The sequence below is a fragment of the Lissotriton vulgaris genome, chromosome 1_1 (assembly GCF_964263255.1).
Source record: "Lissotriton vulgaris chromosome 1_1, aLisVul1.2, whole genome shotgun sequence".
NCBI classification, from domain to species: domain Eukaryota; kingdom Metazoa; phylum Chordata; class Amphibia; order Caudata; family Salamandridae; genus Lissotriton; species Lissotriton vulgaris.
Window position 1 is genome coordinate 881,014,977 of NC_141685.1, and position 144,179 is coordinate 881,159,155.

At 46.8% G+C, this 144,179-nt stretch overlaps 1 pseudogene across 1 annotated transcript; it reads right to left on the reverse strand.

The window, feature by feature from the left end:
* Positions 1-11,496: 11,496 nt before the first annotated feature.
* LOC147748084 (heme oxygenase 1-like) lies at positions 11,497-91,756 on the reverse strand (annotated as a pseudogene). The gene is made up of 7 exons (XR_015296643.1): positions 91,569-91,756; positions 85,740-85,860; positions 54,017-54,274; positions 53,435-53,680; positions 52,543-52,651; positions 12,518-12,603; positions 11,497-11,553 (listed from the first exon to the last, which is right to left on the reverse strand). The product of XR_015296643.1 is annotated as a heme oxygenase 1-like (transcript).
* Positions 91,757-144,179: the final 52,423 nt, after the last annotated feature.

Genomic DNA, 144,179 nt, shown 5'->3' on the forward strand with positions numbered 1-144,179 from the left:
GTTGTAACATGTCCGTGCTGATAACTCAGCTTTCTAACTAAGGAGTCACTTCTCCCCTTAGATACGATGATCGCGCACATGAATAATCCATATACACAACTTGTATAAACACCTTATTCTAATATATTTAGAACAGTGGTATTTATTAGATAGCAATACCTTGTTTTGATTATCTTTATTTCATGGCTTTACGATACATGACTAGATTCTGTAAAGCTCGAATCTTTCGTGGCATTTCGACATACTGCCTTGCGATGCCACTTTATCGTTATACAGCTATGCTTGGTTCCTGGGTTGTGTCTAACACTGAAACATTAACCTCTTCGCCGCTAATGACAAGGGTAACTCGTCATGGACTTTCCATTGATTTCAATGGAAAACAAATAAGGAGTAAAATAATGCCTTAGCAGCCAAGTGGTTAATCATTGGTACAGATCTATCTTTGGATTTATCAAGATTCATGGATTAAAACCCACACTTTGGGTTTGGATGCTATCTAAATTGGGTTTTCGATTATTCATTTGGAAAGGAAATCAACACATTCCCTCTAATTGGACATATTTTCACTACAATATAGGTAAGACGTCTGTCTGTTACATTTTAGCACTTTTCTTATTATCTTCGGTTTTTAACAACATTGGTACTAAGTGAATACCAACGTATATTTTAGTCAGCATAATTGGTGAGGTAATACATTTATTTATTTTTTATAATGAGTGTGTAGACTCTCTTTGGCTGTAATTTAGTTTGAGGTTTACTCGACCCCTTTCTTTCTAAATACTATAGACAATAACTGATGGCCTTGTTATATTTTCAGAGTGAATGACAAAAGCAGACCTATTCCGTAATTTGTGACTGACTGGATTCAATAATATTTATATATTGGGAATATCCTTTGTGGATTATAATCACTAGAAGAAAAATTACTACAAGGTGAGATACATCGCGGCTGCATATTTTGCACAGGGTGGAGGTCTTTTCTCCTACCTGTTTTTAACACTTTTAGATACCTGTCACAATACTGTCCAAATTAGATTGTAATCTATTACCACTTTTTAAGCACAATACCTATTTCATACGAATTCTCCTTTGGCTTTTTAATCAATTCCCTCATTTTCTTATCACTTATTCAGATAATTTTGTTTCCACCATCACAGATAGGTGTGATCTGGGAGTTCAGGTGCACCAGGGTGAATTGCACATATATAATGGTGTGTATCCTAGCATACATCACGAGATGGCCTAGTTAATCAACAGGAACCACTTGTGATGTTGCATGAGCATGAGAAGTACACTATTAATATAAATCAATGGAAATGAACGTTTTCCTGATGGACATATATCAATATTTTGTTCGCAGCCTTGAAAAAGCCCTGTGGGCGAAACGCGCGTCGGCTGTTTTCTTCCTGTGGTATATGAGAATAAACAAACTTCGATTCAAGGAGACCTGTTTGGACTATTATATCATTACCTCCTGAGACTATAATCTTCTCTTGGACTGAATTACATAGGGCACTGAGATTACCAAGATTGTGTCAAGTAACACTGATACTACCGCTTGCAGAAATAATGAGAAGGGTGTGCTGAGGTATTCTATTTTTTAAGTATATTTCATGACAACCTTTAATAAGATAGATGTTAAAATCGCAGGAGATATTAGAAATTGTTCGTGTCATTTGGGCCGCCGTGAAACCTTGAATCATAGCATGCAGTCAGGTAGTGTATATGAGCACATAAGGCACTGTGTAGTCTATATATATAAAAACTAAAGTATGTCTGTCTGTTTGTCCTTTATGCACTACTACACCATTCATCCGATTGGCATGAAACTTTGGGAAGTTGTTGAGTACACTCCTGCGAAGGTTTCTAGCAAAAAAAAAAAAAAAGAAAAAAAATGTGTTACATATCGGCCCCCACGCCCCCAGGGCCCTCATAATCTTTCCAATACTGAACGTTTACAGTTTCCGGTGCGACTCGCTTTCACAATGGCAATCAACAAAGCACAAGTACAATCGCTGCAAGTGTGTGGACTAGATTTGGAGAATCCGTGCTTCTCACATGGACAACTGTATGTGGCCAGCTCACTCATCGGAAAACCTTCTGATTTATTCGTGTACGCACCACACGGAAAAACAAAAGATACTGTGTATCCACAAGCACTTGAATAAATAAGCAGAATTAAAACAACACTTTAAAATGTTTTCCATATTAAAATGAATAAGTTTTAATAAAAATTACACAATGTAAATTGAATGTTATCATAACAAGTTTCCTTATATTTCCTTTCTTCTGAGATCGCAGCAACATGCAACAGGTAAGATAGTATATAATAAAATGTTGCAGCTGGATTGTGTTGCACCTCACCAAATGAGTAATAACAGATTTTGTTAACGTATAATAATTGCTTTTATTAAACTGTTGTGAAAGTTGAACTGTCAGAAACAACCCATGCAAACATTTAAACATACAAAGTGTCAATTGCAGTATGTATGATTTTAGTATTAAATCTTTTTATTGAGCAGAAAATAAGCGCACCGCACCTCACAAAAATCATCAGCGCCGGCCTCGAGAGGAGGCAGTCTAAGCCAGTGTCACTGCTTACGTCCAACATGCTGATACAAGGCCTACCTGGTTAACACAGCAAGCCGCCTACAACCCATCCGGGCCGGCCGCGTCAAAAGAGGTGCCATAGAGGTGCAAGCGGAGCCAATAATGATGCGAGAATTAACAGGAGTCCTCAACACAAGACAAAACAACACCTGGAGCCCCCCCCCTCCTGCACCCTCCCCATTCCTTGTCCATTAGTCAAGCATGGGGTAACAAGTCATCACTGCCTCGTCTACGAGCCAGTCGGTGCCGCACGCGCTGGGCCATTGCGTTTATCTGTGCGTGACTTGGGTTCCGGGAGTGGGGTATCCGCGAGTCGCAGCAGCCGCAGGTATCGGGGGCAGCTCACTTCCCGGAATTCCCCGGTCAACAGGGTGAGGAAGGGTCGCCATAAAGCTGCAAAGTCCGTTCCCCTCCCGGCTGCGGTCAATGACAGCTTCTCCATTCCCAGGATCGCCCATAGCCGATGCAGCCAGCCTAGTTGCTGTGGAGCCTGGACCGCCCTCCAGTGAGCTACTATGTTTTGTACCGCTGCCCCCAGTGCCAGTGCGATCAGTTTCCCCCTCCAAGATTTCAGGGGGTACATAAGAGCGTTAGGGAGGCCCAGTATAATGTAGGCTGGGAAACGGGGTAATTGCGTATCTAGGTGAGAGTCAATTAGATCCAGAATAGGAGTCCAGTATGGACGGAGTTTGTCACAGCTCCACAATAAATGCTCCAATGTCCCCAGTTCCCCGCATCCCCTCCAGCAGCGGTCGCTCACCTGGGGATCCCACCGGTGCAGCCTCTCGGGTGTGTGATACCAGTATGTGGCAATTTTGGTCATCGTCTCAGTGAGACCCGCGTGGTGTGCCGAATGTCTGGCTCTGTAGTAAACCCCCTCCCATTCCTTCAATGCGAGTTGGCGCCCCAAGTCCCTTTCCCAGCTGGCCCTGCCTGCGTTGTATGTGTGGATGTTGGTGAGGAGTAACTGTTGGTAGAGATCTGAGATTAATTTCTTGTCTGATGTGCGGGTCAGCAGCCACTTCTCGTAGTGTGTGAGATGTCGTTGGGCGCCTGGCAGGATCGAGGGGTGAAGGACCCAGAGTCGTACCTGCAGATACTGCAATCGGTCCGTCTCGGCAATGCCGTAGTCCTTTTTGACTTTGTGGAACGGAAGGATACCCTTGAGGTCAAACATGTGTCCCACATCTCTGCAGGGGGTCGCTCTCCATGCCGCGAATGCCCTGGTGTCCAGGCCCGGTGTGAAATCTGGGTTATCGAAAATTGGTGTCATCGGTGATGGAAAGGAGGTCAGCCCTTTAGCCACGGCCACCCTGTCCCACACCCCGAGGACTGTGCTCGTGATTTCCGAGGCATACAAGTTGGGGGGTCTGCGGCACCGTGGGAGGAATGGGACACCTTGTAGTGGGCAGCCGGCAACTTCCTGGTCCTGAAAGAGCCAGTGTTTGCCCAACTCTAGTTGATGCCACTCCACCAGCGTGCGCAGTTGTGTCGCCTGAAAGTATAACGTGAGGTCGGGTATCCCCACTCCCCCGTGATCAGGGGGTAAGGTAGCAATAGTGTGTTTGAACCGCGGGCGTCGACCATTCCAAATAAACTGTGTTAATTCCGTTTGGGTTTTCTGTAGCCACCCGAGTGGCGGCCGCAAGGGAAGGGTCTGGAACAGGTATAAAATCTGTGGGAGCAACGTCATTTTAACAGCCGCGATCCGGCCGAGCCAGGACAGCGTGAGTGGTTTCCAACGCCGCAACTGATCTCGGATCTTCTTCGTCAGGGTCACGTAGTTGGTCTCCGCGGTGCCATGCACCGTCGGGGTCAGGAGGACGCCCAAATAAGAAATGGAGGCGTTCGACCACTGCACCTTGAACTCCGCATTGACCTCTTCCAGAGTGTCGGGGGGCAGCGAGACATTCAAAGCCTCCGATTTCGCTTCATTGATCTTAAAGCCCGACGCTAGCGCGAAGGTGTGGAGCTCCACAAAGAGCGCCCGCATAGATTGCATCGGGTTAGTGAGGGACAACAGTATATCGTCCGCGTACAAACTAATTTTGTGCGTGTCACCGCCAAAGGGAATGCCTGAGATGCGTTCATGTTGTCGCACTCTCTGTGCCATCGGCTCCATATAGAGGGCGAACAGGAGGGGGGAGAGTGGGCAGCCCTGCCGGGTGCCTCTGCCAATGTCAAATCTCGGAGAGGTATGGCCATTAACTCGCACCGCTGCATTGGGACGGCGGTAGCAGTTGAATATGTGGTGGCGGAGGGTTTCCCCAAATGCGAAGTGCCGCAATACCTGGTCAAGATAAGGCCAGTGCACCCTATCGAATGCCTTTTCTGCGTCGATAGTGAGGAGCATGCAGCCCGGTCTTGTACGTGAGCCGGCCTCGATGAGGTGGAGGACTCGCCGGGTATTGTCGCTAGTCTGCCTTTGGGGGATGAAGCCCGATTGGTCAGGATCTACCAATTGCTGCATGTACGGCGCTAGGCAACTCAGGCCGGTAGGAGCCACAGTCGGTCGGGTCAAGGCCGGCCTTGGGGATCACCGATATGGCCGCCTCAAGCAAGTCAGGGGGAATGGCACCAGGCTGATCAAACGTGTTAAACAGGTCGCGCAGGATAGGGGCAACCTGTGGGCAAAATGTCTTATAGAAGGCTGCGGTGTAGCCATCTGGCCCTGGGGATTTCCCCACTTTAAGGCGGGATATTGCCGAGATGACCTCCTCCAGGCCGATGGGCCGGTCTAGGAAGTCTGCTTGCGCTTGTGTAAGGGAGGGAAGCGTCGCGCCGTTCAAGTAATCCAGTCCCGCCTTCGGGTCACGGCTATCCGCATCGTAGAGGGCGGCGTAGAATTTACCGAAGGCCGCCGCTATAGCCGCGTCCTCCGTGACCTGCGTGCCGAGTGTGGATTTGAGGGAGCGTATGTGCCGCCTCTGATCCTGTGCCCTAAGTCTGCTCGCTAAGAGCTTCCCACAGCGGTCACCCCCGTGTAGTATGCGTGCTTGAGGCGCATGGCAGCGTATTCGGCCACATCCTGATCCAGGGCAGCCAGCATCTTTCGTTCGTTGCATAACTGGCGCCACGCCCGCGCGGCGCCGGTGCGTTGGTGCATCTGCTCCAGTTCAGCCCCCCGTTGAGTGAGTTCAGCTCTTTTCAGTGCTCTGTCCTTATTGTCAACGGCGGCGATAGATATAATCTCGCCACGCAGGACCGCTTTGAGCGCCGCCCATTGGGTGACTTTAGTCGTGTCTCCATTTGCATTGTGTGCCAGGAAGTGCGCGAGTGCGGTCTTGAGCTTTTCTTGTGTGGCAGGGTTCTGCAGGAGCCCATCTCGAAGCCGCCAGTGACGCCGAGGTGCCGGCGTGGGTGCCACTTGGAAGGTCGCTATCACCGGCGAGTGGTCAGACAGGGAGGCCGGAAGTATCTCTACGTCCTCCGCTTGCGCCGTCAGCTGGGAAGAGCACAGAAAATAGTCTAACCTCGCATAGGTCTTGTGGGCCGCTGAATAGTAGGTGTATGCCGCCGTGAGTGGGTGGAAGTGTCGCCATAGGTCAGTGAGGCCTAGTTCTGAAATATGTGCATGTCCTGTCGCTGAGAGCGCCCCAACTTGTCCGAACCTGTGGCCTGTGCGGTCTGCCGTGTTGTGGAACACCAGGTTTAGGTCCCCACCAAGTAGTAAGTGTGGATGTGTGGTGGCAGTGGCAGTCTCTAGCGCTGTGAGTAGGAACCTCTCCTGACCTTCGTTTGGTGCGTAAACTGAGCCCACTAGTAATGTTTGGCCCGCAACTTGAAAGCTGTGGACGAGGAGCCGCCCTTTGATCTCAGCCTCTTTTTGCATGATCCTACCCTCAAAGGTTTTGGCTACTAGTATAGCTACCCCAGCTACCTTTTTCTGAGAGGAGGAGAAAAACTGCCACGGGAAGGAGCGTGACTTAAGTCTGTGATGGTCCTTAGATACCAGGTGCGTCTCCTGTAGGAGGCAAATGTCGGCTTTCGAGTGGTCTAGGAAGGATAATATCGCCTTGCGTTTGACTGGGCTATTGAGGCCTCGCACATTAAGTGAGAGTATTCGCAGTTGGCGTGTCATGGTGGGCGTAATGTGTAGGAAGCTATGGCCAGCGCTTGAGCTGTGGGAGCACGTTGTGGGACGACCCCTCGCCGAACGCAGAGCCGTCTGCTAACCCCCACTGTAGTATCAAAATCCCCTGGACAAGGAGAGCCCCCAGCCCCCTCCCATCCCCCTCTCAACGCCCTTCCAACCCAAACATTCACAACACCCCCCTCCCATCCCGCCCCCCATCCCATCGCCCCAGCTGTGAGAAAAACTCGGTCCAAGATAGTCCCAGGTCCAGTGAACAGGTCACTGGAACTGTGGTACGGTGTGTCCTTAGTGTGAAGGCAGTGGTGACGGTGTGAGTGAATCGACCCGTCCCCCGTCCACCGCCGTAGACGAAGTGTTAAGGTCTCCGTCGGGGAAGAGTGTGAAGTCTTCAACCACCGCCGCCGGCCCGAGCGGTCCCGGCCTTACAGTTCTCGTCAGGGCCAGAGCGCTGTCATCTCGGCGGTCAGCCACTGTCCGATTTTACCAGGCCCTGGGCCACAGTTTCCACCGCAGCTCATTGCCCTTCTTCTATCTCCGTAGCTGCGGGGCGTCTTGGCCTGTGACAACGCCACTGTTGTTGCCATCTCCCGGGGGTCTCCTCGCCAGTAGCACCCTCTCCCGTGGGTCCCTCGTCTACCGCCGGCTCCTCAATGCCTAGCAGGTGGCAGGCGTCCCTGAGGGAGCGTGGTTGGTGGAGGATGTTGCCGAGCCGAAACACCAGACGGAAGGGGTGACCCCAGCTGTAAGAGATATTACGCTTTCACAATTCCGCCGTGACTGGCCGAAAGGTGCGTCGCTTCTCTAGGGTAATAGCGGCCAGGTCCTGATACAAAGTCGGGGAGTGTGTACCATAGGTGATTGGTGCCGTCTGGCGCGCTTTGGCAAGGATCTCTTCTTTCGTCCTGAAGTCCTGCACACAGACCAGAATGTCCGCCGGGTGGGCTGCGTTGGCTCTAGGCGGGCCCGTCCGGTGGGCCCTGTCCAGTCGCAATGGGGTGTCTGCAGGCTGGCCCAGAACGTGGTTGAACAGTCCCTGAGTAAACTGAAAGAGATCTTCCGTGTCGGGGGACTGCTTAACTCCCCTGATCCTGATGTTGTGCCGCCGGGAGCGGTTCTCCAAATCTTCGGCATGCGTTTGGAGGTCCACCTGCTGATCATGTATGCGGGCCAGCTCCTGTCGTAGCGCCTCTATCTCCGCATCCCGCATGTCGCTTTTGGTCTCTAAGTCCGCTACCCTCTCACCAATGGCGTCGGTGTCTCGGCGGACTTCCTTTATTTCCTCCTGAAGCTCTTTCTTTAAGGCATGGATGTCCTCCCTCAATCCGGTGAATAGGGACTCCAGGAAGGACCGCGTGACGGGGCCCTCGGGGTCCGTCCGTCCCGAGGATGGGGAGGTCGCGGCCTTCTTCTCTGTGTCACCCCGGTGGCTGGTTGTTGTGGGGTCTGTTCGTTTCCCCATCGTAATAGGGGTGAAGAGGTCCTTAATGGTGCGGTCTTTCGGGAGCCTCCCGCCGGACATGCCCTTTCCGGACCCCCTCCGGAGCGTCGGCCGGCCGCCACCAATGTCGGCTACTTGTGGGTCTCAGGACCTCGAGCGTGCAATGCCCCGCAGGACCAGGCAGTCGGACGGCCTAGGGCCCACCACGCCGTATGGGAGTGCCAGGCGTCGATTAGGCCCAGTCTCAGGGCGGTGATCCACTCCCCAGGAGCCCGCGTGGTTACGGGCCGCCAGCCACGGCGGCGGCCGAAGGATCTGCCGACACAAGAGGCCCCACGAGCCCAGCACCCACGTGGGAGCGTCCCTCCGTCTCCCCCAGTCCGCAGTCGTCTCCCAAACTGTTGGGCCCCTGTCACCTTCCGCTGGACCCACAGTCTCGGTGCGCGGTGTTGTGCCTGTGCTTGGTGGGCTCCGTGTAGTGGGGGCAGAGCCACAGAAGAGGGCCAGCAATGGGGGGGGTGCAGGACCAGGCCTGGGCAGGGCGCGCTATGTCACACAAAATGGCGGTCTCCCGCAGCTCCTCAGTGCCGCCGGGGCCGATGGTGAGGGTAGCCGCCACTCAGCTTGCGAGGGGGTCCGGTGCGATTGCTGTTCTCTCCCCGTAGTCTCCGCTCCGCTGATGCCGTCTCGCCGGTCGCTGGGAGGCCGCCTGTCCACCCCCGCTCCTCACCTCTGGCTGTAGGCCTGACCTCCAGGCACCTCCACACGCTCCACCGGCGGGCACCGGCAATGTCCGTGGAAGTCAGGGCTGTGCTGCTAAGGTGGTGAGGAAGTGTGGCAGGCCCGCAGAAGCCCCAGCTCGGGGATCACAGGGGGCCTCGCGCACCGCAGCGCGGGCCGGGCCTGCCGTCGCTGCAGCCGCCGGCTCTGGGTGCTTCCGAGGCGGCGTCCGGGCTCCGCCCACCACGGCCTCGTCTCCGCCGCTCCACTCGCCCCAGGCCTCAACGGCCGCAATAGCACCGGGCAGGCTCGGCGGGGATCGTGTGTCGGTGACCGGCAACTCTGCTCTCTAGCACCTCTGTCACAGCGGGCCGACATCAGGCACGCCAGAAAAGCACTCGGGCCGGGCTGGGTGCTGTAGTTATGCTATGAAACGGCGGCCGGCGGCGGGAGCTCAGCAAAGCACGTCCGCTCACACCGCCATCTTGGCCACGCCCCCCCGTATGTATGATTTTAATTCAAGGTAATCGTTGGTTCCTTTTACATATTGTAAAGATTTGGTAATACTAAAAACAATAAAATTACTTGCAAATCTTTATAATCAATTAAACACCATCAGCCCATGCGGAAGTGGCACTTCTGGCCTTCTCCTTGCGGGCTGCAGGGTGCAGCTTCCATCTCGGGTTTGCCCTGAACAGCATCCACAGAGAGAGAGACCTCCGATCTCTCTACGAATCTGACCCCATATGTATCCCCATATTTAGTCTTACTTTGCTTCCATTGAGCTAATTAGACGACTGTACATGAAAACAATGATTTGTAGGTGACAAATTCAAGAGACAGTCTCTTTAATGACCTGTAGTGAAGTGAACAACATAAACCCCACCCTGGGAGTCGCTATCTCTGTCTTAGTAGTTTATGGCAAGGTGGTTTAATGAAATGACTCACTCTAAGAGCTACTAAAGGCGTAGTATAATCAGCACGAAAACAAAGTTTCCCAAGTGTGAGTGGCTGGTAACACTGCCAGACACAAACAAAGTAAAAAGCAGAACTAGGACGCCCTCCAGTCACATTCTTTTTAAGTAAATGTGCAGGTTCAAGATTCTAGATTGAGGGGAGAAGGGTGCTATCTATCCCCAAAACCTCATACTTAGTCCACAGAGTAGGAGTTGTTCTGTTAGAAACACTGCTGTGACGTTCAAAAAGCAGCAACCATGTAGAACACAGGTCAATGCATGAAAATATGATGAATCTTCTAGCTGAAAATCCCAGTATTTAAGAAATAGATTTTAATCATGTTCCTGATCGCTCAGTTTAATCAACTACATTTTGGTCAAGGTCTTTGCACACACCTGTAAGGATATGTGGGAGGAGCCTATGGATCAACGCGTGGGCTTTTTATAATACTATTAGTCTCCCATGGCCAGACTGGTTATAACATGGGCTGAGAAACCTCACCTCCCCACTGAGGTACATTTTTAGCAAGTAATCTGGTAAACCCACTGGGACCTTCAAGTGCTTTGGACCACATAATACACTATCAATCATTTTAGTATGCCAAATTTCTATTGAGGGTGCAAACGATCTTGACTGAAGGTACACAGTTAATGGTACCTCACAGTGACCGACCACAAATGGGCATATGGGTATACTCTCAGCCACCCCTCCACCATCAGCCAGGAAGCTCTTGTGTGCTTTGTTAAGATGTGTGCTGGATAAAGAGTTTGCTAACAAGTACAAAGAAGCAACAGTTTGTACAACGAATATTTAGAAACCTCAAATGTTTGCACGCAGAAGTAAAAATGAAGTTTATTGTGCAACAAAGTGCGATATTTGTAAATGTGGAGAAACCTTTTCAATTCACAGAAGGACCAAAAGCAGTACATTGTTTAGGTTTATTTAAAAAAGTTTTTCATCTTTTTTTTTTTAAACCAGTAATAAAAAAAATCACTCTGATCAGACACAGTAGATTGGTTATGAAATGCGCAATTTGGTCAGAAAGACAGTAAAAAAATAATAATCAAACAATGAAAATGAAATAGCAATATACACACACACACACCCGTGGTGTAGCCTGCTGGAATGACAACATGTTCAGTCCAGGTGCATTGGGGGATCTGTTGTTCCATTCCCCGGGGCTGCAGATCCCTCCAGGGCCCTGGCTTTGTAACAGTCACATGGTTTTGAGGTTTATCAGAGCATGAGTTTCTCTCCCTTTCACACCCTCTAGCCCAGCAGTTCTTAACCTTTTGACTTCTGTGGACCCCCACTGAGTCATTATTGGAAGCCGGGGGCCCCTGGCCTAAGCAATTTCTACAATACACAAAAATACAGAAACAAGTGTACAATTATAAATGCTCAAATATTGAAATATTTTGTTTAATTCACAATCAAATATAGAAAAAGTTTTCACACTTTCGATTTTACTTCTTTATTTGTATATTCTTCATTAATTGTAATGTACTAATTGTATTATGAAATTTTGTAAAACCACCGCAGACTCCCTGAGTAGGCCTCGCGGACTCCCACGGGACCTCAGACCACAGGTTAAGAACCGCTGCTCTAGCCCAGGGAAGATCTGGCCAAACTGGCTGTGCACCTCCAGGACAGGCAGGCCGGTGGACCAGCACGCTCAGGTGGCGTACATGCAGACAGCTACTACCGCAAGGAATAAAGCAGCCACTCAGGGCTTTAAGTGGAAATAAAAAACTGGGGGTGCTCTAAAAGGGGCGGGGCAAGCCTCTTAAAGGGGTGTGGCCTATCCCTGCAGGGGCGTGGTCTAAATCAAGATAACTAGCATTGTGTGCCTAGAAAACCCCTCCAATTATCCTACCTTTGGAAAACTTTTTCTTCAAAGGATTTCACTTCCTCCTACAAGGCAGCTCACCTAGCATGACTTCTCCACACTGACCCATGATTTCGCTGCCCTCCATCTGGAGCACAGTGTAGGGCACTCTTTCCAGCCAGGCAGAAGGACACAGTGCGGGAAACTGAGCCCACAAACCCTGTGTGAGACACTCAAGGGGATAGAAACCTGGAAGGAAATTAAAGGCTGTGAATCTCCTTTTTTGTAGCACTAACGATTCCTGCCTGGAGGTTGCGCAAAAGCATTCTCATGTACATTAATGAAGCTTTACACAAATTCTATTTGAGCATAAAAGGTCCCGGAGCCGCACTCTGCGGGTAGCGTGCGGCGGTGCTTGTGTCATCAGCAGGGATAAAAGCCCCGTCGTCGAGGTGTGGTACAGCCGTGATTGAGTATATGGGGGGTGGGCGGCGCTGCTAAATGATGTGCGAAATACCGGGCCTTTGTAGAGCCAGAGCGTGAAAGATGGGACAGGGTTTGCTGTGCTGTTGGGAGTCGGAGACACTGTGCATAGCAGACACATTCTCCCGATTGCCCCTCGAGAGCACTGACTGCTGCACTAACATTCCCTGCACCTTTCTAGGCGCTATTCGATTTTCAGTAGTATAAAATTGATGTATCCCTGAACATGCCAGAACTATTATATTTACAGTCCCAAAATATATTTTAAAAAACGTATTCTGGCCCGAAAATAGAGCCCGATAGAGACCCGTTTCGAGGCTCTCTAAAAATAACTGCCGGTGCTCAGACCCGGACAGACCCGGCCCACTTAAAGCCCTGCAGCCACTGCACCCCAGTGCAGCGAAGTGTCAGAGATGGACACGTGAGACGACATTCCGACCTTCTCATTCCTGTAAGTGGCTGATCTAGACCCTAAAGCAACAAACGGCAAGAAGGTAAGTAATGTTAATACGTTTGTGTGATATCAGAATTACATTTGACAATTTTATTGGCTTGTTAAGCATTGGTTTTACATGATTCATTATGACGGTTTACACTTATGTAATGCGCTGGATCTAAGTTAATTAAAATGTGTATTGACTACGGATTAGGACATATGCAACTTTCACAGTTTTTGTGAATGTCAGGCTGATATTCTAGGCAGGGTGAGTGGTTGACACTGCCAATAACCACAGGCTTCTCACTTCGCTGCTCTTAAAATATATTTTCTTGTCATGGTAATTCACAGTACAGGATTTCATAATAAATTGTTTGGATCAAGGTCACAAGATGATTTTGTTCTGGGGTGGTGGTTGTGGTGGGATAATTGTTACAATCACAACGTTATGATTGGTAAAACTGCTTCAGTCACCCAAATGCCAAATCAGCTTTGAATTCAAGGCTGTCACAAAGAGGAGACAAACAGGCGATCAGTAGGTTGACCCACTGGCATGAGTGTAAATTCAGGACGGTGAGTGTAAAAATTCAGGACAAAGGGTCAAAATTCAGGACAGAAGGTCAAAATTCAAGACAAAACTTTAAAACAAAAGTTACGTTTTACAGACCTATCAGAGGCAGTCGCTTGATAGTATATAAGTAAGTAAATAGACAATCACTTAAGTACAAGTCAAAATAAGTTTGTATTAGGTTGAGACAATCATGCACTTCACGTTTTTTCAGTCTGCGCGCAGCTTTGAGCAACTGTGCATATCTTTTTGTGGTATATCATATGATCTATTTGTATGGTTACTAAATTGTTGAATGGGCACCGACATTCAACAATTCATGAGTATTTTGCTACGTAATTGTATTGGGGTTCGGCCACGGGGAATCTCCATGACTCAAAAAAACAAGCATTGAAAATGCAATAGGTCTCGCCTTTGATAAAGTTAAAGCCATTTGCTTTGCTAATGCTAATGTATAGCAAAGCAACTGGCTTTAACTTAATGAAAGGCGAGCCCTATTGTGTAACCTAACACTATTGCTATTGCCCCTGAAACCCTCCCCCTACAATACTGCTCCTGCCCCTGCAGTCCTGTCCCTGCCCCTGCAACCCTGGTATTACCCCTGCAATCCTGCCCCTACAATTCTGCTCCAGTCCCTACCCCTGCAACCCTGCTATTGCCCCTGCAATCCAGCCCCTACAATCCTGCCCATGAAGCCCTGCAACCCTGCTATTGCCCCTAAAACCCTGCCCCTCCACCCCCCTGCAGAGAGAGGGGGCTTTATGGGGGCTGAGGGCCATATTGTTGCTAAAGTAGAGAATGCAGCTCTCTTGTCTGGTGATCCAGGCCTGGGAGCATCTTCCACGCAGTAATAACACAACAAATAATAATAATAATAATAATAATAATAATAATAATAATATTAATAATAGTGGTTTTACTAGTATAATTATCACAAATAATAGTAACATTAATAACACCTGTAATGAAAATAATACTAAAAACAATATATGACACATTATTATTGTGGTTATTACCAGTGGTAATGACAGTTGTAATATTAATAATGCTTATCCAGAGTATGCATAATAGTAATACTTCATGAGAATGAAAATGACTACAATAATAATAGTAATAATGATTATTGTTATTAATGATGATAATAGTTTGCATTGTTGCCCCTACTCCCACTAATAATAATACTAGTAAGCTTTATTGTCTTCTAACAATTGGAATACTATTCTGCATTCCTGTAATGAGCATTTTTGTTATTGCTGCTTTTATTAATTTGAATACTGTTAGTCAGCGTCATGTCATACTAATCATAATTATAATGATGATGACTGTGAGTCATTCCACAGGCAGAATTTTGTTTAGGTCTTAAACTTTAGTTGTTGTTTATCAGACTCAGTGATATTCATTGTATCAACCTTGGAAGGATGAACCACTGAGCTGGCCTGGTCATGATCCAGATCTGAGATCTGCATGCGGGCACCCAGCTCACTGAGCTATCTTGTGGGAGGATCTGTGCGGGCGCCCAGCTCTCTGGGCTATCTTATGGGGTGATCTGGGCAGGCGCCCAGCTTGCTGGGCTATCTTATGGGGTGATCGGGACAAGATGTTCCTGAAGTCCCGAGTAAACACCTATATATATATATATTTTTTTTTATAACTTTATTTTGCAGGTTGCTTCAATGGCATTACACAGCAGATAACATCTCGACAATGGCATTTCAGTACTTTCTTCGTTAGTAAACACCTATATTTTACGCCGTAAGTTGGGAATTATACTGGTATTTCCCGGGGCGCCAAGGGAGTATACTTTGGTGTGTAGACCCTCCGGTTCACCCACTTGAGCGAGACACAGGACCAGTTGTCATGGCTAGTTAGTGATAGGAACAGTGCAAGATTTTTCAGCACTTTAGGCAAAATGCTATTTTGCCTCTGGGATGCTCCCCATACTCAGGGAAAAGATAGTTTTCAGCCCTTTTGTTTTTACTTGGCACCACCATTAGGTGGCTAAGCTCAGGATGCCTCCTGAGCTTAGCCAATGGGAGCATGGCCTAAGTTAGTGGGCACCGTTGTTGGTTGTGATAGCAGCTGGGCTCCTCCAAAATTGGTTGGGAGTGTAGGGGAAGGAATTATTTCACAGGATAAAATATTTTTCCCTTGGAGGAAAGAAAATATTTTGGGAAAGCGTTCCTGCAGGCGGAGTTGTACAATACATGCAAATATGCTTTCGTACTTACAGCTGGATCTGAACAAAATTACGTTTACAGAAGTTTCCCAGAGCGCTCCGCAAACTGATTGGTGCAAATTTCTAGGTGTGCCCATAAGAGTCCTTCGAAACCTTTGTAAAATCAAAAACACCAGAAATCTGCACCAGGTCGAGTTAGGAAACCTGAGCCAGGGGTGGATTAACGCCCTTTTCGAGACTCACACGCAGTGCAGAATGTTTACACTGACAAGTAATAGTGAAGCATGCGCCTGTCCCAAAACGGGGCGCTTTTGAGGAGCTGCGGCCGTTTCCTCGCGCCGTCTGTATTGATTAAGTCACCACTGATATCCCCTCTGGTCCGGCCCTAAACTGCGGGGTCAAAGGTGCAGTCACCGGGATCCCCCAAAAATCGTGGTGCACTTTAAACAGCGCAGGTAACATTATCTGCGGCCTGGGAGATGGTGCTTTTTGATTTATACCTCCTGATTGGTTTCTCCAAACATTTCCCCGCGCTCCTGTCTTTATGCAGCGTTTTTTGTTCTTCACCTTTGACCTTTGAAAGCCCGGGCATGGCAGACTGCCGTCTCTTCCTCGAAGATATTCCTAATAAGTTGCAGCATTTGTGTATTTCATCGAAAGTCAAGTGTCTTCTGGGACTGCGAGCAAGGACTTGGGCTTCCTAAGGGTGGGGCAGCAGAAGCAGCGGTGCCTTTTTCACCCACTGTCCAAGGGAATAAGTCACCTTTGTACTGTCTGAGCCAGTTAGATGGTATTCACCCATTCGCCTTACTATGTGCAGAGCTTAACAAATGCGGTCCCGCATGTGAAAGAGGACCACACTGCAGCCGATCTCTTGTCTGTATGGGGTTTAAACACATGGCCCCATAAAGATAAGAAACCTTTTGCGACGCATGTCTGTCCAAGTGGGCCAGCCAAAAAAACCTAACGTACACGTCACAAAGAGCTCTTTTCCAATGGCTGGCCACCGTTTAGCATAAACGGTGACGCCGGCCAATGGAAAAGAGGGGAGGGGCTTAAAGCCAGTTACTGAAAGTACTCAAAATCATTAAATCTTGCAGAGCGAGCTGCACATGTGTGCATCCACGCTAGCCGAGACCTAAAAACATGAACCTGATTTTATGTAATGTGGTGCACATGTTAAGTGCTCCAATGTTCTTAGGACGAATTCATGCTATATAAAACCACCACACATAAACAAATAGTATGTTATCTGCGTGGCTTTTTGTCCCACCTTTTCATCCTTTTCTCAGTTTTCTGTTGATGGTTTTATTGGTATTTTATTTTATGCATTTGCATGGTAGTACTCGGGATCACGAGTTTTACAATGGGTATACGTAAAACAAGTATTAAAATGCCCTTCCAGCGCTTTGAAGTATAATGAAGACAAAATTACGTTATCTAACAAATAAACAACAGATCTGTATGCTTCATTCCCTCTCATGGAAATGTGATATATTCATTTAAAATTGCGGGTGTTCAACTTGTGCCTCTCGCGCACCTGATTCCAAACTGTTATTGTCCCATGCTCTTGGAAAAGTTGGTGTGGATGACACAGGAACGATGCTGGTGGCACCAGCCAGCTGGAGTGGTTTGTATGTTCCTATGTGCATCCCCGCCTTGTGCTTTTATTGCCTAGTGCCTTACACATTTCTTTGTTTCTCTGGGGGCCCATGTCTCCCCAGCTGGCATACAGAATGACAATGGGTGGGGTGGGGCGACTCTTGTGCTTAGAGGAGGAGTGCAAGGCGGTCCTAGCAGGGAGCTAAGGCATCTCACAAGGGAACAGCGCTGCTCCCTTCAAACTCCAAAATAACAGACAAAAGGCATTCATAAAGGGTATCGTCATGGACAACGGATGTGAGATCAAAATTACGGATGGTCCATGAAATTTACGGATGGTTGGTCACCCTAGTGGTCAGTTCTCTGAAACATCTTTTCCTGTAGCAGGTGTGACTTTGAACGCCAACTAGACGCAGTCCGCTATCATTCCATCGAGTGAGTGTAGTCCGGCACCCACAGCGCCAGAGACTTTCAACATAGCCGCCGATGGGGCTGGGTCCTCAAATGCTCCTTCGCTTAAGTGGCTCTTGAGGAGGTCACTTGGTCCGGCGATCCTGCTGGCAACATAAAGGAAGGATCAGAGCTATGGCATGTGGTGCATGGCTTGTCAAATGCAGCTATTCTGGACGCCGGTGTAGGAGAGACGGAAGCAGGCAGAGTTGTCGGGAGGTACACTGAGAAGATGCTGATTGCGATTGCAGTGAACACTGTGGGCGTGAGTACTGATATCCCCTGTGATTTGCTTCGAGGAAGACTAGCTGCCTCATCTCTGCACCAGCAGATCTGAGAAGATGCAGATGGGAGAACAAGACCTGATTCCAACAAACTTCCCGTAAAGAGAAGAAGAGGATGTGAACAGAACCCCTGAGGTGCCTTCGGGCCATATCAAGGCAGTAATTGTGTAAACCGCCCTTACAATAAAGTAAGCCAAACGTATTACCGCCTTGACGTATCTTTCCACTGGGAGGGAGAAGAGTGACCACGGTGAGTTTTTAGCGTTTTGGGCAAGACCATTATCTCCTGATGGCTTTGCCACTAAACTTGGCACTCGACCACTTCCATTTTGAATTGAAACGCTACACGCCGAATGTGCTTGGAGGTTTTAGCTGCAGCTTTATTATCACCAAGGTTTAACAATAGGTACCCTGCTTCAACTTTATTAGGGGTCATGAATCATCCTGAAATGCCCATAAGTCATAGACCGATAACTGCCAACTACACTTGGCATCATAAATCAAATTCACACCCTTAGTCTACATTGTCATCATAAACCGTGCCATAAATCACAGATAGACAGGTCATAAATCATGCCATAAATCCAACATACAGGAATATTGTTGCCTTGTTATAAAGCCATAAATCACACCACAAATCATTCTGATATTTATTGTTGTCAACTCGAGTCTTTGAGCTGAGTTTTATTGTCTGTGTGGGGTAGGGGTAATTCCACAACTACTGCTTTATTGCCTCCCCCCCTCCCCTGTGATGGAGTTCTGTAATGCTTGCTGAGAGCTGCTGCTCCAAAGCGCCACGGGCTTTAAGTGGGATGAAAAAACTGGAGGGTCTTTCAAAGGGGCGAGGCCAATGTAATTATGGGCGTGGTTTTAAAAACACGTAAGCCAAAAATCTGTGCTTAGCATAGGGTGCCGCCCGACTTGTATTTCGCTGTTTCTGTCATTGCATCCAGATATATGATACGACAAGTAACATCATACCTACAACGTCAGGACTATTGTCTTTGTCAATGGTTGTTAGTTGCATAAGATAAATAAGCAATAACTATGGCTTGTTATATATAATACTAAAAAAGCTTCCACTTAAAGCCCTGGTGACACCACGACAATGTTGCTGCTCCTGAGTTTAAAAAGAAAAGGAAATCCAGAGAGAAAATGACTCTCTTTATAGGATTTCTCTTCCCCTACAACACTCACCTGGCATGACGTCATGCGGTAACTTCTTCACTAGTGAGAAGTGAGCAGTGTGAGCACGTGTACATGATGTGCCAGCTGTCACTGCAGTCCTTAAAAAAACGGACTGACCGTGCCAGGGCACAAAACAGCACCTGATAAAGACCCGTTTCGAGGCCCCCTTTAAAAAATTGCCGGTGCTCAGCACCGGTGAGACCCGACCAACTTAGTGCCCTGGTAGTGCCCATGTTCAGGCAGGGGTGGTCACTGCTTTAAGCTGTCCAGGGGTCTCTCCCCTAGTCCTTGCTGCCCCTTTTTGGAGCTGCACGGGGCTTATTGCACTTCAAACATGATCAAAAATGGGCCAGAGGTCACTCCCCGCTGTTATGGCTCCCTTCCTTCAAACAAGTCCTCCTTGGACATGTCCCAGGGGTCACTGCTCCCCGTAGCAGTTGCTTTGACTGCGTTATTAATTTTAAAAATGATGCAGTGTAGTCTCGAACTGTTAGTCTTTAACTAAAATGAACGGTGAGTTGCGAACAATTCTCATTTCCCCCTTTTCTGACTCAGTGCCTTTTAATAATGCCCAAGGAACTGCCATGGCGCGACTAGAAGACAACGTCAATGTCTGGATGGGTCTCCCGCTCTCACTGATAGGTAGAATATCGATCATGAAAATGGTCGTGTTGTCTAGATTGCTGTATTTTTTCACGAACATACCCATGGTCTTGCCGAAGTGTTTCTTCAGTCGCCTTAAGTCCCTGATGATAAAACTGGCATGGGCGGGGAGGCAAGTTAGGGTGCAGTGGAGCGTCCTGGTGTTGCCATACCACCTCGGAGGTCTGGGAGATCCGGACTTTGAACTTTACTTCCGGGTAGCGCAGGGCACGCATGCTCACAGTTGGATACATGACAAGGAAAAAGCACCGTTTGTTCGGCTAGAGAGGCTCTACGCCGCTCCTAAGCCATTGCCAGCTATAACATTTGAACTGGCAGATAGACGTACGGGACTGCTAGACTCAGTAAACTCGACCAGGCACGCATGGCAGGTCCTGCTGCAATACTACAGCGGGGCGATTCTATATTCTCCACTGATGCCTATTGACTGGATGGCGTGGTTCCCACCGTGCACGGAAAAAGGGGTCATTGCTGCCCTCAACGGCCTGGGCATAGCCAAGGCTGGCGATATGTTCAAGGGAGGGAAGCTTAAATCGATTGCTGACATACTTACACCAGAAAATGAGCCCACTGGACTACAGCACTTCCAATTTTTCCGAATTAGAGGGGCCTGGCGAGAACAACTGAGGGATGACTTATCAGAGCCGGCAGAATTGTTGGAACTCACGCATGTGATTAAAACTGCTTCCCCCTAAAAAATGGTTTCCACCCTGTATAAGATGACCATAACAGGCAGAGCGACAGGGTATATATAGTAAGGCGCGTCTTGAGTGGCAACGCGATTTGGGGGTGCCAGTTGACGATGACATGTGGAGCTATTGTTGCACCAACACGAGGCATATTTCCCTGAATGGGAGATATCGACTGATACATTTTAAATTTGTCAATAGAGTTTATCACCCCCCGGAGAGACTGTGCAGATTTGGCCTGTGCGACGTGCGAATGCGACTTGCGACAGGTGTGGGGTGGGTAATGCAGGGTTCTTACACTTATCCTGGGAGTGTCAGGGGGTGCAGCAGTATTGGGGCAAAGTGTTCCATACTATAAGTAAGATAATAGAAGATGAGATAGCCCCGCCCCCGCCCTAGCTCTGATGAGATACTCGAAGAGACTGCCCAAAGCCCAGAGGCGCTTAGTGGACATGGGATTGCTGTTAGCTAAAAGGAGGCTGGCTAGATGCTGGATGAGGGGACCTCTCCCTAAGATAGAGCACTGGGACAGGGACTTGACCTACTGTTGCACTCAGTCAGAGAATTACAGTGACCTTTTACCTCTGAAGAGTAGGCCTAAGAATTTCTGGGGGCTATATGTAGAATACAAAAGGCGCATAGCTGCGACTGCAGACGAAGAGGGGAGAGGCGAGGGGAACTGCACTTCTGGGCCACGAGCTGACGATGCCCGACCCCAGTAGAGCTGTAGGTTGGAGCGAGTTGCATTGGGTTGTGACGGATGGGGCTGACAGCGCGCTCGCGACCTCCCGCTAGTCCAAAGTTCCACAGACGCCAACAGGAAAGATAGGGATGCACCACAGGTTCACGGCGCATGTTGTAGACATTATGGCATAGTTTGTTGTGAGTTTGCAAAATTGTAGAAAATGTGACCGCAATCTATGTACCTGATATGTGTCATAGTCAAGGGAGAGCTGAAATGACTGGTGTTTTATCGCCGCCCAACCTTCCGGATGTAGGCTGAAAGGCTGTGAATGACTAGTGAACACGGGGCTGCGCTGTCCCGGGTGAGGCTCGACACCCTCCGACTGTATGGAATGTAACTGTCACGATTTCAAATAAACAAAAAAATAAAAAAAGAATGCCCAAGGAATCGCTGCTCCCTGCAGTAGTTGTTGCCCCTTCGCACGCTGTACCGGACCTTAAGTCAAATGCATGAATTAACACGTGGGCTCGTCGCCTCCTTGGCCAGCCTCAGTGCCTGCTGCTTTAAATCTCCAGCTCCTTCTCCTAGGTTCCCGCCTGGCCTCTGCGCCATCTCTTCCTGGGCAGGGCTCAGCAACACTTTTATCTGGCTGCGTGCACTCGCTTCAGCTGCTCCTCCCACCTGCGGTGACTCTCTTCAGCCCCCAGTGCTGTGGCAATGATCTCCTCTATGTGGCTCGGTTCGACAATGGTGTCCGCTCCACCGGGCCCTTATGGCAGTGGCGCCATGATCAGTCAGGACAGGTCAGTTAATCCGCCGCAGTCTGTCAGTTCTCCCAAAATTATCTTCTTGTCTCCTCCGTCTTCCTATCTTGCAGCACTCGTCCCAAAGTGATAGGAGGCACATACGTTTGCCACATTTTTAAAGGGGGGCTCAGCTGCCCCTAGGGAGGATTTTAAATCCTGCCCGGCCGTCCCATTGGCTGGTGGCATCCATGCCTGTTCTGGTGTTGTTTTTGCCTCACCCCCTCTTCCTTTGCTTGGGGGCGGGGGGGGCAGTGTCTGTCCCTCTGGGACTCACCTTCCCTGGCCTTTGTGCTGTTTAAGATGTCGACCCCTTCAGCACCTTTCGGGTTTGGGACTATCTTCATTCCCTCTGTTTTGTTCCCAGTAGTCTCACCTTTCTACCTCTCTGCAGCGTCAGACTTGCCTCCGCCTATAAAACAATTAGGCAGTGCTCCATAGGCTGGTCTGACAAGTGAGTTTGAGGGCCACTTGATTGGATGTGGACCTGTTTTATGGTCTGCTGGGACGATGTTTACTGTTGATTTCCCTGATATTAAAATAAACATTGCCTGTAGCAAGCTCAAATCCCTGCTATCTTGTTTACCTTGCAAAAGACTTATAAGGCATGTCTTTACAAGTTCAAAACTACCCTAGTTTACATACATGGACCACATATTTGGGTCTCGGCTCTAGACAATGCATGCGCTGTCCCGAAAAGACATGTTGTATATACTTTGTGGGCTTGAGCCAGCCCATAGGCTTCCCATTTGCTGGCTTTGGCATCGCTCTCCTATTCTTTCTCATCATTTGTTCATGACATGCATTTGTCATGCCTCTTCCTGTGTTTGACACTCCTCTAGAGCAGGGACCAAGTACTATATAAATCCACTGTTCACCATTTTAGCGTCTGAACTACTTTTTTCTTTGTTGAAAAGCAATGCACACGGTTAGTCCTGTTTTCACTGGCAATGGGCCCGCTCTGTTTCTCTAAACAGGCCTGTAAATGGTGTTCTTATTTCCACATTTGTGCAGCATTCAAAGACCGAGATCAAATGACAAATGCTGTTTCCAGAGGGAACCTGTTCCATGCCCCCACCCCCTCTGTCACTGCTGCTTTGTTGCTTTGCTGCTTGTTTTCCTTGTAGGGCTCTCGTGCACTGGCGTCTCCTGCTTGAGGCACGTGCACAATCCCAGGTTGCTGTAATGTGAACAATTTTATTGCAGTGTTCCAGTGAAAGCTATTGTTTTATGGCCTTCTCTGAGGACAGGCACTATTGTGTGACTCTTGCCTGGTGCATAGTACCCTACTCTGTGCAACCTGCCGGGCCATTTGTTACTTTCTCAGATTAACAGTAATAAAAGAAAATGGTTTGTGGTAACAGCGGGTGCCTGTTCAGTGCCCCCACGCCCTCCCTTATCGCTGCTTATTTTCCTTGTGAGGTGCCTGTGCACAGACGGCTCCCATTCCTGCCAAGTACCACGCATCAGGCGTTAGAATAACGCATTTCAGTGTGGTGGTCCGCATCACCACACGGAAATGCAAAGTCACACATTATAGCGCCTCAGCTGTCAAGCGGAGCACTGCTAATGCACCATTACTGAAAGCAGGAATGGCAGCGCGAGGTGCGTACTGCTCCGGGAAGGCTTGAACTGGCTCATCTGCTTGCAGGCAGCTCTAGCTGCTTTGTAACAATGTGACTTTACAGGATTCATCACCCGAGACGCTATGACTGATGTCAGGAGCAGTGGCATAGGAAGGGGGTGCGGTGGGTGCGGGCGGCCCCGGGTGTCATCACTGAGGGGGGAGACAAAATGGCAAAAAGATGTGTTTTAAACATATTATTGTCATTTTGTGAAGCCAGGGGTGACAAGTGTCATCACTGAGGGAAGTGACAAAATGGCAAAAATATGTGTTTTAAACACATATTTTTGCCATTTTGTCAAGGGGGTGACAAGAAATTTTCCGTACAGGGTAGCACCTGACCTTGCTACTCCACTGGTCAGGATTCAGTGCGCCCAGTTGCTAGTACCAAGACAGTCAGTGAGAGTAAGGTCAGGACAAGTTTGTCAGACACACTCTTTAATAGGCGGTATGTCCTGCTGCTGGCATTGCAAGCTGAGCGAGTGGCAAATCAGTTTGGCTGCTGGCAATGCACCGCAGGCAGCTCTTCGCTGCTTGGGTAAATCTTTCTAAATAATGATCATTCTGGATGACTGGACCCGACCCGTCGTCACTGCACCGGCGACCAGCTGAGACTGAACTACCGACCACGCTGCGGCCGCCGGTCGAAGAGTGGTTTCTCAACCCAGGCACCACCAGAGCACACCACAGCCCCATCTGTGCAGCGGAGTTGACCTGAATGCCAGGCATTGCTGCAGAAGAATCCTGCTCCTCGTACGGACACGAGCGGTCCGTGTGGAACTGTCGTGCTTGCCTGCTTTGCAAAGAGTAAGTGCCTGGTGGGGTGAGGTATTGTCTGATTTTGTAATAAAATATGCCTTTTAATAACGCGCACCAAGTAGCATATTTATTCTCCTGACACTAATTGTCACACAACAATTAAGAATGATGATGATAGAAAGGCTCATGTGATGGAGCAAGGATTCGCACGTAAAGCGCCTTGCTCGTATGCAAAACCCTTGTCTAAACTGCATAATAATATTAACTTCATTATTCGTCATTTATAAAGTGTTTTCCCAACACGCGGGTGTCCCCAGGATGCTTGCTTGTTTGTTTTTCCGTACTAAAACGAAGCTTGCACTTAAAATGGCTGCTTCGCTGAGATTCAGTCTGCGCATGCGTCGGTCATACCCATGTGATGTGACGCACTCGCATTCTGGAGGGATTCTGTGCTCATGCGCACTGATGCGAAATATGGCCGCTTGTCTCTCACCACGCTCTCTGCCTGCTACTGCTGCTTTTGCCTATCTGTCTTTTCGCACTAATCCATAATGCTATAGTCATTATAAAGTAAGGGTTGGTTAGATTTTATCATGGTATACAGTGCGATCATTTTTATGTATGATTTTAATTTGTTTTCGCTTACTTTTCATGTACCGCGTCTTTGTGGGCTGGGGCAAACATGAGCAACGCCATGATGAGGCTACTCTGAACCCTGTCAGCTGACCAGGGAAAGTCCTAACTGCGCAGAAGCTAAAACTAGCCAGCTGGCTCCTGGAGCCCGATGCGCCTGGGAACCCATCCCGAAGATGCAAGATTACACCTTGAATTGTCATACACTGTTGCTATATGCTGGACTCTCGCATTGTCTTCTGTATTCCTATGCCTGGGAACGTGAACCAGGGGGGCGGGTGTGCAAAATTGAATAATTATGATGGGAACGTTGAATTCTAGGAGGTGGTAATGACCGCACCACCTCTCCTGACCAATCACAATGTGGGAAACTGTCACTTGCAACATTGGTGGGTGGTCTAAGGGTCCCCAAAACAGTATAATTGCCCTAGTTTAGTTTAAGAAAATTGTCCGACTTGTCCGAGTAGCAGACCTGTCACTGACCCTACGATCTCAATAGGTGCTCATTCTGAAAGTGCTGCTGAGCACTTTGTCTATACTTTCCACAATCTCCTAAGGGGTGGAAAATCCTAAGTGCTGGCGAAGCACTTTGCTGGGGAATTCGAAAATCCAATCGGGGTTTCTGGCGGATTACTTGCAGGAGGGGGTAACGCAGGCGTTGCTGTCCGAAGCTGTGGGTGTTGGTCGTACCCTGGGAGGCCCAGTCCTTTGACCTGAACCTGAGGGGTATCCTGTCCTTACTATCCGTGAGCTGTACCTGCTCGCATTCTGGCATTCCTTTTCTGAGAGTCCCTGTCCCCGTCTTCCCAACTGACCCGTGGCCAGGGTTGGTCTTCAATCTGAACTAGGTAATTATTGATTGTGGGTTTGCGAACCTCTATCTCTCTCTTTCTCCCTCACTCTTGTCTGATCTATTAAAGCATTCTTACCTGTGATATTGCTCTACTGCCGTTGAAATAGCAATATATGTGTCTGATTTTAGTTGGTTCCTTCTCTCCCCCTCTCCTTTAGGAATTCATTGATTTTATAAAAGTAATAGCATGTTCCCGTTTTTCCCTTTCCTTTAGTGGATTACAGTGAACTTAGCAAGAATAGTTTAAACACTTAGGTTAAGTACATGTTCTAGGTCCAATCCCATTCCTATGTTCTAGTATAAAATTGCAGTGACTAGTTTGGTTCTAAAAAAAAAAAACTTCTACCTTTAGTCTTCCCATATATCCTAATGGTCATATTTTTGATGCAAAGTTACCTATTGGTGTTGATTTTAATGTTTGATATATTATTCTGTGTATCGCTTATTATCTTGGCATCTTCCTTTTGAAACCTTATATAAAGTTTTAAACTTCATCAGGTGTCTGTGGTCATTTTATAGAATTGTGGAAAGTATTATTCTGACTATAAAGAGTACTTGATGTTAGGCCTGTCTACTATTTTCCCTGATAGCTCTAGGTCCATCGTAAGAATTGTGCCTGTGGTAAGTCGGGTACATGGTAAGCAGAGGTAAATCCAAACTTGATTACTCTTAGCAGCGTGCAGGAGGAGAAATCCTCACCCGGTTCACCCAAACAAAATAAGTGTGATAATAAAAGGTTTTTTTTACGTCAAGGGCCCAGTACGTGTAGAGAATTGGTAACCCGGGTGACCTGGGGCCACTGCGCGCTCTAGCAGTAATTTTCTGGCAGCCAGAGGATGGTTTGGACTAGTTAGATTAGGTGGACAGGATAAGTCATAAACAAACCGTGAAGAAAAAGAGTGCTGCTGATTTTCTACTGTATTGATTCAAATTTTTGAAATGTTTTAAGGATTTATATGTTAATGTATATGATTTTTGCATTGCTGCTATAAATGTTGCATGTTGAATTAACCCAGAATTGTTTGTGAAAGTTCAGTGTAGTCCGAATCCCCGGGGAAGTATTTTAGCTAACGGTGAGTAGAATCCGGTTAGCTGTTGAAGTCACTAGGGTTTGAATCATTAGTGCAGGGTTAAAAGAGTAACTGGAAGCACTAATTAGGTCCTTTTGTTTTAGAGTGAATGATAGCTACGAGTCCTTTATAAAACTTTCATTGCGATATCACCTAGTAAGGGTCGCATACGGAAGGAGTAGTAGGGTCTCTGAGGCTTGTCTGGTAAGTAAATAGTTCGCTGGTGAAATCCTGGCTCAGTACATATCCCCGACTAAGGTGGATGAGTCAGAAGAATAACGGGTTCTATGTTACTAGTGTGAAGGGATAGGCAACGAAGTCTATCCAGAGTGAATGAAAAGTAGACAGAAGTGGTTTACTAGTAGCGAAAGAAAAGTCTTTTCTCTCTTTAGAACACTCAGACATAGTGGCAAACGTTGTGTGTTGTTGACTAAAACGTGCACTTGCACTTTAGAGAGAGTAAAAAGTTTCCGTTACCTTGTGAAGGGGGGAGTCAGTCGGAGAGCTGCTCTGACGTCACTCCGTGCCGCGCTGGTATTGGTCAAAACAGCGGGTGGGTAGTGGAGCTGAATTTGTAAAGGAGGGGTGAGTGCCGAAGCGTGAGACTCTGTCTCGCGAAAAGGCCGCGCACCCATTGGTTAACAGTATTTGTATTCTCTGACCTGATTGGGTGGTGCGAAATAAAAGTCGCGCTAGCATTGGAAGCACAAAGGTAAACAAAATTAATCCAGCCGAGCTAGAAGCGAGTCTGGAGAGTTGTATGTGGTATCCAGACTTCATACCAAATCCCAAGTACCTAGGATTTTATAAGGAGCAGACTTTACGAGGTAGACCGCACATGATGTATGGAATAAAGAGAAAATTGTCATTTTCCGATAAAGTCAAGAATTTTTTCAAAACTGACAAGCCCATTAGAACGAGGGAAGGCGTACTCATTCCCCCGCCAAATACCCCTGCTTCATTTATGTTGTTCGATAAAGGGTATCACACTTGTGTCTGGCTAGAAAATTGGGCAAAGTATACTGTAGATGACGGAGTCCTAGCATTCCCTGTTGAAGGTACATTTAATGGTCGGATCCTGTTTAACTTAAGGACCCGCATGAATGAATTACACCCTAGACCTAGGTTGACCCAGTACGAAGCTTTGGAGGAATGGGAGATTGAGGCTGCAGAGCGAGATAAACCCAGGATGGATAAGGGAGTGAGTAAATGGTATCCCAGGCTTCCAACGCCAACCAAAGAGCAGAAAATGAAACAGTGGAGGCAATCTATGTTGACTGAAGGGCTGTTCCCTATGATGGGGGTATCAGAAGAGAAGAGAGGAAAATGTAAAGAAAAGACCCATCACCTAGCACCTATGGGGGACATAGAAGATGAACACCTGGAAGATTTGTTGATGAAGAATCCACCTCCCTATGTTGCAGAATTAGAACCGGTGCATTCTAAAAATCCCTTTACAAGTTGTCCCCGAAGTAGGAGGGACAGTGATACAGACGGAATGGTCACAGGCAGTAAAACCAGTGAAAGGGATGAGTTTTGCAGACCTAAATCCACAGTCCCAAATTATCAGCCATTCGGAGAAAGTCCCCCTCGATTGGTTGCTCCGACTGCCCCGAGTATTTACCCGTCCTTAGTACCTCAAGTATTGCATGGCAGTTCTGCAGGAAGGGAGTTGCAGGAAAAAGAGAAAGAAGCCCTGACCAAACAGCGAGAAGAATTAGTTCGAACCATTGCCCAGATGCATCCCCATCCTGATTCCTTGACTATTCCAGTAACTATTGGTCCTGCTATTCCCCTGTATAGAAATGACCTGACTAGTCCCCATCCTCCTGTTATCACCCCAATACTGCCTACTCCCAGCATCCAGACCCCGAGGAAGGAAGTATTCATAGATGAGGATCAGGAAAGTGAGTGTGAATCAGTGGTTCTGATGGATCTGCCCATTAGGGAATCGAGGGCTAGTGTAGCAGGGACAAGAAGCCAGCCCAGACAAAAGGAGGTGGTGATTGAAAGTGCAACTGGGGTTAGGAGTGCCACTTTAGTTTCCCCTGAAGAATTGGACAGATGGACAAAGGAGCTAGAGAAGGAGACCCCTCCCCAACCTAAAGCATTGGAAATATATAAATTAAGAATAGAAATAGAAGAAATGATGGCTGGGAATGTAGGAGTAGAGCGCCTAAGCTCGTACAGTGAAGAAGAGTTACTGTTCATCAGCAAAAACCTTACCCGGAGTGCTAGGTTGCTCCATGAAAGGATAATGGATACAGCCACAGAAATGGGAATTGATGTTAGTCGCTCCAAAATTCTTCAGAAACCCTACAGAGTGGACTTTTCAGACAAGGATTTAGAAAGCCTGAATGTGATGGGAAAACAGATCCAAGTAAGGGAATTGTTGAAAATCCTGCAGAAATGGGGCGAAGTGGGAAAATGGAGAACCCGGTGGGCAAAGAAAAAGGAAGGCAGCAGGGCTGGGTCAGTAACTTCAGAATTTGTATTAAAGGAAGTAACCCCAACAGAAAAATTGTGCCCCATGAGAGAGGTCCCGGGAGGAAAATATGTCCATGTCCCTTGGTCCAGACAAGACATTGTGTCATTTACAAACGACTTCCCGAAATTACGTGAGAAACCAGTTGACTGGTACAGACAGGTAGAACGTTTCATAAAAGTTCAGAAATGTCTGCTGAAAGACCTGGATGGGTTTTTCGACATTGTGGTCCCGGTAGATCTGTGGACGGAATGTAAGATAGAAATTGATTGGCCTAATGATGAATATCCCAGAGATGAGAAAACGGGAGCCCCTTCACCGGATGTAATGAGGAAATATGACCAGGTCATACAGTACCTTAAGAAGAAGGTGCCAGCAAAAGAGACAGATTGGACCCGAATAGATAGAACCACCCAGGAACGTGATGAAACGGTGCATTCATTCTATGAAAGATTACTACAGGTATTCAAAACTTACAGTGGTATCGATAATGTAGACATGAAAGACATGACCCACTTCAGTTATAGGTTTGTGCTAGGATTAAGGCCTGAAATCTCACAATGGATTCGAGATAACAAAATCAGTTGGCAGGGAAAACCCATAGATGATGTCCTGAAATATGCAAAATACTGCGAAGATGAAATCGAAAATAAAAAGAAGGCCCTCAAGGAAAAGGTCATGTGGGCACAGGTGAAATTAGCTGAACAGCAAGAAAAACAGTTAAGTAAATTGACTTCCGATAATAATGTTCAGAATACCACTACTGGGGGGGGAGGAAAACCCAGACCCAAAATGAGTCGTGAAGAGGCCATGAAAAAGTTTCCGTGCCATGGGTGCGGCCAGATGGGGCATTGGAGAGACGAGTGTCCACACCTACAGGCCGGTAATGCCCCTGTAAATGGTTTAAATCCACAGGTGCCGAAAGAGGGGACAAGAAAAACCCAGCAACAGGTAAAATTACCTCCAGTACCCCGCGCTCCCAGACAAAATTTTAAAAGTCAGGGTCAGCAGAATGAGAGGGCGGAAGTATGGGAGGTTGAGAGTGAAAGAAACGCAGTCATTCCACAGTACTTGCTAAATGATACCTTCCTTTGTGAGGATCAAGATTGACGGGGCCTGAGAGGGGAGGATGAGGAGTGCGTACTTGGCGCCTCCTTACCGGTAGACCAGACTGGACCATACATTGAAGGAAAGGTTGAGGGAAAAGACGTCACCTTTCTGTTGGACACTGGTGCTACCAGATCTACTGTAAGAACAGTGGATGTTCCTAACCTACCCCTCTCGGGAGAGGCAATCCAAGTAGTGGGCGTCTCAAATCAGATAATAAGTACCCCTGTAACTGAACCAATGGAAATTTCTATAGGAAATTTTAAAGAAATGCACAGATTTGTGGTCTGTGATTCCAGTCCTGTGAACCTGCTAGGACGTGATTTGTTGTGCAAGATGCGTTGTACCATTTTCTGCACACCAAATGGCGTAGAAATCCAGACCCCCGACGAAGATGGCCTGTACAAACTGATGTTGGTCAGACAAGATGCTGATATCAAGCCTTTGACAATTGAGGATTTACCTGAAGAACTCCAGTTAAGAGTAGTACCAGAAGTGTGGGATTTCACAGGAAAAGATGTAGGCCTGATGGCAAATGTGGACCCGGTGAAAATAGCCATAAAAACAAATGCTGTATACCCCAAAACCAGACAGTACAAAATGAGTGCAGAAGTAAAGGCAGGAGTAGCGACTGAAATTACGAGGCTGCTAGAAGCAGAAATAATAGAAGAAGTGTTGAGCAGCCCCTGTAATTCGCCTATCATTGGGATCAAAAAGCCTAGTGGAAAGTATCGGGTGGTGCAAGATTTGCGCAAGGTAAACCAAATTGTTGTGCCTTGTTGTCCTATTGTGCCCAACCCCGCAGTAATTCTATATCAGATTCCCTGGAACGCAGAATGGTTCACTGTCATTGACCTATGCCACGCCTTCTTTTCCATCCCATTGCACCCAGAAAGCAAATTCCTTTTCAGTTTTGAATTTGACAGCCATATCTATGTCTGGAATCGGGTCCCCCAGGGGTACACCGAAAGTCCCTCTATCTTCAACCAGATACTGAAAAAGTGCCTTGAATCCCTAGTGCTGCCAAGAGAGTCTGTTTTGGTACAGTACATAGATGACCTGTTAGTGGCATCTAAAACCCAGACTGACTGTGTCACTGACACAATTGCCTTGCTGAATCACTTAGGAAAAGGAGGACATAAAGTGTCGCCTGACAAGTTACAATTCTGTAAAAACTCAGTAAAGTATCTGGGGCACCAGATAGAAAAAGGAATCAGGAAGGTCACTACCGAAAGGATCAAAATAATTAAAGCAATGGAACTGCCCAGAACACAGAAAGAGGTGAGAATGTTCCTGGGAGTTGTGGGTTACTGCAGACAATGGATTGTAGGATTTGCGGCTCTAGCCCGACCCCTGATAAATATGACAAGGAAAGGAGTAGAAGACCCCGTCCATTGGGATAGTGTAAGCATGAATGCTTGGGTGACTCTAAGAAACTGTCTATGTACCGCACCTGCATTGGGTATGCCGGAGTACACTAAACCCTTTGAGCTGTTCTGTGACACGAGAGAGAATTGTGCTCTTTCAGTCCTGACCCAGGAGCACGGATTAGTCAGAAGACCAGTAGCCTACTTTTCGGCCACCCTAGATCCGGTGGCTGCTGGATTGCCTGGATGCTTAAAAGCCGTTGCTGCTACTTGCGTCAGTTTGGAACAAAGTGAGAACATTGTCATGGGACATCCCGTCACTGTCTATGTCCCTCACTCTGTTGTCATCCTACTGACTAGAACTAAGACCCAGTACCTCACACCTAGTCGGCTGACTAAGTATGAGAGAATCTTGATTGGTGCTGAAAATGTAACTATTTCCCGGTGCAATGTCCTAAACCCTGCGACACTGTTACCTATCCCTCTGGATGTAGAATCTGATGAGGGCGGGGAACATAATTGCATTGATCTGACTGAATATAGCACAAAACCACGTCCAGACATCCGTGAAATAGCGCTACTTGACGGGGATAAAACAATGTTCGTGGATGGCTCGTGTTTGAGACATGAGAGTGGAAGTCTGAGTGCTGCCTATGCTGTGGTTACACTGACAGGAACCATCGAAGCATCTTACATGCGCGAGGTGAAATCTGCACAAGTGGCAGAGCTCATCGCGTTAACCAGAGCCTGTAAGAGGGGTAAAAACAAGAGAATAACTGTTTACACAGACAGCCAGTATTGTTTTGGGGTCGTTCATGACTTCGGCCAGTTGTGGCTGCAAAGAGAATTCATGACTTCCTCAGGCACACCTATCAGAAATGGGAAGGTGGTGCATGACTTACTGGAAGCTATCCAATTACCCAAAGAATTGGCTGTGGTCAAGTGTGCGGCTCACAGATCTGGAAATGATGATGTGACTGCCGGTAATAGGTACGCTGACCAAATTGCACAGTTTTGTGCCCGACACCATATGTCCCTACAAATTGCCCTGTGGGATGGAACCAGCTGCCAACTTATGTTGTTTGAGAATGTGTCAACGTGGGAAGAATTAAAGGAGTTGCAACAAGCCACAGACAGGCAAGAAAAGGGCAGGTGGGCCGCAAATGGATGCGAGTTGAGAGAAGATGGTGTGGTGGTAAATCCGGCTGGGGTGCCTGTACTGCCTGATAGTTTGATCGACCCCATGATCAGAATGATACATGAGCCAACACATATGGGAAGAGACGCGATGTGTCGGGTGTTTGAACAGGTGTTCTGTAATTCAAAGTTCAGGAACCAGGCGGAAAGGCTTTGCCAGAGGTGCCTAGTGTGTCAGCAATTCAATGCAGGAAAGAAGACTGTAGTGGAACAGAGCACTATTGGAAAGGCAGTAGGGCCCTTCGTTAGAATGCAGGCAGACTTCATAACCATGCCCAGATGCAAAGGATATAGATATATCTTAGTCATAGTTTGTCTATTCTCCAGGTGGGTGGAAGCATATCCAGCTAAGAAAAATGACGCTATCACCACAGCCAAGTTATTACTCAGGGAATTGATACCTAGGTATGGGATCCCAGAGACGATCGAAACGGACCAAGGTGGGCATTTTGCCAACGATGTATTGGAAGAACTCTGTAAAGCATTCAAAATGAAGCAAAGATTGCACTGTGCCTACCATCCAGAGGCTTCTGGGGTAGTGGAACAAATAAATGGCACCCTAAAGTCCAGGTTGGGAAAAATGTGTGATTCCACAAAAATGAACTGGATAGAGGCTTTACCCCTTGTGCTGATGAGTTTGAGAAGTATCCCGAACCGAAAGACTGGCCTGAGTCCCCATGAAGTGTTGATGGGAAGAGTGATGCGCCAGGCATGGGTACCCGGACACAAACTGCTAAGCATTTCTGATGATATGGTGCTAGAATACTGCAAGCAGCTGGGTGACCAAGTGCGTTCTCTCTCTCAGCAGATTGGAGAGACAGAAGACGAGTGGCCAAAGACTCCAGCACACAAACTGCAACCTGGAGACTGGGTGGTGTTAAAGAAACACACCCGGAGCAGTTGCCTGAAGCCAAGGTGGGGAAAGCCGCGACAAGTGATCCTCGTCACTACCACTGCTGTGAAGTGTGCTGGTGTACCGAAGTGGATCCACGCCAGCCACACAAAGCGGGTATCTGGAGAAAACGCGACTGGAGCTGAAGGCAGCGCAGCCGAAGAGGCTTCCGAGGAAGAGAGTCCGGAGCTAGCTGACATCGAACTGCCGAGCACAAGTCGAGACGTTGAATGGTATCCCGCCAACGAACCAGTTCATGATCCAATACGAACCAGGAAATATTCCTACTTAGACAGTGAGTGGGATAGTCCAGGTGAGTCAGAAATAGAGGGAGAAGGTCAGGTCAACGAAAGCCACAACACACCTGATCAGGACATAGGCCAAGTAGGGTCAGATCAAGACCTCGAGACTCCTCCTGAAACTCCGGAGCCGAGAAAGGGACAGTTAGAGATCAGAGCTGACGTTCATGCAGAAGAAAACGAAGAGATCGAAGAGCATGAACAGGAACAGATAGAACTAGATCAAAGTGCTCAGACAACGGAAACAACAGTAACCAGAAATAAAAAGAAAGTGCGATTTGAATCTGAGCAGGGACAGATTAGGGACCAGGCAGAAGAAATAGACGAAAGACCTGGAACTAGTCAGACAGGCAGAAAAACAGAGGTGCCACCACAAAAGGTGAAAAGAGTGCACGAAGAAGGCGAAGTCTCCTCAACAACTGGGAGGCACGGAGGAAGAAGTGCACCCCGATACGTCAAGAGACTAAGGCTCAGACTAAAGACAGTCGAAGAAAACGATAAAGACCGGAAAAGGGCTCAAAGTGAAAGAAATGCAGCCCAAGGCAAATCACTGAGAAAGAGTGACAGAATAAAGAAACAGAACCGACTGTATCGGAGCCCTGAGTGGACGTACTTTGTGTTGGAGGAAATTGACGAGCCACACCACAGTGGCAACAGTGACAACGAGTCCATTGCTGATCGGAGTTCGGACGAAGACCCTCCTTGAGAGAGCCCCGAAGTGAGCCTTTGGTGCAAAGAAACAAAGAGGGGTAGCAAAAGCCACCTGTAAGCTAAAAATGTCTGATCCGAGTGTCTCTGGGAGATCCAGGTGTGGGTGTCTCAAAACCTGTTGTAAAATATGTTTGTGTAGTGTAGCCATGTTAATAGTAATGTGGATAGGACTAACAGTTTTCCTACCTTTTATGATAAGTAAAGATCCAAACTTGTCCCCTACTGAACCCGAAGCAGTAGACGTAGGGGTTGTACAGACTGCAGAAACACCACGAAGCCTAGAAAGACGCGACAAACGAGTAGGACTGACACACACACGACCTAAATTAGAAGCACCAGATGAGGATGGACTCCATTTTCACAAAATGAGAAACAGGACGCATCTAAATGTTTTCGCTAACTTGTTAGTGCATTATGTAGAAGCAATGGAAATAGAAGACTGTTATGTCTGCATGAAGCTACCAACCTCAGTGGCTGAAGGCGTGACATACCACCATCTACCTTTGACCTATGGGATCTCCTGTAGTATATTAGCTAGCTTGTTCTATAGAAGCACCTTGCAGTACTATTATTCAAATGATGACGTAGTATTTTCTGAACTTCCTGTTAGAGGACACTTGAACCGTGTACATACTACAAGTGACGTGACCCGCTATATGGGAGAATATTTCCTGACTATAGGTAACATAGATTTAGATCAAGCCAGAGAAGATAATCTGACCTGTTCACTGCAAGAGCAGGAAAAGATGTTTATAAAGATGGCAGACAGAAGGAGAGAAAAATTTCAGAAGAAGGCAAATGACGAAAAGGATAGAATCCCTAGGTGGGCTGAGCACATGGATAACACCTCGGAAGGCGAAGCCAGTCCTGCCTTGTTGCTGGATTTTGAAAGAAAGGGGAAACTTTGTATCCATAGGGAAAAGACAGAGTACTATAACAATGTATTCATCGGTTCCAGCGAGTGTGAACATAATTACAAGGTAATTGGAGGTTGGGGTTTCAAAAATGGGTCAGAACCTGTGTTTCCCGGAATATATTATATATGTGGGAACAAGGCTTATTTCAAATTGCCGGATCACTGGTATGGAAGCTGCTACTTTGGCATTGTTTTCCCGAAAATATACCACGTGAATAATGCAGCTGGAAGCGATGAAGAAACTAATGGCTTAGTGCGTAGTAGACGTGAAAGTGTAGGTGAAATTATAGGTGATATTTTTAGTGCACTGATACCTGGAATGGGGGTAGTTCTGAACACCCATAGAATCTGCAAACTGTCTACGGTAGTGGACCGACTATCAACGGACACTGCTGCTGGTTTCCTGCTGGTCAATACTGAAATGGTTGCGATCAGATCAATGGTTTTACAAAACCGTCTTGCCCTTGACACCTTATTAGCAAAAGAGGGCGGAGTCTGTAGAATGCTGAAAGCGCAACATTGTTGCACTTACATTCCTGATAAAAGTATCGAAATAAAACAATATGTAAAGAACATAACTAATTTGGAAAAAGAACTCAAACCATTGGAGGTTGACAGTGCCTGGACGAGACTGACTGGAGGTCTCTCCTCTATAGGTAGTTGGTTTACTAACTTAGGTAAAAATATTTTGTGGAAAATACTGATGCCAATAGTTATAATAGGTGTAATTGTGTTGATCATTTTTATCTGCTGCAAATGCCAAAAGTGCAAAAAGAAATATACAGTGAATCAGAGGGGGGTGAAAAGAAACATTGATGAACTAGAACTAGAAGAGCTAAAGAGTGCAATTTATAAAAAGGCGAAAAATCACCACTCTCACAGAGAAGCTGAAAGAAAACTAAACAATAAGTTTATTGAAATTGAAATGGACGAGGTGAATGAATGAGAAAAGTTGGCATCTGTTTCCTTCATGTAGTGATGATAGTAAATATCATCAAAGAGGGGATTGATGGAGCAAGGATTCGCACGTAAAGCGCCTTGCTCGTATGCAAAACCCTTGTCTAAACTGCATAATAATATTAACTTCATTATTCGTCATTTATAAAGTGTTTTCCCAACACGCGGGTGTCCCCAGGATGCTTGCTTGTTTGTTTTTCCGTACTAAAACGAAGCTTGCACTTAAAATGGCTGCTTCGCTGAGATTCAGTCTGCGCATGCGTCGGTCATACCCATGTGATGTGACGCACTCGCATTCTGGAGGGATTCTGTGCTCATGCGCACTGATGCGAAATATGGCCGCTTGTCTCTCACCACGCTCTCTGCCTGCTACTGCTGCTTTTGCCTATCTGTCTTTTCGCACTAATCCATAATGCTATAGTCATTATAAAGTAAGGGTTGGTTAGATTTTATCATGGTATACAGTGCGATCATTTTTATGTATTATTTTAATTTGTTTTCGCTTACTTTTCATGTACCGCGTCTTTGTGGGCTGGGGCAAACATGAGCAACGCCATGATGAGGCTACTCTGAACCCTGTCAGCTGACCAGGGAAAGTCCTAACTGCGCAGAAGCTAAAACTAGCCAGCTGGCTCCTGGAGCCCGATGCGCCTGGGAACCCATCCCGAAGATGCAAGATTACACCTTGAATTGTCATACACTGTTGCTATATGCTGGACTCTCGCATTGTCTTCTGTATTCCTATGCCTGGGAACGTGAACCAGGGGGGCAGGTGTGCAAAATTGAATAATTATGATGGGAACGTTGAATTCTAGGAGGTGGTAATGACCGCACCACCTCTCCTGACCAATCACAATGTGGGAAACTGTCACTTGCAACATTGGTGGGTGGTCTAAGGGTCCCCAAAACAGTATAATTGCCCTAGTTTAGTTTAAGAAAATTGTCCGACTTGTCCGAGTAGCAGACCTGTCACTGACCCTACGATCTCAATAGGTGCTCATTCTGAAAGTGCTGCTGAGCACTTTGTCTATACTTTCCACAATCTCCTAAGGGGTGGAAAATCCTAAGTGCTGGCGAAGCACTTTGCTGGGGAATTCGAAAATCCAATCGGGGTTTCTGGCGGATTACTTGCAGGAGGGGGTAACGCAGGCGTTGCTGTCCGAAGCTGTGGGTGTTGGTCGTACCCTGGGAGGCCCAGTCCTTTGACCTGAACCTGAGGGGTATCCTGTCCTTACTATCCGTGAGCTGTACCTGCTCGCATTCTGGCATTCCTTTTCTGAGAGTCCCTGTCCCCGTCTTCCCAACTGACCCGTGGCCAGGGTTGGTCTTCAATCTGAACTAGGTAATTATTGATTGTGGGTTTGCGAACCTCTATCTCTCTCTTTCTCCCTCACTCTTGTCTGATCTATTAAAGCATTCTTACCTGTGATATTGCTCTACTGCCGTTGAAATAGCAATATATGTGTCTGATTTTAGTTGGTTCCTTCTCTCCCCCTCTCCTTTAGGAATTCATTGATTTTATAAAAGTAATAGCATGTTCCCGTTTTTCCCTTTCCTTTAGTGGATTACAGTGAACTTAGCAAGAATAGTTTAAACACTTAGGTTAAGTACATGTTCTAGGTCCAATCCCATTCCTATGTTCTAGTATAAAATTGCAGTGACTAGTTTGGTTCTAAAAAAAAAAAACTTCTACCTTTAGTCTTCCCATATATCCTAATGGTCATATTTTTGATGCAAAGTTACCTATTGGTGTTGATTTTAATGTTTGATATATTATTCTGTGTATCGCTTATTATCTTGGCATCTTCCTTTTGAAACCTTATATAAAGTTTTAAACTTCATCAGGTGTCTGTGGTCATTTTATAGAATTGTGGAAAGTATTATTCTGACTATAAAGAGTACTTGATGTTAGGCCTGTCTACTATTTTCCCTGATAGCTCTAGGTCCATCGTAAGAATTGTGCCTGTGGTAAGTCGGGTACATGGTAAGCAGAGGTAAATCCAAACTTGATTACTCTTAGCAGCGTGCAGGAGGAGAAATCCTCACCCGGTTCACCCAAACAAAATAAGTGTGATAATAAAAGGTTTTTTTTACGTCAAGGGCCCAGTACGTGTAGAGAATTGGTAACCCGGGTGACCTGGGGCCACTGCGCGCTCTAGCACATGCACCACACATCAGAAATCACCCTTTTAAGTATGTGGCCGGTTACTGTTGGTAAATATCAGTGTGCCTGACACTGACTGCTCCTCAGTTGGTGATAACAGAATTGCTGTCACTTGCAGCCAGTGCCAGGCCCACGTAGATCTATGGGGCAGCGCCTTCCCTGTTGATCAGTGCTTTAAATGGAAGAGAAATAGTGCAGGTACTCATTTAAATGTGGCGAGTGTACGGGGCTTGGGGGCGGGGCTTAGGAAAAGTCATGCCGATACTTCTTGACTTCTATACAACTTGCCAGCACATACCAAAACACGAGAAATGTCTTTCAATAAACAAAGAAGGTTTGTTTACTCCTTACACAACATAGCCAAACGCAGTGATATTTTAACATTTCCTTGTTTTTTTAATATTTGCAACATCTATATTGTTAATTGCTGTTGCTTGGCACAATACTACATATTCTCGAGGGACACAGAAAAAAGCAGACCTGCACACACAACCATTCAACATATTTCCTTTAAGATACCTTCCAAGATGTGTCTCTACTCTTTCCCCCTTTCTCTCGTATTTATCTCACACAAATCAATCACAGGCAAGCAGACAATCATAAGCAGACACTTACACAAAAGAATGAGGTGTGATTAAAGCCATTTGAACCTGGTTACCTCCCACGGCTTTCTGAATAGCGGTGTCACCGGGTTGCCTCAATTTCTTTGTTTGCACACAGCATGATGGTGAACACCCCGACGGGCCGACGGTATGCAGATGAGCCCAAGCTGAATAGTCCAGCAGGGGCTCGGCTCAGGTTCACAGAAGTGCCTTGGCCGTCAGAGACAGGCCGCCAGCACCAGCGTTTAATGGGTACCGGTACTCTGCTCGGCAGTAAGAGAAATGCCGGTACACAGAGAGATAAAACGAAGAAGTGCCGGTACTCAGTACCTGTGAGTACCGGCCCATTTAAAGCACTGCTGTTGATATATTCCGTCAAGGCGCGCCTGCCCCAGGAACACTCTGCAGGGTTATTTAGAATTGCTCCGAGGTAGGCACTCCAGCACCTCAAGTTTTGTTTTCTTTTTTGGTGACCGTCAGAGCGGCACCTTTTCCCTCAAGTGCCTGTCCATCTGACACTAATGACACCCACAACCGTTGCAGCACGCGGCAGAACTGAATGCACTTTCTCCTAAATTGCTCGGGCCCCGGGTCAAGTCAAGAGAGGAGCTGGTATGCTGCTTCCTAGCGCCAGAGACCACAAGGGACAACTCTGATGACTTCATGTCTGCAGCCAGCAGACTCTGAAGCCGGTGGACTTGCAGCGGCACTGAAGCTCCATGCCAGCAGAAGCACCACTGAGACCGTGACAAATGAAGCGCTCTGCCGAGCATGCGCACTGCCCCAGGCCCCTGTGAACTGGCACCCTGGGGAAGTCACTCACTGTCTCTCTGACTCTGCACTCAAGTTCACTCTGACCACTGCAGGCATATGTTTGAACAATACAAACACAAAGAAAGGCAGGGTATGGGGCAATTGTGACTGCCCCATCATACAAGTGGGTTGTAGTTAAGTCTTACTCTCAGGGTGCCAGGGATCTGAGGCTTAATACCGCTATGCCTCCTAGAAAACAATATCCTTCAATTCTTGTCAATACAATGTGATACAGCACTCCAATCAAGTTCCATAAAACTTAATATTAGATGAAAGAAATTATGTTTTAATAATAGTAGACCGTAATTCCAATTCGTTTACATCAAAGTGAGGCATATTTTTCTTAATTTATATTTCAGACATTTGAAACGCACAAAAAAGTCATGGATTTAGGTTAACTTGTTCCATCCACAAAGAGGGAATAACTCACATGAAATAATTTGAGATGAATGGTGTGTGTCAAATCTCATCTCCTTTCAGAAGTGAAACCCAAGGTGTCAGTATCCCATATTCTCTGGTGCCCTGTACTATAGCCACTCTTCAAAAAAATATCTGGAGCAATTTGCAGAGGTCATAATGGCTTTAACTTTGACAGCTCGAGCAGCCAATGCAGCCTAGGTCTCACACGCAACAGAAACAAGGAGATTATAGGGGAAATGCACTCTTTTACATTGTAAAATCTCAGTTGGTTAATGCAATTATTGCAGAAGTATTGTGTGTAATTAGAGAGATTAGAGTCCTGGTACAGGGGGAATAATGACGTGTGTGTTACAGTGCAATGACGTCCCAGCCTGCAACTAAAACCACTGTGAAAATGCATGTTATTGTTTTAAAATTGTATTACACACAGTTTACAAGAGAAGTTGCACTGTACAGGCATCCATTTCAGGGGTTTTGCAGTAGTAAAGATATTTTTAGAGCTTCTCATTGATCAAAAGTGTATACTTTCTGGTATTTCCATGCACTCTTTGCCTGGTTTTACTCGCAAGAAAGTATCACTCAAAGGGTCACACATTTGATAGTTGGATGTCACCTGTAAGGGTACGGAAACCATGGAAATGTCACACATAAGCAATCTGAAAACTTGGCAGCTATGGCCTTCAAGTTAAGTTATAGTGCCTGAGCTGAGCTCTGCAATGTAATCGCTGTCTGCACAAAGTTGCGTTGAGCGTCAGTAAGGCAGGCTCCATTCTGGGGCCTCTCTCACATCCTAGTGCCCTTCCATTTCCGGTGCTTTGCAGCAGTTTTAAGATCTTCCTAGAGTTTCTTGTTGCTCAAATGGGTGTAACTTCTGATATTTATACGTTTCCCTCATCTTCATTGGTTGATTTTGCTCCCGAAAAAGTGTCACTCATAGTCATTGCAGTGGTGGCCGACATAAATAAAAAGTGGTGGTGTGGGTGGAGGGGCCATGGGAGGAGTGCGGGGAGTTAATAATAAACAAATAAAGCTCACCTGATGCTGCAGGCCGCCTCATGCCTTGGTGCTCCTGTGCTTCCTGCTCCCAGCAGTCTCCCTGGGACAGCATCAAAGACTCCCCATCGAATCCTCGCGCTGCTCTCATGCTAGATTATTAAGCACGACAGCAGCGTGGGGATTAACCTGAGCAGGTTGGTTTAACGATCGCTCAGGCACAGGGAGTCTGTGCTGTTTCTCCATCCCAGCTGTGCAATACAGCTGGGTTGCAGAAACCTGGCTGTGTATGTCTGTTTGGTCAGGCGACATGCTCACTTAGCAGTGCACATCACTCCACTCCATCTGCCATGGCCCTGTCCCGCCCCTCCCTACACACTCTGGCTCAGCCAGCAGCTGAAAAATAAAATGATAATAAAATATTGTTTTATTTTTCAGCTATTGGCTCTGAGCCAGCGGGCTTTTGTCTTTTGTGTTTTCCCTGCTCTGTTTGTGTCCTGTGCAGGAGTAGCTAAGGGTAAGAAGGTATCTACTTCCACCATCAGTTGATGGGTGCGCTTGGCAGTTTACCAGTCCTATAAGTCGGTGGGTCTGGCTCCTCTGACTAGGGTCCAGAGGCACTTCACTCTGTCTGTGTGCACTTCCTTTGCTGAGGCGGCTGGTGTCTCTATCCTGTAGATTTGCAGAGTGGCTACCTGGCCGTCGCATCATACTTTTATCAAACTGGGCGTCTCAATGTGTTACTTGTATCTGTGGACAGTTTTGCTGTTGGTGCAAAAATGGTCCCATGATGCTTGTTTCCGGTCCAGGGAAGACATGGTTTGGCAGTTCTGGCTGGACTGTTCCTCTGATGCATAGGGTAGAGACTGATTTGCATATAGCTGTGTCTGAACTGGGGTGGCGAAGTGAGCTAAAGAACGATGATGGATTCAACCCAGATCTGTGACTGGGGGTGAGTGTCTGAAAAGTTTCAGTGCTCCCTCCATCATCTCCTTGTGTTTGCTTTGTTCGCCCTAAGTTGGCAGGGTATGCCCAGACGTGGGTCCCCTGCTCATTTGCCACTGGATTCAAGCTATTCTGGCTGAAGAGGGCTGTTAACTCGAAACCGGGCCCAGGATGCTTGTTTCCGGTCCAGGGAAGACATACATGTCTTGGCAGTTCTGGCTGGACTGTTCCTTTGATGCATAGGGTAGAGACTGATTTGCATATAGCTGTGTCTGAACTGGGGTGGCAAAGTGAGCTAAAGAACGATGATGGATTCAACCCAGATCTGTGACTGGGGGTGAGTGTCTGAAAAGTTTCAGTGCTCCCTCCATCATCTCCTTGTGTTTGCTTTGTTCGCCCTAAATTGGCAGGGTATGCCCAGACGTGGGTCCCCTGCTCATTTGCCACTGGATTCAAGCTATTCTGGCTGATGAGGGCTGTTAACTCGAAACCGGGCCCAGGATGCTTGTTTCCGGTCCAGGGAAGATATACATGTCTTGGCAGTTCTGGCTGGACTGTTCCTTTGATGCATAGGGTACAGACTGATTTGCATATAGCTGTGTCTGAACTGGGGTGGCGAAGTGAGCTAAAGAACGATGATGGATTCAACCCAGATCTGTGAATGGGGGTGAGTGTCTGAAAAGTTTCAGCGCTCCGTGCATTATCTCCTTGTGTTTGCTTTATACAATTAATTAGTCCATGTTTAGCCTGATAATCTGGCATGAATCCTAGACCGTGGCGGCTCCTTCTAGGAGACTGCCACACTGCTTTAAGAGAAGTGCAGCAGAAAAATAAAATGATAATAACAGGGTTATTATCATTTTATTTTTCACTACGGGCTGGGTTATGGCAGGGCAGGGCTAGGGTTACGGGGGAGGAGTGGTTTGTCCACTCCAAGTGCGCATGACTGCTTGGCTGGCCCTCTTGGGCCGGCCTAACAGTCCTGCACACTTTGCATCTTCCTACTAGGCTTTTGTCCTGTGGAATCTCGGAGCATTGTGTGGAAGCTCCTACCTCCTTTGTGCCAGCCGTCGTTGGATCGTTCTAAGGGAAGCTTCACGTCTTGCCGGACCCGCTGCGCGGGTCCCGCTGCGCCTGCACTCACTGCGGGGCTTTGTGAGGGGAACTGAACACTTCTTGAATCTCCTTACACACCGGCAGGGCTGCGAGCAGCCCAGCAGGGACTCCATTGCCCAGGAGTCCCTGCGTGTCACACCTGTGGCCGCTCTCCCTGCCGGCCACGCCCCCCGGCTGTTCAAAAGTGCACATCATCCTCAAGCAAGCGGGAAACTTTTGTCCTGTGGAATCTCGGAGCATTGTGTGGAAGCTCCTACCTCCTTTGTGCCAGCCGTCGTTGGATCGTTCTAAGGGAAGCTTCACGTCTTGCCGGACCCGCTGTGCGGGTCCTGCTGCACCTGCACTCACTGCGGGGCTTTGTGAGGGGAACTGAACACTTCTTGAATCTCCTTACACACCGGCAGGGCTGCGAGCAGCCCAGCAGGGACTCCATTGCCCAGGAGTCCCTGCGTGTCACACCTGTGGCCGCTCTCCCTGCCGGCCACGCCCCCCGGCTGTTCAAAAGTGCACATCATCCTCAAGCAAGCGGGAAACTTTTGTCCTGTGGAATCTCGGAGCATTGTGTGGAAGCTCCTACCTCCTTTGTGCCAGCCGTCGTTGGATCGTTCTAAGGGAAGCTTCACGTCTTGCCGGACCCGCTGCGCGGGTCCCGCTGCGCCTGCACTCACTGCGGGGCTTTGTGAGGGGAACTGAACACTTCTTGAATCTCCTTACACACCGGCAGGGCTGCGAGCAGCCCAGCAGGGACTCCATTGAGCAGGAGTCCCTGCGTGTCACACCTGTGGCCGCTCTCCCTGCCGGCCACGCCCCCCGGCTGTTCAAAAGTGCACATCATCCTCAAGCAAGCGGGAAACTTTTGTCCTGTTGAATCTCGGAGCATTGTGTGGAAGCTCCTACCTCCTTTGTGCCAGCCGTCGTTGGATCGTTCTAAGGGAAGCTTCATGTCTTGCCGGACCCGCTGCGCGGGTCCCGCTGCGCCTGCACTCACTGCGGGGCTTTGTGAGGGGAACTGAACACTTCTTGAATCTCCTTACACACCGTCAGGGCTGCGAGCAGCCCAGCAGGGACTCCATTGCCCAGGAGTCCCTGCGTGTCACACCTGTGGCCGCTCTCCCTGCCGGCCACGCCCCCTGCCCTAGCCCTATTTTACAGTTTGGAGACACCGCTGCGCGGTAGCGACCGGGGCGAAGACCGGGCAAAGAGCGGGCCGTTTGAGGCCGTTCGAGAACGTGAGAGACTGGACTGGGCCTCTCCATATACATCAGGCTTTTCCCTTATACCCATCTTCGAACATAGTAATTCACTGTCACACCCTTAGGTGCCCTTGAGCCATACTGCTCACTATGAGCAAAATGGAGACTAGGAGCAAAGCTAGCCTGGCAGCTAATGGCCCCATTACAACCGCCCCAAATCAAGGTACAATTGACAACTATTTCCTGAAGGCAGGTTCCCTTTTGATAGACGATATCACCCTCCTAGAAAGGCGAATCTCGCAGGAAATAGAATGGGTCAGGAGGTCATCGATGGGGGTTATAGCAATGGCGAAAACCCCTGAGGATAGGCGGGCCATAGTTAGCCCACAGCTTGGAGCTTGCGGTGGGGTACAGCGAACCACTAGTATAGATCTCTCCGAAGGAACACTAAGCGATCTAGATGATATGAGCCTTCTTTCACTCCCTCTAACACAAATCACTCAACCACTAAATACGACAGAAGTGGGGGAGGACACTGATATAACCATCCAGAGCCCTATCTCTCTGAGGGAAGAACTTGCCACTACAGCTGATACCCCAAATTTACTGGGGTCATCTAGCGTAGACCCGGGGCTAAGGGAGGGCGCCATACAAAAAAGGAAAACTGGGAAACAGAGTATTAAGGAAAGGAAGGCAAAAAAAACGAAGCAAAAGGTAGGGTCAAAACACAATACAACTAGTACAGATCATACTACCCAGGACAGAACACCACCTGTGATATCAATTGACCCCTCCCAGGAACCGCCCAGTGATACCCTCACTGATCGGCCACTTCCCTCCACTGAACACAATTCTGAGTCAGCTGAGGAGGACATAACTTTAGCTGACATAGGCCACCTCCTTAAGTCAATCATAAGCCCTCTGGAAGCTCGCCTGATAAAAATGGAGGCGAGACTAGTTAAAATTGAGAAAACTGCCTTACAATTTATGGATGGTTGGAAATCGGGGGCCCCTCGCCCCACACCCTCCACCACTGATCTAAAACATAACAACAACTCGGCTCCCCCTAAACCTGTAAAAGCCAATGAGGCAGCAACAACAACTGCAGCGGGGGCTAAAAATATTAAACCACATAGCAATCAATCATTAAAATCAAAGGCTATAACAGTAATCCCAGCAACTTCTGGAGGCGTCCCCAACAAACAACCCCCTATCACGCAACAACAATCACGGATAGCTAATGATAATACGCAGCCCAATCCACAACACAAAAGTCCCCTCAAACCCCCTCTGAATACCAATCAAAATGTACCCGATTTGAATAATGCTACGGCAAAACCACCAAGAACAGTCACCGTTAATCTCCCACCTGAGGTAGCTCCATATACGGTTATTTTAGTTGGGGTTCCCAAATTAAAATCAGACTCATATGAGACAGGGGAGTCACTAAAAAACAAAGTAATTAATTGGCTCTCAACATATAGACCGCTTCCCAGAGGCAAGACCAGCGATATTCGCATGGTAAGAAGAGTCTCGTGGGTAGGTAAGAGACCTAAAACAATCAGTGGTGACTGTATACTAGTGAGTTTTAAAGAACCAGGAACAGTTTCGTTCATCTGTAGTTCCTTTCTGGAGGATGAAGGGAGCACCATTTACCCAGTCCCTCTTTCGTTTTTCTATCCACCTAACGACTATGCAAATAATGTCCAGAGGAGAGGACATCGTCAGGACTTACTGGGAAATTGGGAGGGTAATCAGGGAAGGAGGAGAATCCCTTTTAATCAACTACGAATACCCCCTATTCATCCATCCACATATAGCGATTCCCAGGGATGGGAAACTGTACAGAGAAGAGGAATGGGAAGGGGTGGATTTGATAGAGAGGAGCCATGGCCCCCAAGATTTTATCAGCCACCATTTCTACCATTGTCTAACCGCTATGACTGCTTAGAAATGGTGGACTGACAGTTGGCCGCTGAAGAAGGGGTAAAAGAGAGTCTACCAGGGTTCGATCAAGGCAACCATGTCTCCCTTAATCTCAGGGAGGAGAAATCTACTACTGGGTCTTCAGACCTACCCTATGAGTCAAATAAAAGGGAAATTATCCTAGTAGCCCCATTGATGGATGAAGGGCAATTAGACAGTACTTCAAGGCCAGACCATACTAGCCAAAGGGCTAGCCAAATTGGCACACAGACCGCCCCCCAAACTCTAAAACTCCTTTCTTGGAATGTAGCAGGCCTGACCAATAAAATAGATTCGGATTTATGGGCTGAGTTAATAGACCCAAAAAGCGTTTGTCTCTTCCAAGAGACCTGGACAAGGGATGAGACTTCCTTTAGGGGATTTCAGTCTTTTTCAATCCCAGCTCTATGGGGCGGAGAGGCCGACCATCTGGAGGTCTAGCAACCTGGGTTGCCTCAGACCTAGGATGTATAGCCTCAAGATATCCAGCAGACTCGGAAGATATACTGGCCGTCCTACTGGAATGGCCAGGTCCTTTTAAATTACTAGTTATAAATATCTATTCCAGGCCAGTGCAAATAGCAGCCACCTCCAAAACCATAGAAACACTGTCGTCCCTTCTAGAAACCATCCCTGGGGATATGTCTTACCTAATAGGGGGGGACTTCAATTCACATTTTGAGCCACTACCAGGTCTACTTGATGGACCCTCCCTAGAGGAGGATTCAAGTTGGCAGGTCCCTCAGACTGTAGCACCCCCTCCCAGAGCTTGGACACCTTTGGCCGTCCAAATAAACACACTAAATCTCACCTATGGTTTGAGAGCCTGTAACGGCCGCACCAGGTCTGATATCCCGTCTAAATGTACATTCAACAAAGCAGGGAGGCAATCCAGACTAGATTACTTCCTTGTACAAATGCAGGAATGGAAAAGGGTACTGGATTTTAAAATAGTAGTCAGGCATGACAGTGATCACAATGCCTTGGAATTGGAGTATGCCATCCCTCCTCCGGGGGAGACTGTGTTATGTGGTCAGGAATTGAAAAGAGGACACCTCTTGGAGAATAACAGGAGGCGGATAAGATGGGAAAGGCTCGCCTCCAGTGGAGAGAAGCTTGCATCCCTTTATGCTGGGATTATTCCTATCCTCGAGGAGGCCTTTGACCTATGGAGCCTTGATTCCACAAAAGATACTAGTGAGGACTTAGCTCAACTACACGTACACCTAATCAAGAAGCTTGAAGCTGATTTTTTCAGCACAGGGCGTCCAAGACAACAGGGTTCAACCAAAAATACCTGGTATAATAGCACTTGTAGATTGGCAAAGCGAGACCTCTTATCTACCATAAAAGAGGGAGGCTCCAGGGAGGAGATTCGCTCTAAAAGGAGTGCTTACAAATCACTTATTGCGAATGCTAAAATAGAGTGGGACGTGCAGCACTGGGAGAATCTATCGGAGTCCCTAGCCAAAAGGGACTCCCGTAGATTCTGGAGAATAATTAACCATGGGAGCGGGGATCTTCCCTCGGCAATCGAACCAAACATCGCTGCAAACGTTTGGCAGGATCACTTCCAGCAGCTATATTCCCCCGAAAACGAGGAGTTAGTAACCACAACATCCATTACTCACAACACACACACTTCTGCCCCTTTCACTATTAAAGACATTAGGGTGGCAATAGCAGGGCTCTCCTCCGGAAAGGCCCCAGGCCTGGACAGGGTGCCGGGCGATCTCTTCAAACAGGAACCCGGGATTTGGGCACCTTACTTGATGGTTTTATTCAATGCAGTGCTGGGGGGGATGAAAATACCAGATACTTGGCTGGGAGCGGAGGTGGTCCCGATATTTAAAAAGGGGTCGCCCCTGCTCCCCGCCAACTATCACCCAATCAGCCTCATTGATGTAACCCAAAAGTTATTTGGCAGATTAATCCTGGATAGGCTTCATACCTGGATGGAGGAGACTGATATTTTAAGTCCTCTCCAGGTGGGATTCAGGAAGGGAGTCTCAACAGTTGACCAAATACTTAGATTAAACATCCTGTTTTGGAAGACGACTCATTTAGAGGGTGGGTCACTGTATGGGTCTTTGTAGACCTCCGTGCCGCCTTCGACTTGGTCCCTCGGACCAAGTTGTGGGCGGTACTGGCGGATCTGGGTGTCCCGGGAGATATTCTCCAGATTCTAATCAGGCTACACACAGACAACTACGCCCGTGTAAGATATGGAAAGGGAGGTAGGCTGACAGATAGGTTCCCTGTCCAACGCGGGGTAAGGCAGGGATGCGTGTTGGCGCCGACCCTGTTCTGTCTATTTACGAACGGGGTGATAGAGTATTTGAGCAGGATCCCTAATGTCGATGCGCCACAATTAAACAACAGCAGGGTGCCAGCGATTATGTTCGCAGACGACACCCTGCTGTTGTCAAAAACACCAATGGGGCTACAGAGGATCTTGAATGGGTTCTTGGAGTTCTGCAATGAAAGGGGATTAGAAATAAACCCCTCCAAGACCAAATTCATGATTCTCAGTCAAAAGCCCAAAAGCTGCCCAAATCCCCGCTTGGGATCTACATCCCTAGAAAGAGTCTTTGTAATTGAGTACCTTGGCATAACCCTGAATCAGAACCTAACTTGGCTGCCACACAAAACAAAGGCAACCACGAAACTAATTCAGAGGGCTGGTGCTATCACAAGAATTGCCAATAAATCCTATCTCCGTCCACTGGCACCTGCAATACACATTTACAAAGCCCAAGCTCGAGGAGGCATTACTTATGGGGCCGAGCTATGGGGACATACACCGCTCCAGACTATACAGGTCGCAGAAAACAACTTTATTAGACAACTAGCGACCCTCCCACCGAGTAGTCCCCTTGTCCCCTTAAGAATGGACTTGGCACTTCGTCCAATCACTGAAGAACTGGGCCTCAAACCTTTGACATACTGGAGACGTCTGTGGAGCAGCCAGGATCTGGGCCATTATAGAAGCGAACTACAGGAGCTTCTAAGGTCAATACATGTGTCCAAAATCCCTTGGCTGAAGTACATTAGGGACATGTGCACGACTCTCGGAGTCCCAGAGCTATGGTGTAACCCGGAAGTAACGTCCACAAGGCTTCCGAGGAAAGAACTTTCCAGACTGTTTTATAGCTTTATGTCTCAGAGATCTCTGAGTTTAATCCGGGAAGGTTCTTTAACTGACATATTTACCAAAGCAAAAGACTCCTACAGCCCTGAGTATGTCTTAGATGCCATGTCCCCCGTGTATGTAAGAAAGATCTACCTGCAATGGAGATACGGATCGCTACCCTTGAGGTCCTTTACTAAATCTTGGGACAGTAACTCGGAGCTGGCCAACTGCCCAGCATGCAATTACAAGCTGGAAAGTGACCTACACGTGGTCCTGTTTTGTAGAGCCTACAGTAAAATCAGGAGCTATTGGCTGGTCCCTTATCTAAGGAATTTGGGCTTTCGAAGTTATGCCCCAGCCTACAGAGTGCTTAAGACTGATTTAACACCTCCAACTGTCTTTGTCATGGCGAAATTTTTGACGGCAATGTGGAGAGCACGTGCAAGAATTATAAAGGACTCTAATGCGGCACGATCTATCAATTCTTAATCCAAAATGTACTCATTCTTTTAGACTGTAATCATGAACTTTTAAAACTTCTAAATACTGAACTCATTTTTATAGTTTTTATGGTGTGTTTATTGTATATCTTTTATGATCTGTAACGATCGAAATAAAGATTATTTGAATTGAATTGAATTGAATTTGCATATAGCTGTGTCTGAACTGGGGTGGCGAAGTGAGCTAAAGAACGATGATGGATTCAACCCAGATCTGTGAATGGGGGTGAGTGTCTGAAAAGTTTCAGCGCTCCGTCCATTATCTCCTTGTGTTTGCTTTATACAATTAATTAGTCCATGTTTAGCCTGATAATCTGGCATGAATCCTAGACCGTGGCGGCTCCTTCTAGGAGGTGGAGGAGCGTTGCCACACTGCTTTAAGAGAAGTGCAGCAGAAAAATAAAATGATAATAACAGGGTTATTATCATTTTATTTTTCACTACGGGCTGGGTTATGGCAGGGCAGGGCTAGGGTTACGGGGGAGGAGTGGTTTGTCCACTCCAAGTGCGCATGACTGCTTGGCTGGCCCTCTTGGGCCGGCCTAACAGTCCTGCACACTTTGCATCTTCCTACTAGGCTTGCTTTGCACAGCCTGGTGAAGAACATGCAAAGCCTCACAATCCCCAACTGAACGCCGAACCACTGAACTCAGACCAATCACAATGCTGCATTGTAGCAGTGTGATTGGCTTAGGGGAGGGAGCCTGTGTGCTTCCTGCTTCCTTCGCTACGGAAGCATAGGAGAAGGCGGCTGAAGAGACCGAAGGGGAGGGCCGGCCAGCCGGCAGCGAGAGGTGAGTGGATTTTTTTTGTCTCCCTGCTCCTCCATCTCTCGCCTCACCACCGCGTCCCCTGCCAGCTGCCACTGGTCCTAGACCTACGCTGGATCCCTCCTGCTTCAGATCTTGCGCGTGTGCAGACCGGCATATGGAAACGTAAGCTTGTATTTGTTTTTCAACACCATCGGTAGGTCACATTTAAAAATAACTTCTTCTGATTCTGAGCTGCGACTTTATTTGTTTCTGCCTACTCACACACGTTTTAAATATTTCTCCCTCGGAGCAGTTTCATTAGTGAGGGCTCAGTTGCCAGCGTGTTCATGCAAGGGCGTAGCGAAGCCCCCACTCTGCCAGCTTAAGCGGTGTGCATGCAACAAATTAAATTGTTTTATGTCCTTTCTTAACATTCATCTCTGGCTTGCAAGTAATTGCAAAGCAGAAGAAAAGACTAATAAATCACAGTCGTACAACTGTGGGATGGGGAAAGGTTGGAAGAATTCCAAAAAGTTGAAAATGGTGACAGAATGGAAGAGAAATGAATGGCAGCAGGAAGAAAATAATTAAACTTAGACAAAGAGGGGTGGCAGGATGAAACAGAGAAATTACAACATTGGAATAGAGAAAGAAAGTAAAGCTGAAAATAGAACACAATATTGGGGATAAGAAATGAGAGACAGGTGGAAGGAAAGAAAAGATAGAATTAGCAAATGGAAGGAATTCAAGAAGAAGGAGGGATGAGAGAAGAGGCAGAGGAAGTACAGGAGATGAAACAAGAATGTTAGAATTGGACTAAGGAAAGTAAAGATGTAAAACAGGAAGAAACATTAAACATGAATAAAATGAAGGACAGAGAGCTCAAAAGACACCTGAAAGAAGAATGGGCAGAACAAATCAAAAATGGTAATACAGAATGAGAGGAGAATGAAAAGGGAGGAAATAAATAAATAGAAAGTAGGAAAGAAATATGGAGATAAGAAAGGAAAGAATAAAACAGAAAAAGAAAGAAGTCGACGTTGGCAAATGTGCAGATTTGGCCACATTCTTTTCAAATCATGCTGTAAATGCCTCATTCTAAAGCTTTTTCATCTGGGCAACAGTGTCCACTATCTCTTTTATAGAAAGGGTCGGGATCGCCGGATTTGGCCACCTAAGGGGCCATTTTTGTTGCCGGGGGCTGGCAATATCGGCCGCCTGTAACAAAATAGGCCTACACCGGCCCTGGCAAACATCTTGGCCGCACACCCACCCTCCCCCCAGGGGGGCCGTCTGTACAGTTTGCCATAGCCAGTTTTGGTTCCCAGTCCGGTCCAGTAGGCTGCTCTGTTTGTGTGTGTGTCTACCCATTAGCCAGAGGTCTGCTGCAAGGGCCTTACTGTTAGAGATGCCAGAGGGAATTCTCTTGTGCAGTTCAGGCACTTCCTGGATGGGACAGCCAATTTTCTTTGTCGAGTCAGAAACCATCTCCTGGAGCTCTTCGAAGACCTAGAAGCGGGGAGGGAAACGAAGGAGTAAAACTGGGGGCCAGAGACTGCGGAGGGTTCGCTTCACCACAGTAAAATGTCAATGCATGATCAGAAAAGGGTTCCACGATTTGGGGCAGGGAAAGTCTACAGAGCACTGAACGTTACCAATGAGTTTGAGGTCATGAAGTTGAAGTGTGCAGTCAGTGTGGAGAGCTCAGAGCAGCACCACGAGAGGTCAGGTAGGTGATAGTTCGCCTGACCGCCTGAGAGTGTAGTACTGAGAGAGCTCAGACAGGTGTCAGTGAGAGTGGGGAGACAGAAGCTGTATTAATGGAGGAGCGAAGCTTGGTATCAGTGAATTGGGGTCCATGAAGGTGTAGTACTGGGAGATCTCATCTAGGGGTCAGTCAGTATCGCCGATGCGGGCTGTAATACTGGCGTTGGTTCACCTTGGTGTCTTTGAGTGTAGGGGGCCATGAGGCAGTAATACAGAGCGAGGTGAGATCGGTGTCAGCATGAGTGTGCCCCTGAGGCTGTTGTACTCATCTTGGTGTCAATGAACATGAGTGTAGGACTCAGGCTGGTGTTCGTGAGTAGTGGCCATGGAGGCTTTAGTGCTAGGAGAGCCAGCTTGGTGTGAGTCAACTGTTAGCCAAGGATCCTATAAGGCTGGGAGATCTCAGTTGAGGTCAGTGAATGATGCCAATGAAGCTGTGGTAATGGCAGCGCTCTGCTAGCCAAGGAAGATTGCCCATGTTCACCATTCACCATCGCACAATCTTCATCCATACTCCTCACTCACCTCCACATTAAGTAGGAACGCCTTCTTCACTTCATCCAGCACCCTTCTCTTGGTGCTGTCGTCCATTTCAATGGCATCCATGCGAGCACGATACAACTGCTTGAACTTTGTGGTGCTCGACACTCCATCAAATGTGAAGAAGGCCAATCCCTCCCCAGATGTGGGCAGCTGCAGGGCTTTTTGTGGAATCTTTTTGAGCACCTGCCCCCCGGACAAGTCCCCCAAGTAGCGGGTGTAGAAGTGTGGCTCAGGGGTTAGAGGCGGCAGACCCGGAAGCTGAGATCGGCCCTGGACCAGGGTTCAATTCCCCGCCTCGGCGGGTCTTGGGCTCAAAAATTCCACGGACTCGATAATTGTCGCTCCGGTGCCTTCTCAACTCACGGGTTCACACTCTGCAACTCTGGGCAATAGCTTGCTTAATCTCCACAATGGCCCCTCGCGGCTGGATGCCTGGCTTTCACCTTGTGGATACCCTGCCGGGGTTATCTCACAGGGGAATACCAGGACGGGTTCCCTAAGCAAGCGCCGGGAAACCCTTTGTGGGTAGCTGTGCGCTATATAAGCTCAAATACATTTACACACATAGGCATGGGCTACCAGAAGATCAGGCTCACGCTGGCCTACTTGATGGAGTCTGTCTACATACTTCCTGGTGGCCTTGGGGCAGGGGATCTCTTGCCTCCAATGTGGCCCATAGAAGTATTCCAGGTCACGCTCCAGCGCTGCTTTGCGATGCAATTCATCAGGGAAGTAGACAGGAGCATAACCCGGGTGAGTCTTGTTACGCTCAATCTCCTCATCCAAAGCATCGTAGACGAAATACAAGGACGACATCACGAGCTGCAATTGACATTAAGAAACGAAAAATAGTTGCTAAACCATCAGATGCTACAAAAACCAATACTTGATATAGGAGGACAATATCACCAGCTGCATTTGAGAGCATGAGATGAAAGACAAACGCTAAATGGTCAAACTCAACAAAGATCAGTATTTGCTATACATGGACAACAGCAGCAGCATTAAGTGAGACCATGAGACGGAGGGTGGAGGTCAAGCCATCGGATACAAAGAGAAGCAGCAGACCACATCTAACGACATCACAAATACAACTGAGAGCAATAAATGATTGCACACAATATCCAATCGCAGCAAAACTTTAGAAATATCACCTGAGTACCAAAGAGCTACAGGGAGTGCAAAGAGGATTTACTTGTACAACAAATAGCTAGTACTTTTTTGAATTTTTGAAATATAGAATTATAGCAAATGCTTTTGTGTATCATGATGAGGGTCACACTTTTAATGCGATTTCTGTTCTAACTTGGGTAACTAATATTAAAAGAGGAGCAGAAGAGGGATCCATCTCCCGTACAAATAGACATATATGACTTATTGGGACCTTGATTGTACAGGCCATACTGGTAAGCACCTGAGGACAAAATAGTCGCTAAATTGCCCCCAATCAAATAGATCTTAGAATTTTAAATTGATATATCATATAAACACTTCAATTGCTGCTATGGCGGTTCACCATCCAACGGTGTCGGTGCCTGCTGTGGCGGCTGCTGCCGTAATATATAATTACCAAAACTTCTTCTCCAGAACTCCAGACAAGAAAAGCAAGCGGCATACCAGGGATTAATGCACAATTATTTTATTTCTCCTGATTCAATCGTAGTCTGAGCTGCAAGGAAAGTCCATTCAACTAACCCTTTTATCGATGGTCCCACCAGATAAAGAAAGCAGAAAACTGGACTCAGGTGGGTGCAAAGTATGTGGAATAGCAGCTACCCACATGAAGTATGTAAGCCCTTCAGCCCACCACGGCAGACATGAAAGGTTTTTATGGGACTCCCTGCAACAATCTGTGGATGATCTCCCAAGTGACTTCAGAGATGCCTTCACTGAAATTATGAATGAGGGCATGATGATCTGCAACCAGATAATCAGCTGTGCTATCTATTATTCCATGCTAGCAGCTCATAGTTATTCCCACAGATTAGCTCCTAGGAGAAATTCTTGGCTTCGTTTGATAGCTCTGAAGCAAGAAGCTCAACAGACAATTCTCAACTTCCCTTTTTTCTGGCACCACTTTATTTGGAAGTCATACAGACGATGAAATGGCTCGCATGAAAACAGAAACGGAAACCTTGAAAGCAGTTGCCTGTAAAAAAGCAGGGAGCAGAGAAAACATTCTTACAAGCCTTATGAGGCGCGTTATTACCCTCAGAGTTTCAACCCCCTCAGTGGCGTCAACGCCACCACCAACAACAGCAACAGCAACAGCAACAAAGGCCTTTCTAGCAACTTCAAAGATGTCAACCAAAAGGAAGGGGTAGTCACCAAATTGCTCAAACAGAGAAACCTCCTGCAGGCTCCAAGCAATGAGCGTCTGCTTCCCCCACCTGCATTACCCACTCATGTAGAGAGAAGTATTAGTAAATGCATAAAAGAGTGGAATTCTACTAAACAAAAAGACACCTGGGTGCTGAATATTGTTCAAAATGATTACTGTCTCAGGTGTTCCAGTCCTCCGCTAAATGTCCCACCCAAATCGTCCAAGCAACATATAGAGACACTGTGACCAGAGGTGAACATTCTTCTGCAAAATCATGCAGTGAAAACATTTTCCCATTTTTTTTGTGACAAAGAAGGGTCAAAAAATTTAATTCAGACCCATATTAGATCTGAAAGTTGAAAACAAATGGATACGGAGAAAAAAATTCAGAATGAAAGCATTGCATCAAATTTATCCTCATTACATCAAATGTATCCTCATATCCATCAATGGGACTGGCTCTGTTCCATAGATCATCAAGATGCTTACTTTCATATCCTGATAGCCAGAAAGCACCACAAATTCCTGAGGTTTGTAGTAGGACACAGCCATTTCCAATAAGTTTTGGCTCAAATGAGCCCTCAGAACTTTCTTGATGTGCACGGCAATGGTCGCCACACATCTCCGGAAATTCAGAATTTTGTCTATCCATATCTAGACAACTGGCTTATAAAGGCCTCAATGCATCAACAAGCCAATAACATTTTCAAGTTGCTGTTTCTACTCTCAGTCGATTTGATCTACACATCAGTCACCATAAATCAGTACATAACCAGTTCCGTCTCTTCATTACCTAAGACAAGCTATCGACTCCTTAACGGCAAAATGTATGCTTCAGAGGAGAAGCCTTTATCAGTATGTCTGAAATGTCAATCTGAAAATGAGTAGCGTGGCACACAGCAGTGATTTGGGTTTGATTTCTTATGTTTGTTTTGATTTTGGTTGTGGTTTCGGGTGCTCCGGCAAGAGACGTAACCGTCCGTGTACGTCGTGAGAAATGACTGGTTGTGTGCGGTACATGGGAAGTAAACGCATCCTTGCATAAGGGCACACACTGTGGTTCGTCAGATAAAGACAGACTCCAATGTTGCTTTTGAAGGTTGATTATTATTCATCAATTAATCAAAAGTTATTTGCATAATTGTTCAAAAGTTCCAAAATTCATATATCCCATCGTTGTGGTAATATGTTGACCAACATTTCCAAAGAAATACTCCAATGCATTTCGGGCATGGATTGCCCTTTGTCAAGGAGTTCTGAAAGCATAAAAAACGCTTTTACCTTCCAAAGTATAACATATACACTTGCATTTGCATAAAGTACATTGACATTGAGTGAGTAGCAGAAAGACGTGAAATGCCCATTTAATAAACGTGTGGTAACGTGAATCAAGTGAAAGACGGTGTGGGTTCGGGGAGATGCAAAAGGGTCGGCGTTATGCACTTACGTGTCAAAGTCGTGTGGAGTCTTTACTCTCTGGGGAGACAAGGGAAAACGGGCGGTTAGGCAGGGTAAGGACCCGACGTTAAAAAGGATAACGTAGGTCTCAGTTGGAGCTCCAACTTACTTGGGAATGAATGGTGGGAACGACGGCTGGTGGATCCTTAAGTCGTTAACCAGAGGGTTCACGGAGTTGCGGCGGAGTGAAAGCCGCCGATATATGACACTACGCGGAGTGGGCTGTGGGCATTAAAAAAGGACTAGGCGGATGATCGCGATGGTGGCGGTCATCTTAGAATGGGGAGTTGACGGCTAACAGTGTGTATGGTAAATGAAAACAACGTGTAGGTTATGTATATATGCAAGAGTGATATACAAGCAACAAACACAAAAGATGCAGGGAGAAACAAGTATACCACGGAGGGTATTATAGGAAACAACTTAGTTCAATCCGGTCATTAAGACCGTGTGGCTTCATTGCCTGTCGTCTGTATATCCAAGCGGTCTCACGCTGAAGGAGGGTCTTATTATTGTCTTTCCCCTCTTGCTTCTGAATCATTTCAAGCACCAAGAATTTGAGTTGAGCCACGCTATGGTGGAATTCGTTGAAATGTATCGAAATGTTGGATTTTTGTTTTTTTGTGCGAATGTTCGACTTATGCTCGTTCAGACGTGTCTTTATTTTTCTGGTGGTTTTACCAACATATATCATGCCACATGGGCATTTCAGTAGGTATATTAAGTTGGTTGAATCGCATGTAGCATTGACATGACACAACTGCATTTCTTCAAAAACTCTCTGAAATATCACTCGCCACAGATGAACACATAATCCTATGCACTGCTGATGTCAAAAGCCTCTACACGTCCATCCCCCATGGAGGTGGGATTGAGGCAATAGAAAAAGCCTTACTGAACAGCAATTGTTCGGAACCTCTCCAGACCTTCCTCATGGAACTGCTTATTTTCACACTATACCACAGCTATTTCACACATGAACAACAATACTATCTTCAAATGTCCGGAATGTCTATGGGCAATTGCGCTGCACCGACTTACGCGAACATCTACATGGCAGAATTCGAAGCAACCCACATCTACGCCAATTCCAACTGGTCAGATAACCTTAAGCTGTACGTTCGGTACATTGATGACTTATTTTTCATTTGGAAAAACACCCGAGAAAACCTAGAATCGGCATTGATTGACCTGAACTCTAAAGACAATCGCATCACTCTCACGTGGAACATCAGTGAACATGAAATCACCTTCCTTGACGTTTTAGTCAAAATCACAGAAACAGGATTGGTAACAGACCTTTTTCGAAAGACAACAGATCGTAACAACACAGTCCACTACACCAGTTTCCACCAACAGTCGCTCAAAAGAAATTTGCCTTACAGCCAAATGTTAAGAATAAAACGGATTGTATCCAATCCAGAAACATGCATACAGAAAATGGAGGAAATGGCCACGAGATTCACCAACAGAGGATATCCACAAGAACCTCTCACTGAAGCAATCAAGAAAGCCACTGCCATTTCACGTCAGGAAGCCCTCAAAGGCTCAACGAAAAAAGATGAAAAGAGAACAGTGCTGGTGTCGAAATATTCCACCTCTAGTAAAAAATACAAAAAAATCATCTTAAAACATTGGTGCATACTTTCCTCGGAACCTGACTTTGGCAACTTATTTGAAAGCCCACCAATCTTTGCATACACTCGATCTGAGAATTTGAAAGAAATTTTGTGCAGAGAACCCATTCAACAAACCACGCACACTGGCACACGCCCGTGCCACAACTGTAACAGCTGTCACAATATCATCATGGGCAACAGCATAAATCACCCGATGAGAGGATTTAAAATCAAACTTCATGTCAATGCTACATGCGATTCAACCAACTTAATATACCTACTGAAATGCCCATGTGGCATGATATATGTTGGTAAAACCACCAGAAAAATAAAGATACGTCTGAACGAGCATAAGTCGAACATTCGCACAAAAAACCAAAAATCCAACATTGCGATACATTTCAACGAATTCCACCAAATTTTTGGTGCTTGAAATGATTCAGAAGCAAGAGGGGAAAGACAATAATAAGACCCTCCTTCAGCGTGAGACCGCTTGGATATACAGACTACAGGCAATTAAGCCACACGGTCTTAATGACCGGATTGAACTAAGTTGTTTCCTATAATACCCTCCGTGGTATACTTGTTTCTCCCTGCATCTTTTGTGTTTGTTGCTTGTATATCACTCTTGCATATATACATAACCTACACGTTGTTTTCATTTACCATACACACTGTTAGCCGTCAACTCCCCATTCTAAGATGGCCGCCACCATCGCGATCATCCGCCTAGTCCTTTTTTAATGCCCACAGTCCACTCCGCGTAGTGTCATATATCGGCGGCTTTCACTCCGCCGCAACTCCGTGAACCCTCCGGTTAACGACTTAAGGATCCACCAGCCGTCGTTCCCACCATTCATTCCCAAGTAAGTTGGAGCTCCAACTGAGACCTACGTTATCCTTTTAACGTCGGGTCCTTACCCTGCCTAACCGCCCGTTTTCCCTTGTCTCCCCAGAGAGTAAAGACTCCACACGACTTTGACACGTAAGTGCATAACGCCGACCCTTTTGCATCTCCCCGAACCCACACCGTCTTTCACTTGATTCACGTTACCACACGGGTTTATTAAATGGGCATTTCACGTCTTTCTGCTACTCACTCAATGTCAATGTACTTTATGCAAATGCAAGTGTATATGTTATACTTTGGAAGGTAAAAGCGTTTTTTATGCTTTCAGAACTCCTTGACAAAGGGCAATCCATGCCCGAAATGCATTGGAGTATTTCTTTGGAAATGTTGGTCAACATATTACCACAACGATGGGATATATGAATTTTGGAACTTTTGAACAATTATGCAAATAACTTTTGATTAATTGATGAATAAATAATCAACCTTCAAAAGCAACATTGGAGTCTGTCTTTATCTGACGAACCACAGTGTGTGCCCTTATGCAAGGATGCGTTTACTTCCCATGTAACACACACAACCAGTGAAATGTCAATCTGTCATGACAATCATCCATCCAGCAGTGAGACAAGTGTCATCTACTCTGGGCTCAATTACATCCTGCATATTTTTGAAGCCAAATGCCTGTCTCCACATCAGACCACTACAAGAGTGTCAGGAAGATCAATGGAGTCAATACTCAGGCAATTAGTAAGACAAGATCTCCCTTGCCCTCAAAGCGAGACAGTCTCTTGAATGGTGGTGCCAGTCGGAAACTCCCCTACAAGGAATGCCCTTTCTTTAGGAGGTTCCATCACAAACAATAGTGACTGATGCCTCTTTGTCAGAATGGAGAACCCACATAGATCACATTCAAATACAATAACGTGGCCCACAAAAGAAATGACTTACCATGTCAACTTTCTGGAGCTAAGAGCTGTTCTTTTGGCCCAAAAGTCCTTGCGGCCATTCTTCAAGACAGAATACCTCCTTGTTCAGATGGACAAGACAACAACTGATGTACTATCTGAACAAAGAAGGAGGGACGAAGTCCAGAACCTTATCACTGGAAGCCCAAACAATATTGCATTGATTGCTGACCAGGAACTTAAGGATCACTGCAACCCATCTGCTGAGAGTCCAGAGTGCACAAGCAGACTTGCAGAGCAGGATTCTTCAGGAAATTAATAAGTGGGTACTAAATAACTCAGTTGTTCAAGACGTCTTCTACACTTGGGGTTTTCCTCATGTAGATCTATTCGCAACCACAGAAAACCAAAGATGCCAGACTTCGACTCAAGGTTTTACAAACCAGGGACATTAAGGAATGCCCTATGGATTAATTGGTCTGGCAAATTTCTCTATGCTTTTCCACCAATGCCCCTGATTCTAGCAATAATCATCAAACTGTCCTACTTGAAGGCCAGAATGATTTTGATAGCTCTGGAGTGGCCCTGACAGTGGTGGTTCACAGATCTCCTACACATGTCAGAACGACCACACATGAGACTGCTGTGCAGACCGGACCTTCTCATAAAGTTTGGAGGCCAGTTACTTCATTCCAGCCTTTCCTCTTTGAATTTGGCAGCATTGCTTCTGAACTCGTACAATACGGATCTTTGCGTTTACCTCAAGAATGCATGATTATTCTGAAGGAGGCAAAACATTCATATACACAAACATCCTATTCCTTCAAAAGGAAAATATTTAGTATCTTGTGTTCTGACAAGAAAAATAATCCAACAACGTGCCAAGAAGAAGCTTTATTACCATACTTTCTTCATTTGGCTACATCTGGATTACGATTTTCTTCTATAAAAGTCAATTTAGCAGCTATTGCTGCCTACAGAAAATGTCCTTCACAACCCTCTTTTTTTAATTCTCAGTTATTAAGAACTTCTTAGAAGGAATCAAGAAAGTATTTCCCCCAATACACCGACCTCCTCCTTGGGAATTGAATGTCCTACTTTCACACCTCATGGCAGCCCCTTTCGAGACTATCCATAAAGCCTCATTACAGCGTATTTCCTTGAAAATGTGTGGATGTGATCACATCAGCATGTAGTATTAGTGAGGTTCATGTTCTATGCTCCCATGAACCATACACATTATTTTATGGCAATAAAATTGTTATGACAACTCATCTGAAATTCTTACCCAAAGTTATTTTGGATTTTCACATTAATCAAACCGTTACCCTGCCAACTTTCTTTTCAAATTCTTTTATTCCAGCAGAACGATCTCTCCACACTTAAGATGTGAGAAAGGTGTTAAACTTTTATCTAGACAAAACACAAGATATTCATAAATCCAAACAACTGTTTCTAAATTACGGTCCTTTACATGCAGGTCTAGCCAGATTTAAACAATCTATATCCAGGTGGATAGTCTCTTGCATTCTATTGTGCTATCGGAAATCGAACAAAACCCTGATTGGTATACCGAGGCCTCATTCTACTAGATGGAAAACAGCAACATCTGCTTTAATGAGGAATCTTCCTATTGTAGAAATCTGTAATGCAGCCACACAGAGGTCTATTCACACTTTTACCAGGCACTACTGCTTAGATTCAGATGCTAGAACAGATGATCAAACAGTACAAGCTTCCCTGAGGAAACTCTTTGCTTAGCTACTTAGATAGGTCATCTTTTATTTTTCCACAGCCATTCATAGGGATGGACTTGCCATTCTAGTTGGTGCTTATGATTGTTAGTGGAGATCCACTGAGAGAGAAGGAATGGTTTCATACCTGTAATCCTAGTTCTCTCTTAGAGCAATCTCCATTAAAATCATAAGCAATCCACCCTCCTCCCCGGTGGAAGAGACACAAATATTTAAAACACATTCTATTTTCATTAGTTGCACTGTAAAAAAGAACTGAGGCAACTGACACCTGCTAGGCATGATGGGACACTGGAGGGTTGTGAGCTCTTAAAGGTGTAGTGTCATTTTTTATATATATAGTACTGCAGCCTGTATGTCTACCTTTCCCAATTCCTCCTTTTCCATTTCTTTTAATAAATGTTTATGAGGATATTTATAAGAAAATAAGAAAGAAACAAATATTAAGCTCATTTTTAATGATATTTTCACCTTTTTTAAATATTAAATTAAAGTAATAGGCCAATATAGCCTTCATTATAGGCTGCACAACGTTTCTAACAAAACTGATTCTAGTCTCGGCCTTCCTGAAGTAAGATAAAGGTCTACACTAAAGAAGATATATTTTAGAAGAGTGCTCTGGGATCCCCACACATGGGTGGGAAAATTCAGTGTTTATGATTTCAATGGAGAGTCCCCTGAGAAAGAACTAGGATTACAGGTAAGAAACCATTTCTTTTTCACTTTCAGAACGGTGAGGTGAATGTGCAAATTCTCACCTCACACCAACATGGCAGCAGCTCTCCATAGGTTTAGTACCGAATGCTACATTTAGCGACAAGCAAAATGGTAGCCACTGTCCCAGGATTCATGAGTGAGAGGTAGAACTTTCTGGGTAACCATAATCTTCTAATTGTGCATCCTCAGAGAGCCCTAACAAGATGTGGGCCAACAAATAGCATGCACGACAATATGAATTTAATGATCCCTGGTTATAACGACATAAGAACCACCAGCAAGATCTTGGCGTGAGCTTACCTGCTAAGGCCAATTGTCTGACTAGAGAGAAAGCAGTGTCCAGGAAGGAAGTGATTGTTCAACAGATCTATGTATCTGACTACCAGCACTATCCATGCAAGCCAGGAGGCGGTAAAATCCCTGATGATTAGATCTGAAATATACATGCTAAATTGTGTAATTGACAGCATTTTGTCTTGTATTGTTTTGTTCAAACGTTTCACAGCTTCACTAGTAGTGAAATACTTAAATATAGCATTTAGCAACTAAAAAGTGACCAGTTCTCATTTACATAGGATCTGGCACTATGTTGCAATATGTGTGACACTTTAGTGTTTTGAGCTAAAAACAACATTTATTTGTGTTGAAATTATGCAGAAGATAGTGGATCATGTGGCAAGAGTTGTATGTAATAAAGGAAGTAACAGAGTCTACTGTAGATATAAGTTCCTTTAATGTAAGTTCCTTCCAAGTTAACAGGTACAGAAGTAAGACAGATAAAACCCCACCAGGAGCCAGCTCTCATCAGCTCAGCCTGAGTAGATCAACTGACGTTAAGAACCAGAGAGTCACCCCAGGCATTCTATGATGCCATCAACATTCTAATCAGTAGAGCACCACAGAGAAGTAGTTTACTACATTGTACATCAATAACTATACGTAAAATGCAGTGGTAGCAGAATCACATTGTTTCAGTGGGTCTGTTCATACTGTACAGGTGAGACTTGCCTAAAGCTACGAACCTCAGGAATTCTGGACTCTCCCTATGTATCGATGTGCGAAAGTATGCATCCAGTAAATCTAGAGTCGACAGGACAAATTCCTTGCCCAGCAAGGGAAAGATTGATTGGAGTGAGATCATTCTGAATATTCTACCAAATGGAACTTGTTTAGAGCTTTTAGATCTTGCACTTGGCAAAAAGTTCCTTCCACCTTTGGTACCAGAAGCAGCACTGAGTAAAAACTCCTTTCTCTTTGGTGATTCATCACTAGTGTTACTGCTTTCTTTTATGGCAGTTGTTGTACTCTCAGAGTAAATGCTTGTCTTTTTACCTTGTCTTTTGGTATGGTGTAGTTCTGAAGACTTGTCCTGGAAACGAGTCCTTGTAAGGTTTTCTTGTATCAATGTTTTACTATATTCAGGACCAATTGGTCCATGATATAGTGGATCCATTGGGAAAAATGTATTAACCTTGCTACAACCTCCTTATAGTCATTTCTGACCTTGGTCTTGGGAGTGAGAAGTTTGTCGTTGTGACTTATTCGTAAACTCTACTTCCCGACATTAGACAAGACTGATGTAACAATGAACCCACTTTCTGGAGAAATAATTTTTTGCCAGAGAATAACTTAAAAGGCTTTAGAATCTTCTTCTCCTCTGCTGATATTTTTTTTCAAACTTTCTTTATGGAGATTTTATAAGGCACATTACAGTAGAGAGACAGTGCAGCATAAAGAAGACATCGGAAATATGTATGCGAATGCTATTGTAACACACAGATGCAAACAGAAAATGATGTCTTCATTGCAATCAGACAATCCAAGTAAACTGCTGTCGTTAGCTCAGCTTTACCATCTAGTAGTATCTTTTTCCCAATGTATTTCCACCTCCTCCCAAATAACCCTAAACAACAAACCATGAGTGAGTGTGGTGAAGCTGTGTATTGAGTGATGGGTGTGAGGCGAGGCAGTCTCTGAAGATCCACCTGATGATGGCCATGCGTACTCCCGAGGTCATCATCAGCTCTCTTGGGTAGTCATCTCTGAAAGAGGTGAAGCGCCCTTGTACGAGTGGGGCAGCCGGTGAGTGAAGGTCCTCCAAGAGGAAAGTAACTAGGGAAACCCAAATGTATTCAAAGTTGTTATAGTTATCCAAAAGAATGTCAGCCATTCTCTCCAGTGTCAGGGCTTGCCATAGTCTGACATGCCATTGAGACATTGAAGGCCCTTTGGTCTTGTTCCTAGATGTAGCCAAGGCTGTTTTAGCCGCCCCAAGACATAACTACATAATGAATCGGTCGCTAGAAGTTTGATGGTTAAGAGTCTTGTCCCGCAGCCCCAGAAGAGAAAAGCTTAGGATGGTTGGAAGTTGGTAACCCAGTATGGCTTTAATCTGGGCTAAGATTTCAGTCCAAATAGGCCGATTTACCAGGCATTCCCACCATGTGTCGGAAATCTCCAAGTAACCTGCACCCACTCCAACAAAAGTCAGATATGTTGGGAGAATATTTTTAGAGTTTGGTGGAGGGAGAGATACCAATCAAAAAAGACTTTATAATGGGCCTCCCCTCCCCCATAGAGTGGTTAAATCTGGGGATATCTCTCCAAAGTTTCTGCCATTGCTCATCAGGTACTGTTTCTCCGAGTACATTGGTCCACAAATCTATGTGGAGAGATGTGGTATTTGGGGTATATAATAATGAAAAGAGAATGGAGAAAAGAGATGCTACCTTTAGCCCCACCCCGCCTTCCTTACAAATGTCTTAATTTGGCAGAGGTCTCAAGTGGCTGCTAGTCTCACTTCTGGATGGAGAACCCAATGTTTCAGTTGAGTGTAATGGTATATCTCTGAGTTCGATCGTCCAAAGTCTTGTTGGCAATTTTCATAGGTTAGGATTTCCCAGCCATGGAATAGATCAGATATGGTGAGGCACCCCGCTTCCCTCCAAAGGTCAAAGGGGCCTGGTGTGAGTGCGCGGGAAGGCAGGGTTAAAGTGTATAGGAGTATAAGGGGAGGAGAAGGTAGCCCTCCCAGTCATTTGATTCACATCATCCCATACTTTAAGGGTTGTTTTTGTAGGTGAGCTAAGGTATGCGTAATGGGGTCAGTCTGCTTTCGGTTTCCATAAAATATCCCATATGTATCATCCGATCACCACCCTATCCATAGGGAGCCAATGCCTGTCTGATTCTCTCTGTGCTCACTCGGATATCACTCTTAGGTGTGCTGCCTTGTAGTTTAGTGGAAAGTCAGGCAGGGCCAGCCCGCCAGAATATTTTTGTAAGAGCAGCAGCCTGTAGGGGAGTGAGACACTACGGTCTTGCCAAATTAATCGAGTTACCAGAGAACGGAGCAATGGAAACATTTACTGGTCTAGTTCAGTTGGAAGGCTCTCCTCTGCTGGGCTCTCCTCTGCTGATTTTTTAGACTTATTGTTTAATTTATCCCCAAATAGTTTTGAGTCAGTAAATGACAACTTCTGAACTAATGCTCTTTGGTTAACATCTTATTTCCAGGGTTTCATCCATAAGATTCAGTAGCCTGTTACAGCACCACTTACAGAAGAGAAAGCTGCCCTAAGACCATCAAATGTTTAATAAGACAGGAACTGAGATAATAATTCCACAGAACTTGGGTGTTCATTATCCTGGAGACAGATGTAAAGCTTTCGAAAATCTTTTAATAGTGCTCGCTAGTATACACTGCGTATGTACTGGCCCTGATACTGCATATGATCTTTTCAGAACTTCTTCCATGTATCTATCGACAACCTGTGGAAATGTGAACTCTTCAGACTCTAGAGAAGATGACAAGGACATACAAGACAACAATTGTATTTACTTTTGGGGTTTGCTAAATTTTGTATTTCAAGTTTTCTTATTAAGGGATCATGAAATACCTGCTTTGTTCTCATCCTTCTACACTTTATGAACAATATCCCTTATAATGCTGTATAGTGATAAATCATCTGATGTTGATCCACTCTATTGGGCATAAAATCCTTCTTCTCCTTTTGATTTGATTGAAATCGCAAGACTTTTCGAATGTATAGGTGTTGTGTATGGATTTAGATACCATATATAAAAAACTGAAGACGTGGCTATTCAACCAGTAAATATAGCTCACGCGTCTACTATCTCTTCTGCTTAGGGAGGGACATCACTGCAGTCTAGCGCCGAGACGCCCACGGGTAATTGTTCGCGCTCTATACATGTCAGTAAATAAATAAAATAAATAAATAAATAAATATAGATTTCCCGATTTATGCCCTTATATAGGTACAATTCACATTGCCCTTATGTAGGCATATAAATCCAGCCCTTATTTAGGCATAGCTCATGCTAACCAAATACAGGCATGGTCAACTACATCCGTTCATCTTCGTCACAACGACTTCTTGGAAAACCAGTCTCTTAAGCCTTCAGGACTTCCCCTTGCCTGGATATTGATTTCTCCAAGAACTCATTTATTATGCATGAACAACTATTCCTTAGGGGTTCATTCATGACATTCTTATGCCCGACTTGTACGTCAATACTGGCCTTCCTAAACACCTTCAAGGTATAAATATGCCTTTGCTTGCCATGGCAAACTACGGTTCAGCTGCCTAATTGCACGGCGCGGCTCGTCACGGCTAGTTCGGAAGGAAGTCAAGTCCCCGCCTGACGCACTGACCAGACGCTGTCATCCTCCTCGCAGAGAATCCAGCTCCAGAATTTCTGACTCCCCTTGCGGGTTGTTAGAGATCGAGACCCAGAAAGAGATTCCAACCTCACTCATTCTAAGGTATGGAGTGGACTAGAACCTAGAGAAACTTTTGGCAACTCTTGGCTGAACTAGACTATAGCTAAACAGCACCTACTTCTTCCCTCGTACTACACTTAGTTCAGGAACACTGGGTTAGGATTACTTTAGAAGCACCAGGTGAGTATTTTAGCCTGTGTTATTTATGTATGTATTTTTATGAATATATGTCATAGCTACAAGCCATGCTATTGCAGTATTATTTTATCTTACTGCTAACGCTGTACGTATTATACTTCGCATTCTGTCTTACGATTGTAGCAGTTCATATCTCTTGCATGAGAAATAAGACTGTTCAATAAACATTTTTTATTGAAAAGCACCTCTCTATTTCTGTGCAACTCTGTAGAAACGAAGCATGCACAATTGACTGAGTGAAACTGTTATCTATTGTTTCCACGATTCTGAGACTGTTCCAATTCTAAAGGGAAACAAAGTTGTCATGTTTATGCGGTTGTCAGAAACTAATCCCTTCTTGTTCATTCGAGAAGTTTCTAGTGACCTCTGAGTTAGCTGGCACACACAATTAATTAAGTTTAATGTACTCGATAGAGACATACTGACCGTAGTCCTATGTCAAAATTATAGTGTATATTATTCCAATGCGCAGAGCCTGTCAGGGATATAGGAACTACACTACATGGCGCCCAGCGGTTTAGTAAGGCACTAATTTAACGCTAGATACTGAAGTAACTCAGTCATGCTTTTCTCAGAGACCCTCTACTCATAATACTCCATAAGACATCTAGAGTGGGTAGAGATAATATCCGCCATAGCTGAGTAGGACGAAAGTCCTATGTATTCGCTTTTTTGGTTTGTTCAACGCTGAAGGATACAGTGTTCCAAAATATTCTGCACCTGATCTTTGTTCCCTTGAAACTTGCTCTGCAATTTTCATTAAACAATGTCTAATAACGGCAATAGCACCGAAACGGTAAATTTTGATTATACAGGTTTTAATTAAACAGATGAGAATGCTATAATCATTCCTCTTAATTTAAGGAGGGCCATCACTCTAAACTTATAAGACATGTTCTAACACCACGAGGTGGTAGAGCAGTTTTTGTAATAGAGGCACATGAATCTCACCAGACAGAGGTATTCTACTCATGGATAGTATTTCCAGAATCAAATCCAGTAACAAAAGTTTTTCATTTCATTCATTTCAATCTTTATTCGGTTTAAAAAACCTTGTAAGATGCAATACATTCAATCATAGTACATCATATCACAGTATAAATACATAATAATAAAATAGCTGTGGATAAAAATATCAAGACATTTCCTTTGCATAAAATACATAGAATTCAATTCATTTTCCAAATCATCCACTTGAGGTTGGCTAGATCTTAATCGGCCCCTTTAGTATACAGAACACTAAATAAATATACAGAGTAATAAAACAATAAATTAAACATCTGTTTTTGTTAAAAAGATATACACCAGAACAGTAGAGCAAGCAGCACTTTAGCAGCTAACAGATGACTCAATAACATGGTGAAGTAGCCCATTTCATTAGGTTTTTTGGTTTTTCATCCTCCTAATCAAGGCTACACATAAGAGAAAACGGCTTAGGCTGAACACAATCGGTTGTGCAGTGTCTCCTTTAAAAATTCTGAGTCCAACCTTAATTTGTCTGAGGCCTAACCTTTTGCAGATTGGCTTAAGCCATTTTTTCCTGGCTTTAAGGTATGCTGGGCATATAAATAAAACATGGGACTCATCCTCTTTCAGCCCCATCTCGCAAAGCTCACATATCTCAGAGCCAGCGGCCCCGGTCAACCCCTTATTACAGTTCCAGCTAGTTGTCCTTTCTTTTAATTGCAGAATACCATACCGGAACTTTAAATATAGGCTTTTGGCCAGTGGAGGGTAAATTTCATCCATAAGGGGCTCTAATTGCATAGTCATTTTAATTTAAAAAAAATTCGAGGTTAGAGTCCCTGTTCTGGGGTTTGATAACACTGAATCTCTAATATGGTCCCAGTACCTTTGCTTCAAGATCTTTTTTGAGCTATTTGTGAGGGAATCAGGGTCAAACCAAAAGTCACTTAACCCTAGTTTTTCAAACCATTTTTTGACGTACTCTAACCATGGCAAATGCGTAGTATTCCTTATAGCCAATATCTCTTTCAATGCATCTCTATAATCAGCCAGCTCCTCAACGGACCATAAGCGGACCCAATAGAGCAGCGGACGAAGAGAAGCATAGTCATCTGTACGTCGAAAGTTAAGATCCCATAATACGGGTGTCAGTGGTGTTGACCCAGGTATCCCTAAAAGTTGCCTAATGAAGGAATTTCCCCTCACTCGAAAAGTATCCTTTAAAGCATAGGCCCAAAGGTCCGCACCATAAAGTGAAGATGATTGCACTTTATATTTAAATAATTCAATGGCTGGTGAGACTGCTTTGAAATGGCTATTCTTATGCCTCTTTAAAATCGGACACTGATTTTGGGTCAGCCTTAATTTTGAGTTCTCCAATTGTGTTTTCCATGTGACGTGGCTGTCTAAAATAATACCCAGGTATTTAAAATTGGGGACTTCTTCAATAGGTTCATTGTTTATCTTAAAAACCTTGTTAAAACCTTTATGAGGGTTGGTTGTCATAACTTTTGTTTTTGAGGAATTAATTTCTAATTTCTTGTCGTGACAATACAAACTGAATGTATTTAAAAGGTTTTGGAGCCCCCTGGGTGTCTGGGAAATTAAAATGGTATCGTCTGCAAACAATAATGCCGGAACGGCTTGCCCGCTCAATTTGGGAGAGTCATGCTCGCAGCCCAAAAGAGTATCGGGAATGTCATTGACGTATAAAGAGAATAAGGTAGGTGCCATTACGCACCCTTGCCTTACCCCTTTTGCTATTTTTATTTTCTCACTGACTTCTCCATTTGGTCCCCATCTAACTCGTGCATAATTATTCTCGTGGAGTCTGATTAAAATTTGAAGGATATTCCCAGGGACGCCCATCTTACTTAATGTCTTCCATAGGGCTACCCTTGGAACCATATCAAAAGCTGCCTTCAAATCAACAAAAGCCACGTATATATGGGAACTTCTTATAATCGTATATTTCCAGACTAAACATAAAAATCTAAAAACCTGGTCTACAGTGCTTATCTTTGATCTAAAACCTGCCTGGTATTTTGTATAGAGAGAGTGTTCTTCAATCCAAGAGGAGAGCCGACTAAGAACTTGTCGGGCAAAAATTTTTTGCAACACGTCAATTAGGCTGATAGGCCGATAATGCGAAGGATTTGACCTATCACCCTTCTTGAACAGTGTTACAATCTCCGCCCCCTTCCAGGTTTCTGGAACAGGAGCTCCTCGAGCAATATCATTAGATAATAAATTGATATAAGGAGCCCAAATATAATTCTCGTGTTTCCAAAGATCACCTGGTATTCTGTCAGGGCCTGGCGCTTTCCCTGGCTTAACTGCCTTGATTGCTAGAATTGTTTCTGTCAAGGAGAAGACAAGAGGTGTGTCATGCGCTGCCAAAGGAGCCTGCAAACTATCCCAGCCTTCAATCTCGCCTGAGCTTTCGCAAGAATATAACGAGGTAAAGTGCTCGACCCATGTTTTCTCCTCTAAAAATTTGTCTTTGCATTCAGTCGCCCCCCTGGTGCCTCTAGCAATGAGGCTCCAGACGGAGGTCTGGTCTTTACACTTGCATGCGTCCAACAAATCTGACCAAACCCTTTCGTCCCACTCTTTTTTGGCCATTAATAGGGTTCTTTTATACTGGGCTCTCTTAATTCTCACAATATCCGCTGAATCCCCCCTGACCGCTGTAATTAGGTCTGTTTTAGCTTTCCGGCATTCCTGGTTGTACCAGGTGATCCCTGTTTGTTTGCTCTTTTGGGCGTTATATGATCTTTTTACCGCCCTAGTCAGGATCTCGCCGAGTTGGTCAATTAAATGTTCATGGGATTCTATCAGACAAGGATTTTGGATGACAGTACTATTACCTAAGAGAGAAGACATATGCCTCACAAATACATTATAGATTTGACTAATGATTTTTGTGTTGTCTAATACCACTGGCCACTTCAGGGATCTACGGTTATTTGCCACTAGAGGGTCCTGTGGCAAGGAAACTGTACTATTAACGCTTTTGTCAAGGGTTTTAAAGATCTGGGTCTGGACAGATAAGGACAAGGGATAATGATCGCTTTCCGTGCGGTCATCCACCATTAGGTCGATGGTCATGGGCCATAAATTCAGAGAAACTAACAAATAATCTAAATGGCTGGGATTCGCCCCTCTGGTAAATGTTGGTTTGCTGGGGCAGTCTGATGGCAACCGCCCATTGCAGGCACGTAGGCCTGACTCTAGAGTCAAATTCAGTAGTTGTAAGGCACTCACTGTACAAGGTGCTTTATAATTTGTGTCAACTAGAGGGATATTATTGGCACTGTCCTCATCCTTATAGATGTCTTCTAGTCCTATTATGGGTTCAAAACCTCTGTTAAAGTCACCACCTATAATCATTTTTGCATTTTGATCAAACCCCGCCACAATATTACTCAGGTGGGTTACAACTGATGATTCTTTACATGATCGATGTGGTCTACTATAGATATTGATCACATAAATGCTACAACCCTTAGTGTTTTTTAACTCAAGTAATAAAAGGTCGGGATTGTTTGTATCAATTTGCTTGAAGGACAGGCCTCCTGTGATTTTCACCCAAATTGTTAGGCCGCCAGAAGGTCTTCCCCCATTTGTATTTACTGCGGGGATGAAAAAGGATCTATAATCAACCTTAAAGTAATTCTCGAGCCCCCAGGTTTCCTGGAACATAATTAAATCCCCACTAGCCAGATAGTCATGCCAGGCCGGATCTGAAAGATTTTTTTTCAGACCTGCAATGTTCCAACAGATAATTTTTGTGATTCCTGGAACGCCTAGTTTCTCTGTTACCTGCTGTAATGTAGTTGACCCATTTACATCTAAATGTGCTGTTCGTGCCATTGTGTCAGCAGGATACAGTGGCTGTTGAGAATTTTTAACAAGTGCAATCTGCTTTGGTGCAACTTTAGGATGCAAACCAGGGTATGTGTGATTTATGCTACATGACATTGTCAAAACCCCTCCATCAAGTCAATCGCAATCAGCTAAACCAGCTAGGGCCTCAAACCTATTTGAGGTGCTGACTCCCCAATTATAAAATGGAGCCCCAAAACCCCAACCATTTACAGGAACATTCCATCTAGGTGCAGGGGTAATAGGAAAAGGTGGATTCTGGTGAGTACACAGCCATCCTCCATTATAGTTGCCATTGCCTATGGGTGCTGGGGTATTAGGATACAATAAATTCTGCTGCATACCTGGCCATCCTCCGTTATGATTGCCATTACCTAAGGTCCCACAGTTGTTAGCTGGTATGCCAGGCCCTCGTCTACCCATTAGGTTCCAGTTTTGCCCTGGAGTAATATGACGAGGAGTGTTATGTTGGTTGACTTGCCATGGGCCAGCCCTGTTTTTGGAAGCATAATTCGTATCAAACATTGTAGGTCCCCCACCCCATCCATTATCTCTCGCTAACCAAGCTGGCTACAGGGGCTTATGATTGTTGGCTTTTTGCGACTCATTATAAAAGAATTCTAATGTGAGGGGGATTATAGAACTACTTCTTCTTTGTGGTGGAAGAATATTGGATAGAATATCAGGAAGAGCAGCTGGGGTTGAAAAATTTAATATCACACAGTCGCCCTTCCATTTTTTTTGCTTATTTCCTATCCATCCAACCCTCCTTGCCATTTTTATTTCGTCAGCCAGCCGTTGTTCGCCCCCCTGTGCTATCCGCATATTATTTGACAGCCAATATAGTGCCTTGCTTATTAGTGACGAGGCTGACTCGGTTTGACCCGGTGGTAGGGTTGGTGTATTGGCTAGCACTAACACCAGCGGTGATGCTTCAACTGCAAATTGTGTTGAATTTTCTTCAAAACTAGGGGGCACTGTGACGTGTGGTGGATCAATTAATTGAACAATTGGGGCTTCTAGTCAAGTCAGTCAAGTCAAAGAATGTATATAGCGCACTACATACCCAGGGGGTCTCAAGGCGCTTAGGGATGGGAAGTGAATTACTTGTCAAATATCCACGTTTTAAGTTGCTTTCTGAATGCTAGGTGGTTCTGGGTGAGGCGAAGGTAAGTGGGGAGTGAGTTCCATGTTTTAGCAGCTAGGTGTGAGAAGGATCTGCCTCCCATGGTTGTCTTGTTGATGCGAGGTATAGTGGCGAGGGCTTGGCTGGAAGAACGTAGTTGGCGGGAGGGGGTGTAGAAGGACAGTCGTGAGTTGAGGCATTCTGGTCCTATGTCGTAGAGTGATTTGTGTGCGTGGGTTAGTAGTCGGAAAGTGATCCTCTTATTGACGGGTAGCCAATGGAGGTCTTTCAGGTGACCAGAGATGTGTTCGTTACGCGGGATGTCTAATATGATCCTGGCTGAGGCGTTTTGGATTCGTTGGAGTTTCTTCTGGAGTTTAGCGGTAGTTCCTGCGTAGAGGGTGTTTTCCGTAGTCCAGTCGGCTCGTGACTAGAGCATGGGTGACTGTTTTTCTGGTTTCGGTGGGGATCCAGCGAAATGTTTTTTTGAGCATGCGAAGAATGTTGAAGCAGGATGAGGATACGGCGTTGACTTGTCTGTTCATTGAAAGGGAAGAATCCAGGATAACGCCTAGGTTCCGTGCGTGGTCTGTCGGGATGGGTGCTTTTCCAAGGGCTTCCGGCCACCAAGAGTCGTCCCATGCAGAAGGTGATGTGCCTAAGATGAGGACTTCAGTTTTATCTGAATTCAGTTTCAGACCGCTGTGTTTCATCCATACGGCAACTTCTTTCATTCCTTCGTGTAGGTTAGTTTTGGCGGTGTTGGGGTCATTGGTGAGAGAGAGGACCAGTTGAGTGTCATCCGCGTAAGAGATGATGTTGAGGTTGTGTTGGCGTGCGATGGCCGCGAGGGGGCTCATGTATACGTTGAATAGGGTGGGACTGAGTGAGGATCCTTGTGGTACGCCACATATGACTTCAGAGGCCTCGGACTTGAATGGTGGAAGGCGGACTCTCTGGGTTCTTCCGGTGAGGAACGAGGTGATCCATTCAAGTGCTTTTCCTTGTATTCTGATGTTTCTGAGGCGTTGTAAAAGGGTGCTGTGGCAGACTGTGTCGAAGGCTGCGGAGAGGTCGAGGAGGATGAGGGCGACTGTGTCTCCATTGTCCAGTAGAGTTCGAATGTCGTCTGTTGCAGCGATGAGGGCGGTCTCAGTGCTGTGTTTTGCTCGGAAGCCAGATTGTGAGGAGTCGAGGGATTTGTTGGCTTCGAGGAAAGCGGCGAGCTGGTTGTTGACGGCTTTCTCGATGACTTTGGCCGGGAAAGGAAGGAGTGATATGGGGCGGTAATTTTTGAGTTCGGTGGGGTCCGCTGTGGGTTTTTTCAGAAGGGCGGTGAGTTCAGCGTGTTTCCAGCTTTCCGGGAAGGTGGCGGAGTTGAAGGAGCAGTTGATGACGTCTCGGAGGTGCGGTGCTATGACGGAGTCTGCTTTGTTGAAGATGTGATGAGGACATGGGTCTGTGGAGGATCCTGAGTGAATGGAGTTCATCAGGCGAATGGTGTCCTCGGTGGAGATTGGGTTCCAGTCGTTAAGGGTGTTCAAGGGGGGAGAATGTTCATCATATGGTTGGGTGGGTTGGTCACCGGGTTGGTTGTCGAAGCTGTTGTGGATGTCTGCGATTTTGTTGTGGAAGAATGTGGCTAGGGAGTCGCAGAGGGCTTGAGAGGGGGTGATGTCGTTGGAGTTGGCCGAGGGATTGGTAAATTCCTTGACGATGTTGAAAAGTTCCTTGCTGTTGTGGGCGTTGTTGTCTAGTCGATCCCTGAATGCAGTTTTCTTGGCCTTTCGGATTAGTTGGTGGTGTATGCGGGTGGCGTTTTTGAAGGCGTCCTTGGTGCTGGTGGTTGGATCTTTTTTCCAGGCCTTTTCAAGGGAGCGGCAGAGTTTCTTGGACTTCTTGAGATCATCGTTGAACCATGAGGCCTTCTTGCTGCCAGGTTTGCTTTGACGTTTTTTCAGTGGTGCTAAGGTGTCGGCGGTGCTGGATAACCATAGTGTGAAGTTGGCGGCGGCTTGGTCTGGGTTAGAAGAATGGGCTGGGGTGTTTAGAAGGAGCGATGAGGAAATCTGGTCGGTGGTGATTTTGTTCCAGTTTCTTTGCAGAGTTGGTTGGAGGTGGTTAGTGGGTTTCGGCTTGTTGTAGGTGAAGTGAACGCAGCTGTGGTCAGTCCAGAGGAGATCCGTAGTATGGCTGAAGGAGACATGATTGCTGGAGGTGAAGATGGGGTCGAGTGTGTGGCCTGCGATGTGGGTGGGGGAGGTGACCAGTTGTTCAAGTCCGAGGTTGGCGAGGTTGTCCAAGAGGGTGGTGGTGTTGCGGTCGTTGTTCTTTTCAAGGTGAAAGTTGAGGTCTCCTAGAAGGATGTAATCTTTGGAGGGGAGCGCGTGTGGAGTGATGAAGTCCGCGATGTCTTCACTGAATTTTGCGCGGGGTCCTGGTGGTCTGTAGAGGAGGGTGCCTCTGAGTGTGGTCTTGGGGTCGGTGTGGATCTGGAAGTGAAGGTGTTCAGAGTTGGCGAGGTTGACGTCAGAGCTGGTAGAGATGCGGATGGATTTTTTATGGACGATAGCGATTCCTCCTCCTGTTTGGCCGGTACGGTCTTTGCGTGTGATCTTATAATCTTCAGGGATGGCAATGGTGATGTCTGGGGCGGAGGAAGCGTTCATCCATGTTTCTGTTAGGAAGGCGACGTCTGGAGAGATGGTGTCTAGTAGATTCCATAGGTCAATGGCGTGCCTGTGGACCGAGCGGGTGTTGAGAAGGATGCATTGTAGGTGATTGGGGTCGGGAATCTGTGGTGTGGTCGTAACGGGGATGTTGTCGGTGCCGATGAATTTGCAGGAGTTGCAAGAGAAAGGTCCATGAGTGTGTCCAGGAGCGGCTTGGACGCAGTTGGGAGCGCGACCGGGGTTAAGGGCTAGGAGGGTGGCGGCATCGTAGGTAATGCGGGAGGGTTGGGGAGCGCAAGGGGCAGGGGGTCTGGCGCTGGGCGCGGTCCAGGCGCGGACGGGCGTAGACGGGCTTACCTTTGGCGCACCTTCGGCGCGGATTTGGCGCGGTCGCTGCGCGTGGACGCTGCGCGCGGGAGCAACTGTCATATATGGATAGTGGAGGGGGAGGGGCGAGGGCGGTTCAGCTGGGAGGCGGGGCGGGCTAAGGAGGAGGACAATAACAACAAAATGGAGGCGGAGGGGTCAGGCCGGCGAGAGGGCTTGGGGGAAAACGCAATTTCTGCAACAGAGTCACGCTAGCAAGTTAAAATGCAAATGAGCAAAGCGGCGAAATGATCACAAAGTCTGCTAAAAAGTCACGCTGGCAATTTCACAGTGCAAATGGGCAAATCGGCAATTTAGCTATGCAAATGGGCAGCGCGGCGAATAAAGCACGCAGCGGCAATCAGAGCACACAGCAGGCAGTAGTTAATAATCAGAATCCAGAATAGATCAAATGCGCTGCACAACGATACTGCTACAGCAGGGGAGCGACCACTCAGCTTGGAAGCGAAGAGCGAGTCACGGCGCTTCCAGGTAAGGGAGCGCTGTTTGTTGTCTGTGGGAGGGCGGTTCAGCTGGGAGGCGGGGCGGGCTAAGGAGGAGGACAATAACAACAAAATGGAGGCGGAGGGGTCAGGCCGGCAAGAGGGCTTGGGGGAAAACGCAATTTCTGCAACAGAGTCACGCTAGCAAGTTAAAATGCAAATGAGCAAAGCGGCGAAATGATCACAAAGTCTGCTAAAAAGTCACGCTGGCAATTTCACAGTGCAAATGGGCAAATCGGCAATTTAACTATGCAAATGGGCAGCGCGGCGAATAAAGCACGCAGCGGCAATCAGAGCACACAGCAGGCAGTAGTTAATAATCAGAATCCAGAATAGATCAAATGCGCTGCACAACGATACCGCTACAGCAGGGGAGCGACCACTCAGCTTGGAAGCGAAGAGCGAGTCACGGCGCTTCCAGGTAAGGTAGCGCTGTTTGTTGTCTGTGGGAGGGCGGTTCAGCTGGGAGGCGGGGCGGGCTAAGGAGGAGGACAATAACAACAAAATGGAGGCGGAGGGGTCAGGCCGGCAAGAGGGCTTGGGGGAAAACGCAATTTCTGCAACAGAGTCACGCTAGCAAGTTAAAATGCAAATGAGCAAAGCGGCGAAATGATCACAAAGTCTGCTAAAAAGTCACGCTGGCAATTTCACAGTGCAAATGGGCAAATCGGCAATTTAACTATGCAAATGGGCAGCGCGGCGAATAAAGCACGCAGCGGCAATCTGAGCACACAGCAGGCAGTAGTTAATAATCAGAATCCAGAATAGATCAAATGCGCTGCACAACGATACCGCTACAGCAGGGGAGCGACCACTCAGCTTGGAAGCGAAGAGCGAGTCACGGCGCTTCCAGGTAAGGGAGCGCTGTTTGTTGTCTGTGGGAGGGCGGTTCAGCTGGGAGGCGGGGCGGGCTAAGGAGGAGGACAATAACAGCAAAATGGAGGCGGAGGGGTCAGGCCGGCAAGAGGGCTTGGGGGAAAACGCAATTTCTGCAACAGAGTCACGCTAGCAAGTTAAAATGCAAATGAGCAAAGCGGCGAAATGATCACAAAGTCTGCTAAAAAGTCACGCTGGCAATTTCACAGTGCAAATGGGCAAATCGGCAATTTAACTATGCAAATGGGCAGCGCGGCGAATAAAGCACGCAGCGGCAATCAGAGCACACAGCAGGCAGTAGTTAATAATCAGAATCCAGAATAGATCAAATGCGCTGCACAACGATACCGCTACAGCAGGGGAGCGACCACTCAGCTTATAATATGGTCAGTTTGTGGGCATTCTGGAAGAGTTGGCCCTGGTGGGGTAGCATCTGATGTTAACCCAGATTCATTATCTTCCTTTGGGCAATCACGGCCCTTATTAACATTACTTAAAACATTTCCTATCGCATCTGCTAATACATTTTGTGTACCTCCCAATTTCTTTATCTCTGCAGAGAGTTTATCAATCTTGCTAATAAGTGGCTTAATAATTGTCTGAATTTTTATTTCTAACAGCTCCGCTATTCTTGACATTAGGTCCTCATCCAGTATTTCCCTCAGATTGTTCACCTCATTGTTCTGGCAAGTACTTTTTAGGTTTCGCTGGAGAAAGGAGCCGTTAGGCTCCTCCTCCAGAGAAATCTATTGAGTACAGTAAGCACTATGGAACACGCCCCCCGTCCCATTGGCTAGCTCCATAAATGGAGCCTAGCCATTGGACGAGGGGCCTGTCCATCAATGCCGGACCAGACACGGGGGCGTTCCCGAGATTCTTTGGCTTTGGCGACGTCACGCGACGCCGGGAACGCCCCCGAGTCTGGTCCGGCCGGCCAGTGCTTGCTGCTGTCCTGCCTTGTGTCCCTCCTCCCGCCGTCCCCACGTTTCCCCGCCTCCCTCCCGACGTCCGTGTCCTTTCCCGCCCCCCTCGTCCTCTCCCGCCCGCCCCCCTCGTCCTCTCCCGCCCCCCCCCCGTGTCCTCACAAATAGTGGTATCCCGTCCCGCCCGGGGGTCAACCGGCAGCTGCTCGGCACCTTGGCCGAGGCACGAAGGGGCTGCGACCGCATTGGTGGCTTTTCGGAGGCTCGTCGGCAGAGGCGCGCTCTGATTGGCCGCTGCAGTGGGCCTGTCCCCGTGAGCTGCGCCGCCGTTGGTTGGAGCCTCGCCAGGATTCAGGATGCAGTTCTTGGTGGGCGAGCTTCTTTTTTAGAACCAACTTTATTGTTGTTTATTGTATGTCTGTGCTTTGTAATTTATATTAACAGCGCCCGACACGTTTTGCTCCCCCGGGCTCCTTTTTATTTTATTTTAACTATTTTTAGTTGGCTCGGCCGCTGCAGGATTCAGTCCTCTTTCTTTGTCCCTGCTTTTGCTGGGCGTTCCGATTTGATGTGAGTAGAGAACCGCCCACGTATTTATCCACGTGCGTGCGCTCAGTAACTGTTGGACACGATCGGACGGCGTGACGTGGAGCCAGTGAGGAATTGCCGGCTGATTTGTTTCAGCGCGCACAGAGTAAGTGTTCGTTAGCTCAGTGCGTACTCAGGGTGGTCAACAGTACTTTGGGGGTGTATAAGCGAGGGGATTGTTTTTACCCCCGTGATTGGGCACGTTTGTCAAGGACTGTTCTGTATTCACAGGCTTCAGTTGACTTCTTGGATCACTGCCTTAGACGTAAACTATGGCCCGAGGCTACTTTGATTAGTGGAAGTACCGACCTAGAGAGAGGGAGGTAGGCGTAGATGTATCATTTATTTATTATTACTTTTCGAAGCAAGGTCTTGTCACTAAACGGAGAAAAGTTGTATGTCACTGGATGCAGTCAAGATGTGGCCACATTTTAGACACTGCAAGAAATCGAGCGCTATGTTGATGTTTTTCTTTCCGTCGTTGTGCTGCTCATTGTCAGTGTTGCTCCCTCCTGTTGTCTGTACTGCTGCTTCCCTCCCACCCTCCCGTGGTCCGTGCTGCTGCTTCCCTCATTCCTTCTTTCCCTCCCTCCCACCCTCCCGTTGTCAAAGGCTGCAGCTTCCCCCTCCCACTACCCTGTTATCCATGCTGCAGCTTCCCACCTCCCACCCTTCCGTTGGCCATGTTGCAGCTTCCCCCTCCCACCACCCTGTTGTCCATGCTGCAGCTTCCCACCTCCCACCCTCCCGTTGTCCATGCTACTGCTTAGCGTCCCTCCCACCCATCCGTTGTCCATGCTGATGCTTCCCTCCCTTACACCCTACTGTAGTCCATGCTGCTGCCTAAATCCCCCCACCCTCCCCTTGTCTATGCTGCTGCTTCCCTCCCACATTCCAGTTGTCCATGCTGCTGCTTAAACCTCTCCACCCTCCTGTTGTATATACTGCTGCTTCCCTCCCTCCAACCTGCCTGTTGTCCATGCTGCTGCTTTCCTCCCACCCTCCTGTTGTCCATGCTGCTTCTGTCCCTCGAGTTTTCCTTGATGCTACTTCCCTTTCTTCAGTTGTCTATGCTGCTGCTTTCCTCCCTCACACCCTCCAGTTGTTCATGCTGCTGCTTCCCTCCCTCATACACTCAAGTTGTCCATGCTGATGAAAGCATACTTCCCCGCCCCCCTCCCGCTGTCCGTGTGCTTGTTCCCGCCCCCCCTCCGGCTGTCCGTGTGCCCGTTCCCGCCCCCCTCCCGCTGTCCGTGTGCCCGTTCCCACCCCCCCTCCCGCTGTCCGTGTGCCCGTTCCCGCCCCCCCGCTGTCCGTGTCTCCTGGATGTGCAGTGGATTGCAGTTCACAGCACTTGCCTGGCCCAGTGTACTGTAGTGATGACTGTGTTTGGTGGGTGACAGCTGGCTGTGTAATTGGACTATAGGTGACAGCTGTACTGTGGACGGCGGGTAAGTGTGCTGCTTATGACGATTGATTGTCCACTGTTGGAAGCTGGTTGGGAACAGTTACTGTAGGCAACTCCTAGTCGTACATTTTACAGGTGACAGCTGGCTGTGCAGTGTACTAGGAGTGACAGCTGATTGTGCACCATTAGTGACATCTGTCTGCACAGTGGTTGTCATCCAGCTGTGCATACTATGATATGGGTGACACATGGATGAACATAAAGTAAAGTAACAACTGCTTGCATTGTACAGATCATAGCAGGTTCCTGTGCAAAAATAGTAACAACTGGTTGTGCACTGCGTAGAAAAGTTAGCAAGAGCCGGCTGTAGTTTGCTGTAAGTCACACCTGGATTTGCGTGTATCATGTATGACAATTGGATTTGGTCAGTTTGCGACAGATAGCGAGCAGTTTACTGTATGTGATTGCATTCTGTTTTGTACTCTAGGTTGATGTGCGTAATGCCCCGTGGCTGTAAGCTGAGTGCTCAGTATGACACAGATGTCAGCGTGCTCAGAAAAGTATTGTGGTTGGCAGCTAAGTTTTTGTTTTCCAGCTGGTTTAGCTGATTTTCCACTGTGTATCGTGGGTGACGGGCCTGGGCATGCAGTGTGTTTTGGTATAAAGCTTCATGTGTAGGGTATGGTCGTTGAACTGCACATCATAGGCTACATAGGTGGGTGCTTGCAGTGTATTTTGGTGACATAGGTCTGCTCAGTATAGGTCACATAGCAGAGTGCTTACAATTTGTGAACGAGCTAGGTTGAATATATATGTACAAAATAAGCATGCATTCTTTACAGTGTGCAGCTGCCTGCAAATGTGTATTCATTACAGAGCGTTGGTGCACAGTCCTCAACTTATTTTCTGTACTGTGTGTGTTGGGGCTCTGTGTGTGTTGGGGCTCTGTGTGTGTTGGGGCTCTGTCTGTGTGGCTAGCTTTTTTTTGTAGGTGGCTCTGTGTGTGGGTGGCTCTGTGTGTGGGTGGCTCTTTGTGTGTGTGTGGGTGGCTCTCTGTGTGTGTGCGTGTGGGTGCAAATGCAATAGGTCTCGCATTTGCGAGAGATTAAGCTATTGGCATTGTAAATGACAATGCCATTTATTTATCTGTTTTCAAAACTAACACATAAATAAAACATTTGTCATTTACAATGCCAATAGCTCTAACTTTTACAAAGGCGAAACCGTTGCATTGTAAATGCTTGTTGACTTTAGCGGTGATGTAACCTTGTTTTTTCCTGAACGTGCCCCCCCCACGTTTACTTTGTAATCTGCGGCAGGCTCTAACTGCCCTTGAGGACTGCTTTACAGGTGGTTCGTCCTCCACTTCTTCTTTTTCATCGTTTTCTTCAACATCAATGACAACCTGTGCATCTAAGTCATTGTCCGCATGTGGCTCAATGTCCGCCACATTAGCAGCACTGGTATCAATATTAACATTTACTGGGGGAGCTGTTTCATGGGCATCATTGTTAGAGTCTAGTAGCAGAGACTCATTTGTTTGCGAGGAAGTGGGTGGGCTCATGGGAGGGAGAATAGGTGACTGGGACAGACCCAACGATTGTCTGCGCTCACTGTTTATCTTGCTAACCACTTGAACAAGATAGTTTTCCATGGTGTTCTTTGGTGTTTCAGATGCCATGTGATGATTTCTTTTAGTCATGATTATACAAAGGTGTGTGATAGTCTTACGCCCACAACTCAATAAAATAGCAAAGTATTACTCTTAAAGTTAAAACAAAAGTCTTACTTCAACGCCTTGTGCAGATATCCAGCGGACTCGTTTCCTGATTCGTAGAGGTGTTTTGTCTGCTATCAACTTATCAGCGAAGGCCCCCTCCTTTTTCCGAGCTCCTGGGCGATTCGGTGGCAGCTATACAGCCTACTTACCGACCCCCGTCTGGATAACTAGGACTTAGGAGGCGGTCAACCAAAGGCATTAACACCACCACTCACAATAAACTGACAGGAACTAATCCCTGGTGCACAATGATGGATTTTAGGGAGGTGGCCTAGCCTGGCCTACTCGTGCCGATGAGGGCCGTAGAGGGCCCGCCCTTTGCCCGGGCTTAGCCCGGCGTCCCGCGTAGCTGGTTCCTCTGGCGCTTATGTGCGCCTCCTGGCGCCCTCACGCTGTCACAATGCGTGCCGCCGCGTAGGCTGCCGGGATTTGTGGTCCCGGAGCGGCGGCGCGTGTAGTCTGCCGGTAAATGACTCTTGGCGGTGGCGGCATGCTTTCGCGGTGCTTGGCTGCCTTGGTGTGACTCCTGGCGGTGGCGGCAGGTAAGTAGGCTTCTGTTTTGTCTCCCCCGCTCCGCCGGTTCCTCTGGCGCTTATGTGCGCCTCCTGGCGCCCCCACGCTGTCACAATGCGCGCCGCCGCGTAGGCTACCGGGATTTGTGGTCCCGGAGCGGCGGCGCGTGTAGTCTGCCGGTAAATGACTCTTGGCGGTGGCGGCGTGCTTTCGCGGTGCTTGGCTGCCTTGGTGTGACTCCTGGCGGTGGCGGCAGGTAAGTAGGCTTCTGTTTTGTCTCCCTTCTACAAAGAAGATGAACCACCCGAGAAATATATTCCTTTCGAGGATATTGAAATTCCACTCACATACCAGGAGCATGAGCTCTGGTTTAAAGGTGCCCTAAAACATTTAAATCACATTACCAGGCTCGGTCCACTAGGTAGACCAGGAGCAACATGGCCGATTTTAGCCGGCTAAACACCTGATCCTAACATTGAAGCAATGTCGGACAATGAATTACTAATTAACATACGAAAATGTATAGAATTATACAGTTAAAGCACAACTGTCTGAAAGTCCTGAAAAGGCCTTTACTAAAACAATCCTACATCTTCTAAAAAGAAGTGGGAAAATAGCAAACAACATTCAAAAGAGAAAGATTCTCAATCCTGAGGTACGTCCCCTCAAAAGGAGCCCTCTGAAAGGAGGTATAACCTCAGGAATAGGTATAATTTGAGAAATCCTGACAGGTATCAAGATACTGATACACGTTCCTCTTGTACCTTTCAGATATCATCACAGACATCTTAAAGAAGAGGACGGTCAGACCACAAAGAATAACGTGTGAAGTCCAAAGATGATCAACACGTTCAGAAAAAGAAATAAAAAAAACCTCAATTCTCCAAGAAGAAAGTAGCAGGTCTAAAGATCAGACATGCCAAGGATTCTGAGTACACAGCTCAAGAACGGAGAATGGGCTCAGACAATGTTGGACAGCGCAGCAGAATTAGCATAGAGTGGAGTAGTGCTGTAGAGTGAAGGGGCATAGAGTGGATTGTTGTAGAGTTGAGTAGAGTAGTGTGCCGTGGAGTAGAGTGGTGTAGAGTGGCGTGGACTAGATTATCGTGAAGTGGAGTGGCATAGAGTATCGTAGAGTGGAGGGGTATAGAGTGGCATATGCATTGTGTGGTAGTGCATGCCATTACTGACAACACATTTTCACTTAAAATGACCATTACACTTACACAATTACAGTTTAACTGATAAAACGATTCAACACACAAACGATAATGTGTGGTAATGGCATCACCTAGCATATTGATGGTATTAAAATATTTCTTTCCAGCACACTTCAGAATTACAAATTTGCTTTATTTGTGCTTTCATAATTCCGATATTTTCTGAAATATTTGCACAGTTCATTTACCGACATTTACATTTAGTTAGAAAAAAGTCTTTCTTTTCACATCCCCATATTGTACAATAAACACTTTCAATTTGAAGTCAGAGAAAGAAAAGAAAACTCCAAGCTCCCTCAGAAGACATAGCCGGATATTTAACCGCTGTCTTTGAATGCACAGAAAATGTGACAAGATAAGATCAAAATGTAAAGGCCTGTTTACAGACAGTGAGTACACATGGAAGAATACAGTAAACAGGCTAGGCTTTACAGGAGGGACAAAGACATGCCGAAGAGCCTTTAAAACAAATAAAACCAGAAAATAGAAAACAAGCAATTGTGATATAGAAACCACAAAGACAATGAAAAGCAATGGGCGGAATGTATGCTTAGGTCAGCTTTCAGAATGTTCCCAAGAAGTCTTTAGAAGCCAGACAACCACGTTCTCTGGCAGGCTTTGACCTAAAAAGTGCCAAGGACTTGCACGGTAGAGGCCTTTTTTGGGAGGGTGGGGCACACAAATAGTAATGCCTGAGGCGAGGAGGATGTGTGAGGGTAATAAGGACACACATTGTAAATTTCTCTAAGAGCAGTCATAAATTGATATAGTATCAAGGTGTAATTCAGTCATTGTACTAGTCATCAATAAAAGTAGCACTTTTGCATTCTGGGTTCAGTTCATTTAGGAGTGGGGAAGGGGTTGTTTGTTGGAGGTTGGTAAGGTACCTTAAATTCATCGAGCGAAACCCACCCTTTCTGGAAGTTTCTCATGAACTCTGTGTTCTGTGCTTGCCGGTGCACTTCCTTCATCGCATCTTTTAGGGCTTCGGACAGGTCACCCACAGCACTGAGGAGAGAGAAGAGTTGAAAGATTATGCTGTGAGTGTGCATGTGATATTAGACTGTTCTCTGAGGCAGAAGAACTGTGAGGCTGGATGTGGTGTTAAACTTTACCCTGATGCATGCATAACTAAGCCACGTGAAGCTATATGTTATATTACAATGGCCCTTGTACATGTATACATTGAGGCAGCACAAGATACTATATAGCTCTAAGATGTCTGTATATACACTGTGAGGGAGGCTGCATGTGATATTACACTGCTCCATGGTGAAGCTATACTGCAAGCCTGTTTGTGGTATTACTCTACCCTGTCATGCATATAAACTGTGAGGTTGCTCTCTCCCAATGCATGTGCACTGTGAGGCTGCATGAGGGTGATATCAAAGTGCCTCTGGTGCACATATACTATGAGGGAGTATGTGATACTACACTTTCTTTTGATGCTTGTAAATACACTTTGAGTGTACATGTGATATTTCACTGCCCCTTGGTGCTTGTGCATTGTGAGGCAGTGTGTGATACTACACTGCCCTGTTGTGCGTGTTTTGTGATGATACATGTGATATTTATTGAACTCTTGTCTAGTGCGGATACACTGTGAAGTCGCATGTAATATTACGCTGCCTTCTAGCACACGTACACTGCGAAGCTGCTTGTTAAACTACGCCCCACTTTTTAATTTGTAAAAAAGTAAATACCAGGGCCCTTCTCAGGAGGCCTCTACGGCTTGTAGCTCTTATTGCCCCACAAGCGCTGCTAATGCCAGTATCACCACAACTACTAACCATCACACCAATACAGTTGTGACAATTAAGACTATTCCTGGCCACCCAAAGCTATAAGAATGGCCTGGACGTCAGGTATTATGACTTTTTACTGTCTAGTGAAATATGAAATACTCTGTTGATGGGCTCATCTCAAAAATACACAAACAGCACCACCAACTGGTGAATTGTCATAAGTGCCAGCTTTAAAAATTAAGTGCAGGTGGTGAGCACCGGCAAACACCAGCTCAGATTAAGCGCAGCTTCACCTCTCCCCCGGTATATGTACATTCAACGTGAAGTTGCAATTAAAATTACGATAAATATTAGTGCACCTATTTCTTGATGCTGCCTAGGATGTGACACTACCACCGAAAAGCGAATTAAGCTGTCTGCGATTGACCAAGAAGGAGTTACCCTTTTGCTGACAACTTTATTAGAAGTGTCTTGGGTTCTATGGCGTCAGCCACTGCCACCTCTTCTTCAGTCACAGATTAGCAGTAAACCACACACAGTCTAGTACCAACTGTCCCATATGGCTATAGAGACCATAGCTAGGGGGAAAGTACATTTGCGCGCTTCTGTGAGATCAAGACACCTAGCAGGTAGGCCGGTGCTATGATAAAGATATTGCTGGCAGCTGTCACATAGTTGCACCTGAAACAGCCAAAAATAATGTGTCAGATTACAACAAATGCCCTAAAAGGCCATTTGCTAATGCAACAAGGGTACTCAAATGGCAAAATGTCATTTTCACTTAGACTTTGAAAATCCTTGCACTGGAGCTGCCTGTCAGCATACTTCGAGGAAGGGCTTACCTTCCCCAGCAGTTTCTCCAAGACAAGAGGCACCCCCTCATCACTTTGGAGATCAAAAATTACAAAGGAATAAAAAGTTGAAGGCAGCCATTTTTTACCTGTGTCCCACAACAGTGAAACCTCAACTTCAGAACTGCCCTCTTCCTATTAAAGTTAGGAAAGGAACTCTATACCTCTCTCCTCAAACATCAACCTTATCAAAGAACCTAAAAATACTGCCGCCCAGCCAGGGCTGGTGTCACATCAACATTACTGTTGTCAGTTTGCTAGAGGTGCCACCACCAATGTCCACACAGGGGCTCCAGAATGCATAATTTCACATAGTTGGGGGGAAACCTTGATCTCCCCAGTGACAAAATACAATTTTACCTGAGACTCTGCTATTCTCTGCACCGAAACTGACGGCAGAAAACACTCCACACAAGCATATGACGCAGAAACCATATTCTAGAAACTCCTTTCAAGTATAAATTATACTTTCTAATCAGGACCACTGGAAATATGCGGTTTTGTGGGAGCTGCAATTTCCGCATATTATTGGATTTGCCGCATTTGGCACATAACCCACCACCTACTGTATAATCTGCAGATTGTAACAAAGAAATGTTTCTAGCTCAAACGGCTCGAAAGTTAAAAAAAATGCAGCTGCATATGTTGAAGCGCAGTATAAGGCCTCCGTAAAGTTTGACTGGTAACTTTTTGGTTACTTATTGCTGTATTTGAGTGTCAAACTGGTACAAATGGGGTGAAACTGTTGCCCAGATAGTGCTAACATGTGTAACAAGCATTGATAAAGCCAATAGGTCGTGCCTATGTGATAGCTATTGGCATTGGCAATGTGTTTTATCCATGATGTACACCATTGTGGCTGCTGTTCAGCATGGCTAAATGTTAGTTGGGTGGGTTGGACTTGGGTGGGGTTATGTAGATTGGGGGGGGGGTTGGAGTGGGGTAGAGTGGAGTGGGGCAGAGGGGAGTGGGGTAATTTGGGGTAGAGTGGAGTGGGGTAGATTGGGGTAGATAGGTGTAGATTGTAGTGGAGTGATGGAGATTGGGATAGAGTTAAGGGGGTCGAGTATAGAGGCATAGTGTGGGGTAGAGTACGGTAGATTATGGTAGATTGGATTTGGTAGACTGAGGGGGTGGATTGGGGTGGATTGGAGTGGGTTAAGATGGAGCAGAGTATAGTGCGGTAGGGTAGATTGGGGTAGGTTTTGGTAGATTGTAGTGTAGTGGACTGGGTTAGATTGGGGTGGGTATATTGGAGAGGCGGGGTAGAGTTCAGTAGATTAGGAGAGAGTGTACTGGAGTGGGGTATATTGGAGTGGGCTAGATTGGAGTGGGGTACATTGGAGTGGGGTGGGTTGGAGTACAGTGGAGTAGAGTAGGGTGGGGTGGAGGGGAGTGGGTAATTTGGGGTAGAGTGAAGTGGGCTAGAGTGAGGTAGATTGGTGTAAACTGTAGTGGAGAAAGGGAGACTGGAACAGAGTGAAGTGGAGTAGTGTGGGGTCCAGTGGGGTAGAGCATAGAGGTATAATGTGGGGTAGATTAGGGTAGGTTGTGATGGATTTGATTGGGGTAGTTTGAGTGGGGTGCATTGGGGTATATTGGAGTGGGGTATATTGGGGTATGGTGGAGTGAGTAGAGTGGGATTGATTTTGGTAAATTGTAGTGGAGTGGAGTGGGTTAGATTGGGGTGGGGTAGATTGGAGAGGAGTGGGGTAGGACAGGGTACCGTGAAGTGGGGTGGATTGAGGTAGCGTATAGTGGGGTCGAGTGGGATTGATTGTTACAGCGCCTGGTAGTTGTCGGTAGATTGGAGTGGAGTGAGATAGATTGGAGTATAGTGAGGTAGATTGTGGCAGAGTTGAGTGTGGTAGATTGGAGTGCCGTAAAGTTGGAGTGGGATAGATTGGGGTAGATTTGGAGTGGGGTCAATTGGGTAAGAGTAGATTGGGGTACATTGGGGTAGAGTGTAGTGGGGTAGATTGGGGTAGAGTGTAGTGGGATAGCATGGGGTGTGGTCGATTGTGGTAGAGTGGATATGGATAGATTTTGGTGGAGTGGAGTGGAGTAGATTGGAGTGGAGTGGGGTAGATTGTAGTGGGGTAGATGGGGTAGGGTGGGGTAGATTAGAATGGGATAATTTGGAGAGGGGTGGGTTGTTGTGGGGTATATTTTAGTGGAGTGGGGTACATTGTGGTAGAGTTTAGTGGGCTGTATTCTGGTGAAGTAGAGTGGGGTGGATTTGGGTGGAGTGGGGTAGACTGGGTAGAGTGGAGTGGCGTAGATTGAGCTAGATTGGGGTGCAGATTGGGGTAGAGTGGAGTGGTTTAGATTTGGGGTAAAGAAGAATGGGGTAGATTGGGGTGGGGCAGATAAGAATGAGGTCGATTAGGGTAGATTGGAGTGGATGGGAGTGGGGTAGATTTGAGTGGTGTAGATTTGGGTAGAATGGAGTGGGGTAGAATGGGGTATAGAGGACTGGGGTAGATCTGGGTATAGCGAAGTGGGGTAGAGTGGGTGGGGTAGATTGAAGTAGAGTGGGGTAGAGTGGAGTAGATTGGAGTACGAAGATTGGCATGGGGTAGATTGGTGTGGGGTAGATTGGCATGGGATTGATTAGGGTAGAGTGGATGGGTAGGTTGGGGTATAATGGAGTGGGGTAGAGTGAGGGTAGAGTCTATCATGTGGGGGAGGAGTGCAAATGTAATTATAAGAGAGGATATTAAACTGTTCAGATTATTTGTATGTTTTTTTTTTAAAACACTGTGAAGGGAGCAGCAGGTAGGGCGAGTGGAGGATCGAAAGAAACAGCAGCATTATATCAGGAGCCGTGGATGAGTACCAGGTGTGCAACGCCCTTAGGGCTCAAAGGGCTTCAGCCCCCATTGTGTGAGACAGCCTCCCGGGCACACACACAGACAGTTTTTGAGCTGCTATAGGCTGGCTGGTCTGGCGTCCGTCTTATTGCAGCCCTACCAAGTACTTGACAGGTCTTCAAAAGACCATTTACTTGTTAACTAGGCTTGGTTGTTTTTGCACCCCTTCTTAGAGCCGCTGCATCTCCACTCTGCCGATTGCTGGAAGAATTAGCCCTCCCCCAACATTTTTATAAACCCTCTTTCCCCCTGAAGTTTGGCTCTAGTTGCGCCTCTGACGAGTACTGATTTAGTTTGATTAATCTGTACTTGGTCCTTGCTCCACAGAAAGGATAGGAAATTACTTTGGCCAGCACTGGCCAATTAAGGCTGCTGCAAAAAAGAGGGACACTGCAGCGAACATATAGTAAGCAAACTAGATATGTGCACTTGCAGGCTCGACCCTAAAAATGACAAAAAATAATGAGGTAATTTTATGCCAAAGGGCATTCCAAAACTTAGCAGTATTTACTGATAGAGATCTTCCTACAGACCGCCATTTTGTTGTATCTTGTGATACAAAGTAAATATTTCGGGGCTGATCTTCAGATTCTTGATGGTGTGTGGTGAACAAAAAGGGAAGACATATAATTGCCTCTTCTTGTGTCATGGAGTCCTTTATGGCATACACATAACGCATTAAAAAGCTCCCATTTGTCACTAGATGACTGAGAAGCTTGCGGAGATGGTTTGTGATTGACTGCCTACTATTTAGCCAAGGACCAGTCTGGCGGCCAGGTTCCAGTGCTTAATTTGAGCCAGTGGTTTCCAGTGCTTGGCACCGGCATTTGTCAACACCCGCACTAATGACAGTCTGTCACCTGGAGGCGCTGCTTATCTACTTTGGAAAGTTGTTTAATAATGTAATATACATTCAAAATAAATAATACCTTACACATACATAAAATGCATTTGTCCTCAACACACAATCACTTCTGTTAACAGTGGGACAGATCATGGGCTTTTATGTAGCGCCTACAAGCCTATACCAGAGTTCGAAATGTTCCGAAGCATCCCCTTTGTTTCTAGAGGATGGTGTGCGAGGGCCAGGGAGATGAAATCATTTCCACAAAAACATGACTCTGATTTTTACTGACATCAACACATCAAAAAAAGGAAAAAGAAAGCGATAAAAAGAGGGGTAGGAGAAAAGGAGGGCCGGTTTTGACTAAAGAGGAGAGCAGACTACTCTTTCCTTTGTCACTTACCTGTCACGGAGGGGGCTCTGATTGGAGGTCATGTCGACAGTCGCCTGTACTCTGCAGTGGTCGCTTGGCGCACTCTCTGGGCTGCTCTCTTCAGGACCACAGACGGTTTTGGTCACTGGTCTCACTACAGACTGCCCTGATCACTGTTCTCACTGCAGTGCCCCTCGCAGGTATCCTCTGCTTCTGCCCTGCACATCCCTCTGCAGTGATTTTATGCCCCCCGCTGTTGTCACTCACGTGACTCTGGAATCAAAAGTTCCCGGCATTTGTCTTTGAATTTGAGATTGCTCCAGAGTTCAGTGATCAGTGTTCATAAGGGGCGAGCGAGGGACGGGAAGGGATTGCAAAATGACACTTTACTGAAAACAGGAAACACACGTGGGGACTGCTGCTCGGAAATGGGGGCGTGGGAAAAGGGGGGAAGATTAGGGTTTAGTTTTAGGACAGAGTGATTGAGAGAATAAGGGAAACCCGAGTACGAACTGAGAGGAAGAATAAGGAAGCATTAGACTGCCTAAGAAAAACAAGCATTTGCAATGCAATAGGTCTCACATTTATGCGAGTTTGCGCTATTGACATTGCAAATAACAATGCCTTTTATTTTTATTTTCGTTATTGAAACATAAATAAAAGGCATTCTCATTTACAATGCCAATATCTTATACTCGCGTAAATGCAAGACCTATTGCATTGCAAATGCTTGCTCTTTTAGCACTCCATGAGAGTACACATGTTTTCTAGCTCCCTCCCTCGTGTGCTGCTTCCCCTGTTAAATATTGTATTGTATTGTATATTGGATTTATATAGCGCTTATCTCTAAGCGCTTGCCTTGGGGACCCGTCCTGGCTTTTCCCTGTGAGATAGCCCCAACAGGGCATCCCCAAGGTGAAAGCCAGGCATCCCGCCGCGGGGGGGCCGTTGTGGAGATTAAGCAAGCTCAATGCCCAGAGTTGCAGAGTGTGAACCCACGAGTAGGTCAGGCACCGAAGCGAGAATTATCGAGTCCGTGGACATTTGAGCTCAAGACCCTGCCGCGTCGGGAATTGAATCCTGGTCCCGGGTCTGACCTCTGCTTCAGGGTCTGCCTGCTCTAGCCAGTGAGCCACACTTCTCCACATCTCTACGTACTGTGTTGATTCGGCCCCATGATGCCAGGCATTTGTGTTCAGTGCGCTTGCAGTGTAAAGGGCGGTGATCCAGGAACACAGACCATGGTCAGGAGCCGTGCTCGTGAACACGTGCATGTATACACACCACGGGGCCGGCTTTTAGCGTGAGCTCCTGGGCCCACGCCCAGGGCGCCGACCTACAGAGGGGCGCAGGAGCTGCCTGATGCAGTCTCACACACTGGCTGCAAAGAAAAGGATGTTCAACACTGGCCCCCGTGTCTACGCTGTCTGGTTTACTTCTCATGGACCTCCAGTTCTCTAAGCTCTTCACCTTCTCCTCCACCTCTCTCATTTTTCCAGCAGGTGAGAGGACTAGTGCCAATTTTTGTGTCGCCCAGGGCGCTACCTGTCCCAAGGTTACCCCTGCACAGGCACGCCAGCCTGTGAATCCTCTGACACAGGGGCTGCCCTGCGGGCTCCGTGTCCACGTACCGAGCCTGTGGACATCAGGCCCGGCTCCAGGAATTTTTGTTTGGGTGGGCCAAGGGCGCATTTGGGTGGGCCACTGCGGGCTCAATGTGTCGCTTCTGGAGGTAGCCTACAAATAAAAAAAACTGTACTCCTGCGTGTGATAGAAGGGGATAACAGGAGATTCAGGGCCCTCCATTATTTTCCAAATCACTTTCTAATCGTTAACACTCTCAAAAAGTGTTTTGATCCCATGTAAGGTCCTTTTGATGGGCAGAGGAGGTTTCTGAGGTGGGAGTATCAGGCAAGTAACACTACTCAGCCTGCCTCATTGCCAGCCTTCAGAGAGAATCTCTCTTCATTATTACCTCCATCTGACCCGAGACTCTGCAGTACACTCCCTTCCAGGCCTGATCATCAATTTTCTACAATCTCTCTACCGTGCACCTTAACTCACAGCTAACCTTGTTCCCCAGCCCCATATCAGGCACCACCTGGTTTCATTCTCCATAATCCCACTAAAAAGATTTGTAAAATCACCTTCAAACTGAAAACCCTGAATATAAGAGTAAATATAATTAGCACACACTTTAAACTATGTTACACAGTGGCCCTAATGACCCAACTGCTAATTAAATAAGCAAAAACATTACAGGGTCTATTATAGCGCCGGTGCAAAAGTATTTATTGGTGTCCCACCACTGACCTCTTACTCGATAGACAACTTTACTACCACCCTCCAACAGTGCACTTCATCTCTCCTTAGCCCCTTTCAGTCATGACCTCCTCATCAGACTCCCTTCCTACCTGCCCCCTACCAGTGTCCCTCATCACTCCAAAGCCCCTCCCCATGACCACCTCCTCAGACTCCCACACAAATACTCTCCACCAGTGCCCCTCATCGCTCCATAACCCCTCCCCCCATTGACCTCCTCCTGAGTCCCTCACCGCCACCCTCCACCAGTGTCCCTCATCGCTCCAAAGCACCTCCCCCATGACCTCATCGGATTCCCTCATTGCCACCCTCCTCCCAGACTCCCCCACTACCACCCTCCACCAGTGCCCCTCATCACTCCGTAGCTCCTTCTCATGACCTCCCCCTCCTCGGATTCCCTCATTGCTATCCTCCAACACTGGCCTTCATCTCTCCGTAGCCTCTTCCCCTCATGACCTCCTCCTCAGACTCCCTCCCTACCACCCTCCACCAGTGCCCCTCAGCGCTCCATAGCCCCTCCCCATTACCTCCTCCTCAGACTCCCTCCCTACCACCCTTCACCAGTGCCCCTCATCACTCCAAAGCTCCTCTGCCTCATGACCTCCTCCTAAGACTCACTCCCTACCACCCTCCACCAGTGCCCATCACTCCAAAGCAACCCCCCTCATGACCGCCTCCTCAGACTCCCCCACTACCACCCTCCACCAGTGCCCCTCATGACCTCCTCCCAGACTCCCCCACTACCACCCTTCACCAGTGCCCCTCATCTCTCCGTAGCTCCTCCCCATGACCTCCCCCTCCTCGGATTCCCTCATTGCCATCCTCCAACACTGTCCTTCATCTCTCCGTAGCCTCTTCCCCTCATGACCTCCTCCTCAGACTCCCTCCCTACCACCCTCCACCAGTGCCCCTCAACGCTCCATAGCCCCTCCCCATTACCTCCTCTTCAGACTCCCTCCCTACCACCCTTCACCAGTGCCCCTCATCACTCCAAAGCTCCTCTGCCTCATGACCTCCTCCTAAGACTCACTCCCTACCACCCTCCACCAGTGCCCATCACTCCAAAGCAACCCCCCTCATGACCGCCTCCTAAGACTCCCCCACTACCACCCTCCACCAGTGCCCCTCATGACCTCCTCCCAGACTCCCCCACTACCACCCTTCACCAGTGCCCCTCATCTCTCCGTAGCTCCTCCCCATGACCTCCCCCTCCTCCGATTCCCTCATTGCCATCCTCCAACACTGTCCTTCATCTCTCCGTAGCCTCTTCCCCTCATGACCTCCTCCTCAGACTCCCTCCCTACCACCCTCCACCAGTGCCCATCACTCCAAAGCAATCCCCTCATGACCGCCTTCTCAGACTCCCTCCCTACCACCCTCCACCAGTGCCCCTCATGCCCTCCTCCTCAGACTCCCTCCCTACCACCCTCCACCAGTGCCCATCCCTCAAAAGCAACCCCCCCTCATGACCGCCTCCTCAGAGTCCCTCCCTACCACCCTCCACCAGTGCCCATCATCACTCCAAGGAACACCACCTCATGATCTCCTCCTCAGACTCCCTTCCTACCCCTCCACCAGTGCCTCTCATCACTCCAAAGCCCCTCCGCCATGACCTCCTCTTCAGACTCCCTCACAAACAACCTCCACCAGTGCCTTCCATCTCTCCGTATCTCCACCCCACATGATGCCCCCTCGGATTCCCTCATTGCCACCCTCCAACAGAGCCCATCATCACTCCATAGCCCCTCTCTCATATGCATTTTATTTCTTGTATAGCGCTACTCGTAGTGTAGGGTATCACAGTACTGTACATCTCACACACACATTATGCAGACACAATGATTCATAAAAGTATCCAAATCAGCCTATAGGGAATGTCACATAAGCTAATGAAGATTACCACGTGTAGGAATCACATCTCATCCATGCTGCTGGTGGCAATATGTATTAAGAGGGTTGGGTCTGGAGAACCACAAACACAGGATTTAAAGCATACTCCAGTGGCTGGCTGTACTGATTAGAAATTATATCTGCCCGGGGGCGTGGTTTGGACGCCGAGAGAGATGGCGGCGCTGTGATTCCCTCTGCCCGTGCCGGGATCGTAATTTGAATAGGGGGACCTGTTTTACTGCTCTGCCACCTCCATGGTTCATTGATTTGTCAACCGGAATGCGAGAGGAGCATGTAGAGGGGCCGCGCACGAAAATCTGAAGACGGGAAGGGGTGTTTAACCGCCTCGTGTGTTTCCCGCCGGTGACTGCAGTGTCTGAAGCGGACGAGGAGACCGCGTAGCCCCGCTGCCGGCGAGAACCAGGCATCGCATCTGGACCACGAGTGAGAGCCGAGAGCTGCAGGGCTAAATATGGACTGAATAAAATCGTGAGTAATTCGTGTGTAAAACGATCACCTCTATGGTCGTTAGACCCATGTGGATTCTCTGACGGGAGTCGCGCTACCCGCGATCACAAAATGGCGGCTTCTGCCTTTCATAATGGGAGTTTCTGAGCCTCTCCGTGAGTTAGTGAGTGCGACAGGATGCACGATGCACGCAACTGGCAATCAGCGTGACAGTCTCTGCCTACTACCTTGCAATCCTTGCCGCTTGTGAACCATGCGTGCTGGGAGCGGCCACAAAGAAGCTTGAGCACCAACTTTACTAGCGCTTATCCGGCAATAACGACTGGGACATATGCAGGTTACAAGTTCATAGCAGTATTGATCTGAGCAGACTCACTGCAGATGTAGGCTCCTGCGCTGGGGAACACCACTAACTCGCATGTCTGACACGTGATGGCAGAGTCTGCCTTGATGATTGAATAGCTGTAAGGCGCTATATGGGTCCTTATAAATCTACAAAGGTGTACTGTGTTGCTCCTGGTGACCTGTGGTCTGTGGTTTGAAAATCAATGGATGTTGAGTCTTGCTCCTGCATGGGCTAACACACTACTTCAGTGATACATCATAGAGCTGCGCAATTTAGCCGCCCGGAACGCAATTTACAACACCATGCGAGTCGAGCTGTGTGCATGTCTATATTCATGCAGGCCTTACATGCGCATGAGGGATACCATATAGGTGATGCACAAGGGGCACATAGGTAGAGTGAACAACGGCCCTTGATAGTCCCGTGAATATATGTTTACTTGAATATACCTGACTCGAAGAAGGTGCACTTGAAGAATCGAAGACAAGCACTCCGAAGGGGGCGTGTGCTGCAATGGCGGACAACAAAGAGATAGCGAAAAGCTTGAAGAGGCTTAAATATGAAAACCCGAATTCACCCAACAAGGCGGGAAAAGGCAGTACGGACCCGGTGGAGCTGATACTAAACAGACTGGATGAAGTGAGAGATCTAGCTAGAGCAACCAAAGAGGAAGTGGCGGCGATCAGGCAAGACAACCGCGACACCAATGCAAAACTGGTTGAAGCAGAATCAAGGATTAGCAGGCTCGAAGACATGGAGGTTAAATCGGGCTCTGCCATAAAGCGCCTATGTATAGCTGCTGACCACACAACGCGGAAACTAGCTGAGTTGGAGGACAGGAATAGGAGAGGAAACCTACGAATTTTTGGAATTCCGGAAGGTTCAGAGGATCAACATGAGAGCTGTGTGGCCTTTTTGGAATCATGGTTCACCCAATCGACTAACATGACCTTTGAGCGCACGCTGGAGTTTGATAGGGCCCACAGAGTGCCGGGCAGAATGTTCAAGAATCAGAAAGGCCCTAGAGCTATTGTGTGTAAGCCACTACGCTATCAGCATGTAGAGCAGATTCTGGGCTTTATGCGGAAAAATAACCATATTCTGTGGAATTCTGCCAAAATTTACATTTCACAGGACTATAGTAAGGAAACGGTGGACGTCAGGAAGGCGTTTTTGGCTCTCCGACCACAGTTGAAGAAGAGGGGTTTCCAGTATGGGTTCATGGGCCCAGCAAAGTACCGTGTGATTATCCAAGGCTCTCCGCACATCTTCTCTGACCCACTGAAATTGAAACGGATGCTGGATGGTCCTGAGGACTTGGACATGGAAACGAATAAGCCCGAGGACTTGGAGGATCAGGCCTCAGCCTCAGCCTCAGGATATAAGTGAATGTGCTTTGCTCACGCATGCCGTGCAACTTACATATGTGTGTTACATATGTGTTGTCCTCTCTCTTGTGGGGAGGGTTTGAACACTCTAGGCTATGCATAAGTTCTCTTCTCATTAAGTGTCCTTTGAATGAGTGGATCCGTTGTTGCTCTTTAGCTGTAAAGAATGTTTCTACTGTTGCCTGTTAGCATACTGTGATTCAGTAATGTAATTCTGCCTACAGGTTATCACCCCTATCCGGTGGTGGTACATCCGTTGTTGCTCTTTAGCTACGAAGATTACCTCTATTATTGCATGTTAGCATAATGTGTCTCAGTAATCTAATTCTGACTGCAGGTTATCACGCCTATCTGGTGATTATGGGTAGGAACACGTTGGTTGATCGTGTTGTTGTTTCGCACTTCACCCTATGGCCCGCAGGACTACATGACTATCACGCTTCTTTCCTTGAAGAGGCCCCTTGGGCATTAGCGTACCTTTGTTGCCTTACTTAATGGTCGTTGACATACCTGTTATAAACATGTCGTACCAGTTCCCTGTTCCACAATCTTCTAAGTATGTATACGTGCACGGGGAAGTTGCAGTGTTACCGCAGTCTCTTTCCAGTCACCATGCCTGCTATATACAGTTGGGGTGGGGAGGGTGGGGGGGTGAGGGGATTTTGGGTTGGGCTGTGTGTTCTGTGTCTTTTTCTAGTTTTGTCCTTTTGTGCTTGCGCAGTCTATTCTGATTTGATGCTCAGTGGAGGGTCAGGTGGTGGGCTCTTCTTCCACGCTTGTGGGCTCCATAGATCCAAGAGCGTTTTCAATCTACCGTGTTGCGGTTTGTATTATGTGAGAGATGTAATTGTACCTATGAAAGTAAGAACTAATGATGTCGCATAATGCAATCAGTACTCCGTTGGGAGTGTGTAATGTCGACCAACTGAAAATATTATCTCTTAATGTTAAAGGTCTAAACCAACCTGTAAAGAGACAGAAGATAATGGATTACGTACGGGGATTGAGGGGTGACATTGTGTTATTGCAGGAGACGAAGCTCGAAGCTAAGCAATTTTACCACCTGAGAAATAAGTATTATAATGAGGTTGTGGGTGCGGAGGCTGTGAATAAAAAGAATGGTGTTCTGATACTGGTTGCAAAGAAATCTAAGGTGGAAATTTTGTCCTCTGAGGCGAGTATAGACGGGAGGTGGATCACAGCCAAACTGAGCAGAGACAGGACAGAGTTTTATGTCACGAACATCTATGCTCCTAATACCAGTGACCTCAAATTCTGGGAAGATCTGAATAAGCATGTTGGAAATGTCCCCGATGATGCTGTTCACATATTGGCCGGGGATTTCAATCTTCCGATGGATGCTACTCTAGACAGAGATTCCCATTGTCCCTTCACATCAAATAAATCACATAAAGCTTTCCTTAATTTATGTCAACGCTTTCACCTGGTAGACACATGGAGGCTTCAAAACCCCTCGGAAAGGGATTACACTTTTTATTCCTCGCCACACGATTCGTACTCTCGAATCGATTACATCCTCATGTCTCAAAACGGAATCCCTAGAATAGAGTCCACTTCTATTGAACCACGTGTAATGTCTGACCACTCATGTATCTCCTTATCCATTGCTAATGTTGTACCCTCCTCTCGCCAGACGTCCTGGCGCCTGAATGACGAAATCCTGGGAAAGGAGCAACATAGGGCCACGTTGCTATCTGCGATCTCTTCCTATCTGCAGGATAACAAAGAGGGGGACACAACTGATCTTATCAGGTGGGAGGCATTGAAAAGCACGATAAGGGGTGTATGCATCAAAATCAGATCAGCAATGAACAGGGACTATCACGCAAACCTTGAGGCCTTAGAGAAGGAAATTATAACTTTGGAAAGTGAACATCTGCAGAATAGGGATGACGTGTCTCTTCATGCCTTGGCAAATAAAAAATATGAATATAATAAAATAGTTAGTGAAAGGGCGGGGGTTTGGCTTGATAAGAGAAGAAGGTTTATGCTATGCGACTCCAATAAGGCTGGTAAGAGTCTAGCTTCGTATCTGAAGTTTAAGGTCCAGAAGAATTCTATCAATGTCATTAAAGATGCCTTAGGGGAGTTACATTCCGAACCAGACAAAATAGCAGACGTATTCAAAGTATTTTATGAAGATCTATATGCAAAAAATGAAAAGGTGGAGGGACACAAGACTAAGGCGTATTTGGATGGATGTGTTCTTCCACGGCTATCTGCCGAGGACCAGGTTAGTCTTAACTGCCCAATTGATGCTGTAGAAATAGAGAATGCAATTAAAAATCTGAAGACAGGGAAGGCCCCGGGGCCTGATGGCTTCACGGCGAAATTCTACAAGACCTTTTCCTCCCTCTTAGTTGAGCCCCTTTTTCGTCTATTTCAGGAAATAAATAACTCAGGTGAGGTCGGAGGCACTCTGGCAGAAGCGATCATTGCAGTGCTCCCTAAGGAGGGTAAAGATCCTTCGCTCCCGAAAAACTACAGACCCATATCACTGATTAATATAGACTGCAAGATCTTAGCTATGATACTCTCTGCCCGCCTTCAGAAGGTCCTTCCCCAATTAGTTCATCCGTCCCAAGCAGGGTTCCTTAAAAATAGGTTGTCCAGCGACAACACGAGGATTTTAACACATGTATTAGAAAAGGCGAAATTAATAGACACACCCACAGTAGCTATAACGTTGGATGCCGAAAAAGCCTTCGACAAGGTAGATTGGTCCTTCCTCGAAGCAGTCCTACATAAATTCAACCTAGGTGACACCTTTACGAGATTGGTAATGTCCTTATACTGCTGCCCCTCAGCAAGGGTTCGAGCGGGTGGTTCCTTTTCCTCCTCCTTTTGTCTAAAGCAGGGCACGAGACAGGGATGCCCCCTATCTCCCTCATTGTTCTTACTAGCGATCGAACCGTTCTTGTATCACATAAGGAACGACGCTAATATAGCGGGCATTACATTTGGGGATTGTACGGTTAAATTAACAGCATATGCGGATGATGTGCTTGTCTTATCTGAGAGAGCTGATGAAGCAATTCCTGCACTTATGGCTGACATCGATGAATTCTCCAAGGTATCTGGCTACAAGCTCAATAAAGATAAAACGGAGGTTAAACTCCTGAACAACATAGGGGACAAAGGTATCATTGGGGACTCTGGTCTTACCTGGCAGCCTCACTGTTTTAAATATCTGGGGTTGGACTTCGACAAAGATCTGGTTTCCACTCTGAAGATAAATGAGGAACTAACTTTAAAGAAGATAGCTACACTATTGGAAGGGTGGTCTCCGAAGTTCATCTCCTGGTGGGGCAGAGCGGAGACGCTCAAGATGATGACTACTCCGTTGGTCAACTATCTAGCTAGCATGCTCCCTATGTCGTTTTCGGACAATTTTATTACTAGAGTAGACAAACTGTTTGGTAACTTCCTGTGGCGTGGCAAGAAAGCCAGGATTGCACTAAAAAAGCTGCAATTAGCGAAAGATAAAGGCGGCCTGGGCCTGCCCTCTTTCAGGAATTACCAGACAGCATTCCTCTGCAAACAAGGTGCCCAATGGTTGACAAATTCCCCTCTCTATACTCCGATATGGATCAATATTGAGGAATCCTTAGTAAATCATGCCCCTCTTGCATCCTTCCTCACTATGGACCTAAAACATTTACCACACTCCAAATATATAATCCTGAATACTAGACGGGCGTTACTTAGACTAGACCTCACACACAAAACAAGGTTAACATTCACTAGGTCGTCTTTCTTGTCCTTGTGGGGAAACCCCTATCTTAAGCATAACGTAGATAGACTGGGCTGGGAATCATGGTCCGGGAAGGGCATTAACTTAGCAAAGGATTTGTATGATGATAAAGGTCCAATCCCGTTCTCGACCTTGCAACAGAAATATGACCTTACTCCGATGGAATTTTATGAATTCTTGAAAATCAAAGCTGCTCTGACCGCTCGTAACTTCTCTCCCTACACCCCTTGGTTAATACTCCATCTCCCTCGATTTATGTATGCGGGTCACTTTGTCTCTAGGGTTTATAAATTGTTATTACCTCTACCCACGAAAGCTCATAAAAAGGTGGAATTGAAATGGGAGGCTGAACCAAACCCAACGGGAATATGTTTTGATTGGGAAATAATCCATAAGGCTGCTCTTACCCATAAAGTATCTCCCATCCTATTCCAGACAAAATATATGCTTATAAACCGGGCGTTCTGGACTCCGGATAGACTCTTTAAATGTAAATTAAGAGACTCATCAACATGCTGGAACTGCCAGTCAGGTCCAGGGGATCTTGCTCACATGTTGTTTTACTGTCCTGCTCTAGGAGCTTATTGGGATAGAATATTCGACTGCATCTCTTTCGTTTTCAAGATCAAACCTGCACGGTCCTTCGTATATGTGATCTTAGGAGCCCTTGACCCGCAGCTGTCAAATGATCAAGACCGCCTGCTCCTGGACTTAATGCTTACATTGGCCTGTAAGGTGGTTCTGTGCAAGTGGAAAAGTGCGCATGAGGTGCACTTCAAAATCTGGCAGGAGTGGTTATCATTCCTGAGGGGTGCTAGCAATCCGGCACTTCAGGCATCTACATGGAGGCCGTCAAAATAAGAAGCTGTGGAAATCATTGGACGCCTCCTCTTTTCACTATAAGCCTCCCTGAGGCAGTCGCTGTTGTACTGTCACGTTCCCCCTGTAGTATTTGAGAAATGCTCTATTTGTTCTCCTAAGGGCCCTTGCCTCTGTATCCATGCACTGAGCGTTATATATGTACTTGTACCTCAACTTAGCAAGCACTGTCTTACTTTATTTTCATATTCTTTGCTTTTGTGTAATTGTACATCGCTAAATGTATCAGTCATCTCTGTAACGGAAGAATTATTGTACTGTGTTTCTTTTGCTCTCTTCTACTTCAATAAAAATGATTTGAAATAAAAAAAAAAGAAATTATATCTGCCCAAACTCTGTATTGCAACATTCGAATAATGAAATACTGGGAAAATTCGAACTAACTAGCAATACAAAAAAAAAATCTAATTATACCATTCTGGTTTGTATACACGTCTTTGATCACACTGTCCTATGTATCAAAGGATCTTTGTGACAAAGGCAGTAACCCACTGAGCTATCCACGTTAACTACAGTTATATTGCATTTAAATACTACAAACCAAAAAAAAGAACGCTCTCCAGCAAGATCAACAATCCCCAAGGTTATTTGGACATTTAGTTGTCGTGCATCCTTGCAGAAACACTCATGAATGATACCAACGATTTAAACACACGATGTAAAAGAAAATGAAATAAACACGGCGTTCTAAGTATGTCTCTCAGATTTAAAAAACACAATAGCCACACATTCTCTTTCCTGCTCCTTACGAACTCTGTCACAGCCAGATCTGGTAAACAAACAGCTCAAGGGGTCAGGAAGGTCAGGAAAACGAAACGGCAAAACAAACTCCTCTTTACCAGCAGAAAAGAATTAATTATCCACAAATCCAGTTCCAACGAAAGGCTTTGTCCCCTTCGCAGTGCCCCTAATGTACCTGCACGAGTCGGCGGGGACACAGCCGACCTGCCTAATAGGAGATACGTGATTGGGGGTGCGAGCCCAGGCCCAATCACGCAACTCCTAAAGAAAGATAACGTTCGAAGAACGTTTTAACTTGCAGTGGCCATATTCTGCTGGCCTTGCTGACGTCACTGCCAGGGCCAAGGGTTATGTTTGGGTGGGCCAGGCCAAAGTTTGGGTGGGCCCGGCCAAAGTTTGGGTGGGCCCGGCCCACCCGGCCCACCCGACCCACCCTCTAGAACCGGGCCTGGTGGACATAGAGACACGTCTCTGAGAAGGGTCAGAGTGCGGCGCCCCGACCCGACCTCCTCTTCATCACATAAACATTTGTCGTTCCCAGGGTATAGGCACATCTTCCTGCAGCTGCCTCTGTTTGGAGGCAGTAAACTGCGCCCTGCTCATTTATCGAGCCGAACGTCGGAAAGCGTTTGAAAAGCCAGCTTATCTTTGTGTTCCAATTATTCGAACAGCCTGGTAACCTACGGAACCCTGCTGAGAAGTGGAGAGCTTTGATGCCGTGGAAGAATTGAAGGTAAAAGGGGCAAAAAAAAATATATCCAATATCCAATATACCCGGAATCTCTGGCGAGGTTTGTGGAGGCTTGGCAGTGGCGTTCTTTCCTCGCAAGTAGTCAGTTGCGGTGGCAGCTCGTTTTTGGAGGTGCCTGGGCCGGTTCTGCTGAGACGCTGAAACACTGTTTTTTCTGGATTACCGCACCTCGAGAAGCGTGGACTGTGGTGGCCTGTGGAGGCTTGGCAGTGGCGTTCTTCCTTCACAAGTGGTCTGCTGTGGCGCCGGCTCGCTTTCCTTGGCTTTCCTTGGCTCTTGCAGCGTTATTTCAGCGAGTGCACCGGCTGGCTTAGTTCTTTAAGACGCCAGCTGTTCAGTGAGCTCAGCTTGTGTCCGTAATTCAAAAGTTGTCCCGCTGTGGTTGAAGTGTGGAGAGGACTACGTGTCCCATCATTCCTAGCAGCAATTTGCAATTCTTTATCTTCTTGTGGAAATAAACTGGAAATAAGCCGGAAAAAAGCTGGACGATTGCTGGAGAGTGATTTCTGGGGACTGTTCAAATTCAATAGCAGGCTCCCACTTCAGCTATTTCCACCTATTTTGGAACTTCAGTCTTTAATGGGCAAACTCACGGGTTGCTGCAGAATCCCGAAGTAGAAGTTGGAAACCCTTATTGCCTCGCCAGTCACCTGGGTCACACGCCACACGCCGAGATACCGCCGCCGCCGCGCCTGGAGACATCAGCGGCAGCAGAGCGGACTCGGTATCCCAGGGGGCCCTGCTCTCGCGCACGTTGTGCGCGTCATCATCTTGCGCCAGGAGGCGCCTGAAAAGCCGGGTCTTCCCGCAACGCGGGACGCGAGCGGGACGCCCAGACAGTCCAAGTCTGGCCACGACTGAACTGGACCAAGACTCTTGTCATTTCTCCATTGCGAGGTATTTACTCGTTGCTGAAGCCTCTAAGGCTTTATTACTGTCTGCTTACTGTGAAAAGTGGAATAGTACTGTTATTGCAAGTGGGCCACTAGCTTTGCATATATTTGCATACTGCATTTAGCTTTGGTCATGTCTAAGCAAAAATCACTTATCGCTCCCTCCAACACCATGGACAATTATTTAGTCCAGGTGGTGGCAAAAATAAATAATGAGCGAAGGTCCTCCTTGGGACTTAGTACCTCACCAATAGTTACCCAAATGGAGACCTCAATGGTGAATTTATTGGATCTGGATGCAACAAATGACATTGTAACATCTTCCCAACCAAACACTGATAGGCCTCTGCTAAATGTTTCAACCAATTCAAACCCAGATATAATAGTGGAGGATGACCTAGTTGACCTACACCAAGATCTAGATGTAGTAGAGGAAGATCTCCCCCAACCAGCGCCTGTCCCCGCGCCGAGAGTAGCCAAAGGGGCCACCAAGATTCAATCCAAACGAGGTGGGCTGCGTTCAAGCAAGAAAAGGCCAGCATCTCCCCCGAATAAAAGTGCCACAGAAGTTACAGAGAGAGAAGACAATGGTAGTATGGGGTGGGACGATGCCAATATTAAAAAACATATGGGTATGTTGGATTCAAAATTAAGTCGCATAATTAAACCTTTGTTATCTAAGATTGATCATCTCACTGATAAAGTTAACAAACTTGAGAGCCTCCTGAAAAGCACTAATGATAATGTGGGGGACATACCCAATCAGGTTGTAAGCAAGATTGAGCAAAAACAAACCATGGAAAAACCACCAGGGGAAGGAGTAGAGACAACGGTTCCAACTTATTCCCTCCCACTACAATCAGAATCATGTATAAATATCCCTCTAGTCGATGGTCCTACGGCAAGACCAGTATTGATCGATGAACCTGGTTTGGGATTAGAAGTAGGTCCGGTGGAGCTAATTGTAGAAGCCTCCCCTCTGATCCTGGTTCTTGCCAATGTTCCACCCCTGAAAACAGGCCAGATTGAATCTCCCCAATCTTTATTAAATAAAGCACTGCTCTGGTTGAGTAACAACATGCACATTTCTCCCTGGGGCAAACAAAAGTTGTCAGAGGATCTGTTAACAGCAAGAAGAGTGAAGTGGATAGGAAGTAGCCCTAAGAAATTCGAGGGCGACTGTGTGGTATTGAATTTTAAAGGCCCTGAAGTTCTACCTGAAATCCTACCTAACCTATTCCCCCCCAACGTAGAACAGCAGAAATAATTCCACTCACGCTGGACTTCTTCTATAGTAGAAGAGGACTGGTAGCAAACCCAAGTGTGCTAAGGACCAAGTGGTCAGTTGTGGGTAGCAGAAAGGCAAGGGGTGACCAAATTTGTGACTGGGGGTTAAACATGGAAAATAGATTTTCTGCCCTGTCTAATTTAAATGAGTGTGATTGACTCAAAGGATCAACAAATGTGCCAGGAAACATACAGGGGATGTCAACATACCCAACTGCTCTCAATATGGTGCGCACACAAACTAACACACAGGCAGAAAGATGTAGGGAATCCTTAGATCTTAACGCAAGGGGGGTGGATATTGTCTCATAGGACAGATATAGTAATCCTAAACATGTAAGAATCGATGGTCGGTTGACTGTAGAAGAACTATCTGTCCTAACAGATACTGCCGTAGTAACCTTGGAGACTAGATTATCCCCAACACCCGAGCCTGCAGATAATGATACAGGGCCGGGCCAGGCAGGGCCAAATTTGGATAAATCTATCCTGACTTTTATGGAATATTGCGGGTATAGCAAACAAAATGGCAACCCCAGAATGGTGCGATTTTATTGATCTCTTTGATATCATTCTGTTACAAGAAACATGGTCACTAAGCCCAGTCTTTCGACAGGGGTATATAAACTTTTTTATCCCCGCAACAAAAAATCGAATTGACCGCCCTTCAGGAGGCCTACTGATATGGATACGCCAGTCGCTGAACTGCACAATAAGACAAAGATCCCTACCAACTAATGATATCCTAGGACTTGATATTAGATGGGACAATGGACAGGAGCTTGCTCTTTTTAACATATATGTCAGGGGGGTTGGGTGTGGGAAATCCTCAGATGTAGTGTCTGCCCTAGAACAGGAATTAGAGCTGCGAAGAGTCTCTGCCTGGCAAGAGGTCTAGGAGAGGCTAATGGGCGCACGCCCTCTGACCGAAATGGGAACAGCACATTTGATAACGGCCGGGCATCCAGCAGAATAGACTACTTCTTATTAGATGTGAGGGACTGGAGTAAATTGATAGATATGGTTGTGGAATCAAGAATGGAAAGTGATCACAACCCTTTGTGTATGACTCTTCACCCATATCAGGGGATTGTGGGGCAAAACACTAGGGTTGAATTGATGGCCAAGGATCTAATCTGCTCAAATAACCAGCGTAACCTGAAATGGGGAAGGCTGGTAGAAGATGTAGGGAAGCTAGATGACCTCAAGAGAACAGTGGTAGAGGAAATAAATAACATCAAACCTCATATTGGGAAGTCCCATCCAAGACCACATGATAGAGGCCCACATAAAATTCTTCTGCAAACTGCAAGGCTTCTTCCTAAAAACGGTAGACCGAAGCAAGGGTAAAAAACATCTACCAAAACAGGGTTGGTATGATAAAAGCTGCAGATTGGCACGACAAAACTTGAGTAGCGAACTAAGAAAGGGTAATACTGATGCAGTTAGGAAAGCGAGGGACTTATATAGACTAACCCAAAAACAAGCCAAGAGACGGTGGGACGAAGAACGCTGGTGTGAGCTGAAACATGCTTGCGTAGCTAAAGATTCTAAGCTATTTTGTTCCACGGTAAAATGGGATAGGGGAGGGATAGCTGCCCAACCACAAAACCATGTTGCAAAAAGTAAATGGATCGAGTTTTTCGAGCCACAATATGCCCGTAGCCTAACGCAAGTTACTGATACTCCCCCCCCCAACTGTTTATTTTACACACAAAGTATTTAACAAAAATGATGTTAGTATTGCTTTGGATTGTGTAACGGGGGGAAGAGCTCCGGGTATGGACGGTATTCCGGCAGATGTGTTCTTAACAGACCGGAACTCATGGTGTATATATTTTTCTTGGTTGGCGAATGCAGTGGCCATGGGAGGGGAAGTGCCTCCCTCCTGGAAGGGAACTGAAATTATCCCCGTATTTAAAAAAGGCGACAAATCCCTTCCAAAAAATTACAGACCCATCAGCCTGATAGATACAGCACAGAAGCTGATGGGCCGACTAGTGCAGAATAAACTGCAAACATGGATAGAGGAAAATAACATCTTGTCGCCATACCAAGCGGGGTTCCGCCCCTTGACTAGTTCTATAGACCAGGTTTTCAATTTCATTGCTATTTACTGGAGAAATGTAACTTTGAAAAACGGCACTCTATACGCCGTATTTGTGGATTTAAAAGCAGCCTTTGACCTAGTGCCAAGAGAAAAGCTGTGGAGGACTTTGGCTGAAGCAGGTTTAAGTCCAGAACTTCTCACTCTTCTTGTGCGCCTGCATGAAAATAATTACGCCAAAATCAGGTGGGGAGCGCAGGGAGAAATGACTGAGCCATTTCCTGTAGAACGGGGGGTGCGGCAAGGGTGTGTCCTGGCCCCAACACTATTTTCCATCTATATTAATGGCATTGTGGACTATTTGAAAAAATCGCCAAGTGATGCCCCAATCATAGCAGGCTCACATGTCCCTGTCCTTATGTTTGCGGACGACACGCTTATACTTTCACGCACACCGAGCGGTCTCCAAAAGGCTGTCAATGCATTTGGCGAATTCTGTGATAGCCGGGGCCTTGAGCTGAACACAGCCAAGACAAAATGTATGTGTTTGAACCGACAGTCCACATTTAAAGGTGTAATTATGTATAAGGGTACTCCCCTTGAGGAAGTAGAGGCTTTTTCCTATTTAGGAATAATCTTACAGGGCAATATGAAATGGAAATCACACATTAACACAGCAGTATTAAAGTTTAGCCAGCTTGCAGGCGCAGTTGCACTCAAACATAAAGCCTCGCTGACAAAACCCATAAACTGCGCCCTAGAAATTTACAACATGAAAGTCTTGAGCGCATGTCTGTACGGTTCTGAACTCTGGGGCTTTTCAAATTTGGTAGATTTGGTTGTAGCGGAAAACAGATTTTTGCGAGGGCTGGTAATGGCCCCGCAAAGCACACCTATAATCCCATTGAAGTTGGACCTTGGTAGGAAAAGCATCGAGGATATAGCCCGATTGCAGCCATTGTTGTATTGGAGGCGCCTGATGGTGACCCCTGAGTTGGCCCACTATGCCGCAGCATTGTCAGATGTTGTTAAGTTTGACCGTTTCCACTGTATTGTATGGCTGAAAGATCTTGCGGGTCTACTGGTAAAGCTACAACTGGATCATCTTTGGGGTAACAGGGATGTGGCTTGCTTTCCGACAAAATCAAAATTGAAAGAAATATACTGGGAGATGGTGTATTCCACAATTTATTGTACTGGGCAAATAGCCAAACTGTCAGCCCGCTTTCTGGACATTAAAATGGTTCCATTCTGTGAAGCCTATTGGGACATAATTGAAAGCCCGCGTGACAGGAAGCTATACTTTCAATTCCGAGTTGGAACACTCCCAGTAAATGCTTTTAAGAAACATTGGATCCCACCGCGGGATGAGCACTGTTATTTCTGTAGTTTTGTTGCCCCTTATATGTTAATCCACGGCGCAAATGGCTACGTCCAGTTTGTCTAAATATTGGCACTCGCAGCCAATCGACTGCACTTAGAATATTAGAATCAGATTGTTCTCCGCTCTTTGCGATTGCTGTAGCAAAATTCCTTGGCTGGGCATGGGTGATTCGCACTCGCACTTTGTTAGCTAATGTGATATAAGGAAATATGGCTATCATGTCTACATTGTTTTAACAAATTTTATGAATTAAGCAAGTATTTTTATCTGTATAGTGTTTTCGACTGTCAATTGTTTAATAAGTATTTTAATGTGATCATTTTAGATGTAGTATTTATTTGTATAGTGATTAGGGAGGTAATGCTTTTATGACAAATGTCGAATAAAGCTTTGAAATTGAATTGCCTCTAAAGCCAGAGAATCCGCAGGCGGGATTAAATTACACCTGGACTCCTCCCCCTTTGGTCCTGACACTCTTACCCTCCCTGGGCTGTGGTGGTCCTGAAGGTCTGATCACGCCCCTCCAAGGACATCTGTCCATCTAAACTGATCGTTGAATGTGTCACTTTTAGATACAACTCACGCTCCCGAGGGGATGGGAGAGTGTGCAAAACACACCAGATGCCAAAGTGTGACAAATAAACAAGTCATTATTGTTATTGGCACATGAGAAACATACAGAACTGTTGCTTTGTATGTGTTGGGTATTATGAAAAACAGTGGTCCATAGGATTAGGTTTTCACAAAAACAGATGCAAATATAGACTCCGATCAGTACTATATTGACTCGTGTTTTCAGTACGCAGCCGGGCCTGAAATTTTATTTCAAATATAAACAAATTTAAAAGACCATCAGAGAGGTCTAATGCAAGAGTTGGTAGGGTACAAGCCTGTACCTATCCAAAAGTACAATCAGAGAGAATTAAGGGGTAGGGAAAAAAGCAAGAAAAAGAGTGTAAAGAATATCAGGCAAAAAGAACATGGGAGCCAACTGTCCCTTGCATCAATAGCATATTCGCAGAGCAAGTTCAGACAACCAATTCATGTAAACTTTACTTCCGCATTTTCGGGAAGCCGGCTTCCCGAAAATGCGGAAGTAAAGTAAACTTTACTTCCGCATTTTCGGGAAGCCGGCGGACTGCCATCAAGCATACCGCCCGTTCTTCACTCGGATTGCGAGTGAGGCAGCACTGACTTCACGCTAAAGACCTTGAAACTGAAAGCACATACTTGGAAGCGGTCTGGATAGAACATACTGGCCCGCGATTCTCGTATCCCTCCTAGCGGGGTATTACCAGTTACTGGATAGGTACTTATGGCAACAACGTCATACCTATCGGAATAGGACTCCAAGGCACCAGCCCTTCACCCTACCATCTCTCCGCGAATTACAGGAGAAACATGAAGATCTTCTGAAAAGGTGTACACCTCACCTATCATTATTGTTTAAAAAGCACATACAGGCAATACATTGTTTATGTCCTGATGATGATCCCAGTTCACTAGGAGCCGGGGATCGAAACGCCGTCGACACTTTTCCAAATTCTGTAACTTTCCCATCGTGTTGACACTGTTACATGAATTGGTTGTCTGAACTTGCTCTGCGAATATGCTATTGATGCAAGGGACAGTTGGCTCCCATGTTCTTTTTGCCTGATATTCTTTACACTCTTTTTCTTGCTTTTTTCCCTACCCCTTAATTCTCTCTGATTGTACTTTTGGATAGGTACAGGCTTGTACCCGACCAACTCTTGCATTAGACCTCTCTGATGGTCTTTTAAATTTGTTTATATTTGAAATAAAATTTCAGGCCCGGCTGGGTACTGAAAACACGAGTCAATATAGTACTGATCGGAGTCTATATTTGCATCTGTTTTTGTGAAAACCTAATCCTATGGACCACTGTTTTTCATAATAATTGACTGCCCAAGGTCCCTAGGTACTGATTGGGTTCCCCTTGTTTTTGTAAAATATTGTATGTGTTGGGGGCAGATGTTTACGGCCATTCCATTAATAGACAGCGGTTTCATAAAATGTGTCACTTGCATAGTGCTCCGATGCCGCTGGTGAGGCTTCCCATCGCGTAGCGCCATGTCCAGAACCATTATGAGCTATGCCGTTAGCTTATCAGTGTAGCGCTATACTAATAAAACTACCCAAATAACTGAATAACATATCCACTACTCAAATTACTTCATTTTTTTTACTATACTGATTTTCAACAGTAATCCTTTATGGGTTCCAGAGTGGCGTGCTACTCGCCAGAAAAGCGCTTCAACACCCATCAGGGGTAACAAGTGCTATATGAATGCAAATCTTTCTTCCCCTTTTATCCCTCCGCTATCCTTCTCACTCCAAGTAACTGACTAATATCCACCACTGAAATTACTTCACATTTCACCATATTAATTCACCACTAATCCTTTGTAGGCTTCCTGAATAACGTGCGTCAACAAGTGCTATATAAATACAAACCTTTGTCCTCCTCTATCCTTCTGCTATCATTCCAAATCCAAATAACTGACTAACCTATCCACCACTTAAAATGTACTCGCATGTTTCACTATACTAATTCAACACTAATCCTCTATGGGTCCCGGAGTAGCGTGCTACTCGCCGAAAAAGTGCTGCAACGCCTCGTCAGGGGTAGTAAGCGTTATATAAATGCAATTACAATACAATACTCCCATTTTTGTCCGGCATGGTGGCTCGAAATGGCAAAAAAAAAAACGGATGCGGATAATACAAGCATTTAAAATGCAATAGGTGCTTCCTTGCACCATGTAAGAACTAAGTCAAAACCACACACCCAAAACTTTATTCCTAAAATGTAGCACAATTGCAAATACAGAATGTAATTAAATAAAATAGCCTACCTTTTCTACCTAGTCCGCCGTCAGGATAGTAATGTTCCGGGCATCTCCTATAAACACTTCCAAAACACTTCCAACGGTATGTGCACATTTGCATATTGTTTAGGAAAAAAAAGCTTTACGCTGAACGCACCACAGACGCATGCAACAGTAAAAATAAAAGTGCCACAAGTAAATATTAAACACGCTGTCTCACACCACCAGTAAAACATCCAATCCCGGTGGGCGTGGGCTAAAGCAGACAGGATGGCAACCAGGAGGCTCCAAGGCAATGACCAAAGTATGTTTAGTATAATTCATGAATAGAAACGACGCAGGCCAATCAAATTTGTTGGCAGAGCGGACACATCACTTCTAGAACCGTTTTGATTCCAAGAAGCCCTCGCATGGCGAGGACAACGCATGCGCGCTGCTATCACCAGGCGAGACCTAAAAAATACAAGCCTCAGGGAGAATGAGACAGGCCTGAATGAGAGACCTTTGAGAGGCAATGAGACAGGCCCGACAGGCAGAAGAAGGCAGATTTGAGGACGAGAAGAAAGCAAAACCAATGGAGGAAATGGACAGATCTGATGGTAAATTAAGACATATCTGAGGTGGGAGAACGAGCTAGACCAGCGACAACATGAGAAAGACAATAGAGGGAGGAGACAGATGCGATGCAGAATGAGACAGACCTATAAATATGCGGATAGATCCCGAGTGAGCATGAGAAAGACCCAGGAGAGAAGAGACAGATCCGAGGGAGAATGGATCATAAATGGAACAGAGAAGGACCCTGATCGGAGTGATAATGAGACATATCCTACAGAGAGAGACAGATGAGGAACTAACGCGGAAAGAGACTGTAGCATCCTGCTACTAATAATGACAGACACTTATATCTCTTTCATAGGAGCTTTATTCCTGCGTCCTACCTCAATCCTGTCCCTGCTCTAACTGCCCCATGTTCCTGTTCTCCGGCTCCTCCTGTTCCTGCCCCTCCCTCTGACTCCACCCCCCAACCACTAGACTACATCCCACAATACTACAGAGACAGACCTTAAGCGCAAGCGAGACAGATGGGAGGGAGAATGAGTTAGACTTGAGACAGCATGAGACAGACCTCAGAGAGAGGAGACAAATCTGAAGCAGAATGAGACAGCCTTGAGAAAGAATAGATAGATCTGAGGGAGATTGGACAGAGAGAAAACACATCTCAGAGAAAAAGAGGCAAAGCTGGGAGAGAGATGAATTGGAATCGAGGGGGAATAAGGCTGACAAGAGAGCAGACAGATTCTAGAGAGACTGAAACGGACTCGAAACAAAGGACAATGATTGGAGTGAGAATGAGAAATATCCCACATAGAGAGAGGGAGAGAAAAGAGATCTGATAGGAGATACAAACAGACCTGAGAGACAATAAAATGTACATAGAGGAACGGAGAAGCAATATCTGACAAAAAAGAGTTAAATACCTGAGATAGAAATGAGACACACGAGAGCGATAAAAATAAACACCTAAAAGAGAGGAGGAGACAGATCTGGGAATAATTAGACTCACCTCACACACCTCAAGAGGGAAGGAGACAGATCTGATGGAGCATGAAACCGGTCTGATGAGAATGACAGACCAAACTACAGAGAGAGAGAGAGAGAGAGAGAGACAAGAAGGAGCATGTCAGGCCTGAGTGGCCTGAGAATGACCCGTTTGATATGGAGACAGACCTGGACAAAAAAAGGAATGAGACAGACCTTAGGTAGATTGAGACAGATCTGAAAAAAATATGTAGATATATCTGAATAAGCATGAGACATACCTGAGCGAGACTAAAGTAGATTGGAGAAAGGGACAGATGTGAGGGAGAGACTGAACAGGCCTGATAGAAAAAGGAGGAGACATATATGAGGAAGAATAAGCCAAACCCGAGGGAGTGGGAGTCGAATGAGACAGACATAAGAGAGAAACAGACACAAAAGAATTGAACAGACCTCAAAAAGAAGACAATCCAGCAGGCCTATACAACAGACCTTAATAGAGAGAGTGCCTGCTTGCGTGAAATGCGTGACAGACAAAGTAAGAAAGATCTGAGAGAGAAGGAGACATAAGATGGAAAATTAGGGCAATGTACAAGAATGAGACAGAGAGCTGAGAGAATGCTCAAAGATAAGAAAGAATGAGGGGGCCCAAAAGAGATTGGGACAATCCTGGCGGAGTAAGTAAGAGCCACCTGCGGGACGGAATGAGACTCTTCTGGGAGATTGAGACAGACTTGTGCTGGAACGAGACAGGCGTTGGACAGGAAATACCATATACCCGAGAGACAACGAGTCAGACCTGTGAGTGAAATAAAGAGACAGACCTCAGAGCAAGAAAACGACACAGACTCGAGAAAGAGCGCAATAACTACGTATTGCAGAGAACGTATGAACATATCATGTACCATACATTCAAGATTCAGGCTCATGCTAGCGTATACAATGAATATAAATTACCTGATTAATGTCCGGTTACATACTGGTAATCTTAACTACTCCGAGTTCTACTCTTCCCTGCACCAGCCCTTACCCAGTGAGTGATAACTCCTCCCACCAGTTAATCACCAAGCTTTAATTCTACTTGTTTCCCGTCCCTCCAGCATAGCCTTCCTTACAGTTCCTGTCACATTTTTTTTTGATAATCAAATAAGAGTTTATTGCTATTAGTTAATAAAAACCATCACAATATACATATAAAAACAATCCTTTTTTTTTAAATAGTCACTTATCTTAGAAACATGAATTAATATTGTTACAGCTCAGGAAAATCTTGTCACGTTAAAAAACATTATCATTGTAAAATGTATTCAGTCATTAGTAGGAATACTCTTCATCGTTGCTATAAATTGACGTTCCTGCCACATGGTATAAAAAGGCATGGTTACTAACCTCCCATCATGTAATACCAAGCTACTTGAAGGAGAAAACAACCCCCAAGGGAAGGGAGTGATTGGAAACTTGGACTGTGATGGAGAAGGGTGGAACTCGGAATAATAAAGTTTACCGGTAAGTAACTGGACATTACCCGCTTATCATTCGTCCTGGTCTCAATTCTTACCCAGTGAACTGATACCCAAGCAAGAAATCGGCTTCACACAGGACCATGATCAGCAATGCACATATTTATTCAGATATAAATGCAACAAAATCCTAATTAACTTCATTAATGACTTTCCACTGAATTCAGAACTGAAGCTCCAAAAGCAGTCAAACCACTTCCCCGAAGTGTTAATCTATAATGATTTACAAACATTTTCAGGGAAGCCCAAGTTGCTGCAGTGCATATTTTTTGCTTAGTAGCACCTGCAAATGCAGCCCAGGAGGCCGCCAATCCTCAGGTGGACGTACCTTGGACTACACTGGGAATACTCTTGCTTCATAGGTTGAGATTATAGCCAAATTCAATTTATTTAAGGTAGCACCAGATGGTTTCAATCCTTACCCAACCAAATCAAAAGTTGCATATAAAGTAAAAGATTTTCTGAAAGACACCTTCATGGCTAGATAAATTGACAAGGCTCTTTTTACCTCTAAATTATGGAGAACCCTTTCCTTCTCCAATTTCGGAGAATGACAAAAAAACAGGTAAAACTAAGTCTTCGGAACAGTTAGGAGGTTACTCTACTTTAGGAACATACATGGAGCCTGGATGTAAGATTATCTTACGTGGTAGAAATCTTAAAACAGGTTCAGAGGACAATAAATTCTCCAACCCTCCTTGCGAGGGAAATTGAACAAAAAAATCACCTTGTCTGTGAGGAAATTCAGTTCTAGCTGCTCCATAAGTTCAAAAGGTAGTTTCTGCAAAGCCTGTAATACCAGAGGAAGATTGCGAGCTGGTAAAGGACTATGAAATAGAGGACTTTTAAGGAAGAAAAAACAGCATGACGGCATTCCTGTCAAATGACCCACAATCTGAAACTCTGGATTACTAAAAGCTCTTACTGCTGCCCATTGCCCAGGTAAGATGGAGACTTCCACACCCTTGTGAGAATCCTCTTTCAGTAACTCCAAAATCATCACTGGCTCTTTTAATAATCCTGACGATTGCCTTTTATTACCCTATTTGTTAAAAGATTGACAGTGTCATAAATATGAGTTGAAGTTGATGGATACCTTAATTGTTGCAGCAATTTAGTGCCTTCTGGAGAAGCATCTCTAGCTTCTAGATTTAACATTTCACCAGCCATGTTCCCAACTGGAGCCACCGTAGAGCTGGAATGAACATGTGGGCCATTTTCAATTGTTAAGGGCCCAGAGGAATTACCCCAGTTGGACTTACTGTGGACTGAAGGAGTGAGGGGCACCATGTCTGGCTATTCCCCCCGGGACTACCAGGAGAAGCATTAGCCTGGTCTCTTTCACTCTTTATAACACCCTCTGGATCAAGGGAATCGAGGGGAAACATATACAGGAGCTCCTTGGGCCATTTGAAAGACATTACGTCTACTCTCCAAGCCCTCTGAGATGTTGTAAATGTGCAGAAATGTGGATTACGGAACTTCTTTTCCGAAACTAACAAATCTACCTGAGGGAGGCCAAATTACTCAACAACTGTTGGAATGTCTGCTTCCTCAACAACAATGTGTACATCAACGGAAAAGCTGTGCTGAGATGATCCACCGCTGCATTCTTTCTTCTCTGTAGATAAATGGCCCTCAAAGATGTCAAATTCTGTTCTGCCCACAAGTAAATGTCCTTAGCCATCAGGTGCAAACCCTGAACCCTGCAACTCCTCTGATGATTGATGTAACTCATGACAATTCAGTTCTATGTTCGCACATACATTTTAATTGAAAAAAATCATCATCATCCACAACTGAATTGGATTTTCTTATCAAGGACCAGAAAGATATTGCAGTGTGTGCTTTGGTGCCATTGTATGCACATAAATGTTATGCTGTGCTATTATTGGGGCAACGCTGAGCACAGCTAAATGAGCCGCCTTCAGCCACCTCCAGTTGGAAGAGGTCCTCCTTTCCTGAGCTGACCAATGTCTCTGAACTGAATTCTGTTCTAACACTGCCCCCAAACCACCAAACTGGCACCTGTAGGAATTACTCTGGTTGCGTGAGACCTGAATGGAGAACCCTCCTTGCAAATTCTTCTCAAGAAACCACCACTGCCTCTATTAACAAATTCAGGCATCCTTTGGAACTTTGTGTTTGTAATACTCCGACCCAGGATCCAAATGAGACGGAAGGTGATTGATAAGAGAATAAAAATAAAATCTAGCTTGTGGAAGGATCAGGATTGCGGATGTCATCAGCTCCTGAATATGAATACGGTATAAGCCGACTGGCTTGATAACAGTCTTGTCAAGTTCACTTTGAATCTCTGAGCTCTTCCTAGAGCAAGAACACCTTTCTCACCTTAGTATTGAATAGTCCCCCTACAAACTGTAGTTTGTTGATGTACCAACTGTGATTTCTCATGTTTCAGGAGCTGACCATGATTTTCTATTACCTTGCACACCTCCTTTACATGTTATTTTTCCTTAGAAAGAGAAGAACAACAAATAAACCCATCACTGAGGTATGGAAATAGCTGAATTCCTTTGTCATGGATGAATCCAATCCACCAAAGAAGCTAGCACCTTAGTGAGGTCCCTAGGAGTGAAGGACAATCCAAAAGGAAGTGCCTGGAATTGGTAATGATCCTGAGCTCATGCAGAAACCCAGGTACTTCGGAGATGCTGAATGCACTTGCACTTGAAGGTACCAGTCCTGGAGATCTATAGGCCACACATGAGAATAGAAAATGTGCGATGCTTTCATTGGGGGCCCCGGGGCTGACAGAGCATCAGCAGGACGAACTGGGTGTTCCTCTGCTGCCGGACGAACTGTGTGATAGTATATTCTCTCTATCGAACGGCAAATCCCCTGGTCCGGACGGGCTACTGGCTATATTTTTTAAAGCCTACTCCAATATATTAATACCGGACTTGATGCGGTGTACACAGCGGCCCTGGACGACTCGACCCTTAAACATCCGCAAAATGAGGCGACGCTGGTCTCCCATCTGAAGCCAGGTAGAGACCCTGAAAATCTTGGTTCCTATCGCCCACTGGCTTTACTAAACACTGATTATAAAATCCTTGCCTCTGCCCTAGCTAGGCATATATCCCTGTTTGTACCAGCCCGGGTCCATAGCGATCAAACTGGATTTGTACCAACCAGGAGTACCTCCCTTAACATCCGCAGGTTATTCAGAGTTCAGAATTATGTGATGCCACGATCTGGATGCTTAGTATTAGACTTAGAGAAGGCCTTTGATTCGGTGGAGTGGCCCTATCTAGCAGCGGTGCTGCATAAATACGAGCTAGGGGATGGGTACTTACAAATGATGCAGTTATTGTACCAGCAGCCCATGGTGTGGCCACACAGGCAAGCTCATATGTGATACAATCAGAGTCAGACGTGGAACTAGACAAGGATGAACTTTGTCCCCATTGCTTTTTTCCCTTGCCATGGAAACTCTGGTGGCTCTACTGCGAGAAAGTGGAGCGGACTGGGGTATACCCCTGGGAGATGGTCTACACACGGTGTCCCTATATGCTGATGACCTGGTGCTGTACTTGAGAGATTTACATGATATACCGCCAGATATATCTAACATATTTCACAGTTTTGAGGAAGTCTCAGGCCTTCAGGTAAATTGGGCCAGGTCGGGCGCTTATTCTTTTAGTGAGAATGTGGACGCAACTGATATAACAATCAACGGCACTGCGCTTGCCTGGTACCCAACAATGTTTAGATATTTGGACATATACATCTACAGATCCCCTTAGGACATACTGGAGGGCAACCTGGTGCGCGCCATCTTCTCCATACGGGCGCAGATACAATTTTGGAAGACTTTGCCACTCAATGTGATGAGTCGCATCACCCTGACTAAAATGATAGTGTTACCCAGGCTATTGTATTATTTTGCAAATCTGCCGGTATATGTCCCGGTGCGGCTGTTTCGGGAGCTGGAGGGGTTAATCAGAGGTCTAATATGGAACACAGGACAGCCCAGGATAACGCTGCAGAAATTCTATGCGCCGCCAGAATGCGGGGGCCTGGCAGTTCCTCATCTTGAATTGTATTACTTAGCTGCGCAGTTACAGTGGGTTGCAAAGTTGCTAAGCGGCAAGAACCTGGCAGATACCGCCACTAAGCCGTGTTCATGGACACAGACACAAATCTATAGCTTATTCCACCCACTGGCGAAATATCCCCGCCCGACACAGTTACATATTGAGTTGGCCCATAGATGCTACCGAAGGAGCCTACAACTAACAAAAGACACTATTCCCTATGCCCCAATACCGCCACTGGTCGGTACACCCCGAGGCAAAGACTTTGTAACAGACATAGCGCTGACGCCCTGGACTGCGGCAGGAGTGGAGACACTAGGAGATCTATACGCGGATGGTACCTTGTTACCCTTCGCAACCTTGACAGCGGATACTGGCCTGCCAGTGGGTCAGTTCCTCCTACACGCAGCCATCATAAGGACATTGACATTGACATGGGGAGATTTGACAATTGAGCCACGAACACATCAGTTGCTGCAGTACCTGCATGTGATGGGGAGGGGACGCATGTGATTCACTGGCTAGTGCAGGCCCAACTTACACATGTGTTGAAACCACCACAGAGACAGCGGGCGCAGTGGGCTGAAGACAGAGGTCAGCCCTGGGCAGATAAAGACTGGGAACGTGTCATGGATTTCAAACTCATACAAACGTATATAATACACAGAGCATATCTCTTTCACCAGACAAGATAAATAAATATTTTAACACCGCCACCACTGCTTGTCCAAGATGCCATCTACGAGATGCTGACCTACTGCACATGCTGTTGTCCTGCCCCCTACTTCCCTCCTATTGGCACACAATAACCAAAACTCTCACCAGTAGCATTAACATCAGAGTGCCACACACATGGGAGGTTTGCATCCTGGGGATTTACAAACGTACGAAAGCCAACAAAGTAAGCTCTAGATTCTGTGACCTAGGTTTAATCACTGCAAAAGGGCTGATAACCAAGAGATATAAACGTAAAGACCAGCCGGAGGCACCCCATTGGCTAAAATCTCTAGAAGATTGGGCACAGGCAGAGAGCACCATTCTTCATAGAGAAGAAACGGCTGGGCTGCGTAAGTTTCCCATTGCACAGGCCTGCGACAATATCCTGAAAACTTTTGTACAAACCAGCACAGCAATGCGCGCTCGGCCCGCACAGCGATTGGAAGATGACGCCTGAAATGATGCCTGGGTGGAGTGAATGGGCCGTGTACACAAGGCACCCTAGGACATGGCTGTTAGATTGGGCATGACCCCACATTCCTTCATGATGCTACATGGACACGATCCTAGACGCATGATGCTTTGGCACCCACGCAATTATGTGCTGACTAGGAACAGCGACCCACTTCTATACTGCGCATGACCCTCAATATGACCTCACTCGAAAGGCACATACCGTACTAGATACATGTTTCTTTATGTACCTGCTATCTCCTTTTCTTTTGTATTTCTTTTAAAGTTTTCTAGTTATGGTTCAAGAGTTGAAAAGCGAAGATATCTTGTTCACTTCCTATCGCCTGTGCCTTATTGTCTATTGGTATTTAATGATTGTGTTACACACAAGTGGTACGAAATGGTTCTTCTAGACATGTTCACCTCTGACCAATCATTGTAGGAAGAAGACCCATATGATAGATATGTCCTGCCCCTCAATCAGAGGTGACAGCATACGTGGGTATCATATACCTATATCAAACTACCAATGCACGTCACCTTTTGCGAACTAGAGGTAAATTACGCTGTGCTTGCTAAATGGTAATACCTGGGACTATATATGTAATGTCACAGTGATATTGATTTTGTATGTAAGAGCAATGAATACCTATGCTTGATTTGTTTGTATCGTGAAAATAATAAACTTGTAATAAAGATATTTTTTTTAAAAATGGGTACTGATCAGCAACTAACCAAAGTCTGAATATGGTGTTGGGAGTTGTGGTTGTGTGGGACACAGAAGATGTTTGTTCCCTTTGCGAAACCTGGATAGGTGAGGGCGTTGGGGCTAGGTGTGGGGTGGAAAGTGTCATTGAGTGCGCAGGCCATTTTAGTGATGGTTTGGATGGGTTTTATTTGGGGGTTGGGATGTTGGTTGCAGAAAAAAAAGGGAAATTTTCAAATGGTTGGTTTAAGTGTAGTGGTATTCAGAATGCTGTGTTTCCAACACCTAACTGTCGCCAATAATATAGGTAGCAGTAGCCGGGATTCACACATACTTACATGAAATATTAAAGGTCTGAGGGTTGCTCCAAATTGTTGATACTTCAAGGAGGAACTCATGTTACATAAGCTGCACCGTCTTTGTATTCAAGAGCCCCACCTATATTTGTCAGAGTAATGAGGTAAACTAATTGTGAACGCTTTGTTTTGCTAATCAAACGAATATTCCGCATTGGAAGGCTGGGCTCGCACTGGAATTGGTAAAACAGTGGAAGCGTGTGATGTTAGCATAAAAAGAGAGAGGTAAATGTATCACCTCTTTGCAGCACCGCAAAGTCACACACGTTTACTGCCCTACTGTCAGTCACCCACACTGTCGGATCCCAACCTCTCCGTCACGACAGCGCTATGGGGGCATTCCAGGAGTCGTACGTGTGCAATCCAACACTATAACTTAAGGATGTTGATTACAAGCCAGCTGTACTGACTGTCTCACCTGGCTTTGTCTCAAAAAATAATGGCTTCTTAGACGGGCATTATCAGGAACTTAGCTTTAGTGGGGGTGTTTGGGGTGTTACACCCCCCCTAGTAAATATATTCTGTAGTAAATAGCTGTTAGCAGGTGCTTTCAGTTGGGTTTGTTGTCTGTAGGATTCACACACACTCACCCACTCTCTCGAAGTTCTTAAAAAATGTTGGTTATTTTACAAAATATTTTGTTTCAAGTACAGCTAACAATCCACACTGCTCACCCTTTCCACCGCCACTTAAGCCCCCTCACGTCCTGCTTCTCAGATAATGTATGTTAATAAGATATGCCAGCTTGATAGTTGGGGGATCTGAAGCTCACACCCCTCAATCTTACTGGCATAGGTACACCCCTGGGCATTAAGTAGGAGAAATGTTTACATTTCCCCAAACATTTCCCTCTTTGGATGTGTGCTGCACTGACTGTACAGCACTCATCCAGTGTGAAATGGAAAAAGAAATGGTTGAGGCATTGGATTTAGTAATGGAAGGGTACCCTTTCAGTGCAGTCTCTATACTAGACAGCATGCCCACGCTTTAACACCATGGTTGGAAGGTGTATGCTTGGCGCTAGGCAGTCTGTTTGCGCACTACTGCTTAGGAAGAGCACAGCAGTGTGGTGATGTAGGGTAAGGCCCAGCACATGTGGGGAATAGCATGTAATAAGGGACACAGACTCTAGATAACAGTTAGCCGGAAAGACCCCGAGCGGTCTTCCGCGTGTTTATTTATACCCCGGCGCGAGCCCGCCCCGGGGTTGTGCGTGCGTGCGTGGGGGAAAGGATACATTGTGTGGGAGAGCCCGGGTGGCTCTCTACATCCCTCCTTTGTTTTAGTCCTTTTCTGCCAGCACACTCTGGGACTCTCGTTCAGGGTGACGCCCAGGCAAAGTCTCTCAACCGCTGACTAGGCTTCGGATTGGGCCTTAGGCTGTATCGGTGGTTCCGGGTCCATGGTGGTTCGACAACCCCAGCCGGGGTTGCCCCTGGACCTCGCTTGCCTCTACGGCCCTTGGCTGACTTTGGTCGGTGCTGGGGCCGGGTGGCGTTGGCCTTGGTTGAGTGTCACCTTGTGACGGCACTGTTGTCGGACTGGGAAAGCTGAAGAAGTCAACGTCCTCATGGTCTCCAGATCCCGTTCTTTCTGCTCTCCCGTGCCCGGCGGCCGTCTCGGTCGCCTTCCTGAAGCATGATACGTTTCTTGTCACGGTTTGGCCTTCTCTCTTTGCGGTGACCATTGTACCTTGTACTCTGTCCACTATCCACACTTCGGGCTCGAATGGAGTTCGGAACTTCCACCCCGGGTGATGATCTTTGACGACTACCACGTCCCCTTCTTTGATGTCCGGTTCCTTGGCGTGACGATACACGCTTGCTTTGGTGTTGGTGGCTTGTCTTCGTGCTTGGGTGGCCTCGGCGTCCCTTTCTTCCGGCACCCACATGCTCGCCGTGGGGATGCCGTCCCTCGGAGCCCGTTTGAACAACACGTGGGAGGGGGCACACTTGGTCGTTGAGTGAGGCGTCTGACGGTATGCTCCTAGGAATTGGTCTAGGGCTGCCTCCAGGTCTTCGCCATTATCCACCGCTATCTGGAGGGCCCTATTTATTGCCCGCATCAGCCTCTCCACTTCCCCGTTGGCCTGGGGCCACAGCGGGGTGATCTTTCTGTGTCTGATCCGGAGAGCCTCCAGGTACGCCTGGAATTCTCTCCCTTGAAAGGGGGGTCCGTTGTCGGACTTGATTTCCTCGGGGAGCCCCATCGTGGCGAACACGCGGTTTAGTACCTTCTTGACTTGCGGGAATGCTGTGGATGCTATGACCTCTACGATTGGGAACTTCGAGAAGGAATCAACTAACACCAGCATGTGCCTTCCGTCTGGGAAGCTGCCAAAGTCTATGCTGAGTTGAGTCCAGGGCGCCTGGGGTGCTTCTTCGGTGATTACGGGTGCTGGGACAGGCTCTCCCCCAGTGATCGTGCAGGCATGGCAGGACCGTATCATCGTTTCCACTTGGCTGTCCATCGCCGGAAACCACACCTTACTCCTCAGGCGGGCCTTCGTTTTGGCCACACCTTGGTGTCCTACATGTGCTAAACTCAGAGCTCGTTGTTGGAGGCTTTCTGGCATGACGATGAGGTGTCCTCGTAAGATCACTCCTTCATCTCCTACACTTAGTTCGCTGCGTACTTGTCACAGCTGCTGTCTGTCGTGGCTCACTTCCGGTCGGAGGCTGGAGGCGCCGTCTAGAAAATGGGCCCAGCGGTTTTCCTCGAGGGCTCGACGGACTTTCGTCAGAGTCTCGTCCCCTGCAGTGGCGTCTCCGATTTCCTTGAGCGACATGTTCTCCGGGCACGCGGCCTGCGTGGTCATGTGGACGATTTCTTCCACTTCTTCCCCTTCCTCGGTGGGTGGTCGCTGTGTGACAACATCCGGGTGCCGGGACAGGTAGTCGGCGGGATTGTGGGCCCCGGGCCGGAACACAACTTTGAATCGGTAGCCCTGCAACTGGACAGCCCACCTTTCGATGCGCGGGGGAGCCAGCCGCGATGTTCCCGCGAAGAGGGGCAGCAGAGGCTTGTGGTCGGTGACCACCGTGAACTCCTGCCCACAGAGGTAGAGATGAAAATGCTGGCACGCCCACTTGATGGCCAGGGCTTCTCTTTCTATTTGGGCATACCTGGTCTCGGTGTCCGTCAGCGCCTTGCTGGCGTAGGCAACTGGCTTCCACTCTTCGGGCCCGTACTCTTGTAAAAGAACGGCTCCTAGCCCCACGGGACTGGCGTCGACGATGAGCTCGGTCCGCCTGCGTGGTTGGAAGTAGGCCATTGTGGTGTTATCCAGGAGGCTGGTTTTGATGGTTTGGAACGCCTTGTTTGCGGCTGCAGTCCACTCCCATTTCTGATCGGCTCGAGTGAGGGTCCGGAGGGGTTCCGCAATGGCAGCCAGGTTCGGAATGAATCGGCCACAGTACGTGGCCATGCCCAAGAAACTGCGCACTTCAGTTTGACTTCGTGGGGTACTGGCTGCCTTGATCGCTTCCGCTTTCTTGGGATCGACTTTCAGGCCTTCTCTCGTGAATGTGTATCCGAAAAAGTCCACCGACTCTTGGTAGAAGGCGCATTTGGCTCGGTGGAGAGTCAGGCCGCTGTCGGCGAGCCTTTGCAAGGTCGCCCTTAAGTTGACGTGGTGTTCTTCGAGGGTTGAGGAATATACAAGAATATCATCGCTAAGGTTAATCACTCCTCTTAGACCTGATAGCACCTCGCGAATGGCGTTTTGGAAAACTTCGGCTGCAGATGAGACGCCGAAGCTGAGCCGGGTGTAACGACGCAGCCCTACGTGCGTCGAAAAGGTGGTGATGTACCTGCTGGCTGGCTCCAACTCGAGCTGGTGATATTCTGAATTGAGGTCCAGCTTCGAAAACCACTTCGCCCCGTTGAGGTCCGCTATGATGTCGTCCATGGTGGGGGTGATATGCCTTTCGCGCTTGACGGCTGTGTTGGGGAGCCTCATATCCACGCATAGACGAATGGCCCCTGGCTGTTTCGGTTTGGGGGCGACAACCAATGGGGAGACCCAGGGTGTCGGGCCCGACACTTTCTCGATTACTCCCAGGTCTTCAAGCTTGCGAAGCTCCTCCTCCACTTGTGGCCTGAGATTGAACGGCACCCGCCGGTGTCGGAGTGCAACGGGTTTGATGGTTGTGTCTATGTGTAACTTGAACCTCCGTCCCTTTAGCTTGCCAAGGCCCTTGAACAGTTCAGGGAAGTCCTTTAACATGAAGTCTGCGTGTGCTTGGTGCACCTGGTTGGCAAAGAATACCAGGCCAAGGTCTTCTGACTTGTGGCAGCTCAGGAGGGTGCCCTTCTTACCCTCTGTGATGTGAAACTTGGTTTCTGTAGAGTATTCCCCGTTGACCACGGCGGTTTGGATCACTCCCCGAAGGGGCAGTGGTTCAGTGCCTCCATAGGTGTAGATTCTTGCCACGGAAGGTGTTAGTGCCGGCTTCGGGGACATTCTCTCGTATTGGTCCGAGTCCATGACATTTACGGATGCTCCTGTGTCTATCAAGGCGTTGACACTCGTCCCATCCATCGTTATGGAACACATGGGTGGCGGCCTCCTTTTCGTGGAGGCCCGGCTTACATAGGAGACGACGTATACTTCGTCGTCTTCATCGTCCTCGTATCTGGGCCGTCGGTCTTGCGCCTCAGTGTCGGGCGGGGGTCTCTCCTGGTCGAGTGATAGCTGTCGGATGCGCTGGGTCACTGCCCTGGCTCGCGGGCCTGCTGAACGGAATTTTCCTCCCCGGCAGACGGCGGCAAAATGATTCAGACGCCCGCACTTGAGGCACGTCTTGCCTTTGGCGCCACACGTGGCTGTGGCAGGGTGGTCATCACCGCAGTACCCGCATTGGCTGCCTCGTGGCGGGCCACTTCGCTGCTTCGCTGGCGGGAATCGTCTGTGAATCGCATCCACCTGTTCTTCTTTGATGGTCGGGGTTCTTGCAGCTGGTGGGGCGATCACCGGGGTGCGCAGAGCCACCTCCATTTCTTCCGCCCTGGCATCGGACAGTTCATGCGATCTGGCCAGGATGAGTATCTCGTCGAGCGATATCCCAGGTTGCCTGAGGATCAACTTTCTCAGCAGCTTCGACTTGCATCCGACTATGATCTGATCCCTGATTTCCTCCCTGGGGTTGGCGAACGGGCACGTGCTTGCGAGCCGACGGAGTCGGGCATAGTACATGTCGACAGATTCAGAGTCAGTTTGCCAGGCGCGCTTAAACTTGAACTTTTCAAAGTCATTGTTTAGCTGGGGGTCGAAATGCGCGTTGAGAGCCGCGACGGCGGCATCGTAGTCGTGCTCAGGCCCGGTGTTGGGGAGCGACTCGAACAGATCGTAGATTTCTTGACCCCCGTATAGGATGAGGAGTGACCTCTTCACTGTCCCATCCGTCTCTCTGGTGCCCTTGAAGTATAGATTGAGGCGTCCGACCCACGCTCTCCATCGGAGCGCAGCTGTCGCAGGATCCGCCGTTTCGCTGAAGGGCGGGATGGGCGCTGCGCCGGCATGCAGGTGGGCAGGAAGTGCAGGTACAGGAGGTCCCGCTGGGGCTTGGGCTCCCGCTTGGGCTTGGACCTGTGGGAGTACTGCAGGTACAGCTGGTGGTGGCTGGACTGCTGGCGGTGGGGGCTGGACAGCTCCGTCCTGGGCCGCCCCTGTTGCGTTCTGGCTCATATTGAGGCTCTATGCGAGGTGTCCTGGTGCTTTCCGGAGTTGGAATGAGTGCGAGGCAGGGCGCCTGGTTGAATTTGCCAAGGCTCCTTTAAGTATGTGTGGCAGTGAGTTTCTTGTGCTTTTGCTGATTTTCTATAATGTTCCGATTGTCTTTGATATTTGTGGCCGCTGATGCGTGGGAGCGCTGCGTAGGCCTGTGCTAGAAGCACTGCAGATGACCCCGGATTGTTTTTTTTTGCCAAGGTTTGATGACAGCGCGTGTAGCGCAGGCAGGTGCAGCATGATCGGGGCTTGGCGCGGTGCCTCCTGTGCACACGCGGTTAGAACGCCGCTCGCGCGCCTTCTCCAGGAAGGGGGGCGGGTCTGCTGCAGGCCGCAGCCACGTGGTGCTGCCGCTGGGCCTCTGAAGACGTTCGCGGCGGGCAGGCACACCTCCTCCGCGCCTGCCGGCGAATCGAGGCAGCGCGGGGATCGCGCAGGCGGGGCAGACGGCTCACTCACCCGCAGGACGATTCCGCAGCACACCGGCCCCACGAGTCCCGCCGGCTGAAGGCGCTCCCTCACGGGAGACGCGTGGGCGGGCCTCGGGTAGAGCGGACCGGTACAACAAAGCGGGTGGGCACTGCAGCCGGATACCAGCAGCGCCACGTGTAGGAGGCAGCAGGCACGCGTGGGAAACAACCGGCCTCGTCGCCAGTGTGGTGATGTAGGGTAAGGCCCAGCACGTGTGGGGAATAGCATGTAATAAGGGACACAGACTCTAGATAACAGTTAGCCGGAAAGACCCCGAGCGGTCTTCCGCGTGTTTATTTATACCCCGGCGCGAGCCCGCCCCGGGGTTGTGCGTGCGTGCGTGGGGGAAAGGATACATTGTGTGGGAGAGCCCGGGTGGCTCTCTACATCCAGCAAACCATGTTTAGAAAATATAGATTTATGCTGATCTTTGCTCTCGCTCAACGCGGGGCGCAACTTTGGTCCTCTGCATTGCCATGTCTTTTTAGGTCGAACCTAGGCAGCGTATGCGCTGCTCTGCGAGGCATGCTGTACTTGGGTATGGACTTGAAGCTCCGCCCACTCTCTGCCCATCTTTTCAGTTGGCTCCTGTTATTTTCCTTTCTAAATAGTTGCTTCTGATTCCTTAATAGGCTTGTTAGTCCCTCCTTACTAACGCCTTGTCTGCATTTGTAACCTCCCATGAGGACTGGACTTTTTACTTGTGTGGTTACACAGTATGTTTATTTAGTCTGTGATCACTATTTTCTTTAATTAGTTTGTCCTACTGCAGATGCGAATTTCCTGCAATGACGTACCTGAGGCAGCTGCTTGGATTCTTTTGCTATGTCTGGCTGCCGAAATTAACACAAACTCCCTAATGACCCTCGTGGCCCCGCATCTCCCTCCCAGCCCTAGGCGCCGCGCTTTAGGTTTCAGCACTACCCCCACTTTAAGATTAACAACATTGGTGCCAGCTTTCACATTAACACGGGCGCCGGCTTTGTTTGTCACCAATACACATGAAAATGTAGCGCATGCAAGATTGCATTTCCACTGCCAAGCGCTACAGCAGGGACACAAGTTAAATGCTTTGCAACACCCGGTTGAGTTGCAGAATCATTCCGGTCTTAATAGCTCTCGCATTTGCGAGAGTTTAGGCTATTGCCATTTTAAGTAACAATGCCTTTAATTTATCTGTTTTTAAAAAAAAAACACACTTAAATAAAAGGCATTGTCATTTGCAAGGCCAATAGCTGAAACCCTTGAAAATGCGAGACCTATTGCATTGCAAATGCTTGTTTTAATTTGTGGGGACTTTAACTTGCCACTGGCACCGCAATTCAATGCTACTCCAGGCTGCATATCGCCTGACCCGAGTATGAAAAAATCTGGCGCTGCACTTGGCGAGGTTAATAATTCTCATGCTCTTATTGATGTAAGGCGTGCATGCCTCGGCTGAGACAGGGTGTACATTTTATTTTGAAATGCACACAAGGTCCTTTCTCAGATTGATATGGTGCTAGCAAGCAGTACTGTTGTACCCTCTGTTTCAAATATATTCAATCCATGTGTTATCTCGGATATAGTAAGACAGTGGAAAGGGGGACATCCGATCATGTAGACAACTTACCTGTATAGTGTCATGTAAAGCCAGACTGTGATGTTACCCTGCGAAGGGAAAGCAATGCTAATTCTAATTGTATGTGTAAAAACTTCTTAATAAAATACTTTTTTAATATATATTTTTATTGGTATTTACAGGCTACACAAATACAGCTACTGACAGACATATAATTGCACATTCTTGGTTAAATTGAAATTAAAAAAATAGTTTTCAGTATTTATTAAACTGACCTCTAGTTCTGTTATCGTCTCTCCTTCCAGGGGGTCTTTTGATCGTAAATTACTGTTTGAGGAACGGTATTTAAATTATATGACGGCGTGCCTGACAGAATCCTTTATTGATGACCAAAACCTCTGATAATACTGTGAGATGCGATGAAAGCCATGGTGATCCGTAAGATCCTTAGCTATTCCATTCCGTGGGATAAAAGGGATAAAATCTGGAAGAGCAGTCCTGCGTTGAGCTTTCTTCGGAATTAGAATACTCCGAATATGTCTGTGAAGGTAGTTTTTATGAAGCAGAAAAGACCCTCTTGGGTCAAGTTCGCGCTATATAGAACTTTATAAACAAATACTGAAGCAGCTTACTGTCACGTGCATGATGTTACAGAGGTAGATTTGGGTCAAAGCCTATCGAAGGTGGCGGACAAAACAGGCTTTGCTTTGAGAATAGTGGAGAGATAGGTCGGGGTCTATCTTTTCAGAGCAGAGACAGACAATCTAAGAATACAATCACTAGACCAGATTCAGTGATGAACCCGATGGTCCTTGACTTTCACAACAGAACTAATGATTTTTGTTTCCCTTCCTTGTTCCCAAACCCATCTTTGCCTAATTACCACAATCCTTTTGCCTATAATCCTTGGGACCATTTCCAAGCCTATAATCCCAAGGATTCTTGGAACATACCGTTGTCTAATTTATTCCATCCTTTCTCCGGAATGGATGAGAATGAATGACTTAATGTGACAGGTACAAGGGAAAAGTTGCCAGTTGGGTATTTAATGTGTGGATGTACCACCGTCCAAAATGACTTACCTAACACGGTAAAGGAGCAACGGGATAACAAGATAGCTGGGAAAAATTTACCAAGAAACGCTTCGGACCCTATTTCTGTCCCTTATCATTCCCAAATAACCTTTAATGACTGTAGCTCTGTCACTTCTACGACTACAGTGGCCACACCAACTATTTCTCTTCCACTTCCGCGGAATTCCGTAGAGAATGTTGGTAGCATACAAGGGGACTCTAGTAGGGTATCTCACTTTCATTCTCTGCTCTCGTGGAATGTGGCGGGTCTAGGAAGCAAAGTTGCCATTAACGCCTGGTTAGATGTCATACACAAACATGGTATACTTTGCTTCCAAGAAACGTGGCTTCTTGAGGAAGTACATCTGTTAGGCTATCAGACCTTTCATTCCCCGGCTATACCATCAGCACAGGGACATAACAAGGGTGGCCTCTGCATTTATGTTTCAACTACCGCGGATGTACAGGTACACAAATTTTTCTCTAGTCAATATTTCCAACTACTATCATTCAAATGGGGACATAATGAGAATATTCTACTAGTGAATTTTTACAACAATATGTCCAATAGTGAAATGGAGCACACTATGTCAAATATGTTGAGCCATATGGCCCGATTTGCAGATGGCCTTGTGGGGGCAAAAAAGATTGTCTGGGTGGGGGACTTTAATTGCACCATCTGCCCCCCTACTGAAACAGATTTGTGCGGTCTGTCAGATTATGGGGAGGTGGGTCCAATACATTTCTCTCACACCAAGATGGGGTCCCTTTTAAACAGCATAGTTTTCAACTTTGATTTCTCATTTGCTAACCAGACCTGTTGACCACCTGTCCCATTCGAGCCAACCTTTCATGGCAGAGGTTGTAACTCGACAATCGATTTTGCCTTAATCACTCCTGCCAACCCAGGGTTCATAACCTCCTGGGAAGTTGGAAAGGATTTATCGAGTGACCACTACCCTCTGATAATCGGAGTAAATGTGACTGGGCGCCAGGGTAAAAAGGGGATCGCCCGCACTTACCCATACAAGATCAATTTGTCCAAAACCAATGGATACGTTGTCAAATGGGAAAAAATTGTGCCACGAGAGTTCCTACAAAAATTGATTACCCAATGTGCTGCCGATGTCGATGTCTGTTTGGAGGAACATGGCGCTTCTAGAAACGTTATGTCCGCATTTGCAAACATTCAACGGCACATTAAAAATATGCTGGTCCGAGTGCCTAAAGGAAATCCAACAAGCCCTGAAGGGTGGTTTAATGGAAAGTGCACAAAGGCGCTGAAAGAACTAAAAATAGCCCTATCCCTAAAAACAAGAAATCCCCCTTTAATACGCGAGACTAGGAAATTATATAAATCAGCTATTAAAGAAAGAAGACTGGCCATGAAAAAGGAAGCTTGGGAATCACTGATCGAGGCTTCTAGACAGAAGAATAGTTCTCTCTTCTGGAGGGTGGTAAAAACTTTATATCAACCAAGGGAAACTGGTAATACAATGGACCTAGCCATAACTGGTGAAAGATGGCTAACCCATTTTAGACAATTGTACAACCACACAATGGCTGGTGACACCATATCAGCATTAGGAGAGTGTCCAATAACAGAAAAAAGAGCAGACAACAGTGGCCTTGATCACCCCCCAGCCCACCCATTTCCCATAGACTTATTCTTTACTATAGAAGAAGTTCACGATGCCATTAGGGAAAGCGCACCAGGCAAAGCTGCTGGACCGGACTGTACCCCGGTAGATGTTTACAAAGCAGAACCGGATTTTTGGGCCCCCCTGCTTACAAATGTTTTAAATAAGGGAAACCAAAGCGGGTTCATCGGAACCTGGACGGATGCTATCGTGGTCCCTATATTTAAAAAGGGTAGCAGGGACGACCCTACCTGTTATAGGCCAATATCCTTATTGGACGGCCTAATGAAAGTGGCAGGAAGAATTATCTTAAAAAGAATCCAACTCTGGGAGGAAGATCATAACGTTGTGTCCCATTTACAGTATGGGTTTAGAAAAGGTATAGGGACCATTGAACAGTGTTTAAACCTGTCCCTCCTTATTTCTAAGTATTCCCAGGTCAAGAGCGGAGCCCTTTTTATAACTTTCATTGATCTAAGCTCTGCGTTTGACTGCGTTGACCACTCACTACTCTGGGTCACACTGGGTGAACTGGGTATTGACAATCGCATTATCATTTTCATTAAAGAGCTCTATAAAGATGCAGGGGCAAGAGTGAGGTTTGGCAAACAGGGGGAATGTACTGAGAAATTCTCGATTTCCAGAGGGGTGAGACAAGGCTGCATCCTGGCCCCGCGGCTTTTTACCTATTATATAAATTCAATTGGAAAGCACCTTTCCCTCCTACCAAATGACTACCCTACTGTCAAAGGCTTACCCGTTCCAATTTTACTGTATGCCGACGATGCGGCCATAATGTCCCAGACCCAAGTCGGCTTACAAAGGGCGGTAACCAACTTTGCATGTTATATGAGGGACAGAGGCCTCAGAGTTAACATCTCGAAAACATTTACCATGCCATGTACTCGAAAGCTTAATAGAGCCCCGTGCACTATATTTCTAGATAAACAAAAAATTGCAATTACTGACAAATTTTGTTTTCTAGGAGTTCTGTTTGACAGACGGTGCCGCTGGCAGGCTGCGATAGCAGCTAGAAAGCTGGCGTATAGCCGTACTATAGGCGCCTTGCGCGTTTTTTCTGATGGAATTGGTGGTGAGCCTATTAAAGAGCTGATCCAGATCTATCGGGCTAAATGCGTCTCAACAGCTACCTATGGGGCGGGCTTATGGGGTATTGAGAAAGACCACTCCCTGCAGGGTTGTGAAAACCAATTCATTTGCTATCTTTTGGGAGTGGCCAAAAGTACCTCTACGTACATGTCACACATCGAGGTAGGAGTTAAATATCTTAGCGACATCATTAAGATGTCCCCAATCCTACTCTGGCATAAAGTGTGGGTTACACATGAAGCTAGGTTTAATAGAGATCTAATTGAAGATTGTTTGGCCTTAGATGGGGTTGCCAACGTTAGATGGTTATCGTATGTAAGATCAATATTTACTGATCTGGGTCACCCAGAGTACTTTGAAAATCCTAGAACCCTGGATGGTATCTCAAGATCAGTCTTAAAAAAAATGATAACCACTCAACTAGAAACTGTTAGATGGACCCATGAAAAATCAAGACACACAGTTTTAAATTATCAGGAAATTACCTCCAATGAAGGTTTGCAAACCTACCTGGCTGTGGTACCCAGCCCATACCCCCGAATGCTTTTGTCCCGCTTGCGCCTGGGGACTTTCTTTCGCATGGTTACCTTACCTAACATCAACGATTGGTCATCCAACAAATTGATCTGCCCATGTGACAACATAGCGGTGCAATCAAATATACATATAATGTTTTTCTGCAAATTTGACACAAACCCCAGACAACAATTTCTGAAGCCGTTTTTAAAAAGATGGGGGCTACGAAAATGCAGACCAGCTTTCCAAAAGATGTTAAAGCTAGAAGATGACCATGTTATTTTTGCCGTCTCATGTTTTTTAAAATTGGTAATAAGGTACAGAAAATCCTTGTGGTAAAATATTTCACCCCTTGACACACTGCTGACTGTTAATATTGAATCTTTTGCAACTATGGTGTTTTATTCTGTTTTCAAAATTATCGTGTTTTTAAATGTTAAAGTAAGCGCCTATTTGTATCAATCACGTATATGAGATTTTAATTATTGTATATATACATTTTCTCTGTAGTGCTTTTATGATTTTATTTGAAAAATCGAATAAAGCTTACTTAACTAACTAACAATCACTAGTGTTCGGAATTCGACAGGTCAGGCCCTGCAGGTATTTTATCAGTATTTCAGGAATTCTATGTCCTTCTTCAGAAGAAGCCATCAAAGACTATGTGCAGGCGGTGAGTTTACCCTGCTTATCTGCCACTCAATGTGAGATGCTAGATGCACCCATCACGTCAGCAGAGATTTGGAATGCACTGTCTCAACAAGCTTCAGGAAGAGCATCAGGCCCTGACTCTATACCTACTGAATTTTAAAAAGCATTTTGAGATATCTTTGTGCCTGGACTGGAAGAGCTGGTTAATTCTCCAGCTTTTTGGCAATCCACAACAGCTTCATGGGGAGAAGCATATATTTTGATCTTTTTAAAAAAAGGTAAAGACCCTTTCAATTGTGGATAGTACCATCCGATTTCTTTGATGAATGCAGACACAAAAATCGACACTCGTATTTTGGCCAATCGTTTATCTTTGATCATCGCCACTTTAGCCGATACTGTGCAGCATGGCTTTATCCCGAAGCGGGACTCTACGGCTCATATTATTATGGCCATTTCGGTTTAGGATGTCATTGAAACATAGAGCGAGCCTGCAGGATTGATTGTGCTCGACGCCAAGAAGGCCTTCTGCAGGGTCTTGTAGCCTTTCTTTGACTGGTCCGTGCAAATATGGGGCTCGGGGAGAAGTTTATAACAGCGGTTAAGACACTTCATACCGCGCAATATAAAAGACTAATTACATTACATTACCTCATCTTCAGCCCGAATAGTCAGCAAGAGACGAATTTTGAATAGTGTTGTGCTTTAATGGGACACGTGGTAGAGTTGTTCGCTATCCCCTCTACTTTGTAAATGTATTTGGAACAATTTATCCAGAAACTCAAGCTCTCAAAAACCCCCCCGCTGCGGCTTAATCGGTTTATGGTCAAGGTAATGGCTTATGCAGATGATATTGCCTTCACTCATCATCTCCTCCTCAAGCACTTATTGGCAATGAGTCAGTGGCGGATGTTTTCATATGATTTCTGGGTATTGAATATCGATAAAACTCGAGTTATAACGAGTTCTTTACTAGGTTTCACAAACCCTTGGCATTTAAAAGAAGCCCTTATTTAGGTATTCGTATTTCCCCCTATATGAGGGCTATTGTCCTTTGTTTACGTCTATTCCTTAGACGTCATCACAACACTCAGACAGTCCGCTTTCTAGTTTCATTACTTTTTCTTTTTATTGTGCAAATCTCGAGCTCATTAATATACCATTCAATATGATGTAGTCAATAATATTGTTCTTTCGAATCTTTCACGTTTTTTCAATAATTCTAGTATATTGTACTAAACAATGTCAAGGATGATTATATTTTGAAGGCATTTTGTCCTTAGCTGTGCTACTTGAAGTCCAGGGTTTTCCCTAGACTCTTTTCACACATCATGCATTTTAGCATCTGCATTGACTGTGGATTAGAAGATGCCATTATGATCATTTGCTGTATTCAATCAAGCAATTTAGAGGCATATTCTCAAGGAGCTATCGCCGAGTTAACAGCACTTTATCGCAGCCAAAGTCGCGATAAAGTTATCACCCCATTCACAAGCTGGTGCTAACAGCCCATAGCATCAGTTTACCCGTGATAGCAGCCGTAAAAAACATCGCCACAGACGACCCCAGCAACTATTGCTAATGAGATGCAGAGTAGGCGTTCCTGTGCCAAAAGCCACAACAACACCACTCCACAACATTCTCAACGACCAGCCAGATCACCGAAAAGACCACGGAACATGCAATAAGGCACGTTAGCAGCAGGAAACTAACACCTGCTCTGACCTGGTGCAAAGTCGGACCACAGCCTGCACCACCCGGAAAGCCCCCCCCCCCCCCCCCCCCCCCCCCAGACCAACACTGAGGCAGTGCAGACAAAGACAGAGACCCTCAGAAAATGCACCAACCTCACGGACCCAACACCAGAGAATGTTATTGCCCACTATATGCTCAAAGCGACAACCATCCTCCGCATCCTGACCACCATTGTACTCAGGCTGACGGTACCAACACAGTGGACAACCAACATCCCACCTCAGACCAAGCTGCTGGCCATGATGCACCTGTTGGCCACTTGTACTCTCCAACCAACATCCGCGTGAGTTAGAAGTGTCACACAGCCAGGTCAATGCAAGTCCCTCACAACGGTCATGAATGACACCATCAGCTTGGTGCCCCACTATCTAAATTCCCCCCACACTGTGCAGGGACAGCTGGAGACCAAGCAAGCCATCTACTCCATAGCTGGCTCCCCGCATGTGTTGGGGCAATTGACTGCACACATGTCCGTCTTGTCCCCCCTGCCGACACTGCACACAATAAGCGCAACAGAAAGCGCATGTATCCCACCAATGTCAAGGCACTAGTGGACCACCGGGGAATCTCTGCTAATGTCGCCGCCAACCACCCAGGCAGTGTGCATGATTCATACACCTCCAACAGTCCATCATCAACCAGCGCTTCCAGGATGGCACCCACGGAAACGCACTGCTCGTTGGCCAATACCAAATGAACACACCACACACCTCAACTCCACAATCATGCAACTCAATACACAGGAAATGCACACGTCACAAGCTCACAAGCAACATGCACCCCCACCAGACACAACAGCTCAACTCACTGTGGGCATGTGGCCTAGCCATGGACATTAGCCATCAACGGCATGGCACCTCAGCCACATCTTAGCAGAATGTCGGAAGTGGTGGGGACCAGGCATGTGCAAAGGAGGCAAGTGACCCATGAATAAGCATGTACACAATACCAAGTGTGGCGGGAATGTGATGGCCAGACTGCGGTACGCAGACGACACACAAATATCCATGTCGACAGACACCGCTGGTGTTTGGAGTGTAGTGAACGCAACCATGTCACCCAAGGCAGTGGGGAAGATCGCGGGACTGTAGCTTGTTACGTCCCCCCCCCCCGAACACTACCGACAACTGCCCTGGTGGCACTAACTATGTGCATCGCGAGCCTACAATACATGCCTGTTGGCCACTGCTGACCGCTGCCTCCGGCCTACACTGCTATCCAGCAGGTCACACATTTAGCAATGGCGGAGTACATATCAGTGTACCAGCATCATTGCAGACTGCATCCCCTCTCAGCCCCGGTGCCACTAAGTCTGTTCCTTGACATTCATGGACACTCTCTGGTTGTACATTGGTGGCGTCTGAGTCTGTGGACTAGGGGGTAGTTTTCATCCTCATGTACCTGATACCGAATTGGTGGTGGCAACGAGGCTGTCGCTTTCCACTCCACCATTTATTTTATTTATTTATGTATTTAAATTTATATAACAGCGCACAGCTACCCTTAAGGGTTTCCCGGCGCCGACAGAGAACAACATAGGGAGAAAAAGGCCTATTGGCTGAAAAGCCATGTTTTGAGGGATCTGCGGAAAGACAGAAGGTCGGGTTGTAGGCGGAGAAACAGTGGAAGAGCATTCCACAAAATGGGGCCAAGATAAGAAAAGGAGCGCCCTCCCATACGAGAAAGTCTAACTTTCGGAACTCTGAATTTCTCTTGAGTAGAGGATCTGACCATTTGCTGATTAACATCAGACCTCTGCATCATGCCCTGGAGGACACCTTCCACTGTCCCCCGCAACCCTCTGCCACATTCGCCTTTGACATCAACGATGACCCACTCAGTCTGCGTGGCCCTACCCCAGTGGACCGCAAGTCACTGTTCCATGGTGGGGTGCCTGTGCCTGCCGCTGTGCATCCGGGGCCACTAACTCTGTGCTGGTCAAGTCAGGGACCCTTTTGTCTGTTATATTGGATGACCTCTGAGACGGGAGTCTTGGGGTCTTCGACGCCATGTGTATGTGGCCCTGCGCTGTCCGCTGCCTCCTGCCTCAACTGCGGTCCCCCAGGGCTCACACATCCAATCGAGTCCTGACCAGCCCGGAAGTGGCTTCACCGCAGGAGGCACACGCCACCATTGCCAGGACCACCTCCAACCGGCATCTGCCATGGTCGAAACAGTAGTACTGGCAGAATGACGGAGTTGCTCACACCTGTCGTGGATGCCATCATCTGCCTGATCCTCTGCTCAGCACTCCACGCGCCACTGACTCAGTGCACCGCAACCCATGGACACTTCTGTTTGCATGTAGGGTGACCTTTGTATTTGCTCCTGTTCCCTCCATGTTGCTCAGCAGGTGACTCTGTTAAGCAGGTGTTTTCAGTTTCCGTTGCACTTTTGTCCACTGTTCAAGCTGTTGCCAGCACCAAGCAGTCTGTGCAATCTGGCTTACACTCACCCTACACACATCCAGCACAGGTGTCACTGTACATGTGGCCCTGCCAATAAAGGGGCTGGGCGCACATGCCCGTAGCCACTTCAAAATAATATCTGCATGTGTCCTTGCGGTCTTGTTGTATGCATGAGAGCCCTGGGCCCAACAACATTACTTTGTGCTGTGTTCAGCGGGCGCAGACATGTCACAGCAGGCAGCTGGTTGAAGATTGACATGTAGCTTTGTCGTCACCCACTCAATTCGTAAGGGGAGTGGACTGGGCCATCATACGCATAGCCAACATGGGTGTGTGACTGCCATTTGCGTGCCCCTGAGCGTGGTTCTGTACTGTGAATGTGCATCTGAATGTGTCTCTATGGCAGTGTGGGTCTCCTTTGTGGTGGGCAGGTGTCCCTGAAGGATAATAGCCACCCACATATGCGACCTGGTTTGCCTTCCATGGGTTCGGACCCCACCCGCACCTGTTCGGCCACCTGCGTTTGGCGTTCTGACACCTGGCATTGGGGTGCCATGTGTGGGTCGGTGAAGTATTGTGCGCTAGCTTTACTTTTGGGTGCTTCCTGCTGTGTGGTATGTTGCAGGGTCTGTGTTCTTTAAGTAGATTGGCTTCCCAGGTCCTGGTGGTTGGTTGCGTGGGATGTCCATGGGCTGTTGTAGGGCGTTGGTGTCGAACATGTGGCGGTCCTCTCCGGCATCACAGATATTATTGTCTTCTGTGCTCTGCTGGAGGTGTTGTGTGTCCCTCTGCAATGTGAAGGGGAAATGCCTGTTGACATTGTGTTGACATGTATGTTGGCGCATTGTTCTTGTTTACATGCAGACTGTATGACAATGTACATTAAGGTGTTTGGGAGGTGCAGGATTTGGATGCAGGACCGTGTATATTTGGACTACATGACGAATGCGAGGTTGTATGCGTGCATTTCCATTTCACAGTTTCCAGCACTGTCAGATGTAGTAGGCCTGTTTCTGCGCGTGTGCAGAGCCAGTTGTGTCCTCTGTTCTGCAGTGCAGGGTTTGTGCATTTTACCACATTTTTGACTATGTGGACGTGCTGTTCTTGCTATGTGTGTGTGCTGCTACGTGCCACGGGGATCAGGGACATGATCCAGGGTCATTGTGGGTGTGCAGTGTACTACACCTCATTGTGCATGTGTGCCATTGTGCCCATCTCCCCCTGTCCCCCCAGTCCCTGGTTGTTACTCACCCTGTTCAGGTCCTCTCGAGCTGTGTCTGTACTCCCTACTCCTTGCACCGTCTCCACACTGATGACTCGGGCCTCGGTTTCCTCCAGCTCCTCGTGTGGCGCAGGACTCCAACCTCCTGTCGCTGTTTCTGCCTTCCTGTTGGCAGTGGGTTTGTACCTGGTTTAGGTTATCACATCATGCCAGCGCCTCTTGGCCTCCTCGATTGGCCTCCTCAACACTCCGACTGCATTCCCAGTGGTCTAATTGTGGATCAGTTATGGTAGTGTTCTGTCACCTCCGTGACGCAGATCTGGTTCTGCTGCGGATTGCACCCCGTCTTCCTCTCCCTCTTCTCCGTGGCCATCCCCTTCCCCGTTGCTCCTTGCTGGTGGTCTGTGGGAGTTGTGGGGTTCGGTCAGGGTGCATCCATGTTGCTACGCTCTTTGTATTGTTTCTGGTGTGTTGTTTCTGTGGTGTTTATAGTGCATTTTCCCACCAGACACGTGTGATTTGCTGGCCTGTCACTGGTTTTCGCTGCTTTTTGTACCGCGATTGGCCTCATCACAAGATTTTTTGCGTTCGCGTTTTGCATTTTTGCAGCATGGCGTTGATTTTAACACAGGCATTTGATGCGTTATCTGGAGACTATTGCATGCTACCGCCATGTTGAGAATGCTTCCTTAACACACCGTAATTTTCGTGTGATAGGCTGCGATGTTGGAAGTTGCGTTAAGTTACTTTTGAGATGGTTATCACTTGTTCTTGAGAATATGCCCCTAAGAGTGCTCTATGTCTGCCAGGGCCGACTGGCCGTTGCAGGCACCGGGCAATCCCCCGGTGCGCAGCAAGGGTTGGGGCCAGTTTTGGGCCCCTGGGGGCCGTTTTTGCAGCATAGCTGCAAAAATGGCCCTGTACAAAAACCGGCTGAAAACTGGCAGCGGCTAAGAGCTCAGCAGCACCCCCAACCCCCAGAGTGTGAGGGGGGGGCGGCCGAGCATTTTGCCAGGGCCGGTTGTGGTTCCCAGTCCGGCCCTGATGTCTGCAGTCTTTTATTAAAGACTGTCTGACTCTCGTCTATTAAGAAGTGACAAAGTATACTTTCTTCATGTTTGCATGGGTATCTAACATGATCTTCGACAAAAAAAGTGCTGTAAAGTTTCTGAGCTATATAACTATTTTACTTGCAACAAACGAGTATCATGGAATTTAACTGCCTCTCGGTTTTATGGTATTTATTGTTTAGATTTCTTCTCAATTTTTTTTTATAATCTTTTTTGTGTTGATCCATATTTGTTCTGATTTTGCTTAAAAATGAGGCTGCAATCGGTGGATGCTAAAATGATCTTATGGCCTGATTTAGAGGTTGGCGGATGGGTTACTCCATCACAGACGTGACCGATATCCTGTCTGCCTTGTTAAGAATGCATTATATCCTAAAAGTCACCCAGACCTCGTCAGGAGTAGAAAGTACTCTAAAAATATGGGTCTGGAGGGAGCTGATGATTCCAGCCAGCAGCCAGATTCTAGAACAGCAGCAGGCCACCTTGGCAGGACTGGTTCTATAGGGGTTATGAACATTCAGCTTTTTTCTGGGTCCTGTTCTATAGGGGTTATGTTCTCTAGAAAGGGACCCTCCAGGCACTTTGGATATGCTCTTCTGTGGGGCATAGGAGTGGTTATCTCTGCTCTGCTAAAGGAATGCCAGGGAGCCAAAGCAGCAAGGTTTGGGGAGATTCCTCTATAGAGGGGACAAGAGTAGTTTTCCCAGCTCTGTCCTAAGGTTCAGGAGCAATCATCCTTGTTCTGCTGTAAGGGTCACTATGGAGTAGAAGCAACCAGGCCTTGGGGGTCCTGTTCCCCTAAAGGGTTAGCAATGAAGTTAAGGAAAAATGAAATGCTAATAACTACCGTTATTCTCATTTTATTTTATCCTGTTGCCCGGCCGCTTTCACAACAGGAGCAGGGGGAGTGGTGAGTACACTGTAATTGTACATGAATGTTTGGCCGGTCGTCTCGGGCTGACTAAACATTCATGCACACTTTGCATGTTCTCCACGCATGCTGCATTACAGACTGGGTGGGGAACATGCCCAGGCTCCCAGTCAGCGTCTTTGCGCTGAACCAAGGCGCTCAGACCAATCACAACGCTACATTGCAGCTTTGTGATTGGCTGACTGGGAGCCTGGGTGTGCTTCCTGTTCCAGCTGGAGAGGGACTACGAAGGAGAGACATGACGAGGAAGCGTTGAGAAGGTAACACCCGCTTTCCCCGTGTCCCACCCCTGCCCGTCCCCCATACCACTGCTAAAGGGGGCATCATACTTGGCTCATGGTCTCCCTCTCCATCTTCTGTGTACTGCGCTCCTGCTCCAGAGTCTCCTCCGTTTTTAGGTCTCGCCTAGACGAAAGCAAAAGCGAAGCTTTTGCTGTCTAGGGCGAGACTACTTATGTTGTCACTTTTGGGGGAATGTGGACAGCAGACTGTCACGCGCTTCTCCTGCCGGAGATTTGACCTTGTGGGCGCGCACGCCCAGCCCGGCGCCGTGCACATCCCCTGCCACAGATTCCCTGAACACACACATACACACATGCACACGCAGGCAGGAAGGCACACACACACACACACGCGCGCACCCCCCCTACTTCCCCCCACTCACCGGCACCCCCGCCGCACACATACAGGAGCGCACCTACACACACGCACGCACGCACACACACATACAGAGACCCCCCCCGCCGCCACCGCCGCCACCGCCGCATACATACAAGCGCCGCCCCCGCCGCCTACATACAAGCGCCCCCAAGTCCCACTTACCGCCATTGTAAACTCTTGCAGCCTCCGCTGGGTTCTCCCTCGGGCATGGGAGCCCCGCGTCACCAGCACTGCTTCTCTCCGTGGGAGCATGCGCGGGCTTCCGAAGACGGAAGTCCCGCCCCATGGAAGGTTTTGGTTTCAGTCCTAGCAACTTGTTTTTAATGGCTGGAACATTCTTGGACAGCCCCGTCCCACCCTGCAGTCGGTGTGGGAGTCAGCGCGAGCCGTGGGCAGCAGTGCAGGGGGCGGCAGACGGAGAGGAGCTTGCGGCCGTCCTGGCCCGTGTCAGTGTCACTCGCCTCCATCGCACAGCAGGGCGGGCTGAAGGAGTCGCATTCTCTGGTAAGAACCTTGCTTTGTTATGGAGAATACTCGTCTGTATTTTTGCGCTGAAAATAGGTGTTAATACAGCGAATTTCTGTTGGCCTACTTTTCCTGTGTGAGTGTGGAGCTCAGAAATGTGTAATAACATGCGGGGGATTTGCACATCTCAGTGACATCTTTAATTCTACCATATGCTTACTGGCCAAAGAAATAAACACGCGCCGCAATGAAAATATATACGAGAATAGACCGATGAAGAACATTTTAAGACACACTTTCCATTTTAAGGTGTACTCTCCATTTGATAACAGAGATTACACTTGTGCGTGCTTTGTTCTTTCCCATTCAAAAATTAGATTAAATGTTGGGATTTTGCACTTTTGTTAATAAGATCCTTTTGTGTATGTTTTACTTTTTTTCGGAGTTTTATATAGCGGGAACTTGACCCAATCAGAGAGCTTTACGTTTGCATTACAAACAGACTCATTCATTTTGTTAGAAGCATGGGGATATTAAATAATTTGCCCAGAATCATAGGATGTTGAGTATCCCTTGCCGAGGCTAGACCCCTGTTCCCCAGCCTCGAGGTCGACGCTCTAGTCATTAGGCCACATCCTCTCCCCATTTCTACATCCTACTTGTTGGCTTGCAGAGTGCTACTTGGATATCAGAAGCTGGTTTAGAATTTGGCCATCGCAGTCCAGCTGTTCCACTGGCAAACTTGCCCATATGGCTAGTTAGTAGAGGACAGTAGAAAAGAACATCAGTGTCATTTTTATATATTAATTTGTTGATTAAGGGTTTTATAAAGTACATTCCTGACTCCCGACTGCAACAAAGTCATTTGTGAAAACTAGGTAAAGCATAATACACAGTCAGACATCTTAGACATGCTGAAAGAACTTACAATTTAAAGTCGGAGAAAATAACTTTGATAGACCTCTATAAACTAAATTAGATCCCAGGGATCAAACAACACAA